Below are 141,946 nucleotides of genomic sequence, written 5' to 3'. Positions count from 1 at the left end.
ATCCAAATCTAGGTAATGACAAAGCTCTGTTATGTGTTAGCTCCTTTCCACATTCAGATGAAGACACTGTGTAAAGAGCTGTGTAAGGAGTTAATGTGATTCCAGTCTAAACGTTTCCTTCCTAAGGCAGGGATTCAAACAGCTTCTAGGTGCAGAGAACATCTGTAAAAGCTAAATGAGCTAGGATAAAAGAAATTTTATACTTCATCTTCAAATACAACCATCTGACCAAGCAAAACTAGAAAGCTGTTTGAGAACGTGAGGTCTCTCCACTCAGATAATCCTCAGGCCTCCAGGAGGGGAGGAAGTGAGACTGTTAGGGTGGGCCATCATCCACTGTGACTGATGTTCCTACAAAAAGAGGAAATTCAGACACCAAAGAGACACTGGGGAAGGTAGGGGGAACAACTCCCCCCGTGATCCAGCTGCTATGATGTTGTGCCCCCAGTGCAGGGGACCTGGGTTCAATCCCACTGAGGCCTGTTGCAGCCATATAAATAAACAGTAAATATTTTTTAAAGAGATCCATCAGGGATGTATATGCACAGAGGAAAGACAATGTGAGGACACAGAGAAGGTGGCCACCTGTGAGCCAAGGAGAGAGGCTCAGAAGGAAGTCACCCTGCCCACACCCTGATCTTGGACGTTCTAGCCTCCAGAACACCGAGGAAGTAAATCTTTGTCATTTAAGCCCCTCAGGTCCATGCTATTTTGCTAGCACAGACTTTTGACTAACACAGCTTGGGAAATCCTTCAATTAGTTGTACTTTGTAATGTAACCTATTAACAGGGAAGAACAAAATCTGATTCCACCATTTCTCTTAAAGTCTGCTCTCCATTGCTTTTGTTACTATAATCACTAAAAAGATACTATCTATAACTGTGAGCATACATAATGGCTTGCCTTGGGGAACCTGCCCCTCTGCCTGCATGTTAAACTAAAGAGCCTTTGCTCAGCTCACAGGATGACATTCTGACCCAGTCCACCTGGGAATGGCTGCAGGAAAGAAGAAATTAACACATCCCTTTCCCGAAACTGGCTAAGTCAGGAGATATTTTGCAAGATTTTCAGCCTAATTTTTACTTTACTTCCTCATCTCCTTCCCCTTCTGTTCTATCAAAGAAACTGCCCTCCAGACCCTGATAACACGGTGCTCTACAGTCCTAGCCCGCTCGGATGCCTGGCTCTCTGAATGAAGTTGCTATTCCGTGCTTCACCGTCTCATCTCCCAATTACTGGACTGTTATGCAGTGAGCAGATTGAGCTTGGATTTGATAACAACCCAGTCAGTGCCTTTCAAACTTTTTGACCCCAGTCCACCGTCAGACAGAAGTTTTGCGATGCTGCCCTGCACCTGCCCATCCACACCTGCACCTACATGACAGTTTGGGGAAACCACACCATCCCCTCCTAAGACCTATTATGTGCTATTTCTTGTTCTCATCTATCCTGTTTCCTTCTGTCTAAAATGTGGCAAGACCCATCCCCTGGGCTCACGATCCCCTCAGGGATCACTGTGTGCAGAGGGACCAGGGTGGTGCTGCAGAACCCCTGACCCCGCGGTGATGGGGTCACAGCAGCAAGGCCAGCATGCCTCCCTCGTCTTGCTTGACGATGGATCTCCGTGTGGCATCCCACCAGGAAAGCGGGGATGGGGTGCCACCTTCACCAGCAGGGAGTCCCCGAGCAGACCTACCCCGGCAGAGTGCACCATGCACTTGGGTGCTCCCGTTGTGCCCGACGAAAACATGATGAAGAGCGGGTGGCTGAAGGGCAGCTGCTCGAACTCCAGCTGCGGGGCTTGGTCGCCTTGCCCGGTGGCCAGGAAATCCTCCAGGAACACACTGTGGGCAGAAAGGCACAGGAGAACAACAGTGAAGGTTCTAGAACATTGCGGGGTAGGGGGCAATCTGCTGAGTCCTCCCATTCGTTCCCCTCCATGTCTACCTGGGTGACAGCCTGGACTCTGGGACCCACCTGTCTGAAAGCTTTTGTGAGGGAAGGGAGAGTCAGGGCTCACGGACTACGCTAACTGAAGGAAAATGGAGTGAAATTTTTGCTTTACTGGTGCCACTGACAGGGACCAAGGGCTTTTCTCCCGAGAGTCTAAGTGCTTTAATATTAAACACAGCGGAGGGGGACCGCTTGCAATTAACACGCCGGCTGTTTATGTGCAAATTCTGCAGAGGGGGGGCTCTGAACTGATGCTGGAGTCCTCAGAACTCAGGCGCCTCCCATTCGCTACTCACCATCTGATTAGCAAATGCCTTGTTCCCCAGGTCCCCCAAGGGGAAGTGAGAGCCAAGTGGGCCTGAATCCTTCCTCCCCCCCCACCCCCATCTCCCCAGCCCCTAGGAGAAGGGAGGGGAGGAGGTGACAGGTTTAGAGATCTCTTCTGACTTGTAAAGGTCACAGCAAGAATGTGGGATCAAGGTCCCACACGAGAGTTTCTATGACAGGAATCCTGCCAGACAGTGATCCTATTCTCACTGACCCCCTATATCCTGAGGTTTACAATGGCCAGATGCAAACATCTGTCCAGGAACAAGTAACATTCAGCCCAGCTGTCGGCTCTGGCCTAAACAGCCTGCCCTCAACTGTGCCCCCAAAGCTGACGCAAAGCCTCACTGCGTGTGATCAAGGGCCACTGCAGGGGCTGTTTTCTGAGCTTCTGCTCAGGACAGAGGAAGCCACAAAGCCACGCTGGGAGACAGGTGATTTCTCTCTTTTGAGATCAGCAGGAAAAATCAATCCCTGAACCCCAGCCCTGTTACTCCACTGGTGTAGAAGGGAGAGAGGGGAGAGAGAAGAAAACAAACAAAGCTACCGTTTTGACAAATGGAACTTGCTTTCAAGGAAAGGGGAGAACTCAGTTCAACTTGGCTGGCAACAAACTGCCAACGATGATTACTCTGAAATATTTTCAAACGCATGCACACTCGAGTGAAGAACTGTGCTGGCTCGCATGGGAAAGCACCATTAAAGATGAGCCTGCCTCCTGGGGGAGGCGCAGCCATTTGAAAAGGGGACCCCAAATAATTCAATTCTGAGCAGTAAATAAGCAGAGTCCTCTCCATAGTGTCAGGAAAATTATTCACTGTGGAACCCTCCAGCCAATGAAAGGCCCCACCTCCCATCCGAATCCCATTTATATAAAGGGCCCGATCTAATCAGATGCTTCACACAGAGAAAAACCTCTTCTTTCCACTAGTCTATAAATCACAGTAAATAGTGATGACTTTTGTTGTTTCTTCTAAAAATGAAAAGCCAAAAGGGCAGTCCCGTTACAGGTCTCTGCACACAGGCACAGACATGCTTTCAGTTTATCTATGGCACCCAGCAATTGAAAGCTGGAAAGCAACGGGGCCTGATTTCCAGGGTGGACCGGTGGGGAGGGAGGGCTCTCCGCATTGTCTGGAGCTAAATGAAGTGGTGGATGTTAATTCTCCTGGATGCTCTCATTTTACACCAATCACCGATAAACACATACAGAAAAATGAAAGCCGGGCCGTTGTAGGGCCAGCAAACCATCATGTGTTCCTCCTGGCCTCTGGGCATTACGACTCCATCAATAAAACCAAGGAGGGGGAGGGAGGTGGGAGGGAGGTTTAAGAAGGAGGGGACATATCTATGGCTGATTCATATTGATATATAACAGAAACCAACACAATATTGTAAAGCAATTATCCTTCAGTTAAAAATAAATAAATTTTTTAAAAGGGAACTAAGGTTGGGTGTAATTTATCAAGGTCGGCTGGGTTCCCACAGTCTCGGGGACAAGCCCACGCCACCGACTGGCCTGTTAGGGACCTACACGTCCTGACCCGGGTGCTCCAGAGGACACAGCTCACTCCAGCCTGGGCTGCCACCTGCTCATAATGACAGACAACATTACTGACAGCTAACTTCGTGCACACTGCTAAGCCTGAGAGGAAAGTTCTATTATCCCTACTTTACAGATGGGGGAACCCAGACACAGCAAGGTTGATCACTGGTCCAGGGCCGCACAGCTGACATATGACCCAGAGCCGTCTGGCTGGAGGCCACAGCCTTCAGGGAGACTTTGCTGCAGCTCCTTTTAGCCTCTGGAATCCTGGTACCTGCAGCTGCCCCCCGATCTGCGCCACCTCTCAAGGCCACTTCAGGTGTCGCCTCCCCCAGGTCTCACAAAGAAGCAACTGTGCTCATGTCTCACTCCCTGGGCACTGCCTGTCCCCTGACTCAGCAAGCATGGCTGTGTCTACTGGGATCAGTGGTCACAGCTCAGCCTTCCTGCAGATAGGCCTTACCCCCGAGCTTGACTGTAAACTTGGGGAAAGCACACGAGCTTTATCCTGCTCATGCCCCAGGAGGTGCCTGGATAGACCCGCTCAGCCATGTCCACCTAAGAGCAAGGCCTCCACACCCCCTCACTCACTGCACACAGCACACACAGGAACCCCACCTGTGGCTCTGATGCTGCTCAGAGACTCTTGCCCACAGCCCAGACACAAGGCTAAACGGATAGGTTTATCTGCGCAGGTAAACACGTCTGATCTCAGAAGTCTCTCCTTGGGACTTTCCTGGCAGTCCAGAGGTTAAGACTCTGCACTTTTACTGCAGGGGGCACAGGTTAGATCCCTGACCCGGCACTAAGATCCCACAAGCCAAGAAGCGTGTCCCAAAAAAACCTACCTCTCTTCAGTGATCTCTTTAAGAGAGATGAAAGGTGGACAATAAGACTTTCAGGAAGAACCTCTACTTGGAGCAAATCATAATCCATTTTATTGATGCCTATTCAGAATTAAGGTGCTCACCATTCTATTCAGTGCTCAAGGCCTGAAGTCTCTTAGCTTATGAATGTCAGAAGAGGAAAGGAAGATGCCGTTAACAAGGGGGACAAAAAACAGGTTCTAAAATGAAAAAATATGTATTAAGCATGTGAATGGCAACCCATTCCAGTATTCTTGCCTGAGAATCCCATGCACAGAGGAGCCTGGCGGGGTCCATGGGGTTCCAAAGAGTCAGACACAACTGAGTGACTAACACCAACACCAGCTTTCCTTTGTACATATGCATATATATATACACACACACGCATACACATATACATGCATAGACACCATGTACATACACACAAAAGTGCACACGTGTGTGTAAACACATACACACATCCACACACATATGCACGTGAGGATACACTTTAGACACTATTCAGAACTGCTGTGGCCAAATGGCCTGGACCCATCCAAGCCCACCACCACTTCCGAGGGACAAGAGACAGGAAAAGTGAGGATGTCTGGGACAGACTCAGTTCTGCCACTACGTCACCATGTGGCCCCGAGGGACTCCCTCTGGCCCCCGGTGCCCATCTACAGAATGATGATTTTTTTTTGGCTGCACCAGGTCGCAGTTGCAGCACTAGGGATCTTTCCTTGTGGTGCACGGACTCTCTAGTTCTGGCTCGCGGGCTTAGTTGCTTTGCAGCATATGGGGTCTTAGTTCCCAGATCAGGGCTTGAACCCGAGTCCCCAGCACTGCGGGGTGGATTCTTAACCCCACCAGAGAAGTCCCTATGGAATGACAATTTTTAACAAAGATACCCTGCATCTCCAAGATGCTCCCCCTCCAACTGGAAAGAGTCACAGAACCTGCTGCCCGGTGGGGCCGTGACTGTTCCATGTGGAATTAGTGATCAGCGTGTGGCTGGCTCACCTATTTGGAATCTTGGAGATGTCTATCTTCTCTCTGGAGGAGATGTAAGGAATCAGTACCACTTTTTTCAGGTCTGGTAGTCCTAAAAGCAGGGGGAGAAGAACACACAAGCTTATAGACCCCGACAAACTTAGTCGCTGATCTTTCTCTTTTTTGATGAAATGTAAACAACCTAGGGCTGGGACTGCTCCATTTTTGTAGCTCACAGCTCCCAGGGACTCTTGGGAGCCCTGGGGTAGGACTCTTGCCCCTGCACCCCGCCCCCCACACCAGCCCACGCACCCTTAACGACCCGCTGCAACTTGTCCATGTGGTTGTGCTCTTTGCCATTGTACACTACGGCCTCCACGGAGAAGATGAGCTTCGGCTGGATCTGAGAAAACCGGTCCAGAACACCCTGGGGTGGAAGGAGAGAGCCATTGTTGCACAACTTCCCTGGAGGTCCCAGGGTTAAGAATCCGCCCTCTGATGCAGGAGACACGAATATGATCCCTTGTTATGAGAAGGGGATGACAGAGGATGAGGTGGTTGGATGGCAACACCGACTCAATGGACATGAGCTTGAATATACTCCAGGAGTTGGTGAAGGACATGGAGGCCTGGCGTGCTGCAGTCCATGGGGTCGCAAAGAGTCAGACATGACTCTGCGACTGAACTGAACCAAACTGATGACCTAAGATCCCACTTGCCCCGGGGCAGCTAAGACCACCCGTTGCAAACTACTGAGTCTGCAGAACATAAACCCTACCCCACCCCACCCGTGCAAAAAGAAACACCATTAATGCTCAAGGAAACATTATTGCTCATCCAAAAGGCAAAATCTCCCAGCAGCCCATGGGACCGCTGTATCTTCAGGGAAAGAAAAGGGAGCATGACCACCACGCCAGCCATATCCCTGCATTCCCATCACCTGGAGGCCAAGAAAGACAGCCAAGCAAACCAGACACGCACACGAGACAGGATCATCACTTCACAGAAAGCATTAATGCAAAGAACACCAGATGGACTCACAGACACACACTGAGTCTATCAAATGGGAAAACAACATAGTGTTTGCACCACCACAATGGTTCCCCACTTTACAGAAAGAACCTTCCAACACGGCTCCTCTGGTGTATGTAAGGGAAGGCTCACCTCCCCAAAAGGAAGCTCTGTATGCAAAGCGGTCCCACAGTTTGGTTCTCCTTTGATCTTCAATGACAGAGGTACCTGAATCCTCCAAATGACACTTTTTGCCAAGCAAATGGATAAAACCATAAACATGTACACTCATAAACCAGCCCATTTGAAAAAGCAGGCTCTCCACCCCTAGCAGTCCGCTTACACCACACACGGAATCACCATCCCCCTCAAGCACATCCTTCTCACTGAGAGAAGGCACACCTCTCATGCACACACAAAACTGACAGGTGTAGCCTCGAGACACAGCAATACAACCTGCATGCAGCCCTGAGGGTGACAGGCACAGGCTCTCACAGTCTCCCCTCCGGCTCCCCCTCCAGCCTGACAAATTCAGACTACGGCACAGCCATCTTCATCACAAAAACAGCATCTGGGAAGACATCACCGGACTCCGGACTCCTGGACCAGCACACCTGATCCCTGGCATGTAAGCCCAATGTAGCAGCTCAAGGTCAATGCCTGGGGTTACTCCAGGGATGTCAGGGATGTCAGAACCTCTGTGTGAGGATCTGATGGATAGGGTCTCCACCCTGGCTGCAGGATACAGGCCACCTGTGGCAGGACGACTAATTAAACTCACCGGGTAACTAATTAACTGGCCTGGAGTGGCCCAGGCGCTGCTTTTCAGAGTTCCCCAGGAGTCAGCAAAGCACGTGCGTAAGATAAGGGGAAGCCAGAGCCCCTAGGAATGGTCTTGGTGACAACAGTGTTGAGGTGGCCTGGCAATCTGGGCTTTCACAAGCCCCTCAGGTGATTCTAATGCATGATAAAATTTGTGACTCTCTGGGCTAAAGAGTGAAGAACTGAGATTCTACTTTCAATGTCATCCATTTTCAAGACACAGTGCCACGCAATCAGAGTTCCTTGTCCTTGGAACATACAGTCTATCTGGGGGAAAAGTAGCAAAGCAATTAAATGTTGCTGTTTCTAATTTCCAATTGGTTTCAGTGAACTACACTCATGGTTTAGGTAGCCAGGAAAACAAAAAGATAGAAGAATGGAAGGAATAAAGTCATAAGGAAAAGTTAGTGATGGATTTGATCAATAAAACCAAAATCTTTTTTCCAAGAAGATCAATAAAATAAGCCTCTTGACAAATGTAATCGAGAAGACAGATAATATTTCTAGCTAACACACAGTACTTATTACATATCAGACACTGTTCTGGGCACCTCATTAATATTCACTCACTCAGTGCTCTGACACAGCATTATTATCCCCATACTACAGATGGATAGACCGAGGTATATCATCATCCAAAGTCAGAAATCACACTTTTCTACAGAAAGATTAATCAATGACCAAGCACTATGTTCAGTGTTGTTAACAAATTGCCAAAAGCCAGATGAAGAGGATGATTCCCCAAGAAGACATAAATTTATCAAAAATGATCTAAGAAGCAGTAGAACACCTAGAGAAAAAGCAGTCACAGGTCTACCTCTTAACACAGACCCCAGGGAAGGACAGAACTGCACGCAAGTGTCACCACATCCTCCAGCACTAGAACATTCCTTTCATATAAACCATTTCAGAAGACAGAAAATGACAGAGAACAAGCAAACAGAAAAAGAGACTGCCAACCAATGTAATTTACCACACTAACAGATTAAAGGGGGGGAAAGCTTATGATTATCTTAAAAGCTTTTGCTTTCCTCACACAAAGCTTTACTAAGCTGGATACTTCCTCACTGATAAACAGTGTCTCACAGAAGTCTATGGCAAATACGTCACTCCTGATGGAAGAGAGTCCTGGTGGGACATCATCCCAGGCAGTCCAGTGGTTAGGACTCCGTACTTCCACTGCAGGGGGCCCAGGGTCGATCCCTGGTTGGGAACTAAGATTTAGAATGCCACAGCATGGCTAAAAAAAAAAAACATCCTGGCAAAAAGCAGAAACCAGCTTCCGTGCCCAGACTGCCACGGTGTCCTGGAGTTTCAGCCAAGCCAGGAGCCGGGAGCTGGTAGAAAGGAGCCACGCAGCAGACAATAGAAATGGCTATGTTGAAAAAGCCCTTGAGAACCACCAGGAGAACCAAGAGAACTGGGTTAGGCAAGGTGGCCACGTACAAACTCCACAGAGCGGCACTTCCCTGGTGGTCCAGTGGTTAAGACCCTGCACTTCTACTGCCGGGGATTCAATCCCTGGTCGGGAAGTAAGATCCCACATGCCAAGCAGGGCGTGGAAAAAAAGAAAAAGAGGGAGAGAGACAGAAAACAATAGCAAGCTCCACACAGCAAAATAAACAGTATTCCTGGACCCCAGGGTTTTAAGACGGGAGGACAGTCCTCACTTAGGCTGGGAAGAAAATTTTTGCCTATGAAAACATCTACATGTACTGAGCGTTCAACATCCACCTTTCCAGCTGGTGGCAGGCACTCACGCATCTGACTTCATGTCCCCAGCAGCGGGCTGGGGCTGTGATCAGCTCCACATTCTTGCTGAGGCAGGAACAGCATCATTTGCCCAAAGCTTCACAACCTACCAGCGGCAGAGCTGGGGTTGCAGGCTGCTCCATCTGCCACAGGGGCTGGTGCTCTTAACCACGTCACTGCCTCTACTAAGGAAAGACTGACCCTCAGGACAGGAAAGCGACCGGGCAGCAGAAAAGAGCCAGGGCTGGGGTCCCCACAGACTGAATCAGGAGGAGGAAGCAAGAACCATGGCCAGAGCATCCCAGGAAGCCTCCAGAGAGCACCTCCGCTCAGGGGCATCAGGCGAGCAGGCTTCACAGTCAGGTGGAAGCGGAGCGGCAGTTCTGAGCCGAGGGTGCCACGAGAAGAGCCCAGGGAAGGGGGAGCCAGCCCAGGGAAGGGAAAGAACTTCCAGAAAGTCTGGGGCCAGGGAGGAGCAGGATGGGGTCAGACAGGAGCCCTGGAAGGCGGCAGAAATTTCTACATGACACCTAGCATGCTTCTGGTGGACTAGCCCACACAGGCAGAAGGACCAGAGAGCAGTGACTTGGGGCTCAGACATCACGGAAGTGACCCTTGGTCACAGGGAGAAAGAGCAGACAGCAAAGACAACAAGTGTTTCAGAACCAGAGGTCAGAACTGGGCACCGTGGAAAGACTCAGAGACCCCACGACATGGTGGTGGGGTTCCTGGTGGGTCGAGCTGGGATCTCTGAGCATCAGAAACCAGCTGTTGGTCCATTCCGATCCAGGAGAGGGCTGCTCATTCCTGACTGCTCTCATGTTACAATGAAACGAACACACCTGTGATCATGCAGCTGACCCAATACGGTGCTTAGCAACCAACCCAGCGCTGTAACCAACAGCCAGGCCAGTGCTGGATCACATGACAGCCACCCAGAGTGGGAACAGCTCTATTGATGTTCACGTACGTACATGTGTGCACAGGTACACACACACACACACATGCAGCAACCTGAAAGCATTCTGTAAGAGGGAGCGCTGCAAGCTACTGGCCTGGCTCTCGGATGTGTGGATATCAAAGGTTGAGCTACCCCAGCATCTCTGAAAAAGCCACCCATTCAAAGGTAAACAGTGACACAAAGGAAAAACCAAATGTCAACACACACAGGACCTGGAGGTCTTGGTGAGGCTGGAAGATTGGGGACCTGAAGAACAAGCACCCCACCCACCTGGAGATGTCCCTGAGTCCACTGCAGTGGGGGGGCGGGGGGAGGGGCGGTTATCCAAGCAAAGAGGGTGGGAGAAGTGGAAGGGATGGGAGGAAGGGTGAGGTGACGGGCAGGGGTAGGGCAGACCAGACCCAAGGGGTGTCAAGGGAAGTGAGAGATGGCCCCCAGCATCCTCGAGCAAACACTGAATCCCCACCCTGCCCCAGAACAGCCCATGCAGACAGGCACATGGTCTGGCAACAGAGGGGGTCCTGTCATCACCAGCCTGGCTAGGCGAGGAGGATTCATCCGTGGGCAGGTGAGTCCACATGTATGGAGACCCTGCCCCCATACCTGTAAACTGCCCAATAACTATCCCCCACGCGTGTGCCACAGGATTAGAACCTACTTCATAGTCACTAACGATGTAACCCCGTCACAAAAAAAAAGTTAAAATAAGGAATTGCAAGAGAATGGCAATTTTCCCTTTATTATAGGGATTTTCAGTGATCTGCAACAGAAAATGAGTCAAAGTAGGAAAAACATTTGTACTTCACTGCAAATTTCAGAAACGGACCCTTTACTGAAACTGGAGGACCATCTAAAAATGGTGATGCCAGAAATTGAGAACAGTAGCCTCTTTTTTGTTTATTTATTTGGCTGCACCGGGTCTTAGTTAAGGCATGCAGGCTCTTTAGTTGCAGCACGTGGGGTCTAGTTCCCTGCCCAGAGATCAAACCCGGGCCCTCTGCACTAGGAGCACAGTCTTAGCCACTGGACCACCAGGGAAGTCCCCAGGAGCCTCTTTTTTAAGTAGATTTGCACACCACTGAAGAGGACCGTCGCAGGCCCACAGGACTCCCCTCTCCCACCCCAGGCCCCATCTCATCATTAACTCGCAGTGCTTTCCTGCAGGTTTTAGCTACTGGAAGAAAACAGAGAAGATACCTGAGGCCCTGGGGTCCTGCTTTCTACCAGGTCCTTGCTGTGTTTAGTTGCTCAGTCATGTCTGACTCTTTGCAACCCCATGGACTGTAGCCCACCAGGATCCTCTGTCCATGGGGATTCTCCAGGCAAGAATACTGGAGTGGGTCTCCACACCCTCCTCCAGGGGATCGTCCCAACCCAGCCAGGGATCGAACCCAGGTCTCCCACATTACAGGCGGATTCTTTACCGTCTGAGCCACCAGGGGAAGCCTACGGGTATCGATGCCCACATGAGCAAGTGCTGTGGCCCAGGTTACTTGGACCAGGGCTTCCCGGACACAGGGCTCACCCTTGGGAGCTGACAGGCAGTACCAGCAGCCGGGGGGCCCTGAGGTCACCAAGCTGATACATGAACTGTCAGCTGCTCAACACTCACTCCCGAAGACTGTGCGCATGACTGTCTGCCTCTGGCTCTACACCAGGGGCTCAGCAAAATGAGGACCACCTCCCAGAACTCAGGGCAAAGTGAAGCATCTTAGTAGAAAGATGTCTGGCCCTATCATTTTCTAATGGAACGGAGGGCTCTCCCCAGACTCAGGCTGTCGCGTGGCAAAGATTTCCCTGAATCAAATGTGCTGAAGGTCAAGGTCAGAGCAGAGCCACGCTGCCATCTAGTGCGCACGCACTTCCGACAACAGCCGCCACATCAGAAAACCCAAACCAGCCTCAACCCAGGGAAGAAATGCCTGGGACGCCCTCCAGCGGTACCCACGGGCTGCGTCCTCTACACTACAGGACCTCAGACCAGAGTCGGCCGCAGTGGCCTGTGGTGGTGACATTCCGCACAGGACAGGCTCGTGAGAACAGGCACAGGGTCAGGGCCAGCTGCTGATGCTACAAGCAAGTGGGAGGTGCCCTGTCCCCTAATGCCGCCCCGCCCTGCACCTGGCAGCTCAGACCTGCCACCAGAGGCCAACTCAGGACCTCTACTCTCTGAAGCTTGTGACGCCCTCAGGCACAAGCGTCAATCAGGCTCTAGAAGGTCACAGCCACATCCTCCTGCCACAGAGAGCTCTGCCAACATCTTTACAACTGCTTAGAAGTTCCAATTCACTCAGAAACACCCACCCCTCCGGACTTCCCTGAAGGTCCAGTGCCTAGGACCCTGCGCTCACAATGCAGGGGGCCTGGGTTCAATCCCTGGTCCAGGAACCAGACCCCACATCAGGAACATCTGACATTTACTAAGCTTGGGGATGGGTCAAGCGCTGTCCCAATCCTAGATGGGCGTCACTGCTGCTGTCCTCACAAGCCCCCTGCAGTGTGTCCCCAGGAATGGGAGCCTGGAAGCAGCAGAGCCCGATTCAAACCCAGGCAGGAGCCTGCCTGCTGGTAATCTCCATGCCACATGCCTTCTCCAACCCTGAGGCACCTTCACCACTTCCGGACAACACAGCTCGAGGGCTGCTAAAGGATTCAAGGACAAGAGTGCCTAGGGACTGGCTCCCACAAGGATGGCCCGGTCCCAAGCTCACATGGCCCCACAGAGGGCCTTGGGGATCGAGAAGTCACCCCGGAGCTTTAATCTCAAGTCGGTCCTTGAGGAAGGCGATCTGGCAGAGGCCCAGCAAAGCCCCAGGAGGCACAATCACGGCCACCAGTGATGAGGGCCAGGATGACCACCCTCTCCTTGAACTCAGCAGGGCTCGGTCCTCACCCCATGGGGCAAGGACTGGCCTCGGCCAATCACTTCACTGCTCCAGGCCTCCATATTACAGAGGCATATCTGTCCCTCCTCTGCGTGGTGCAGGGGAAAATAAGAAATACCGTGAAATCTTTTCCAGAAGAGCAAGCCTCAGGACAGACATTGGTGTCAAGCTCACACCCAAAATGCCTGGCCCATGGACCAGGCACATGGGTCACAGAGCAAGGCTGGAAAAGTGCCATCACTGCATCTATCGTCCAAGTGTATCAACCCTCCCACACCAGTCATGGGCCCACACGGTCTACACTTGTTTCATGAGACTCTCTCTTTCCACTGCCCCTGCCTCACACATGAGGATAAACAACTCGCCTAGGGATGTACAGCCCGCAAAGCCAGGCCAGCCCTTAGCCCCTGGGCGGCTCTGACAGATGCTCAGAGCTGGGGCCACGCCCAGGGCAAAAGAAGAACAGTCTGGGAAGATGCCCACCATGTCCCCTAACAGGGGACTGTCCTCGTGGCTCTGCAACCAGGAGAGGTCCCTGATCGGGAAGTGGAGAGTCCCAGGAAGTCCTGCTCGACTGTTCCTTCCTTCCCCGTGTGGGGCTCAGCTTCCTGCCCCTGCCTGGGTCACTCTACAGCTGGTGCCCACCTTGGTCCCGGGTACCCTCCAGGTTTAAGGGAATAAAAATGCTCAACCCGCTCCCACATAGGGTGCAAAGCTCAGGCCCAAAGTAAGAGATGAGGGCTTCTCTGGTGGTCCAGTGGTTAAGAATCCACCTTGTAATGCGGGGGACACCGATTTGCTCCCTGGTCTGTGAAAATCCCCCACCCCACAGACCAACAAAGCCCGTGCGCCGCAACTATTGCGCCTGCGCACCTACAGCCCATGCTCCACAAGAGGAGCCACCGAAATGAGAAGCCTGCTCACAGCAACCAAGAGTAGCCCCCACTCACTGCAACTAGAGAAAGCCCGCACGTGGCAACGAAGACCCGGCGCAGTCAAACACAAATAAATAATTTTAAAAATACTTTTTAAAAAGTAAGAGATCAGAAATGGCAATGTTGGAGGCCTTGGAGGAACTTCTGTGAGCAAATCTGGAAAACAGTCTGCAGAGGATAAATATCCTGCAGAGGATAAACTTCATGTGGGCATGAAGTCACCAGAGCAGCGGTCGGGCACTTCTTACTGGATGCTCAGAACACTGCCCATCACATGTAACACACACTAATGTAGCCAATACACATGGCTGGACGTGAGGAATAGTAAAGAAAGGAAGGAAGAATCATTTGCTTGTAGACTTAAGAGAAGATCTGGCTCTGGACTCTACCGATGGAACAGTGGTTAAGACTCCATCTGCTAACGCAGGGGTCACAGGTTCGATCCCTGGTCCAGGAACACCCCTCATGCTGCGGAGCAACTTAGCTCATGCACCTCAACTATTGAGCCCACACAGCCTAGAGCCCCTACTCTGCAGCAAAAGAAGCTATTGCAATAAGAAACCTGTGCACTGCCAACAGAGTAGTAGCCCCTGCTCGCAACAACTAGAGAAAGCGCAAGAGCAGCAATGAAGACCCAGCGCGGCCAAAAGTAAGTTAATTAATTAATTAAAAAAAATATTCAGCTCCTTCTCTCCCATGGATCACATGTCACTGGCTGGGGAGACGTGAGGTCACAGTGAAGCCGTTTTCCTCCCCATCTTGCTGGTCCCACCCTGCAGCTGCCCACATCCTGACCCAAGACATCAGGCAGAAATCACAGGGAATGATCCCCTGCAGGGGCAGCACACCCAGGGCACTTGAGGGGACCCCGACTCACATTCACGCCAAAGTCTGGGGACGTGGAACTCCAGATGGCCCCAATGCTCGCAGCCGCCAGCATGGCCTCTACGGCGTGCGCACTGTTGGGCAAGTAGCCTGTGGAGAGGACACAGGGAGGACGTTTGGTCAGGGTGTGAGGATGCAGAAGACTTCCAAAAGCACCTCCTAGAGCCAGGGTAGGAGTGGAGAGAGGGGCTGGCTGTGAACAGCTCACAGAGTAGGGCCAGGCCCACTCCACCCACCTGGACAGCTCCTGCTCAGATGCCGCAATCACCTGCTGCCAGCCTGACCGCTTCCTGTCATCACCCCACCAACCCACTCCAATCAGTGACCCCCACAAGATACAGTCTGGCCTCTTCTCCCTCCACTCTAGCACCCACTCTGGACTCAGTCACAATAGCCTGCCTTCAGTTCTTCAGTTGTTTGAAGCTCCTGCTGCCTCAGGGCCTTTGCACAGGCTGCATGAGCTGTCAAGACACTCCCACCCACACCAGCCTTCCCTACTGGGCTCACACTCATCCTTCAGCACTGAATGCAAATGAAACTCCCGCAGGGAAGCCTTCTCTAAGGGCACTCCATGAACTCAGGTGCCCTGACTAGTCACTCGCAAAGCATGCCATGTTTCTCCCTCACCAGATTTACCATAATAATCACCTAAGGAAAATCATAACTGGCAACTTATAACTGGTTCTCTTGTGAGGGCTGGGACTTTGACTGTCTTGCTCTGCTTTACCAAATGCCGTCTGTCACACCCTGCAGATCAAAGCCCTCTGGTAGGCCAGTGGGTGGATGTTTGGATGGAGGGAGGGGAGGAGAGGCTGTAGGGGAATGAAGACAGAGCAGAGACGTATACAAGCCTGAAAGGGGCTCAGGCCCATCTTCAAGCAGGAGGCTGGGCTTCTACAGTAATAGAGGCAGAGAACCTTTATTGCCAAAGAGACTATGACTGATTAAACAGATTGCCTTAAATGCTTGAGGAAAGGGTCTGTGCATGAGGCACCCAGGGGCAGAAGGGCCAGAGCCTCCCCCAAGCACTGCTCCCTGGTTACACAAAAACCCTTTCTGCTTCAGCACCCCAGGTGCCCTGGACAGCTCTCCTCCTGCTTCTCCTCCTGCAGCTCTGAACTGCCTATTTGACAACAGTGGTGGGTACTTCGTTTCTATGGGTTCACCGCAAGCCCCAGGCTGGGTGTCCCAGGGACACAGGTCCTACATCACTCACTCAGCAGCCAGGCTCCACCCAGCCCTGGCACATGGCAGGCCCGTTGACAGACATCTGCTGCTGAGGAAAGAGTTGGCTATGAATGCAACTGAAGTGTCTCCACCATGCCATTGCCTGAGGCAGGGCGAGACTCACCACTCAGGGAGGCTGTGTGACCCTGCTGGCTTTGACACACGGCCAGGAGATGCCCAATTCCCAGATGAGGAAGAGTCGTGAGCAGCTCTAACTACATCCTCAAAGCTCTCCAAGCATCTCTCCATTCAAGCCCCTCTGCACTGGGTTCCTCACACTTGCTTCTGGGAAGCACAGTCCTCAGTCCTAGTAACTGTCATCAGGTCAAATCAGTGCTCGAGCTGTGACACTAAGAAGCGGGGGTCGGTCACCCAGCACCAGCGTGATGCTGAGGAGCTAAGAGCACGGGAGCAGGCGTCCCCCAAAAAAGCATGGCCAAGAGGTGCCCCCGTATACCCTGTTTTCTGTTTCTCCTTCTCAGAAGTATTTGCTTCAAACGGAAATTTTTTAAAATAAAAATTGGAGGGGAGAAGAATTACTGGAGGGTAGAAGAACCTCTTGAGTTCCTTTTCTAGGCAGATTAAATTGGACCACAGAAAACCCAAGATATTGTGGTTTCAACCACAAAAATGCCTGCTCTGACCCAGTACTCTCACACGGCCATCACTCAATAAATATTCGTTCTACACCTACTGTGTGCCAGGCCCCCCACGGACTGAGGTGGGGCATGAACAGAAGACAAAGCCTCGTCCTCTAGTCCTGGAGGACAGACAGACAGACACATGCACACACACACACACACACACACACAAGTAATCCTGTGACTTCAGGGAGCCAGTAAGGCAACAAATGTAAATAAAGTGAGGTGAAGAGAGAGTGGCAATGGATTTCTGCACAGGACGGCAGGGCCGGCCCCTGAGCAGAGACCTCAGTGAACCAGGGCGAATCCTTGGATCTACACGGAAACATTCCAGCCAGGGCTGAGACAGGCAGCAACGTGGGAGTCATGGCCCTTCCTATAGATTCCTTTCCAGTCAGCTAACACTTAGTGAGCACTCGCTCCACGCCCGGCTCCATCATCCAAGAAGGAGTCTCAGGGTCCAGCCCTTTCACATGGCTTACCCCAGGGTAAGGCCACTCTCTCCGCAAACACACACCTGAGCGCCAACTTTCAGTGAGGCCCCGGGAGAGGGGGGATGGGTAACGGTTATACCAACATGCCCGGCAGCTTCTCCTGCTGATGCCCTGGCCTGTGGTCCTGGTCCCACGACCCCTGGGGGCGGGGAGGGCAGCCTCACAGCTGGACCCCCAGGCCTCGTGGACTTTAGAGCCAGAGGAGACCAGTGATCAAATAATCACAAAAACCAAACAGAAAATTACTTGGGTTGGCTAAAAAGTTCACTTGGGTTTTTCTGCAAGCTGTTTGGCCAATCAAATACCAATGACACATTCTCTGAAGACAGAGGATGAGATGCCGACAGAGGGTCCAATGGGGGCAACCCAGGAAGTTCCCTGAGTGACTCTGGAGGGTCCAACGGGGGCAACCAGGGGGCTTCCCTGAGAGACACTGTTTGCGGGTAGAGTTACAGGCCAGTGGGAGGAGGCTGGCTCCCCACAAAGGATCTGCTGGACACTTAGGAGGACGGCAGTCAGGGAGGGACTGAGGAAAGACGAGGGTGTGAGGACGCAGGGAAGGAAGCAAGAATGCAAGGCCTGTGAAGACCTGCCCCTCCGGGGCAGCAGGAGCTAGTCAGCTTCTGAGCAGGGGACCGACACCCTCGGTGCCACGGGGGTTGGTACCTTGAGCAAAGCCGTGTGGCCAGAGGACAGAGAAGCTCTCTCTTTTGGTTGAAGAATGAGATCTGATGTCTGATCCTGGAAGGAACAACTTAAACGATGACCCCCAGCATCACAGCAAAAAGCACACAGAGCCCCAGCTGGCTGTGGACCAGAAATTGTCCCTGGACACCTCCTCATTACTGGCCCCACCCGGGATGCTGGAGGATGGGCAGGACTGAGAAGGCACACCTGACTTCTCCACCCACGAGACAATCTGTACAACCAGTCAGGTCAGCCTCTCTGCTGCCCTGTTTAAAGATGAAGAAACTCGAGGTCCCAGGGAGGAGGAATTTCTCGTTCAAACCCACAGGCCCAAAGGCAGCTCCAAATACAGAAAGCAAGCCACCTGACTCCAGGGAGACTGGTACCCTCGAAGCTGCTAAACAAATTCTCACCAGGAAGGACTACGTGGGAGAAGCCATGCTGAGTGAGGAAACCCTGGTGGGGATCCCCAGGGACAGGGTGGCCACCAGCCTGGCATGGGGAAGCTGGGGCCCAGGGGCCCTGCTCCTATGCTGTAGCGCCAGTTACAGTCAATTGTTTAACAGAGCTGTGATGAGGTGTCCTGGCCATGAAATTTCATGCCTCAGTATTAAGTAACTCGGGGAATTCCATGGCAGTCTAGTGGTTAGGACTCTGCTCTTTCGCTGCTGAGGGTCCAAGTTCAAGACCTGGTCAGGGATCTAAGAACCCACAAGCAGCATGGCCCAAAAAAATAAATAAATGAAAGTAACTCCTTGTTTAAAATAATCTCCAGAGGCCAAGTATTTTCACGTACTTTATGTTAACAACCTTGTGAACTGAAGCTGTCTGCATGCTAAGTCGCTTCAGTTGTGTCTGACTCTTTGCAACCCTAATGGACTATAGCCCTCCAGGCCCCTCTGTACATGGGATTCTCTGGGCAAGAATACTGGAGTGGGTTGCTGTTTCCTCCTCCCAGGGATTAAGCCCAACTCTCTTGCATCTCCTACAATGGTAGACAAGTTCTTTACTGCTAGCATCACCTGGGAAGCCCTCTCATTTAAATCAACACCCAGTTTTTGATAATGACATTCCTTCCACATTTAAAAAAAATGAATTAGTGAATTTTCTCCCCTGGACCTTGGTTTTTCATCTGGGAAACGAGCAGGTTGGCGGCACCATCCCTGACATCTACGTGGTGGAGGACTGAATCAGGTGAGTCTCCACTGATAAAACTCCCTCTGCTGGGTTTTCGGGATCAGTCTACAGTCATGTCAACACAAGCAGCGGAAATCACAGCATGGAAAATACCCTCCGAAATTCCTCCATAAAGCATCACATTGGAGGTGGGCAGACCCAGAAAATGTAGCAGCCAGCTTTTTCCGGCCTTGGAAGAGTCAGTGGTAAAGAACCCAACTGCCAATGCAGGAGACACAGGAGACTCAGGTTCGATCCCTGAGTCAGGAAGATCCCCTAGAGAAGGAAATGGCAACCCACTCCAATATTTTTGCCTGGAAAATCCCATGGACAGAGGAGCCTGGTGGGCTATAGCTCATGGGGTTGCAGAGAGTCAGACATGACTGAGCATGCATGCAACCGATGAACTCTCTGGCTTGTGTTTCGTTTAAGGACTACGTTTTGGAACCTCCCTGGCAGTCCAGTGGCTAAGACTCAGTGCTCCCAAAGCAGGGGGCCCAGGTTCAATCCCTGGTTAGGGAACTAGATTCCATGTGCCACAACTAAGAGTTTATATGCCACAATTAAAGAGCCTGTGCGTCGCAACTAAGAGTGGGCACAGTCACATAAATAAATTAAAAAAAATTTTTTTTTAAAGGACCATGTTTCATTAAAAAAAAATACACAGCTGTGAACACTAGCTCCCACTCAGCATGAAGACACACTCACGCTAGGGCTGGGAGCCGAGGACCCTCACAGCCCAGCTCATTCCCGCCAGGCCATACTTTCAATGATGGTCCTTCCTGGTCTAGTTTGTGCAGCACACGTATATATAAGGCCATGAACAACCTGACCCAACTCCACTGCATTTCTTCCCAGCTACTCCCCTGTTCCCATGGTGACAGGAGCCAGAAATACCCACCAACGACCCGGTCTCCTCTTCTCACACCCATCTTCCTCATCGCTGCTGCAAACAAAGCAACCTGTTGCCGCAACTCTTCAAAAGTCACCTTCACGATCTCCTCCTTGCCTTCTCCTGGGAAGAGGAAAGGGACAGGTCATCCATGGACTGTCCTAAAAAGAGAGCTCTGATCTTCGAAAAAGACACATGTACCCCAATGTGCATAGCAGCTCCGTTTACAATAGCCAGGACATGGAGGCAAACTAGATGTCCATCGACTCATGAACGTATAAAGAAGATGTGGTACATATACACAATGAAATAGTACTCTGCCATAAAAAAGAACAAATTTGAGTCAGTTCCAGTGAGGTGGATGAACCTAAAGCCTGTTATACATTGTGAAATAAGTCAGAAAAACAAATATGCTATATTAATATATATATATGGAATCTAGAAAAATGATACTGATGAACCTACTGGCAGGGAAGGAAAGCAGATGCAGATGTAGAGAATGGACTTGTGGACACAGTGGGGAAGCGAGAGAGTGAGGCGAGTGGAGAAGGTAGCATCAACATACATACACTGTCAGGTGTGAGATGGACAGCTGGTGAGAAGTCTGCTGTGTGGCACAGGGAGGCCAGTCCGGCACTGTGATCACCTGGAGGGATGGGCTGGGGCGAGGGGAGGGAGGCGGGGAAGGAAGGGGATGTATGTAGAATCACGGCTGATTCGTGTTGTCGTATTGCAGAAACCAACACGACATGTTAAAAAAAAAAAAATTTAATTTAAAAAAACAAAAAAAGGTTCTAGGGAATTCCCTGGTGGTCCAGTGGTTAGGGCTCCATGATTCCACTGCAGGGGGCTTGGGTCTGATCCCTGGTTAGGGAACTAAGGTCCCACACTCCACACAACCAAAAAACAAAATAAATTTTTCAAAAAAGAGAGATTCTGAGTCACAGACATGGATGAAACTCACACCTATACAAATACAGGTTAGAAAACATGCCTGGGAGACGTTACACAGATGCAGAGAATGCAAACAAGATACAGATTTACCAAAAGTTACAGAAAAGAAAGGCTGTGGCAAAGGGCACCTCTGAGACACACACTCAGAATCTGCCATTAAAAAATTTATTTTTTCACTATTAGCAATGCTTTTATAAAGTGAAGAATTCTTTGATTTGGTTGTGATTTTTTTAATATATATAAATTTCCAAGGGCTAGGGGAGGAAAAGGGGAAATCAATGTTTAGTGGGTACAGAGTCTCAGTGAAAAAGTTCCAGAGATCTACTGCACGGCAGTGTGAATATAGTTAACACCACTGAATTGGACACTCAAAAAATGGTTAAGATGGTAAAGTTACTATTTTGTGTTCTCATCACACACGTGTACACACACACACACACACAAAATCCAAAGGTGCCAAAATACTGTTTGGAAATAAGATATCAGATTTCGAATGCTTCAGAACCGGGACTTCCCTGGCGGCCCAATGGTTAGAACTCCATGCTTCCAGTGCAGAGGGCCAGGGTTCGATCCCTGGTCCAGGAACTAAGATCTCTAGGGCCAGCTGGTGTAGCTAAAAAATTAAAACAAAACAAAAAATACACAATAAGAGAGGAAAACCAAGCAGCTGCTGGGACTCACGTGCGACGTAAAGGGCCACTCTGTCGTTCTCTTTGTGTTGCAGGAGGTTTTCTGCATAGTTGAGGCGACTGCCTTTGAACCACTCAGGCACGTCGGCAATCCCTTTGGATGTGTCCACAACCTACAGGGACAACAGCAAACCAAGACACACATGCACGAGAGGGTAACACCAAGGATGCGTACAAGTGACTCTGCGTCCCAGGAAGCCAGCTAACCAACTGGCCCAAAGCGACGCTAGATCGTTTTACAAACTGAACGCTGACCTGGCCTGAGGGCTGGAAACTGAAAACAGAAATGAATGCAGTACTGTGTACCTAACAGTTGCTGAGAGATCTTCAGCATTCTCACCAGGAAAAAAAAAGTAACTGCGAGGCGATGGCTGTGTCAATTATCTTGGAAATCATTCCACAAGGCGCGTGTGTATGTATGTATGTGTGTGTGTGTGTGTATACATATATATATATATATATATATATATATATATATATATATATATATATATATAAAGTCATCACATGTACACTTGAAATACATAATTATATATAGCAATTATTCCTCACTAACGTTAAAAAAAATTAATCCAAGGGAAAACACCATCCCCACTAAATTACTCTGTCAACAATTATTAAGCCCCTACTTTATGAGAGATGTTGATGAGAGAAAGTAAACAAGACAGATAGAGCAGCTGCCCAGTGTTCCAGGTATAACCAGGAGCATAGAAACCAGGGGGGTCAAAGTGCAGGGCCTACCTGACCCTCCCACCACAGTTTTCAGAAAGCAGGATCCCTGCCTCCATCCTCAGGGGCTGGAACCTTGGTTTTCTTCCCCAAGTGCCTACAGATGAACCTTTCAGAATGGCTCACCTCACAATCAAACAACACAACAAGTGAAACTTTGAATAACAGAATTCCTAGTCCCTCGATATTTATTGAGGATAAAGATCTGGGAAAAAGAAACCTTTAAAATCCAGGTTAGGGACTTCCCTGGTGGTGCAGTGGTTAAGACCCTGAGCTTCCTCTGCATGAGGCACAGGTTCGATCCCTGGTCAGGGAACTAAGATGCCACATGCTGCACCGCCAAAAATAAAATAAAATCCAGTTTGACAACAAAACTGATAGTTTAAAAAACAATTATGTGAATGCGTGTAGCATCACTGAATGTATACTTTTAAATGGATAAAATGGTAAATTTTGTGTTATGTGTATTTTACCACAACTCTAACAATTTTTAATAAAATAAAAACAAAGCAATGCCCTACTCTTAGGATCACTCAGAGTGCCAAGACAGGGCCTGGGATCCATGCTCACTGGGGGGGGCTCCAAGTCCACAGAGCACCCATGAGGTCCTCAACCCCAAAACAATCCCCCAACAATCCTCTGAAGCAAGGACTTTTTCCCACTGTTGTGAGGATTTAAAACAAGGCAGGATTTAGTCTTCCCCCAGATTAACACTTCATTTTGAATCATAACCACAAGCCCCCCAAATTAATGATTTTGCAACATAACCACAAAAAGAATGAGTAAGCGAAATCTCTACTTACCTCATCATACATGCGTGAGAAGACAATTCCACTGAATTTCCAGAATTCTGCCCAGAAGTCTGAATACGACTCAACTGACCAATGATACAGGTCATCATAATTTTCTGGAAAATAAAGACATACAGCTCAGATAAATCCTGGGAGGAAACTTAGTTCAATGATAAGATGGAGTTAATGTGTCTGAAGGCTTCAAAGGCATCTGATGAGAAAGGATCTTGGGAGAGCAGGGGACCTTAGTCTTTGTTGAAGCAAACCCACCAAGGCTAGTCCCCAAAAGGAACCAAAGCAATGAGGCAGCTGAGTTTTTATCTTAGCCAGCATGCCTGAGACCATGGACTCTGGACCCAGAAGGCCTGGGTTCAAATCCCAACTTGGCCATTTGTTAGCTGTGAGGCTTCAGGCAAGCTCTGTAAGTGCTATGTCTCTGTTTCCCCATCTGTAAAATGGAAATGATTAATAATAACCTGCTTCACAGGGCAAATATGATGATTTCAATGAGCCCATGTATAAAATGCTTAGGGGCTTCCCACATAGTGCTAGTGGTAAAGAATCCACCTGCCAATGCTGGAGATGCACATTCGGTCCCTGGGTCAGGAAGATTCCCTGGAGGAGGGCATGGCAACTCACTCCAGTACTCCTGCCTGGAGAATCCCATGGACAGAGGAAGCTGGCAACCTACAGTCCATAGAGTCATAAAGAATCAGACACGACTAAAGTGACTTAGCACATTATTATACCATACAAACTCAGAAAACCTATGTTCAATAGATTTGAAAATTCAGTCCAAAACTGGAAGCTTGCCAATGACTCTTTACACCAAGACAACGTAATGGGGATTTTTTGTATTATTTACTTATTTTGATTTCTAAGTAAGCGCTACATTCACAGGATTCAAAATTACAAATTAAATAAAAGATTACATGGTTAAAAAATAAAAAGCCTCCCTCTCTCTAACCCCCAAAACCCTCTAACTTTTCTGGTCCAGAGGTAACCAGTGAAAGAGATTTTTTTTGGTGTGACTTTGCAGATTTTATGTGTCAGCAAATACATCCCTCTGCCTCCCACTTTTACACAAATGGAGGCACGTTCTTCTCAGCAGGTTCTAATCCTGGGACCACAGGAAAGTCCTATCCCCTCATTGGGCCTTTTTAATCTCAGTATGTTTTCAACAGGACTTAAAATTCATCCACTGGTGCCCCCAGGGATGGTAACAGTTCAGCAGGAAGCTGACCAATAGGTCAAGTTCTCTCATTCCATCACTCAACTACAGATTTCATCATCCTCACTGGGGGTTCATCCAGAGGATGAGACATAGTGATCCCTGCCCTTAGCACTGTCCCTCCTCCATGTGGCATCCAGTAATTTTCTTTTTAAGAGTTTTTTTTTTTTTTCGCTGCACCGGATCTTAGTTATGGTATGTGGGATCTAGTACCCTGACCAGGGATCGAACCTGAGCCCCCTGCATTGGAAGCTCAGTCCTAGCCACTGGACCACCAGGGAAGTCCCAGCATCCAGTATTTGTTCTCAGTCATGCTGGACATGGGAGCCAGAGGAAGAGAGCAATCGCTGAGAGCCAGGGCGGCAGGGGCTGGGGGCTAGGACCAGGGAGGAAGCCAAGAGCCCAAGCCATGGGGCATCTCTGGCAGCAGAGATTGGGACAAAGTGGGAAGAGTCAGCACAGCCGTGATGAGGGGAGAGGGGGATCTTAGAGTTCTGAGTTCAAGAAAGAGAAGCTGGTTTCCCAACAATGATGCCTGCCCCTCTTCCAAACCCTACAAGAGAACCTCCCCCAAGCCCTGCCCTATATCTACTCAAGCCAGGAGCCACAGGCCAGGTCGACCACGCTCACAGGGAAAGACACCAGGGATGGTGCATCTGAAAGCTGGGAGCCAGCCCTGACTCTCAACATGGTGCTTGGGGAGCTCAGGCGGCCCACGCTGTCTCTCTGGGACTGTTTCTCTCGAGTGTCATCTGGAAACTGGCTGGAGATGACCCCGGGTCCTCCCATGACAGCGCAGGGTTAACCTGCCCCCCAGGGCCAGGCTGGATGACTGGCTTCGAACCCCAGCTCTTGTCACTTACTAGATAGCGACCTTGGGCTGGCTGCTTTACCTCTCTGAGCCTCAGCATCCTCACCTGTGACACGGGGACAACGGCAGAGAGCACGCTGCTCAGACACTGGCTTCAGGGCCGACCATCCAGGTGCAAGTCCTGCCACTTATCTTCCTTAAGATACTGGTACTTATCATGGGGTCACTGCAAGGACCGCGTGAGTCAAAGCAGAGAATGCACTAACAACAGTGCTTGTCAGAAAGGAGGGCCCAAACATGTGACCCTGAGCATCACTCGTGACACATGACGGGCCTCCTGACCGCACCTCGTGGGCTCAGACAAGGAGACAGGGGTGAGCAAGCACGTGTTCGCAGGAGTCTGCTGCCATGGTCTCCGCCAAGGGAGGCAGTGCCAGGCCCAGGGCGCTTCTCTGGCAGCAGAGCCTCTGGAAGGCCTGGAGGAAACTGCACTAGACAAACAGGACCTGCAGGTCCTCTGTGTCCCAGGCTTTTTTTTTTTTAATCACCTTGGTCCTCACAAATTGCAAAGAGCTCTGGCACCAAAACCTCCCCAGGCTGACACAAGAGATGGAGCAGGAGCTTGAAACACAAGCCTCCCCTGAAGACCTTGAGAGCCCATAACAAACTGCATTCTCAACAGTATCTAGCAGGGTGGAGGAATGTAACCAGCCTGCCAACCCAGGAGCTAGAAGTCACAACGGCATCTCAACTTCACGAGGACCCATGGAGAAGTAGGTGGAGTGTGTGCCCAAATTCTCCCACTGCCCACAACTCTCCAGCAAAGCAGGGACTCTGGGGTTTCTGTTCACACACATACACCCCAACCTGGGCTCAGAGGCTGCAATCCAGACACCTGGGTGACCAACCACGGGCACATCTCATTCAGTCTGCACAATGCTCAGAAAGAAACAGAACCAGCTGATACTAAATTTGGGTTTCTGAATGAAATTCAGAATTTCTGACTTCTCCCGAGAAGAGAGGGCATCTTGATTGTGGGAGCCGGCCAACAGGTGTCCCCTCCCTGCCCCCGGCTGAGCTGGGCTGATCTGAAGAACCAACCAGCTGTTACAGAAATGACCGAGTGCCTTGTGAGGCTGGGTCAGAAAATCATAGCACACTGCAGTTCTTGCTGTCATGATCACCTGCTCTGCAAGAAGCCAGTGGCCACGTTGGCAGGACACTCAAGCAGTGCTAGGTGGCAAGTAGCGGAGGCCCCCTGCCCACAACAAGCAATGACTCACTGCCACGCGAGCCAGCCCCTGAATAGTATGGCTGCCAGTCTCGGTCCAGCCTTCAGATGAGAACAGATAGATGCAGCCTCGGGAGACCCAGAGCTAGAACTGTCCAGCTAAGCCCCTCCTAGAAGCCTGGCCCATGGAAACTGAGAGATACTAAATAACTACTGTCATTTTACATCACTAAGTCCTGGGGTGATTCGCAAAGAAGCAACAGGTAGCAGTCACACAACATGGTGACAAACAGCTAAAGCAGGTAACAACTTGGCCACTCGGCCCTTCACACACTTTCGAGAAGCAACCTGATACTGCAGTTCAGGGCACTGACTCCAGCCCTACTGCTCACAGCTGTGAGACCTCAGCCAAGACTCTGAGCCTCCAGTTTCTCAGCTGGGAAACTTGATGAAAGCCCCATCGATCTGGCCAGGTTACTGAGGATTAAGTTAGTTAATCCATGTAAAGTTCCCAAATGAGGCCTGGCATGTAGGAAGGGCTCCCTAAACATTCACTGTTACTAATATCTCATCACCTGCCTGGTCCCTGCAGGCATCTGAGTTTGTAAGCCCCGCCTGCAGCTTCACCTCCCCACCTGTGAGAATTCTGACCCGCCTTCACCTTTCACATCTCAGCTCAAGGTCCTGTCAGCCCCCTTTAGCAGCATCCTAACAGCCCCAGAGCTCAGAAGGTGGGCAGCACACGCCCTACACCCGCCGCTCAGCACTGCTACCTTTGTGAGAGCCTTCTCCCCACAAGGACACTTGAGCTGTTTGAGAATGGAGACCAAGCCTTCTTTGTGTTGGCCAGTTTTCCCCCAGACGCTGGCCTGCAGAGACGAGCTGCAGTTTGTGATGCAAAGGCGCTTGGCCCAGTCCTCCAGAACAGAACTTTCCTGGTGGTCCAGTGGCTAAGGCTCCAGGCTCCCAATGCAAGGGGCAGAGTTTGACCACTGGTCAAGGAACTAGATCCCACCTGCTGCAACACAGATCAAAGACCCCATGCGCTGCAGCTTAAAGACCTAGCACAGTCAAATAAACATATATATATTTTTAATGGCTGTGTATAAGAAGCAAAAAGTAATGTGTGCCATAAAGCTGGTGGCACTCCCCTAATGACTGAGAACTGGTACATGTAGTATGCCCCCTGGGGCCTTGCAAACAAGGCCAAGTGTCATACGCTCGGCTGGGGCTGCAGGCCGCCCCCAAGGTCTAGGTGGGCATGCTGTGGATTCCCAGACGAACTCTGCTGGAAGCCATGACAAGAGCCAACCAACCTACGGTTCTGGTCCTGGAAGAGACTGCATAGTTCCAGGGAGGCCCTGCCCCTCCAAAACACAAGGATAGAATCCTCCCACTGACAGTAGTCTGGGGGGAGCTGGGGAATGCCCCCCCATTCATCCCATCTCAGGGCTGCAGTAGGGCTGAGCCAGCCTGTGAGGACGCATACCTTGCTCTCTCCCTGCATCCAGACAAGAGCATTGCTCAGTGCTGCCTACCAGCCACACACCAGCCACTGCTGATGGCACAGACAACACAAGTTCAAGGGTGCTGTCTTTAAGCAAATAAAAAGGCTCACAAACAGGGGATTCCCTGGTGGTCCAGTGGGTAGGACTCCATACCCCCACTGCAGGGGGCACAGGTTCAATCCCTGGTCAGGGAACGAAGATCCCGCATGCCTCACAGACCAAAAAAAAAAAAAACATGCTCACAAGTAAACGAAAAAGCAAGACAGGTTAAAAGTCCAAATTATATGCAATTGGAGAGAGAGGAAAAGAAAGTGGTCAAAGAGAATAATCAGAGAAGACAGCATTTGAGTTGGCTCCTAAAGCAAAGCCCAAAATGTCCAGGGCCAGGCCTGTGGAAAGGAGAGAAGGCAGGGTGGGTTAACTATCAGGAGTAAAAGAGGAGGAAGAGAAAAAAAAACCAAAGTCTAAAGCACTCCCAGACCAAGAGAGGAGCCCCACTCAGCTCAGCTGATGCCACCTGTGGGGACACGAACCCATCATCATGGGCTGGTGAGTTTGCCAAAGAAGCTGGAACTCTTGCTTTTCCTATGCAGTCTCTCAAGGAGACTGCAAGTCAGTGTGAGAAGCCCAAACTAAGTCTGCAGGTTCACCCTCGCCAGCAGGCCACCAGTCCCAGCCTTGAAGGGCAGACAGGGGTTGGGCAGGCAGTCTGGGGGCAACTGGTGCCTGCCAGTGTCTGCTCAGCCACCCCCACTGGCCAGGTGTGGCAGAGCGCTCAGCCTGATCGCCCTCACACCCACCCAATGATGTTGGTCCTCTCATTACGCCCATTTTACAGATGAGGAAACCAAGGCTCAGGAGATCCGGTGACTTCCCCCTGACCACACAACCAGTAAGTGGCAGAGCCAGTTCAGAATCCCGACAGTCGGATGACAGCTCAGCCTCACACGTCTCACAAGACTGCCCTTCTGTGAAATCATTTTGTAAAGTGTCAGGGAGAACAGCTGGCAGAAGAAAAAGAGACATGGAATCAAGGCAAGGAAACACAAAAGGAGGATGTGGTTCCACTCCTGGCTCTTGGCGGGAATCAGGTCTGTGCCCCAGTGAGTTTCTTGGCGGTCCAGTAGTTGGGACTCTGTGCTCTCACTGCCGAGGGCCCAGGTTCAACCCGCGGTGGGGGAACTAAGATTCCAGAAGCTGTGCGGTGTAACCAAAAAGAAACAACTCTGTCCCCCAGTCCAACACACATTAACTTACCAACTATTACCTGGAAAGAAGGCCTGGAGAGTAATAAGCCACACCTGTCTCTAGGGAGCAGGCAGCCGGGAGAGGGAGGGAGCTGGGTGAGCAAGGGAAGGGGCTACCTGTGGACGCTCTGAAGCCCACCGTGCTGTGGACACGGAAGCTGCCAGGTGGCAGGATGTGCAAATCCACGGTCAACAAGGAGCCATTGTGAGCCTCAGAGCCCAGGTGTGACCAACCAGACCTTTGCGTCAAGGCTGCTCAGGCAAAGCCCGCAGGCAGCAGGTACGGAAGAGAAGAGAAGCAGGAAGGAGGAAAACCAGCCACTGTTCACGGAAGAGGAAACCAGGGCCCCCAGGGAGATGGGGGCACTGGGGTGGGAAGGGGACCAGGCTGGAAGGCAGACAACCCAAGTCTCCATTCCTGCGGGAGCTCCCTGAGGACAGTGATGCCACCAACAGAAACACAGGAGTCCCTGTAGCCGGCAGAGGGGCGAGACGAGGGGGAAAGGGTCACAATGAGATGAAAATCGCTGAAGGGAGGATGCAGGAAGTAGGTGGACAGCCAGTAGAGAGCTAAGGAGAAGCTTCTCATTCAGAAAAGGGCCATCTCACCCAAGTGGCTCCTGAGGACAGGGCGGGAGCTGGAAAGGGGGTCCTGGGCTAGGTTCTGTTTGGGGCTGGGAATGTAAACACGTAAGGGGAAGGAATTCCACCCCAATCCCAGAGACAGCCTCCTGCCTGAGCATCATCCATCTCCTCGATGCCCAGAATCCAGGCTGGCCTCTAGCAGTGTCAGCCTGGAGGGCTGGGGGCCGGGGGCACCGTGATGGGTCAGCACCAGGTAATGTGGCTGGCAAGTGACCCACCCTTCAACAGAAGGGAAGAGCTAAGGGTCAAAGAAGACCTGGGTCAGAGAGACAGAAGCCCTGGGGATGGGAGGGTAAGACTCCAGGGAGCACTCCTCACAGGTAGGAATGCCTAACAAGGGATCACTCAGTCCACTGGGGTTCCAAGACCAGAGGGGCTACCCTACCAGGGAGATGGATACTGCAGAGAAGAAGAGACTGGCCCCCTGAAAAGAGAGGAAGTGACACCCCGCACAGACACGCGGGCAAAACCCCACAGTCAGAAGATGTCCCACCCCCTAGGGAGGGGGCCCCCCTGTCCAGTGGCTCCTCCAACCCCCCAGAAGCGGGAAGATGAAAATCAGGAGACCATTCTAACAACTAAGAGGGGCCCTGACCCCAACGTCCAGGAAAAAGGGGCTCCCGGGACTCCAGGAGGAGTGTCTCTCTGCCAAGTGGTCCCTCGGACGGCCAAGGGAGGAGCCCGATTTCTGAAAGCCCCTGGTCCAGCCAAGAGGTGGCCGGGGAGCTCCCCGGGACGCGCGCCCCGCACTCACCCAGTGCCAGGCCGCAGGCGGCGCCCACGGCCGCCCGGAAGCGGTCCATTTGCGTGTTCTTCTTGCTGTCAGGCTCCCACATCACCTGGCACTCCAGGATCTCCTCCTGCCCGGCCCGCGGTTCCTTGGACATGGCTGCGGCTGGGAAGGCCGGCGGGAAGGCCGGGGCTGCGCGGGGGATCGGGACTGGGCCGGGGACCGAGCTGGCGGCGGCGGCAGAGGCCGGGGAGCGAGACCCCAGGCGAGCGGCGAGGCAGACGTGGAGCAACTGCACGCGGAGCAGCCGCCCCGCCCGGACTCCCAGCGAGCCCCGCCCCCAAAGCCCCCGCCCTTCGAAGGCACCGCCTCTCCCGAATGTAACCCTCCGCGGGCGCCGCGCCTCGAAAAGGAGTGCTGCCGCCTCTCCGGGACTACAACCTGCGCGCGCCCACCCGGTGGTGCTGCGCAGGCGCGTTGGGCTGGGCTCCCCAGCCTCACCTGGAGCGCGAAGGGGTTAAACCGGGGCCCGAAGTCGAGGTAGAGCCCGCAGGCTCGTTCATGTGTTCTTTTGTTCACGATTGATTTTTTTTTTTTTTTTTTGGGTCCTACCCGTATTTACCGAGCGCCTGCCGGGTACCGGGCACTGTGCAGGCTTTGCAGATACATCACCGAGCGAAGCGTAATTCCTGCCCTCAGTCAACAAGAGATAAGGGGGTGGGGGACAGGTGTGGGGAGGAGCGGGGTCAGTCAACAAATACATTATATAAATGTCATATATAGTATAATACGTACAATAAAAAACAGTATACCAATGAGTATCATACATTAAAAAGTAATATAATATTATTCACATAATAAAAGATAATAAGTGCTATGAAAAATCAGGGAAGGGTAGAAAACATGGGAGGAGTGTTTCTATTTGAAAAAGGTTGTCAGGGAAGGTCCCATTAAGAAGGTTATTATAGCAATAACTTGAGGTAGGAGTGAGCTACTTAGTAACCTGGAGGAAAGTTTCCAGGCTGAGGGAACAGCAGGTGCTACGGTCCTGAGGCAGGAGAGTGTTGGATGTGGTTAGTGAACTAGCTGAGAGGCCAGTGTCTTTTCACTTGAGACCTAGAGTAGAAGACAAGGTCAATGAAGGAAGAGACAGAAGCTCAGGTGGGTTCCTGGAGACCAATGAAGATTTTGGCTTTTACCTTGGGTGACACGAGACCATTGAGGGGTTGTGAGCAGAAGGACATACTCTGACTGTCATAGGAGTCTGGCTGCAGCATTGAGAAGAGTCTTCAGGAAGCATGGGTATAAGCAGGAGGACTGATTAAGGTGATGTTTCAAGAGATGATGTTTGCTATGGAGATGGAGAGGAAACTGCCACAGGATCTCTTTTTTTTTTTTTTTTTACTGCGCTGGGCCTTCGTTGCTGCCCGTGGGCTCTCTCTAGCATGTAATCTTTTCATTTCAGTGGTTTCTCTTGTGGAGCAGAGGCCCCAGGCTGTGTGGGCTTCAGTAGTTGTGGTGCACCGGCCTCGTTGCCCAGCAGTGGGATCCTGCCCTCCCACCACCACCTGCTTTGGAACTCATGTCCCCTGAATTGCAAGGCAGGCCCTCAACCACTGGACTACCAGGGAAACCTGTGATGGGAGTTATTTTGAAGTTTCATTTGCTGTACTCTTATTGCACCTTGGCACTGTTCTGGGGACCTTCCCATATCCCTCATTATTTATTCTGACAGCAACCCAGTCAGCTTCTCCCAAGTAACAGTTTTTTGCAGTGCTGGCATTTTAGGAAGCAACCCCCTCCCTCCACCGCTTAATCTTAAATAGCTCCCATCTCCCAGTCACGACATAAACATAGGTGCTAGCTTAGAACAGAGTATTTACTATGTTAACACAACTTCCAGAATTTCCCCTTCCCCTGACCTCCAAGTTCTGAGGCCAGTTCTAGCTCTGTCTGCAAGTCACCTCCTTTGTGAAGGCGGCTGCATCTGTGCTAAGTCACTTGAGTCATGTCCAACTTTTTATGACCGTACAGACTGTAGCCCACCAGGCTCTGCTGTCTGTAGGATTTCCCAGGCTAGAATACTGGAGTGCGTTGCCGTTCCCTTTTCCAGGGGATCTTCCCAACCCAGGGATCGAACCCAGGTTTCCCATATTGCAGGTGGATTCTTTACCATCTGAGCCACCAGGGAAGCCCAGAGAAGGGTGGGAGTCCATCTCAACTCAGAAAGCTCATCTTGGAGGGACTCTTGTTTATATGTTCACCCCTTTAACGCTGGACTGCAGATCCCACGGGAGCAAACTCCTGTCTAACTGGTCTCCATAGGGTCCCCAGAGTCTGATCCATAATAGGAGCTTAAGAAATGTTCATTCATTCATTCAGAAATGTCCAGCGAGTAACTGGTGTTGGCTAGCAAGGGCAGGGGTTGGGGGTCACTGTGTAAAGCATAGACCTAGCCCTTATGGGCAGAGAAGGCAATGGCAACCCACTCCAGTATTCTTGCCTGGAGAATCCCAGGGGTGGAGGAGCCTGGTGGGCTGCCGTCTCTGGGGTCGCACAAAGTCGGACATGACTGATGCGACTTAGCAGCAGCAGCAGCAGCCCTTATGGGGGGTTCCCAGATGGCACTAGTGGTAAAGAACCTGCCTGCCAATGAAGGAGACATAAAAGATGCAGGTTCAATCCCTGGGTTGGGAAGATTCCCTAGAGTAGGAGATGGCTACCCACTCCAGTATTCTTGCTGGAGAATCCCATGGACAGAGGAGCCTTGTGGGCTACAGTCCATAGGATCACAATGAGTCGGACAACACTGAAGCCATCTAGAATGCACACAGCCCTCCTGGGGAGTGGAATTCCAGAGCTTTACATGTAGGCTGACCATTTGTCATGAAGCCAGAGGGGGCTTTGATATACCTGACAGCTACTTGATTCATTCTTACTTCTTTCAGCTCAGAGGCACCCCCCCAACCCCACAGAGGCACAGGACCTGTAGGGGAAGCCAAGGGAGAAGTAAACTACAGTCAAAATAACTGGCTATTTGTCCTCACCCCTTGACTGTCTCCCAGACACACCTTGGTTGTGCCTTTTCAGGCCCCTCCCTGCTGCCTCATACTCTTCTTTTCTGAATTTTTAAAATTTATTTATTTATTTTTATTTTTTGGCCACACTGTGTGGTATGTGGGATTAGTTCACCTACCAGGGATCAACCCTGTTCCCCCTACATTGGAAGCACAGGGTCTTAACCACTGAACCACCAGGGAAGCTTCTTAACAAGCTTAGAAGGGAGTGGGGGAAATGAAGAGATTCAAGAAAGTTCTTCCCATCTAAAATGGGAACAGAGAGGAAAGGGATAAATTAGGCATTTGGGATTACTGTATACACACTACTATATAGAAAATAGAAAATCAACAAGGACCTACTGTAGAGCCCAGGGAACTCTGCTCAATATTTGGTAACAACCTATATGGGAAAAGAATCTGAAAAAGAAGGAATATATGTATATGTATAACTGAACCACTAGCTGAAATATAACATCGTAAATCAACTATACGTCAATGTAAAATAAAAATTAAGTTAAAAAATAAATAAAATGGGAACAGAGCTGGAAGGGCTTTCCTTTACCAAGAATCTTAAACTATCTGTGGGTAACCCCTCTTGGGTCTCTGAAATTCCCATCTTCCCCATCTTACCACTTGCTTTCTTTATTCTTTTTTGGCTGCACTGGCTCATAGTTGCTATGTGCGGACTTTCTCTAGTTCGGGTGAGCAGGGCCTACTCTCTAGTTGTGGTGCGAGGACTTCTCATTGTGATGGCTTCTCTTGTTGCAGAACACAGACTCTAGGTCTCAGGCTCAGTAGTTGTGGCACATGGGTTTAGTTGCCCAGTGGCATGTAGAATCTTAGTTCCCTGGGCCAGGAATCCAACCCATGTCCTCTGCATTGGCAGGTGGGTTCTTAACCACTGGACCACCAGGGAAGTCCCATCAGTTGCTTATGTTTGATTTAAGGATTCAGATGGATACTATTTATACACCACACTCCTGACCTGTGCTTCTCCAGGCTATTCTAGCTGCTTCCAAAAAAAAAAAAAAGAATATAGACATTTGCCAGACAAAATGCACTTATCTTATTCTCAGAGGGCTGACCTTCCAGTCACTGCTTTGGAATTTCCCCTGTTTCCCCTTAAGTTCACCTGTGTTCATTTTTATTTTTCCCACTGTGGAATGTGTTCAAGTAGATTTTCCATGTTTCAAAGTTCTCACTATTATACACTTGACCTTTAACCGATAGAATAAGTTATGTGACAATATTGAGTCCTCTGGAATATGTTGAAAGCAGTTTCATGTGAAAGGCATGAGTATTTGCAAAAAAACTCCGATAATCTGGAAGAGAAGTGGCATCCAACTTGACATAAGAGCCAAGATTATCAGAGGAAAGCGCATATGTTTCTGAAATATGAATTTCATGTTTTCTTATCACTTTCACTTTTCACTCTGAGAGGTTTCTGTTCATTTTAGTACTTCCATCACCCATGTGTGATAGTCTAGACCAGGGGACCCCAACCTTTTTGGCACCAGGGACTGGTTTCATGGAAGACCATTTTTCCATGGATGGTGAAGTGTCGGGGGAGTAGCTACAGGATGATTCAAGCGCATTGCATTTATTATGTACTTTATTTCTATTATTGCATCAGTTCTACCTCAGATCACCAGAAGGTGGGGACCCCCTAGTCTAGACCATATGAAGCCATCAGTAATAACTAAGGAAAGTCAGATCCCCAAGTCAGGACCCCTTCTGTCAGAGCTCCTGTGTCTCAGGATTCCACAAGGACAAAGAGGACAAGAACTGAAGATTCTTCACCTGCCGATCTTCGGGAAGAACCTCCCAGACAGAGGGCATAACAAGTGCAAAGGCCCTGAGGCATGCTTGGCACAGTCAAAAGGTAGTGACCGTATAGGGCCTTGGGAGGCTCTAGGGTAAGGACTTCAGATTTTATTCAAAGTGCAATCAGAAGCCACTTGGAAAGTGCTGAGTAGGAGAGGGATCTACATTTCCAAAGGATTTTTCTGTCTGTTCTGTGGTCACAGAGTGAATAGGGTTGGGTTTGGGGGGCAGGATGGAGTGCAAGCAGAGAGACCTGTTAGGCAGATATTGGTGGAAACGTGGAGCTGCTGAAAAAAGAGGAGACTGTATATACATATCATGGATAGGAACACAGAAGACAAGATTACAGCATCTTTTGACATCTCCTCCATGGATTCCACTGGATGACTATCTCATCATTTACTTATCTCTATTCATATATATATGTGTGTGTGCTGCGTGCCTGATAACTCACTTCAGTCGTGTCCAACTCTGTGTTACCCCATGGACTGTAGCCTACCAGGTTCCTCTGTCCATGGGATTCTCCAGGCAAGAATACTGGAGGGGGTTGCCATGCCCTCCTCCAGGGGATTTTCCTGACCCAGGGATTGAACGCGCAACCTGGATCTCTTATGCATTCTACATTGGCAGATGGGTTCTTTACTGCTAGTACCACTTGGGAAGCCCATCTGTGTGTGTGTGTGTGTGTGTGTGTGTGTGTGTGTCTGTGTGTCTGTGTGTGTCTGTGTGTATGGAGTGGGATGCCTTTCCCTTCTCCAGGGAATCTTCCCAACCCAGGAATTAAACCCAAGTCTGCTGCATTGCAGGCAGATTCTTTACCATCTGAGCCACCAGGGAAGTCCCGTAGGTCTATATACTTCTGTATAAATATAGGTATCTGTAGATATACATCTCTAAATGTCTATATTCTTAAAGAGATGGGAATACCAGACCACCTGACCTGCTCTTGAGAAATCTGTATGCTGGTCAGGAAGCAACAGTTAGAACTGGACAAGGAACAACAGACTGGTTCCAAATAGGGAAAGGAGTATTGTCACCCTACTTATTTAACTTCTATGCAAAGTACATCATGAGAAACACTGGGTTGGAGGAAGCACAAGCTGCAATCAAGATGGCCAGGAGAAATATCAATAACCTCAGGTATGCAGATGACACCAACTTTATGGCAGAAAATGAAGAAGTAAAGAGCCTCTTGATGAAAGTGAAAGAAAGTGAAAAAGTTGGCTTAAAACTCAGCAGTCAGAACACTAAGATCATGGCATCCAGTCCCATCACTTCATGGCAAATAAATGGGGAAACAGTGGAAACAGTGACAGACTTTATTTTGGGGGGCTCCAAAATCACTGCAGATGGTGACTGCAGGCATGAAATTAAAAGATGCTTGCTCCTTGGAAGAAAAGTTATGACTAACCTAGACAGCATATTAAAAAGCAGAGACATTACTTTGCCAACAAAGGTCCGACTAGTCAAATCTATGGTTTTTCCAGCAGTCATGTATGGATGTGATAGTTGGACTATAAAGGAAGCTGAGCACCAAGGAATTGATGCTTTTGAACTGTGGTGTTGAAGAAGACTCTTGAGAGTCCCTTGGACAGCAAGGAGATCAAACCAGTCCATCCTAAAGAAAATCAGTCCTGAATATTCATTGGAAAGACTGATGCTGAAGCTGAAACTCCAATACTTTGGCCACCTGATGCAAAGAACTGACTCGTTTAAAAAGACCCTGATGCTGGGAAAGATTGAAGGCAGGAGGAGAAGGGGACGACAGAGGATGAGATGGTTGGATGGCATCACCAACTCAGAGGACATGAGTTTGAGTAAACTCTGGGAGTTGATGATGTACAGGGAGGCCTGGCATGCTGCAGTCCATGGGGTCGCAAAGAGTCGGACACAACTGTGACTGAACTGGGCTGAAATGTCTATATATGCGTAGAGATGTTTTGGAAGAACCAAGGGGATGTGTTGCTGCATTAGAAAAGCAGTCCTTGGGAACCTCCCTGAAGGTCCAGTGGTTAAGAGTCTGTACTTCCAATGCAAGGGGGTGCACATTCAATCCCTGGCTGGGGAACTAAGATCCCACATGCTGTGTGGAGTAGCCATGAATAAATAAAAGAAGATGGCCCATACATCTCATTAAGAGCTTTAATTCCGATTTAAAAAAAAAAATTAAGGCAGTCCTTGGAGCCCAGAGAAGATGAAAACAAGCTGTAACAGGAAACTGATTTTCCCCATATCCTAACCAAAGGAGTCATAAAGTAAGACTCAAAGAAGAAGAAAGAAGACCTGGCCTGAGAAGCTGGCATATTTCCATTTCCAGCAGCTAATGCAAAGCAGGTCCTTCCAGGCTGGTCCAGCAAAGAGGTGAAAGTGTGATTCCAAGTGGGGACTCAGCCAAGTTTGCTGAGTTTACCAGGCCAAGGGAGTTCTTGTTCAGGCCTCCATGGTGTGATTGCCTCAACCGTCCACGCCCACCCATGTGACTGTGGAAATCAGGTGAATGGTACCCAGATGTGCCTTAAGTGGTCGCCCAAAGTTCAACCTCTCCACCTCCTCTCCAGCACCCAGGGGAAGGAGAGAAGAAGGTGTGGCCACAGTCCAAGGTCCTCACCAGGAAAAGGAGTAAGTAAATGGTGAAAAAGTCATCTGATGGGATCCACAGAAGAGATGTTGAAAGACGCTGTAATCTTGTCTGCTGTGTTCATCTTTTTTATAGGGAGAATGTATTCAGTTATTGCTTGCAGTGTTAAAATGTATCATCTTTGGAAATTCCCTAGCAGTCCAGTGATTGAGACTCCACACTTCCAGTGCAGGAGGCATGGCTTTGATCCCTGGTCAAGGAACCAGGATTCCACATGCTGCGTGGTGTGGCAAAAAAAAAAAAAAAGCCTTACATCTTTGTTTACCCGTCCATGATCTGGCTCCCCTTAAGAATCTTCACTCCACAAGGTCAGGGTCTTTGTCAGATTTGTTCAGTGTCATAACCTGGCACCCTGAGGATGCTCCATAAAGATACACAGAATAAATATATGAGGGATCATAGTGTATGTAAATGTCCATCCATGTGCAGAACCCTCCACTTCAAGCCTTCTCTTTCCTGCAGTCTGGAAAGGAAGATTTCCACCGGCATAATTTGAACATGGAATTCAGTCTTCCACAAACTGGTTTTGACCCACACAAAAGCCTAGGAGCTGGATGGGCCAGGAGCTAAGAGACAGAACAGGGCAGTCACAGCATACCCCTGCCCCCACACACAAGAGTCAGGGGCTAGAATGAGATGAGGGACCTCAAGGCTAACACTTGAGGTTCTCTGGCTGGATGTTCCTCAATAGACTGAATGAGAATCTGTTCATGAAGCATATTTTCTATATTCAAGGAAAAATCAGAAGACTATATTCTTACTCACTGAAGCTAATTCAAGAAGATGAAGACTGGGACTTCCCTGGTGGTCCAGTGGCTAAGACTCCTCACTCCCAGTGCTGGGGGCCCAGGTTCGATCCCTGCTCAGGGAACTAGATCCCACATGCCACAACTAAAGATCCTGCATGCTGCAACTAGGGCCCAGTGCAGCCAAATAAATAAGTATTTTTTAGGAAAGGAAGATAAAACCATAAAATCTGTTTGATTTTTTTTTAAGGATCTTGATTACTTTTTATTAGTTACAAGTTTTCATGACAATTTTCCATCCCCAGAAAATTAAGTCTGCATGCAAAGAATGATTATTTGCTATGATTACTGATTTTAAAAATAATACATTGCTATTTATTAGGAACTTCCATTAACTATTCCTAAATTTTTTTTTTTAATTTCTTTTTCCAAAAAAAAAAAATAAAATAAAATTTCTTTTTCCTAAATATTTTTATTAAACTGCATTGTAGTTGGATTAGATCACTATTCTGAAAGTGACCACAGAAACTGTGACTAATATCAGATGAAGGACACATTTTTAAGAAATTGATAATATTATTTCACAGTATTTTCCTCATATAAAAATGCCAGATAAACACTTTTTTCATAATTTCCTTCAGAACTGAAAGCTTTCATGGAGATGTTGAATTTGACATACATTTTGAAGAAGAAATAGAAGAAAACAATAGAATGGGAAAGACTAGAGATCTCTTCAAGAACATTCAAGATAATAAAAGAACATTTCATGCAAAGATGGGCTTGATAAAGGACAGAAATGGAATGGACCTAACAGAAGCAGAAGATATTAAGAAGGGATGGCAAGAATACACAGAAAAACTTATACAAAAAAAGATCTTCATGACCCAGATAACCATGATGGTGTGATCACCCATCTAGAGCTAGACGTCCTGGAATGCAAAGTCAAGTGGGCCTTAGAAAGCATCACTATGAGCAATGCTATTGGAGGTGATGGAATTCCAGTTGAGCTATTTCAAATCCTAAAAGATGACACTATGAAAGTGCTGCACTCAATATGCCAGCAAATCTGGAAAACTCAGCAGTGGCCACAGGTGTGACCTCGTGGAGCTGACATTCTCAAGGGGAGCCAGATCATGGATGGGTAAACAAAGATGATAAAGAAAAGATCAGTTTTCATTCCAATCCCAAAGAAAAGCAATGCCAAAGAATGCTGAAACTACTGCACAATTGCATTCATCTCACACACTAGCAAAGTAATGCCCCAAATTCTCCAAGCCAGGCTTCAACAGTACGTGAAACATGAACTTTCAGATGTTCAAGCTGGATTTATAAAAAGCAGAGGAACCAGAGATCAAATTGCCAACATCTGTTGGATCATTAAGAAAGAAAGAGAGTTCCAGAAAAACATCTACTTCTGCTTTGACTATGCCAAAACCTTTACTGTGTGGATCACAACAAACTGTGGAAAATTCTGAAAGAGATGGAAATACCAGACCACCTTGCCTGCCTCCTGAGAAATCTGTATGCAGTTCAAGAAGCAACAGTGAGAACTGGACAAGGAACAACAGAGTGGTTCAAAATCAGGAAAGGAGTATGTCAAGGCTGTATATTGTCTCCCTACTTATTTAACTTACATGTAGAGTACATCATGTGAAATGCCAGGCTGGATGAAGCACAAGCTGGAAACAAGATTGCCAGGAGAAATATCAATAACCTCATATACGCAGATGACTCCAACCTTATAGCAGAAAATGAAGAAGTAAAGAGCCTCTTGATGAAAGTGAAAGAGAAGAGTGAAAAAGTTGACTTAAAACTCAACATTCAGAAAACTAAGATCATGGCATCCAGTCCCATCACTTCATGGCAAATAAATGGGGAAACAGTGGAAACAGTGACAGACTTTATTTTGGGGGGCTCCAAAATCACTGCAGATGGTGACTCTAGCCATGAAATAAAAAGACGCTTGCTCCTTGGAAGAAAAGTTATGACCAACCTAGACAGCATGTTAAAAAGCAGAGACATTACTTTGCCAACAAAGGTCCGTCTAGTTAAGGCTATGGTTTTTCCAGTAGTCATGTTTGGATGTGAGAGTTGGACTATAAAGAAAGCTGAGAGCCGAAGAATTGATGCTTTTGAACTGTGGTGTTGGTGAAGACTCTTGAGAGTCCCTTGGACTGCAAGGAGATCCAACCAGTCCATCTTAAAGGAAATCAGTCCTGAATATTCATTGGAAGGACTGATGATAAAGCTGAAGCTCCAATACATTGGCCACCTTATGCAAAGAACTGACTCGTTTAAAAAGACCCTGATGCTGGGAAAGATTGAAGGCAGGAGAAGAAGTGGACAACAGAGGATGAGATGGTTGGATGGCATCACCGACTTGATGGACATAAATTTGAGCAAGCTCCAGGAGCTGGTGAAGGACAGGGAGGCCTGGCATGCTGCAGTCCATGGTGTCGCAAAGAGTCGGACACGACTGAGCGACTGAACTGAGCTGACTCGAAGAAGGGCAAATACATATAAAAGAAATGAAGGGTGGGTGGATATTTGTTGTGGTGTGACCTCGTGGAGCTGACATTCTCAAGGGGAACCAGATCATGGATGGGTAAACAAAGATGATAAGTTTTTATTTTTTTGCCATACCATGCCATGCAGCATGTGGGATCCTAGTTTCCCTGACGAGGGATCAAACCCATGCCCTCTGCACTGGAAGCATGGAGTCTCAATCACTGGACCACCGGGGAATTTCCAAGAGGCATGCATTGAAGCCTAGGAAGATGCAAGGCTTATTTGGTTAGAAAAAGTGTGAATAGGAGAATGGGATGAAATTTTATCAGTGACTTTTTTCATAAAGTCTGTTTTCTCATAAATTGGTACATCTAGCCATTTCTGCAAATCCAGTAAACTTGCTTATTTGGCACACTGGTTTTTGGCAAATTGGTTTTGGATGATTCGGACCACTTCTGGGATCACTTGACATAGACATTTGTTATTAGTTCACATGTCATTCCCTGCAAAAGGCCTTCCCCAGGCAGCCAACAATTCAATAAACCTTCCTCCCACTTTTCGCCCAGCTACAGATTATTTTATTCTGCTTCCTTCATAGTCTAAGACGAAACCATTCTGATTTTTTTTTTAAAGTATTTATTTATTTGGCTGTGTTGGGTCTCAGTTGTGGCACATGGGGTCTTCGTTGCATCACAAGGGATCTTTTGTTGCAGACACATGGACTCTCTAGTTGTGGCCCAGGGGCTTGGTTGATCTGAGGCCTGTGGGATCTTAGTTCCCTGATCAGGAATAAAACTGCGTCCCTTGCATGGCAAGGTGGATTCTTAACCACTGGACCACTAGGGAAGTTCCTTATTCTGATTATTAATTGTTTTACTTTTTTATCTTCTGTCTTCCCCCACTGCCACGAGGTTCCTTGAAAGCAGGGAACTTTCTCCTTGTGTTGGCACATGGCAGGCACGCAGGAAATGTGACACATGAACACAAATGCCCCTTACAGCTCATTGATCTCTACCACTGTAGGCTCACGGCAAACAGAGGACACAGGGCACTTTCTTGTGCTTTCTGTACAACATTGAGTCACTCAACACCATCCACAACCGGGAGATTCACTGTCTACAGGGTTTTAAGACAGTCTTAATCCTTGTTAGCTGAGTGCTTCTGGTGAAAGAGGTATTCTGACAAGAAGCCTCATTTAACCCGAGGTTAACCAGCCCTACAAGTCATCCAAGACTTCCTATGATTTCCTCTCTAGACTGTTTTTAACAGGGCAAGAAATGGTGACCAGACGAGGTGACTTTCCACCCTCTGGCTTGATTTGGCTCCTTATGTATTTGCAAAGTTCATTCTTCAGAAACCAGGCTTCCAAGGAAAAAGACCAAATTTCATGAAAAACAGTCTCTAGTGTATTCAACAACGCAAATGTTGAAGGAGGGTGCTAGATGGTGTGAAAGATGGAGAGAAATCTTCTAAAATTTATTTTTATATTAAAAAAATTTTTATTTTTGCAGAGCAATCTTATTTTCACACACACAGATTTCCCTTCCCTTTTTTATACAGTCTCCTGTGAGCACAGTAAAAGGCCTCCAGGAGGCTACCCTTTGCTGGGAAACCTTCCCCCATCACGTTACCCCATTTCCTTGTTGGTGGTTACAATTCAAAATACTGCCCAGATTCTCCACCCCATGGCCTTTTTTTTTTTTTCCCCACCCACAGCGCTAATCACATTGTGAAAGGAAGTCCTTGGTGTGCCTTCAGCAAGCTCCAGAGCAGCACTTGGTTCTTGCCCATCAGTTCTGGGAAGAAGCAGCTCAATAAACACTTACGGAGAGATTCAGAATTGAGGGTTCAGAATTTGTCTGTTTATACTATGTCTTTATTGGGCATTTCTTTTGGCAATATCGGACAACTTAAATCTTTCACTTATTTTTATTAGCGTTCTTTTACTTATGTAGTCAAGATTCTTTTGGTGATTTAAAAATTTTTAGGATGCCAGGAAAGAGTTTGATGGAGGGGGTCCTTAGAAGGAGGGAAAGGACACTCTGGATAAAGCTGTCCGGCTCTGCTCTTTTTTTTCCGTTTGGCACGACTGCGTTCGTGTAGGTTTCTTCCAGGACAACCTCACCAGACCCTCCTCCACGCCCCGTGACCCTCCACTAAGCCTGGGCCAGCAGGACCCGCCCTTCCAGGAGCCCGCGCCCAGCGGCGGCGGCGGCGGAAGGATCCAGGCTGCAAGCACGAACCACACTTAGCTCCCACACTGATTGGCTGTTTGGGAGCTGGCCTCACATCAGCTCAGGCCGTTTCACTGAGAAAGGCGGGCCTTGAGCTCCAACCAATCGCAAGGCGTTCCGTTGCATCGAAGCCACGCCTTCCAGCCAATCGTAAAGGAGATTCAGAAAAAGGCGTGCCCAATTGGCGCTGGGCACGGGGGGCGGGGTCATCCTTGACCGCTAAGGCGGAGTGCTGTCACCTTGACAACCTGTCTCAGGCTGGTCACCCTGCACCAACTGTTTGTCTCCCCCAGTCCCGAAATATTCACCGTTGACCTCACTGAGTCACAGCCTCGAGCTCGACACCTGTGGGGCTAAAGGAAGGGTTTGCTTCTGAACTGTCTGGGACACGCTTTTTCTTTCACGTAGACGTGCAGATGCTTATAGAGGGCTCCTAATGTTTACGAGACTCAATGCACTTGGGGAATCAGAGGGAACCCGACCAAGTTCCGTGGGAAGAAAGTGAACAAATTCATCAGATAACTCAAGTTAGTGAGAAATGTCCAAATAGAATAAAGTCACAGAACAGAGAGTGGCTGAGAGCAGAGGTGAGGAGGGGGCTACTTTTGATGTGGACATGGCCTGAGTTAACATATGGATTCTTTAGAATCACAGTTGTGACCCTTGTTGTTCAATTGCTCAGTCGTGTCCGACTCTGCGACCCCATGGACTGTGGATAGCCAGGCTTCCTTGTCCTTCGCTATCTCCCGGAGCTCGCTTAAATTCATGTCCGTTGAGTCAGTGATGCCATCCAACCATCTCATCCTCTGTCGTCTCCTCCTCCTGCCATCAATCTTTCCCAGTATCAGGGTTTTTTCCAGAGTCGGTTCTTTGCATCAGGTGGCCAAAGTATTGGAGCTTTGTGATCTTTACCAGGAGGCACCTTTTCAACCATCCCCTCTACTTGGCTATGGGGCAAGTACAGGCGTGGGACCTGAAGGCTGGATTCCACAAACACAAGTGCCTACAAGGAGATTTCACGTTCTCCTTGCCTCAGCTTATTAAAAAGCAGAGACATTACTTTGCCAACAAAGGTCCGTCTAGTCAAGGCTATGGTTTTTCCAACAGTCATGTATGGATGTGAGAGTTGGACCATAAAGAAGGCTGAGTGCCAAAGAATTGACCCTTTTGTACTATGGTGTTGAAGAAGACTCTTGAGAGTTCCTTGGACTGCAAGGAGATCAAACCAGTCAATCCTAAAGGAAATCAATCCTGCATATTCATTGGGAGGACTGATACTGAAGTTCAAGCTCAAGCTTCAATATTCTGGCCACCTGATGTGAAGAGCTGACTCATTAGAAAAGATTCTGATGCTGGGAAAGATTGAGGGCAGAAGGAGAAGGGGACGACAGTGGATGAGATGGTTGGATGGCATTGCCGACTCAGTGGACTTGAGTTTGAGCAAGCTCTGGGAGATGGTGAAGGACAGGGAAGCCTGGCATGCTGCAGTCCATGGGTCACAAAGAGTCGGACACAGTTGAGCGACTGAACAACAACTGCCTCAGTTGGTCCCACCAGACTCATTACCCCTCCTGAAGACTTGGTTGTGAGAAGCTAAGAGAGGAGAGAATCCATTGTCATAATGCAGGCAAATTGTAGACACTCAATATTTATTTATTCACAGATGCATTTTTACCCAGAAATCTTATTGAACACAAAATAGAGTTGGGGACAGTCTTTTTCTAACTGACTGGGTCCTTTCTGAAGATTCAGGCCAGTCTTCTAAAGGACTGGGGCCTTATCTAGGCCTGAACAAATTTGATCATTTCATCCTTTCTTTAGATTCCTTTTCTTACTCCAATTGGTTGACATAAATGCCGATTTCATACTCTCTTATGAGATAGCTTCTTGCAGGAGTTTCTTTTGCTAATTCTGTTTATTTTTTATTCCATGGTCTATGATTTACATTTTCCCAATGCTGATGTTTTATGATTTAATCAACATCCAGTTCAAACACTCAACCAGAGACAGGACATGGGCATGCATACCTTTGCCACAGAACAAATAATATCCCACTCCACCTACACCACTGAAGAGTAACCTGGGCCCCAGATGAACTTGGCCCACCTTAGGGAGCCCTGGGATTAAACACTACTGCTCTTATTTCACTCTAGCTAATAATGCTATCCTCATTGCATTACAATGGGCATAGGTGGGACAAATAAAGTGTGGGGGGAGGGGGGGGGGAACGGGAAGCAAGTTTATCCATTAGACTAATGATGTAAATGCACCTTTTCATTCAATCTCCATAGATTGGTTTCAAATTTCCTGCAGCAAGGGAAAGATGGGTAAAATGAAATTAACAGCCTTGTTCCTAGAAGACTATAGGCAAAACTAAATACTTAATGATGTTCTATTCTATTCTATTATATAATAATATTATGTTGTGTTATATATTAATGTTACAAAGTGGTATAGTTGCACTAAGTGCAACCACTTGCATAAAAGTCATAGAAACACAGTGGGGACTTTTTAAAAATATTTATTTATTCAGCTGCATCAAGTCAGTTGCAGCATGCATGATCTTTTAGATATAGCATGTGGGATCTAGTTCCCTGATCAGGGATTGAACCCAAGGCCCCTGCACTGGGATCTTGGAGTCTTAGCCACTGGACCACCAGGGACGTCCCTAGTATGGGGACTTAAGTTCAATTAAAAAAATTGAATAAGTGCAGCTTCTGTTGATCAGAACAAATTTACCGACATTCTTCATGTCCATCAATAAAGGAATAGTTAAATACACTGTGGTATATCCATAAAAATGGGATACCATATGCCAAAGAATGGTACAGAACTCTGAGATATATGTACAAAAAAACAAAACAAGGTTCAGAAAGTATATAATATGCTATTATTAGTTAGATAATGGTACATACATACATGCTCCTGTAGTCCTTGGCTATCCCTTGCATGAGTCACAAGAAACTGATGAAGGGGTTTGCCTTGGGGAGGAGAATGTGATGGTCATGGGAGCAAGACCACTAGATATTGTTCACCCAACCTCCTTTTGTTCCTCTGAACTGTGTACTATGTGATTACTTATCTTTCAAAAATTTTTTATTATTATTATTTTAAATTTTTATTTATTTATTTGGGCACACCAGGTCTTAGTTTCAGCATTTGGGATCTTCAGTTGTAGCACGTGGGATCTAGTTCCCCAACCAGAGATGGAACCCAGGCCCCCTGCTTTGGGAGCAAGAAGAGTTAGCCACTGCATCACCAGGGAAGTCCCTGATTACTTACCTTTGCCAGCAGGTCTCAAACTTTTTGGTTTCAGGACTGCTAAAAATGGAATGTCTGTGGTCCTCCAAATTCATATATTGAAACCCAACTCCCAATGTGATGGGCTTTGGGAGGTGAGTAGGTCATGTGGGTGGAGCCCTCATGAATGGGATTAGTGCCTTTATAAGAAGAGCTAGCTCGTTTTTTTTCTACCATGTGAGGACACAGAGAGAAGACAGCCTTCTCTGAACCAGGAAGCAGGTCCTCACCAGACACCACATCTGTGGGTGCCTTTATCTCAGACCTCTCAGTTTCCAGACTGTGAGAAACAAATGTTCAAACCACCCAGTTGATGGTATTTTTGTTATAGAAGCCCAAACAGACTAAGGCGAGGAGCTTTATACATATGTGTGTGTGTGTGTGTGTGTGTGTATAAAGTTTGACTTACTGAAGACCCTGAAAGCTTTTGTTTTTGTGGTTTATTAATTAGAATTAGAATCTATCAGAATTGACAATCAAATTAGAAATAGTTACCAATTAGAATAAAAACTGAGAACCTACACACACACACACACACACACACACACACACACAGCATTGACCAAATTTCTTTTCGGTTTTTCTGTGTAGAAAATCATATAGAAAAACCTGAACAAACTTTATGGCTAATCCAATATATTTATTTAAATATAATAGGAACTTCCCTGGCAGTTCAGTGGTTAAGACTTCACCTTTCAGTGCAGGGCGTGCAGTTCAATACCAGGTCAGGGAATTAAGATCCCACAAGTTTCCCAGCCAAAGGAAAAAAAGAAAAAAAATCAAAACATAAAACAGAAGCAACTGTAACAAATTCAATAAAAATTTTGAAAATGGTCCACATTAAAAAAAAAACTTTAAAATGATAAGTTCATTACATAGTACTGTAAACAATGTATTTTTGGAAAAATAATTACACTTTGCTAAACAAAAAAAAATTAGAAGAGTGGCATTGTTTTCCATTCTTGTAAATCTCTAATGTTTCACTTTGCCTTCAATGTTTCCCAGCTACAGGGTCTTTTCCTATGAGTCAGCTATTTGTGTCAGGTGCCCAAAGTATTGGAGTTTCAGCTTCAGCATCAGTCCTTCCAATGAATATTCAGTGCTAATTTCCTTTAGGATTGACTGACAGAGGATGAGATGGCTGGAGTAACAGGCAAATTTGGCCTTGGAGTACAGAATGAAGCAGGGCAAAGGCTAATAGAGTTTTGCCAAGAGAATGCACTGGTCATAGAAAACACTCTCTTCCAACAACACAAGAGAAGACTCTACACATGGACATCACCAGATGGTCAACACCAAAATCAGATTGATTATATTCTTTGCAGCCAAAGATGGAGAAGCTCTATACAGTCAGCAAAAACAAGACTGGGAGCTGACTGTGGCTCAGATCATGAACTCCTTATTGTCAAATTCAGACTTAAATTGAAGAAAGTAGGGAAAACCACTAGATCATTCAGGTATGACCTAAATCAAATCCCTTATGATTGTACAGTGGAAGTGAGAAATAGATTTAAGGGACTAGATATGATAGAGTACGTGATGAACTATGGACGGAGGTTTGTGACACTGTACAGGAGACAAGGATTAAGACCATCCCCATGGAAAAGAAATGCAAAAAAGCAGAATGGCTATCTGAGGAGGCCTTACAAATAGCTGTGAAAGGAAGAGAAGTGAAAAGCAAAGGAGAAAAGGAAAGATATTCTCATCTGAATGCAGAGTTCCAAATAGCAAGGAGAGATTAAAAAAGCCTTCCTCAACAATCAATGCAAAGAAATAGAGGGAAACAACAGAATGGGAAAGACTAGAGATCTCTTCAAGAAAATTAGAGATACCAAGGAAACATTTCATGCAAAGATGGGCTTGATAAAGGACAGAAATGCTATGGACCTAACAGAAGCAGAAGATATTAAGAAGGGGTGGCAAGAATACACAGAAGAACTGTATAAAAAAGATCTTCACAACCCAGATAATCACGATGGTGTGATCACTCACCTAGAGCCAGACATCCTGGAATGTGAAGTCAAGTGGGCCTTAGGAAGCATCACTATGAACAAAGCTAGTGGAGGTGATGGAATTCCAGTTGAGCTATTTCAGATCCTGAAAGATGATGCTGTGAAGGTGCTGCACTCAATATGCCAGCAATTGGAAAACTCAGCAGTGGCCACAGGACTGGAAAAGGTCAGTTTTCATTCCAATCCCAAAGAAAGGCAATGCCAAAGAACGCTCAAACTACTGTACAATTGCACTCATCTCACATGCTAGTAAAGTAATGCTCAAAATTCTCCAAGCCAGGCTTCAACAATACGTGAACCATGAACTTCCAGATGTTCAAGCTGGTTTTAGAAAAGGCAGAGGAACCAGAGATCAAATTGCCAACATCCACTGGATCATCGAAAAACCAAGTTCCAGAAAAACATCTATTTCTGCTTTATTGACTATGCCAAAGCCTTTGACTGTGTGGATCACAATAAACTGTAAAATTCTTAAAGAGACGGAAATACCAGGCCATCTGACCTGTCTCTTGAGAAACCTGTATGCAGGTCAGGAAGCAACAGTTAGAACTGGACATGGACCAACAGACTGGTTCCAAATAGGAAAAGGAGTACGTCAAGGCTGTATATTGTCACCCTGCTTATTTAACTTATAGGCAGAGCACATCATGAGAAATGCTGGGCTGGATGAAGCATAAGCTGGAATCACGATTGCCAGGAGAAATATCAATAACCTCAGATATGCAGATGATACCACCCTTATGGCAGAAAGTGAAGAACTAAAGAGCCTCGATGAAAGTGAAAGAGGAGAGTGAAAAAGTTGGCTTAAAACTCAACATTCAGAAAACTAAGATCTGGTCACATCACTTCATGGCAAATAGATGGAGAAACAGTGGAAACAGTGGCAGACTTTATTTTCTTGGGCTCCAAAATCACTGCAGATGGTGACTGCAGCTGTGAAATAAAAAGACGCTTGCTCCTTGGAAGAAAAGTTATGACCAACCTAGACAGCATGTTAAAAAGCAGAGACATTACTTTGCCAACAAAGGTCCGTCTAGTCAAGGCTATGGTTTTTCCAATAGTCATGTATGGATGTGAGAGTTGGACTATTAAGAAAGCTGAGCGGCAAAGAATTGATGCTTTTGAACTGTGGTGTTGAAGAAGACTCTTGAGAGTCCCTTGGACTGCAAGGAGATCCAACCAGTCCATCCTAAAGGAGATCAGTCCTGAATGTTCATTGGAAGGACTTATGCTGAAGCCGAAGCTCCAATATTTTGGCCACCTGATGCTAAGAACTGACTCACTAGAAAAGACCCTGATGCTAGGAGAGATAGAAAGCAGGAGGAGAAGGGGACGACAGAGGATGAGATGGTTGGATGGCATCACCAACTCAATGGACATGAGTTTCAGTAAACTCTGGGAGTTGGTGATGGACAGGGAGGCCTGGCGTGCTGCAGTCCATGGGGTCGCAAAGAATTGGACACGACTAAGTGACTGAACCGAACTGATCTGAAGGGAAAACTACTTCTTGACTCACAACCTTCTGACCTCCAAATGGGTGGAGTTTCACCTCAACATTAGGTATTTGCAACAGTGCCTACTTGAGGTTGGTGCAGACCACATAGTTTCCAGGCTCAATCCACTAGACTGTCCCCAACCCCCACTTCAGATGCCAATCGAAAGTAGTGGGTCCCCAATAATAGTAAAGCAATCAACGAGGTGATATGTTAAGATCTTATCATTAAAAAATAGTTGTGAGGTGAAAGTGAAAGTGTTTGTCACTTAGTCTGTCCGATTCTCTGTGACCCCATGGACTGTAGCCCGCCAGGTTCCTCTGTCCGAAAAGAGTGGATATATGTGTATGTATTACTGACTCACTTTGTTGTACACCTGAAACAAACACAACATTTTAAATCAACTATATTCCCATAAAACTTTTTTTTAAAAGTTGTGAGGTGGGAAGTGGGACAGTTTAGGAGATTGTGATTAACTTATACACTGAGAAGTAAAAGTGAAAGTGTCAGTCGCTCAGTCTTGTTCAGCTTTGCAACCCCATGGACTGTAGTCTGCCAGATTCCTCTGGCTATAGAATTCTCCAGGCAAGAATACTGGAGTGGGGAGCCATTCCCTTCTCTAGGGAATCTTCCTGACCCAGGGATCAAACCTGGGTCTCCTACATTGCAGGCAGATTCTTTACTGTCTGAGCCACCAAGGAAGCCCTAAATATACGCTACTATATATGAAATAGCTAATAAGGACCTACTACTGTATAGCATAAAGAACTCTGCTCAATACTCTGTAAAGACCTATATGGGAAAAGAATCCAGAAAAGAGTGGATATATGTGTATGTATTACTGACTCATTTGAAACTAACACAACATTGTAAATCAACTATACTCCCATAAATTTTTTTTTAAAATAATACTTGAAAAAAAAAATTAAACTAAAGCAATGGGTCCCCCAGGTTACCCACACTTCTGTCCAACCTGGCTACAGATCAGTTTCCATGTTCCCCTCCTCAGGTTCAATAATTCACTAGTTTGGCCCATAGTACTCAGGGAAACACTTTTATTTACTATTACTAGTTTATTATGGAGGATGTGATAAAGGATATAGATGAACAGCCAGTGATAGCAGTACCTAGAGTAGGGTGGGGTCTGCAAGGGTCCTAAATACAGGAGGCTCTGTCCCTGCAGAGATGGACAACATTCTCCTGGTACAAGGACGCCTCCCCCAACTTGGGCGTTGCCGTTGTTGTTCAGTCGCTCAGTCGTGTCCTACTCTTTGTGACTCCATGAACTGTAGCACGCCAGGCATCCTGTTGTTCACCATCCCCCGGAGCTTGCTCAAACTCATGTCCATTGAGTTGGTGATGCCATCCAACCATCTCACCCTCTGTCATGCCCTTCTCCTACCTTCAATCTTTCCCAGCATCGGGGTCATTTCTAACGAGTCAGCTCTTCGCATCAGGTGGCCAAAGTATTGGAACTTGATCTTGAGCTTCAGCATCAGTCCTTCCAATGAATATTCAGGACTGATTTCCTTTAGGATTGACTGGCTTGATCTCCTTGCAGTCCAAGGGACTCTCAAGAGTCTTCTTCAACACCACAGTTCAAAAGGATCAATTCTTTGGGGCTCAGCCTTCTTTATGGTCCAACTCTCACATCCATACATGACTACTGGAAAAGCCATAGCTTTGACTCTACGAACCTTTGTTGGCAAAGTAATGTCTCTGTTTTGTAATATGCTGTCTAGGTTGGTCACAGTTTTTCTTCCAAGGAGCAAGCATCTTTTAATTTCATGGCTGCAATCACCATCTGCAGTGATTTTGGAGCCCAAGAAAACACACCTGGTTGATGCAGTGGAAATTCCAAGCCTCTAATGACACCATTGTTTCCTTTGAAGGATGGGCGCTTTATTAGCATAAACCTCTGGGTTGGGAAGATCCCCTGGAGAAGGGAAAGGCTACACACTCCAATATTCTGGCCTAGAGAATTCCATGGACTATACAGTCCATGGGGTCGCAAAGAGTCAGACAGGACAGAACTATTTTCACTTTCACTTTCTTTTCCTGTAAGGGTGAAAGGGGCTTGATATGAATAACAAGAGACACTGCCTTCACCATTATCACTAAAGAAATTTCAAAGATTTTAGGAACTCTGTGACAGGCATGAAGACCAAATACATATTTATTGTACTATCACACCAGGCTTCCCTGGTGGCTCAGACGGTAAGGAACCCACCTGCAATTCGGGAAACCTGGGTTCAGTCCTTGGGTTGGGAATATACCCTGGAGAAGGGAATGGCAACCCACTCCAGTATCTTGCCTGGAGAATCCCTCGGACAGAGGAGCCTGGCAGGCTGCATACAGTTCTGCAGATGGTGACTGCAGCCATGAAATTAAAAGACACTTGCTCCTTGGAAGAAAAGCTATGACAAATCTAGGCAGCATATTAAAAAACAGAGATATTACTTTGCCAATAAAGGTCCATCTAGTCAAAGCTATGGTTTTTCCAGTAGTCATGTATGGATGTGAGAGTTGGATCATAAATTCTCCAAACAGGGCTTCAACGGTACATGAACTGAGAACTTCCAGATGTTCAAGCTGGATTTAGAAAAGGCAGAGGAACCAGAGATCAAATTACCAACATTTGTTGGATCATAGAAAAAGCAAGAGAGTTCCAGAAAAACATCTACTTCTGCTTTATTGACTACATCAAAGCCTTTGACTGTGTGGATTACACCAAACTGTGGAAAATTCTTAGAGATGTGAATACCAGACCACCTTATCTGCTTCCTGAGAAATCTGCATGCAGGTCAAGGAGCAACAGTTAGAACCGGATATGGAACAATGGACTGGTTCCAAATTGTGAAAGGAGTATGTCAAGGCCGTATATTTTCACCCTGTTTATTTAACTTATATGCAGAGTACATCATGCAAAATGCCAGGCTGAATGAAGCACAAGCTGGAATCAAGATTGCCGGGAGAAATATCAATAACCTCATATACACAGATGACACCATCCTTATGGCAGAAAGTGAAGAGGAACTAAAGAGCCTCGTGATGAAACTGAAAGAGGAGAGTGAAAATGTTGGCTTAAAACTCAACATTCAGAAAATGAAAATCATGGCATACGGTCCCATCACGTCAAGGCAAATAGATGGGGAAACAGTGGAAACAGTCAGAGACTTTATTTTCTTGGGCTCCAAAATCACTGCAGATGGTGACTGCAGCCATGAAATAAAAAGACACTTGCTCCTTGGAAGAAAAGTTATGACCAACCTAGACAGCATATTAAAAAGCAGAGACATTACTGTGCCGACAAAGGTCCATACAGTCAAAGCAATGGTTTTTCCAGTAGTCATGTATGGATATGAGAGTTGGAATATAAAGAAAGCTGAGCGGCGAAGAATTGATGCTTTTGAACTGTGGTGTTGGAGAAGACTCTTGAGAGTCCCTTGGACTGCAAGAAGTTCAAACTAGCCAATTCTAAGGGAAGTCAGTCCTAAATATTCATTAGAAAGACTGATGTTGAAGCTGAAGCTCCAATACTTTGGCCACCTGATGCGAAGTACTAACTCACTGGAAAAAAGCCCTGATGCTGGCAAGATTGAAGGCAGGAGAAGGGGTTGACAGAGGATAAGATGGTTGGATGGCATCACAGACTCGATGGACAGGAGAGTTTGAGCAGGCTCCGGGAGTTGGTGATGAACAGGGAAGCCTGGCGTGCTGCCATTCATGGGCTCACACATGGTCGGACAAAACTGAGTGACTCAACTGATCTATCACATCATCACTGCCTACAGCCACCCTCCCCCGCCATGCACACCTGCTTTTGTCTAATTCTAGCTCTATAATTGGAAATCCTCTAGCCTCATCTTTATCTGATCCTCTGGTCATTTGACAGTGGTTTGCAGAACAGAGGACTGCTATCAAGCTGGGATTGACTAACCTGATGGTGTGTTTAACTGTCTTGTTATCAGGGTAGATTATCCCACAATGAGACCATTTCTAGACACAGACTCAAGTACAGTTTGTATTGTGCAGATGAAACACTGTCCTGAATTAGGAGATTCATGTTTTCCAACAAATATGCTTTGAGACTCTGTGTCTGGCATTGAACCTGTTTTAACTTGCTAAGTAGTGTCCAATTCTTTGTGACCCTATGGACTGTAGCTTACCAGGCTCCTCTGTCCATGGAATTCCCCAGGCAAGAATACTGGAGTGAGTTGTCATTTCCTTCTCCAGGGAATCTTCCTGACCCAGGGATCAAACTCAGGTCTCCTGCATTGTAGGCAGATTCTTCAGGGTCTGAGCCACCAGAGAAGCCCATGTTTTGCATAAAGGTCCCTAAGTTCACACTTCTTCCCTCCCTGGGGACCACATAAGCTCACAGAGCCAGGCATTACTACCAAGATGCTTCAATGTCATGAGCACAAGAACCTGAGTGATTCATGCTGGCCATGTTCTAGCACTATTTATATTAATATAATTCAATATAATGAAAGCCACAAATGCAAGCCACATGTGCAATTTAAAATTTCCAGGTAGGGACTTCCCTGGTGGTGCAGTGGTTAAGACTCTACACACTCCCACTGCAGGCTTCTGCAGGCTTCCTGGTCAGGGGACCTAAGATTCGACATGCCATGCGGCCTATATAAATAAAATATTTTAGTAGCTACATTTTAAAAATTTTATTATTTAAAAAATTTTTATTGGAATATAGTTGCTTCACAATGTCATGTTAGTTTCAGGGGCACAGCAAAGTGAATCAGCGGTACAAATACTCACATACATCCTTTTTCAGATTCTTTTCCCATATAGGTTATTACAGAATATTGAGTAGGGTTCCCTGTGCCATACAGTAGGTCCTTACTAGTTATCTATTTTATTTTTTGCTGCACCTCACAGCTTGTGGGAGCTCAGTTCCCTAACCAGGGGTTGAACGTTGGCCACAGCAGTGAAAACACTGAACACTAACCACTAGACCACCAGAGAACTAACTCCCTATCTATTTTATATATAGTAGTGAGTATATGTTAGTCTCAATCTTCTGATATATCACTCCCCCCCATACTTCCCCTTTGGTACCGATAAATTTGATTTTGAAATCTGTGAGTCTGTTTCTATTTTGTAAATAACTTCATTTATGTAATTTTTATTATTAGACTCCACATATATGTGATACCATATATTTGTCTTCCTCTTACTTCAATAAGTGTGATAATCTCTAGTTCTATCTGTGTTGCTACAATTGGCATGCTTTCGCTCTTTTTATGGCTGAGTAACATTCCATTGTATATACGTACCATATCTTCTCTATCCACTCATCTGTCGATGGACACTCAGGTTGCTTCCATGTCCTGGCTATTGTGACCAGTGTTACTATGAATATCGGGGTGCACGGATCTTTTTTTAAAAAAGATGTGTGCTCTTGCAAAATGATCAACCACACATATTAACTCACTCAAATGAATGATATTATCATTTCTCCTTCTGGTCCCTACTTTCTCACCCAGCACTGATGCTGTGGCTCATTGCTACATTGTCTTTCACGATGTGGAGTCCCAGCTTTTGACTTGTTCAGCTAGGCCAGCCAGCGGGCCTCCAGATAACGTCACAATGACTAGCCTCAAATTGTCTTCTGGAGACCACTGTGAGATTTTCTTTGCAATATAAATATTCCCAGGAGCAATACTCTCCAATCATAAGTGTATTTAATGTCACCTGTGGTCTCGCGTGGCATGGTATGCCTGTCACCTCTGGGGAATTGCGGGTCCTAACTGTGGGAACATTTGTTCCTGAATGTTGGCTAATGCTAAAGAAATAATTTTTAGCACCCATGAAAGCATCTCAGTTCAGGGTGGCGTGGAGAGGCGTACATCAGTTGCTATACCCTGCTAGGATTGCCTAAATTAGCAAATAAAAATAAAGGACACCCTATTGAATTTGAATTTCAGATAAGCAACAAGTCTTTTTTTTCCCCTTTGTTGTAAGTGTGTCCTAAATATTGCAGGGCACACACATACTAAAAAACATATTTGTTGTCTATCTGACAAATAGACAGGTATCTTGTATTTTATTTGGCAACCCTATCTCCAGTTAAACAATTAAACTCAACATGGTATGCCCACTCTTCAGACTGGGGAACAGGATCATGGAATCAGCATGACATGTCAGTATTGGGAAAACTGCACACAGGCTTGGCTGGAAGTAATGAAATATATTTAAGAAGTCTGTACACCAAAATTACAATAAACATTTATTAAGGTGTAATTTTCACAATATTTTCATTCTGTTCTGAAATTGGTCTACAAATATCTCTATGTAACACCAAAGCCAGTGATTCAATAAATAAGAGAAATGTACGGATTGCTTTGCCAAAAAAATAAGCCTTATACATTTATGCCTATTTATGATATTTGTAGAATCAGTTTCCCAAGGCTCATGAAACTAAAGTGAGCACACGCCACATAGGCACACACACACACACCACTATATTAAAATCAAATGGATTCATAGTATCAAATTAAATGCCATGTAAAATTTATAACCAGATACACAAAATGTGAAGTTGACTCATGAATACACTGTGGATCATGGGTACCATACCTCACAAATATGATTTCCAGTTGAGAAGAGGGAAGTAAGTGCTAGGCTGGATTTTAAGTGAGCGCTAATCACCACCATCATCACAAAGAAATCAATTTAATTACAGTATTCAAAGAGTTAACACACATGCAGATATTAAATTGACACTACAATAAAATCTTTAAATCTGCAAAAAGACATTAGAACATATGGTTGATAACACCACTAGCTGCCACAGATTTTCAGTAGATGGTGCAAAGGGCAATCAGGTTTTTAAATCACCACCAGGGAAACACTGGTCCTGGTGTATCTCCTACAAATCAAGGAATCAGTGAAGAGCAGAGTGCAGATTTCAGTAGGCTGGACAAGCTTTGTTTATTCCAGATCCTATTTATCACACTGATGGTTGTCCAAGTCTTAATTTGAAGGCTACTGTATTAGATCCTGCAAAAGTATATGCTTCTATTATTCACAATAAGGAGCAAAGGTTGAAGTACTCAAATGGCCATAAACAAAACTTTTGCAGAATGGTGATGTATTATCCAAAAAAAGTTGGGGGAGGTGGGTGACACCTTTAGGTCTTGGAAATTCCTTCTATTTTTTTGGCCATGCTATTTCCCCCATCAGGGATTAAACCTAGGTCCCCTGCACTGGAAGCATGGAGTCTCAACCACTGGACTGCCAGGGAAGTCCCCAGAAATTTCTGTTAAAGTGAGCTAGAGGGATGGCTGTGTGTGTGCTCAGTTGCATCCCCTTTGTTACCCCATGCCTACCAGGCTTCTCTGTCCACAGGATTTTCCAGGCAAGAATACTGGAGTGGGTTGCATTTTCTACTCCAGGGGACCTTGCTGAACCAGGGATCGAAACTGCAACTCTTGCATCTCCTGCACTGGCAAGAGGATTCTTTACCACTAAACCACTTGGGAAGCCCCCATACTACACTTGATCTTAGCCAAAAGGCCAAGAGGTGATGGCAAGAGCTGGCTTTTTGGTTCAGTCAGTCAATTCAAAACCCATCAGAAGTGATCGGGTATCAACCTATAAGGCCAATATCCTTCCTCAAAAGCATCTTAAGAAGTAGCAGAGGGAATTCTTTGGCAGTCCAGTGGTTAGGATGCCTCGCTTTCACTGCAGAGGACCCAAGTTCCATCCCTGGTTGGGAAACTAAGGTCCCATGAGCTATGCAGTGCAGCCAGAAAAAAAAAAGAAAAAGGAAAAACAAAAGGTAGCAGGAAGCAAGGGGATGAAGTAAAGCAGGATTCCCGATAGTGAGAAGGTGTCTTAGCCATGTTTTAGATTCTGCACTGGACATCTGACGTGTTATTCCTAACCTCTCTAGGTTACTGAAATGCCACCAAAGTGGTTTACACCTTCCCCACAAGCCAGCCCCAGGGGGTGGGTGTACAAAATTCCTTTTACAACCCTCCCAAGTACGGACCCCATCCTGCATGTTCACCCTTAGTGCCAACAGGAAATGTCTCCAACTAGCTACTCCCCGCCACAGTCAGCGGGGCATAGATCCTGCTCTCCTGTCTGCTTCTTAGTCCACGTGGGACAGGCTTCCTGGGGTCGTGAGAGGCATGGTATGCCTGTCGTCTCCGGGCAACTATAGGTATTTAAAATCTCCTTCAAAGGCAGTAACCTCTCTCCATGATGTCACTCGGTCCCCTTCATAAATTAAAGACCCTGGCACAATTCACAAGACCAGCTTTCAGGAAATTCTGTCGTTGCATTTTGCTACAAGAAATGATATGGGGTTTAAAAAAAAGGCGAACAAACCCAAAAAAACCCCAGAAGGCAAGTAATGCTGATTGGTATTGGAAAATACAAAAATGGAAAATATGAAAGGCTGACATGCCACAAAAGCATCTTTGCCAGGATGTCAAGGAAGAGATTGGTCCAAACATTGATCCCCAAACATCCACAGAAATCCAGCAAGTTGGAGATAACAAATCCTTTTTCTTTTCTGGGCTCTTTTCTGCTCTTGGTATTTACTGCGATATTGAAGCATTGGGAAATTAACACTGATGAACTTGAAGATATCTAAAAAACTGAGTTTTAACTATAAGAGATTCACAGTAGCTTTCGTCAGGATATTTTCATATCACACTGAATGATATGTTACACTAATATATTCTACAGCCCTGAAGATATAAAAAAACTTCTCTTCAAGGTATGAGATATGATACAAAAATACATTTCTCATGTACAAAAGAGAGAAAAAAGGAGATGAGGGGTACTGGAAGAGGTCAATTATCCTACAAGCTTCCGTGGAAAAAAGAAAAAAAAAAAAATCCCAACTATTTGAGGATAAGAGGACGCCCAAGCAAAAGTCAAATTTACGTATTAAAAAGGAAGAGTTACGCATATTGAACCTCTGTGACTTCCATCAGAATTTCAAGGACTATTCCACCCTGAAGTGATACTCTTAAGGAACTAATTAACTTTGGTTAAAAATAAAGACATCTTTCATTTGGCTGTATCAGATTGTTCAACTGGCTTCATAGCCTACACTTAGCCAATCCAGAAAACAAGGTGCATGTTTTTTTAAATATTTATTTATTCACATATTTGGTTGCATTGGGTCTTAGTTGCGGCACATGAGCTTAGTTGCCTCACGGCATGTGGAATCTTCCTGCACCAGGGATTGAACCCATGTCCTTGCATTGCCAAGCAGATTCTTAACCCCTGGGCCACAGGGAAATCCCGAGGTGTATATATTCTTAACAATAACTTCCAGTTGATGATGAGGCCTCAGTCCACCAGCACCCAGATATGTGAGCCTTCCTCGATTTACTAGAAGTTAAAATGATTTTTCTGCTAGGGTCTCAAGACATCACAGTTCCAAAAGGTTTCCAGGTGTGAGGGTGGGCGAGAGAAGGGTGCATGTTGTACCCAGAAGATAATTTAAAACTTAAAATCTTTGTGCAGAGAATGTCAATTACCCCCCCGCCTAAGATGAGCAAAGCAAACACCCAAATGTGCTAGAGACATAGAAGCCAAATGCACAAGGGGAAAGAAGGCAAACATGACCTCCCTGGAGTTCTCTATACCCTGTGTGAAAACAGATTTGTCTCTAAGTATCTAAATGACAAAACGGGAACGGCTTCAGTGCGGAAACCAAGGGGTTTCCAATGCCCATGGATAAAGATTTGCCCAAGCAAATTCTAGAGGACATGTATATAATTTCAAGAAGTGAGCTGCAAATGCAAGACAGTTTGGGCCCTGTTAATGTGCACCTTAAAAATAGAAGTTTCATGAACACTCTTGAAAAACATCTGCTCCTCCTCCCCAGGTACTTGCAACCTCAAATAAAGCATACAGAAACACAGCACAGAGGAGCTGGCAGGCAGCTGAGTTTTCTCTGAAAGGATTCCTGGACCAGAAAGTCTTGGCTCTACCTGATCTGGCAGGGGTCTCTGCAAACCTGTGTACAGGGGTCTGTGATGCGGCTGCCAGGACACGCAGGTGGGCAAGGAAGGCCAATGGAGACAGCCACGAAGCCTAGTAGCAAAACCTGGGGCTTCATTTCCTTGATTTCCTGTGCTTGTTTGGTACCCAGAAAGGGGCGTCTCCACTAGCCCCTGATCCAAGCCTTGCAAAGCCCCCTTTGTTCAGGACTCCCACAGCTGTCTGTCCCGCATGTACCTCTCTTCACCCCTAGAGACCACTGAAAATGAAGCCACCACAGATTCCAAACCAAAAGCACCTAACACATATATTGTAAAAATTTCAGATAAAATAAATCAGATCTTTTCCAAGTCTGGCGGGTGTCTGCTTATTGTTCCTGAGAATGCTTTATAAGCAGCAACAGACTTGAAAGGTTATTAGCTGCTATGGTTGGTTTTCCTTTCCTTTAGTCCTGAGTCAACCAAAAACCAAAATGAAATAAGTATACGAAACACCCTGGAGAGTGTAGCTTTCCTATATCCCCCTAGCTGGCCAATGGTAAAATTAGGACTCAAATTAGATACCTGATGAGCTTCAGTGCTTGCTCAGGCAGTTCTTGGTATCAAACTCCAACGATATTCCTTTGCCTGGTTCTTGAATTTTCCTTTAGAAAATGTGGAGGTTAAAATACATCAAAGTACAGAAGGGGGAGAGAATCTTAGGTTTTCTACAAATAATGATTTCTTCATTTAGAAATCTGATTGATGGGGGCTTGGTTGGATCATCTAGGATCTCAAAGACATTGAGTTTCAACCTTGAAACCCAACAGTCCACATTCAGAAGCAACACAATTCATCAAATCAACATCAACCAAAAACAACATGAAATGAAGGTCACAGCTTTGGAACATGAAAAGAACGCACACAGACCTCAACCACCAATCCCCGTGCTGCAAAAGCAAACACTTGCCTTGAAACTTTTCCAAAAGGTCGAATTAGCAATTTCTTCCCCTCTGTGTAAAGTTTTAATAAGCTCAACTCGATCTGCCTTTATTAAAAAACCTTACAAAAGATGTATTTAAATGCTTGAAAAAATTAACTTTATGCTCTATGCACAGATAAACTTCTCTTACTGTACAGCTAATATGGTTATATCCTTTGTTTAAAAAATATTTTTTTCCACTAATGACACTTGGTGGGTAGTCCTATATCAATGATCTTGTCAATTCCTCCCGGAAGATGTCCTAAGAGTTGACACGTGGCCGGAAACACCCTCACAAAGCGCCCCTCTCTTGCTCAGGCATGTTTATTAAGATTGTTTGGGGTTTGGCGTTCTTTTTTTTCTTCTTCTTTTTTGTTTCCGGAGAGAGGGCGCTGGTGGGGGGGGAGCCGGCCGGCTGGCTGGTTGTCACTTGCTGTTGGGGCGGTCAAGACTCTCCAGCACACGGGTGAGGCGGATGTTGAGCAGTCTGACCTGGTTCTCCAGTTGTTCCAGCTTCTCCTCCACGCTGGGGCCACTGGGGCTGCCTCGCCAGTAGAAGCCCATGGGCCCGGTCATGAAGTAGATGGCCACCACGAAACACAAGGGCAGCACGGCATTCTCAGGCTCGCCCTCGTATTTGTGAAGGATGTACACGCAGGACATGGAGAACAGAATGACTCGCACCACCCAGAAGAAGCGGCCGAACACCAGGTGCAGGGCACTGAAGGTGAAGCCCAGGGTCAGAGACAGGAACCAGTAGGCCAGGAGGACGACGCCTACCAGCAGGAGGGCTCGGGCAGGGCTGTTGGCCACCGAGCTGGGGTTGAAGTACTGGGACAGGTTCGAGACTGCAGGACAGAACAGAGGGACAGCGGCCGGTTACAGGGAGTCACGGGGGTTCTCTGCGAGCTGGGGTGGGTGGCTCAGCTCACTGGCTGGGCCTCTTCCACACCCTGAGAAACTAAAACTGGCTGCCTGGGTATAGAACCCTGGGAGAAGACAGGGCAACACTGCTCTATCATGGGTTTAAAACACCTTTCAGGTAGGGCAGAGCCTGTACACTGGCCTTCAGCTGCCCTCCTTCCTGTCTTCCATACCCAGCATTAGGCTGCCTAGAAGGGTGTTTCCCAGCCTCCCTTGAAGCTAGCTACATAACTAAGTTGTGGTCAAGGAGAGGTGGGCAGAAATGTTTGGGGATGGCTTCCTAAAAGTAGTGGGAATAGGCCCTTTACCTCGTCGTCTTCTGCCTGCTGGAATGTGGATGCGATGGCTGGTATAGGAGCAGCTGTCTTGGGTCATAAGGGAAGGGAAGTCACCTATTGGGGAGCAATAAGATGGAAGGGGCCTCGGACCTGAGAATGTGCTGCAAAGCCACCTACCTGCCTAGCCACCTACCTGTGAACTTTTCACATAAGAGAAATATAAGCTTCCATCTTGTATAAGCTGCTGTAATTTGGGGTCTCTGTTACTCACAGCCAAACCTAATCGTAACTGGTACCCACACATGAAGTTCCATCTTAAGAATGGAGTGAAATGGAGGACGTGCATCTTCTGTGTGCCCGACTTAAGAAAATTTCCAAACAGAAAAGTTAAAAGGATGGTAATATAAATACTCCTATCAAAATCATCTAGGTTTAACAATGGTTAACATTTTACTCCATCTCTAGTCACATATCCCTCCCTTTTTTTTAACCAAACCATTCGAAAGAGGCACACATCATACTGCAGCATGCAACTTTCTCTCCCACGTTTATTGAGACATAACTGACATATAGCACTATTTAAGTTCACGGTATACAGAATGACTTGACTTATATTGTGAGATGATCATAGTAAGTTTTGTTAATATCCATCATCTCCACAATAGTGTAAAGCAAATGTATTGCAATTAAAAATACATAAGCAAAACGAAAAATGTCCATCATCTCATAGATAGAAAAAAAAAGTTTTCCTTTTCCCGAGAACTTTGAGGATCTCCTAACTCTAATAACTTTCAACTATACTGCACAGCAGGGCTAAACCCAGTCACCATGTTGCACACTACACTCCCAGGATTCATTTATCCTGTAACTGAGGTTTGTACCTCTTAACCATCTTCCTCCAATTCCCCTACTTTCCATTCACTGTCTCTGGCAACCACAAATCTGACCTCTCAATTTATGAGTTCATTTTTTTTTTTTTAAAGATTCTATATATAAGTGAGATTATACAGTATCTGCTTTTCTCTGACTTATTTCACTTAGCTTAATGCCCTCAAGGTCCTTCTATGTGGTTGCAAATGGTAGGATTTCCTGTTTCATGGCTGAAGAATATTCCATCATATATAGACACGCCAACATTTCTTTATCCATTTACCTGTCTGTGAACACTTAGGTTGACTCCATGTCTTAGCTATTCTCAGTAACGCTGCAACGTACATGGCTGGGGACAGGACGGGGGTGGGGGTTGGCAGTGATGGTGTAGTTATTTCTTTGACGTAGTGTTTTTGTTTCCTTCAGATATACTCCCAGAAGTAGAACTGCTGAATTGTATGGTTAAAATGAAATTTTTTTTTTAAACTTTACTGATTTATTTTTGGCTGTGCTGGATCTTGGAAGCTGCATGCAGGCTTTCTTTAGTTGTGGCGAGTGGGGACTCCTCTTGGGTTGCAGCGTGTGGGCTTTTCATTGTGGGGCCTTCTCTTGTTGCACAGCACAGGCTACAGTGCATGTGGGCTTTAGCAGCTGTGGCCCACTGGCTTAGTTGCTCCAAGGCACGTGGAATCTTTTCGGACCAGGGATGGAACCTGTGTCCCTTGCACTGGCAGGCAGATTCTTATCCACTGCACCACCAGGGAAGTTCTCTACTGTAAAGAGGAACTCCACACTGTTTTCCATAGTGGTGGACTAATTTACATTCCCACCAACAGTGCCCAAGTTCTCCACATCATCAGCAACATTTGTTCTCTCTTATCTTTTTGGTAACAGTCATTCTAATAACCAAATTAATATTGCATTGTGGTTTTGATATGCATTTCCCTAATGACTAGCATGCTGAATTACTGGTAATACAGTACCTTTTCATGTACCTGTTGACCATTCATATAGAAGGAATATGTTTCTTTTCATAAATATGAAAACATTCATATTCATGTTTCCTTTTTTTTGGAAACAATGTTTATCCAGGTCCTTTGTCATCCCCCCCGCCCTTTTTTTTTTCCTGGCTGCACCATCAAGCACGTGAGATCTCAGTCCCCTGATCAAGGATTGAACCCGCACCCTCCACAGTGAAAGCTCAGAGTCCTAACCACTAGACCGTCTAGGAATTCCCTTTTGTCCATGTCTTAATTTTTTTTTTTCCTTCTATTGAGTTGTATGAATTCTTTATCTATTTTGGATATAAACTCCTTAACAGATACGTTTGCAAATATTTTTTCATTCTGTAAGTTCATTTTGTTGATCGTTTCTTTGGTTGTGCAGAAACTCTCTAGCTTGATGCAGCCTCGCTTGTTTATTTTTGCTTTTGGTGTCAAATCCAGGAAGTCACTGCCAAGGACAAGGTCAAAGAGCTGACTGCCTGTTTTCTCCCAGGAATTTTATGGTTTCTGGTCTCACATTTAAGTCTTTAATCCGTTTCGAGTTAATTTTTGTGAGTGGTGTGAAATAGAGATCTGATTCCATTCTCTTACATGTGAATGTTTTCCCAGCACCACTTACTGAAGAGATTGTCTTTCCTCCATTAAGCATGCTTGGCTTTCTTGTCAAATACTAGCTAACCATACGTGCATGACTTTATTTCTCGGCCCTATTGGTCCATGTGTCTGTTTTTATGCCAATACTATTGTGTCTTGTTTTAAAGCTCCATGTTTTCTTAAAAAACATTTTTATTTACTTATTTGGTTGTACCAGGTCTTAGCTGTGGCACAGGGAATTGCCGATCTTCGTTGAGGCATGCAAAATCTTTAGTTGTGGCAGGCAAACTCTTAGTTGCAGCATGTGGGATCTAGTTCCCTGACCAGGGATCAAACCCTTGCCCCCTGCAGAGAAAGTGCAGACTTTTAGCCACTGGACCGCCAAGGAAGTCCCTGCTCTAGTAAATTAACTGAGCAGAAGGAGTTCATGGGAACTTCTAGTTTGCAGCCAGTTGCTCAGAAGCACAGGTGATGACCTGGACTCATGATCGGCATCCAAAGTGGAGGGTGGTCTTGTGGGACTGAACCCTTTGCCTGTGGGGTCTGATTCTGCCTCTAGGTAGATAGTGTCAGAACTGAGTTGAATTCTCTGTCACCCCATGGTATGTGCACATTGCTAGCTGGTGGGGGGAAGCCTACACACACACACACTTTGGAATTGGGTCCAGGAACCTTTTTCAGTCACACACCTAGGGCAGAGTGGAGCTGGTATTTCAAGGCAGAGTCTGGTTGACAGAGCCACCCAGTCCCTGCCCTGTCCTCAGGCAGCCTCCAGGAGGAATCCCTACTTCCCCCGTTTTGTCACAAGTGTCACAAGGCTTCCAAGGCTTCAGAGAAAGTCAACAATTTGAAGATAGGAGACTGAAATCCTTCCTTCTGACTCTGGATGCTATTTCCCAGAAAAGTGTCTTCAGCCAGGAGATCAAGGGTGGAGCTAACTGTGCTGTCATTTATAGTGGGCACCAAGCCCAGGAAACATGGCAAGTGTGAGTTGAGATGTGCTGGGCCAAATACAGGCTAGATTTCCAAGACATTAGTATGCCCCAAGATGTAAGACACCTCGTTAATAATTTTCTATTGATTCCAAGATGAGATGACATTTTTTTTTTCTTGTGGCTGTGCTGGCGGCTTGTATCAAACCCACACCCCCTCCAGTGGAAGCATGGAGGTTCAAGGGAAGTACCAAGATGGCAATATTTTTAATATATTGGATTAACTAAAACACGTTATTCATTTCACTGGTTTCTTTTTACCTTTTTAACATGGCAATTAGAACATTTAACGTCACATATGTGGCTGGCATTCTATTTCTATGGAACCACTCCAGGCTAAGGACTCTCCATTTTAACCAGTACCTTGAAACATTCTGAAGCAGGCCATTAAAGCATTGTGCTCACAGATGCATTCTGTACCAGAATACCCAACTCCGGAGTCCAGTTTCCTGCAAAACCTTTTGCACCTTCAAACGTCTCAGTGTAAGACACACACTCTAGAGGTTTTCAGATGATTTGAAACTTAATGCATCAAGGGGAAAAAAACCACAACACAGAAGTGAGTTCTTTCACCTCTGAATGTGCCAGCCACCCTTCTCATGAACATGAGTATTCGGGCCTCTTGGCTGTAGAAGAACTCTTTGATCTTTGATCTTCACTGCGGCATGCGGGATCTTTAGTTTCTGCACGTGGGATCTAGCTCCCCAACCAGGAGGCTGACTTGACTCCAGTCTTTCATTTCAAGCCGAGTGCAATTTCTTGCAGTCAGGTTTGTTTGTCCAGGGCTATTTGGTCAGGGATGGAAATACCGAGAGTTTAATGATCTGGGAAGGTGGTGGAAATGGATTCCAAGCAGGATTGCACTCAATTGCGGGAGCCAGGTTCCGTGTTGACTCAGCCGGAGTCCCAGGAGGGGCCCTCCACAGCCCCAGGGGGCTTGGAGCTGCACGGCAGCCTCTCAAACGGCGATGCTGCTGCCTCCAATTCTCTGCCTAAGGCCTCTCGGAGACTGAATTCAGTGGTTCAAAGCCGGAGGGTGGGTTCCCAGGGATGGAGGGGATGACAGCGGGTGCGAACCAGCGTATGGGTTTGGGCCAGCAGCCAGCTCAGCTCCAAGGCCTCAGTCTCTATCTGTAAAGTGGGAGTGTCAGGACCGATGGAAAGGGTCGGGGGTGGTGGGTGGATTCAAAGAGATGGAGTGTGGAACTCAGAGAGTGTACTGGTCTCCTCAGGCTTCTGTAACAAACGACCAGACGTGGTGGCTTCAAGCAACAGGACTGGAGCCTCAGTGTTCTGGGGGCCAGAATTCTGAAGTCAAGGTGTGGGCAGGGCTGCGCGCCAGGTAAAGCTCCAGGGGAGGCTCTCTCCCGGCCCCTTCCGGTCCCTGGCTCGTTGACCGCACCCGTCCTTCTCCATCTCCGTTTTCACATTCACATGGCCATCGTCTCCGTGTGTCTGTGCCTCCGTCCAAATTTCCCTCTTTTTAAAAAATATTTATTTTTATTTATTATTTGGCTGTGTCGGGTCTCAGTTGCAGCATGCAGGATCTTCGATCTTCATTGGGGCATGCGTGACCTTTAGATTCGGCATGTGGGATCCAGTTCCTTGACCAGGGATCAAACCAGGGCCCCCTGCATTGGGAGCTCGGAGTCTCATCCATTGGACCACCAAGGAAGTCCCTTCGTCTTCTTGTAAGGACACCAGATGTTGGATTGAAGACCCACACTAACCTAGGATGACCTCATCTCAGCTTGATTACATCTGCAGAGACTTCATTCCCCAATAAGGTCACATTCACAGGTGTGGGGGTTTTGAGGGGGCACTTTTGGAGAGGGACACCTCAATTCGCCAAAGCAGTGAAGCAGTGGGGCTGACAGGTCTCCAACTCTTACTGACATTGGGCCTTTTTGTACCAGGGGCAGAGCCGGGGACGAGGTTGCAGCCTGGAGAAGGCTTGCAAGACCTTGCTCACGGATCTCAGAGGGGAAATGATAACAAATACACACACGTGGGAGGAGGGCAGGAGGTGGGAGAATGCGAGTGTGAGAACTCAGCATGAGGGGTCCTCACACAAGGTGGTCAGGAGGGGCTTCTTGGAGGAGGTGTCATTTACCAGAGACCCGAGCATGGGAAAGACAGGAGCAGGCAAAGGGTTGGGAAGATCGTCCCCAGCAGGGAGCACATAGAGCAACAGGAAGGCGTCAAGGACTCAGGTATGTCCAAGGGCCAGGCAGTGTCCTTGGTGTGAACTTTGTCAATTGAAAGTGCATCAGGAAATCACTGGGCAGTTTTAACAAGAGTGACTTAATCTGACTTTTATGTTTTGTTTTTTTTAAAATCACTAACCAAAAAAGTAGCAATTAAAAAAAATAAAATCACTCTAGGTATTTGTTGAGAAGAGACCCTGGTTAGGAGATAAGCAGGAAAGCGCTCACCCAGAAGGCCTAAGGCCACTTTCCAGAAAGGTTTGCAAGTTGGGCCCTTGGCCAGCATCTGGGAACGTGGATTTCTGGATTGTAAGATTGGGATGCATAAGAAATAAGTGGCCTCCATCCCCATTTCTGGCAAAGGCTCCTAAAAGCCTTGTAATTTCCTAAGTGATAAGAGCAATAAAGGTGTCTTGATAATTCACAGCCCCTTTCACACACACCTGTGTTTGTTAATCAGGTGATTCTGAAAAGCCTCTAAAGATGTAGGCTGGTTGCCAAGGGAACCAACATGGTTTTTAGAGGGTTGAGCCTTTCGATTGACCCTCTTGACCTCTTGGGAGGAGGTGAAGGTTGAATCCATCACCAGTGGCCAATGAGTCAATAGAACTCGGAACGTAAAAGCTCCGAGTCCTGCCCAAAAACCCTGCCCCATGCACCTCCTTCACCTGGCTCCTATCACCTTTCATAAAAAAACAACTATCTATGAGTAAACAGGTTTCATGAGTTCCACAAGCAGCTTTAGGAAGTTACTTGAACCCAAGGAGGGGACAGGTCATTGGTACCCTTGATCTATACCAGCCAGTCAGAGGCACTGGAGACAACCTGGCCGAGTGTCTGAAGTGGGGGCAATTGTGGGACTAAGCCTCTGACCTGTAGGATCAGATGCTACCTCCAGGGAGGCAGGGTCAGAACTGAGTTCAATCTGGGCCTGGAGGTTCTGCACAAACAATGTGGTTCATGCTGATACCTGCTTTCATTCCAGGAGTCTGGAATTTAGAAGGTGCAAGGCAGAGGGTGCCTACATGACCAGCCCCTCAATAAACACCCTGGGTGCTGAGTCTCGACTGGATGTCCCTGGTTGAGGACACTTCACATGGGGAACAAAGCGTGTCCTGTGTGACAACCCCACCCCCATCCTGGAGAGGGCTCTGGGAGCCTGTGCCTGGTTCCCCAGACTTCACCCCATGTGTCTTTCCCTTTGCTGACTGTGCTCTGTCCTTCCCTGTAACACATCACAGCTGAGCGTACCAACAAACGCTGGGTCCTGGGAGTCCTTCTAGAGATGCACAGGACCTGGGGGCGGGGGTGGTCTTGGTGATCCTGACACAGGCGGCTGCAGGCTTCCTGGAGAGAGGCAGCAGCCTGAACTCAAAGGCTTCCAGCAGCTGCCTCCTGATTCCTGGACCAGCACACTGACTTCCTGGGGATCACACACTGCTCCTTCCGATGATTCTGTGAGCACCTCATTCTCTGTATTAAATCACTTCCTGTCTGAGTAACTGGAGTAGTTTGTTATGGACCCCGACCACCCAGAGACTCCACCTCCAGTCTCTGAGGTTTGCCTGAGTGACAGTCGTGTCTGACTCTTGGAGACCCCATGGACTGTAGCCCATCAGGTTCCTCAGTCCATCAGTCCATGGGATTCTCCAGGCAAGATTACTGGAGTGGGTTATCATCCCTTTCTCCAGGGGATCTTCCTGACCCAGGGATTGAAGCCAGGTCTCCTACATTGCAGGCGGATTCTTTACCATCTGACTTAACAGGGAAGCCTAGGGACAGACAAGTTGGCACTACCCACCTACACCTTCTAAGTAGCATCTGGGAATCTCAGTTACTTACAAACACAACTATGATAATAAAATAGGTTCTCTTGTATCCCCTCCACCCCTGTCTTCTCCTGCACCATCTGCCCTGGATACCACTCCCATAATTTGAGAAGCACCAGAATGAAACACAGCCTTCAAATGAATGCCCAACACCTACCGTCGAGTCCAAGAACTTCCAAGAGCTCTGCCCAAACTTTCCACACGGTTTCCACAAACATGTCCACTCCCAGCACGAACCTCTCAGTCAGCCTTGTCAGGAACTGCAGAAATGAGAAAAGTCATTACCGACTCGGTCACAGCTTCTTCCTAGCCCAGCCAAGTTTACACTTGAACGAGAAAACACAGCCAGCCGATGACAAAGGCCACCCCAGGGCTTGGCCAAATCGCCCAGGGAATTGATGGAACTTGGGACTAGCTCAGGGCGCCAAGAACCGAGAGAATATGGTCAAATCTCCCTCCTGGACTTCCCTGGTGGTCCAGTGGTTGAGAACCCACCTGCCAATGCAGGGGACATGGGTTCGATCCCTGGTCTGAGAAGACCCCACATGCCGTGGGGCAACAAAGCGGGTGTGCCACAACTACTGAAGCCTGTGAGCCCTAGAGCCCGTACTCAGCAAAAAGAGAAGCCACGGCAATGAGAAGCCTGCACACTGCAACTAGAGAGTAGCCCCAGCTCTCTGCAACTAGAGAAAAGCTGCCTGCAGCAACAAAGGCCCAGCATAGCCAAAAATAATAAATAAGTAAGAAAAATATATTTTAAAAAAAGTCTCCTTTCTACAGGTGGAGGGGTCCATCGGAGAAGCCAGGAGCCCTCCGCAAAGCTGCTCACTTCACTTTGATTACTCCCAGAGCCCTCTGCTGACTCTTGTCAAAGTCCCTGCCTGAATTCTCATTTCTAAATGGTGGGAGGTGTTGCAACCAACCTATTTCACCTGGAGGCTGGGCGCTGCTGCACGGGAGCAACTCTAAGGGGCGAGAATGGGGGTTTTCACAGTTGAGTCCCACCATCACCTCTCGGGCTCGTGCAAACGATGGAGACACACCTCCATCCCAGTTTTAAGGACCTTGGAGGGCTGCAGTAGCTCTCCCAATGTGAACACAAAGTGCAGCTTCATTTCACTTTATTTTTTAAAAATAAGTGATATGCCATACACATGGTACACATGGTATAGTCTCACTTCCTACAACCTGAATCCCCTTCCAGAGACAACACTGTTACCACTCGCTTGTAGATCTTCCCTTTTTTGCCCAGGTGAAGAATGGCACAGACAGGGGCTTCCCTGGTGGTCCAGCAGATAAGATGACTCTGAGCTGCCAATGCAGGGGGCCTGGGGTTTGATTCCTGGTTAGGCCCACATGCCCTGCAGTGTGACCAAAAGATAAAAAGGAAATGACCCCACCCCCCACACCTACTAAATTATACACTTTAAATGGAGACTGTATAGTATTAATATATGAATTATTCCTCAATAAGTTGCTATTTGAAAACCGGAAGGATACTAGCATAACACTGCAAATCAACTGTACTTCATTTATCTATTGGCTGCATTGTATCTTTGTTGTAGCACTCAAGCTTAGTCGCCCTGTGGCATGTGGAATCTTGTTGGACCAGGGGTGGAACCCACGTTCTCTGCATTGGCAGGTGGATTCTTAACCATTGGAGCACCAGGGAAGTCCTCAACTATACTTCTGTTTTTCAAAAAAATGCTTTTCAAACTGAAAGAGTAAGAAATAATAATGGAACAGTTGACATTAAGAAAAAAATAATGTAGGAATGACAGAAGGAAGTATCTATGTCAGGGAAAAGAGAGTCCCTGGACCTCTCTTGGATAGGGGTAGGTGGGTGGGGGCATTTTGGAGAATGTACCATCCCCTGGAGAGAAGACACACTGGTGTCCGTTTAGTTATAATTCTTTTCTTGTTAAAGAGTTTCACTGACATATCATTTACATACCATAAAGTTCTCGGCTTTAAAACGCACGATTCAATGTTGTTGTTGTTGTTTTTAAATCCCCCATAATTGAATTTTAGAACATCTTCATCACCCCAAAAGGAGTCTTGTCCCCACCTGCAGTCGCTCCTCATTCCCTCCTCCCCTCAGCCTAGGCAACCACTGATCTTCCCGTCTACACAGTTGTGCCTTTCCTGGACTTTCTGTACACACAGAGTCAGGCAATCCGTGCCCTTTTGTGCCTGGCTCCTTGCACTCAAAATAATAATATCAGGCTTCACCCATGTGGCACCCATGTGAATCGGTACTTAATTCCTCTTTCTTGCCAAAGAGCATTCCCTTTGGGGTTCTCCACGCTTTGTTCCTCCTCTCGTTATTCTTTAAAAGCATCACAATTTGTGCCCATTTGTCCATAGGCAGCAATTTCTATATTTTGTTCAAGTGGAGGAAAAGGGAAAGGACTCCCTGGGGCACCTGGGGAAAAGATCAGCAGGCCTTTCAAGGGTACCAGCTCCCCTGGAAAGGGTGTGGGAAAGTAGCTATTTGGGGAGGAAGAGACATTACAGCTTCTGCTGCCTCTGACCCTCTCTGTGCCTCAGTTTTCTCAGCTGTAAAATGGGACTAGGGAAGAATGGACATTAGGGAACTTCCCTGGTGGTCCACCAGTGGGTAAGAGTCCGTGCTCCCAAACCAAGGTGGCGCGAGTTCATTCCCTGGTCAGGGAACTAGATCCCAGATGCTGTAACTAAGAGTTCCAATGCTGCATCTAAAGATCCCACGTGCTGCAACTAAGACCCAGTGCAGCCAAGTAAATAAATATTAAATTAAAAAAAAAAAAGATGTGGGGACTGCTTAGGTTGCCTGTGTCAGATCGGAGGATGACTGGGCAGCAACCCAGCATGCCCAGCAAGGTTGGAGGTCCAGTCCTCTCTCCAAACGGAGTCATCTCCTTCCCACCGAACAACTGTCTTTGGGCAGGCGTTGGGAAACCCACAGGCCCAGACAGGACCTGGCTGTGCTCAGAGGAAAGTTCAGGCCGATCTTGGGGACCAGCCGGGGCAGGACAGGGTGATACATGGAAAGGCTCACGTGGGCCTTTTGGACTGGGTGGGTGGGAACACTCTGCCCCCTGGGGCTGGCACCGCTCACTTCAAGTTAGTGGCCTCTGCTTCAACAAGTTAGTACTTGGCTCCCTGTCTGTGTGAAGACACAGGAGCCCTGAAGGGGTTCTGTGGGCAGCATTGTGTTCCTCCAAATCTCAGTAAAGATGAAATGAGGTCAATGTGGAGAACCTGGATCCAACAGGACTGGGGCCCTTCTTGTAAGAAGAGATGGGGGGCCTCCCCACAGGTCCTCCAGTGGTGAGGACTCTGTGTGGTCAATGCTACAGGCGCGGGTTCCGTCCCTGGTCAGGGAACTAAGATCTCACATGCTGTGCGGCATGGCAAAAAAAAAAGTTAACACTGCATTTGATGGGGGGGGGGGGAATAAAAAAAAAAAAAAAAGAAAGAAAATGAACCCACTCCAGTATTCTTGCCTGGGAAATCCCATGGACTGGTGGGCTACAGTCCAAGGGGTTGCAAAGAGTCAGGCATCACCATGCCCATGTTTAACTGAATCTCTGCTATACATTTGAAACTAACCCAACATTGTAAATCAACCATACTCCAATAAAAAAATTTTTGAAAGGAAAAAGAGAAAAAGAAAATGGGGACACAGACATGCACAGAGAAAAGACCACTTGAGGACACACGGAGAAGACAGCCATCCGTGAGCCATGCAGAGAGAGGCCTCAGAAAGAAGCAGCCTGGTATACACCTTGATCTCAGGTTTCCAGCTTCCAAAACTTCCAGATGATATTTCTGGGTGAGTCAGCCAGACTGTGGCCCTTCCTCACGGCAGCCCTGCAGACTAAGGTAGGGTTCAGTGAAGCCCAGAGCCTGAAGCAGTTCACAGAAATAGGTGAAAAGCCAAACCAACGGCGCAGGTTGTATGTTTTTTCTACAACTTATAAAATATAGCCAATATTTTATAATAACTATAAATGAAGTATAACCTGTAAAAAGTGTGAATGTTGTACACCAGGAACTCAAGACTGTACATTGTACAATCATATACTGCTGCTGCTGCTGCTAAGTCACTTCAGTCGTGTTCGACTCTGTGCGACCCCATAGACGGCAGCCCACCAGGCTCCTCCGTCCCTGGGATTCTCCAGGCAAGAACACTGGAGTGGGTTGCCATTTCCTTTTCCAATGCATGAAAGTGAAAAGTGAAAGGGAAATTGCTCAGTCATGTCTGACTCCTATTGACCCCATGGACTGCAGCCCACCAGGCTCCTCCAGCCATGGGATTTTCCAGGCAAGAGCCCTGGAGCGGGTTGCCATTGCCTTCTCCGAATCATATACTACTGTACATCAACTATACCTCAATTCAAAAATTTAATAATAGAATTAAACAAAACAAATCAAACCAAACAAAACTTGGGCATTCCCTGGTGGTCTAGTGGTTAGGATTTGGACTTTCACCGCAGTGGCCCAGGTTTAATCCCTGGTCAGGAAACTGGATCCCAATTCAAATGAAGCATTTTTGCAGAAAGATGTTTTGAGTTGGTCAGGGAAATAGAAAAATGGACTTGGGATGGTTATTAAAAAATTGTCAGGAGCTGTGATGATGGTATTGTGCAAAACATTTTTGCAAAATGTTTATCTGTTAAAGACAGAGACTGAAATATTCAAAAGTGAACCAATATGTCTTGGATTAGTTTTAAAATACTATGCCAGGCTTCAAACATTTTTTTGATGGGGGAAGAGATACAACAAGAATGTCAAAACTGGGTGAAGGGTATAGGGGTTCATCATACAATTCTTTCTCCCTTTGTGTCTCTTGGGCAATATTCAGGATGAAAAGTTAAAATTAAAAAGATTCAAGTGAGCCAACTCAGGAGGCCCATGGCTGCAGCCAGTCCAAGGCAGAAGACATAATTACTCCAGCTCAGCGTTTCATCGCCCCGTCCTAAATCTGGAGGATGTCCTAAACTCTCCTCACCCCCATTACCCCCAAGCACATTTAAACTGGCCCAAGCAACTGTCTCCATAAGAAAAGCAGCAAAGGAGCAGTTTAGAGGTTGCCTAAGGATCTGAGGAATAGGAAGTAAGACAAAGTTAATGGGAACTGAAGTGCTGGAACACACATGAGGATCAGGAATGAGTTACAAAGGGGAAAAGCCACCTCTGGGAGGGTGGGTCAAAGCCATGGGACAAGATGACACCAAGTGTCCTGACATGCTGCCCTCTTAAAGACACAAGGCCCTCAGGTAGAATTCTTACTGGAATGGTAGGTCCTCAATGTAACCCTGAGGAAACAGATTAGATGCATCCTGGGACAACTGAAAAACCAACTGGGTGTCAAAACCACAGGGAGAGGGACTTTTCTGGTGGTCCAGTGGTTAAGACTCCATGCTTCCAATGCAGGGGGCAAGGGTTCGATCCCTGGCTGGGTAACTAAGGTACCATGTGATATGTGGTGAGGCCAAAAAGTAAGATAAACCACAGGGAGAAACCATGTCAGTCCCACTAGAACAGTTACACTCAAAAAGACAGACAACCATCAACAGATGAATGGAGAAAGATGTGACCTATATAAACACACACACACAAACCAGAATACTAATCAGTCATAAAAAAGAATGAAATTTTGCCATTTGCAACAACTTGGATGGACCTGGAGGGTACTCTGCTTAGTGAAATGAGTCAGACGGAGAAAGACAAATAATGAGACATCCCTGGTGGTTCAGTGGTTACAACTCTGTGCTTCCACTGCACGGGGTGCAGGTTCTGGTTGGGGAACTAGGATCCGATGTGCTGTGAGGCAACGACAAAAAGAAAGACAAATACTGTATGATAGCACTTCAGGGGGAATCTAAAAAATATAACAAAGTAATGAATATAACAAAAATGAGGCAGATTCACAGATACAGAGAACAAACTAGCGGTTACCAGCAGAGAAAGGGAAGAAGGGGGATGGACAAGATAGGGGTAGAGGTCTAAGAGATACAACTACTATGTGTAAAATAAGTCACAAGGATATATTGCATAGCACATGGCTGATATCCTATTATAATAGCTATACATGGGATATAGTCCAAAGATATGGACTCATTGGGTTGTACACCTGAATCTAGTATAATATTGTAAATCAACTATACTTCAATTAAAAATAAGTTGAATTAAATATATCCGAGGGGTGGTGGGGAAGACAAGAACGTATGTTGGCGAGGATGGGGAGAAACTGGCATCCTTATATACTGCTGATGGGAACGTCAAATGGTACCGCTGCACAGAAACTCCTTGACGTGTCAGAGCTGCCATGTGCCATGCTGTGTGCTTAGTCACTCAGTTGTCCAACTCTTTGTGATCCCATGGATTGTCCAAGGGATTCTCCAGGCAAGAATGTTTGAGTGGGTTGCCCCCTTCTCCAGGGGATCTTCCCAACCCAGGGATGGAACCCAGGTCTCCCGCATCGCAGGCAGATTCTTTACCGTCTGAGCCACCAGAGAAGCCCAGAAATTCCATGCCTAGGTACATACTCCAAAATATATAGTCATGGAAAAACTTGCACATGAATGTTCAGAGCAGCACTGTTCATAGTAGCCAAAAAGTGGAAACAACCCAAATGACCATTAACTGATAAATGGATCAAAGGAAAACCCTAAGAAGGAATGAAATACTGACAAAAGCTTCAAAATGGATGAACCTTGAAAACATGATGCTGGGTGAAAGAAGCAAGATGCAAAAGACCACCTACTGTCTGACTCCATTTATAGGAAATGTCCAGAATACATACGCAAATTCATAAGAACAAAGAAGATTATGGGCTGCCAGGGGTTGGGGGAGATGGGGTGACCGCTAAGAGATTTAGGGTTTAAGGCGGGGAGGAGTGATGAAAATGTTTGAAACTGATTGTGGTGATGTACAGAAATGTGGTAAAATGTACAAAATGTGATGATGTACAACCCCACTGAGTATAATAAAAGCCACTGAACTTTAAGTGAATGAATTGTATAGTATCTGAATTACAGCTGAAATAACGCTGTTAAGAAAAAGAAGACATGAACATCAAGGTCATAAAAGCACCCCCTACTCCCATTCCCAAAAGGGTAAAAGGGACTTTGACAGATTAAAAGGAACTAAAGAGGCATTAAAACCAAATGCAATGAGCTGTTGCTTGGGTGCTGTATTTTTTTTTTAAGTTATAAAGGAAATGTGAATATGGGCTATATATTACAAAATGTTATTGAACTAAATTTAAGTTTTGGGGCAAAGGGTATTATGGTTCTGTAGGAGAAAATATCATGTCCACAATTTACTTTAAAAAAAAAAGGTGTATGTGTGTGTGTTTGTAGAGAAAAAGAAACAGTCTGGGGAGAATATGGTGATCCTAGGGGGAGTGTCTCACTGTTAACTTATTCAATTCTTCCAGCTTTTCAAAGAAAAAGTCAGACAACATTATTTTGATGATGGTGATGTTTTCAGGGGTGTATCCATATGTCAAAATTTACCAACGCGTACACTTTTGTCCCACTTTAAATGTGTGCAGTCTATGTCGATGACACCTCAATAAAGCTGTTAAAATGTTGGTGGGGGAAAAAAAAAGACTGGAAAGTGTCAAAGTTATTCTGCTCAAAATATTTTCTTACAAAGCAAAAAAAAAATGCCAGCCTCTTAAAAAGAAAAAGACTAACAGTTTCAGTAATGGCAAAGGAAAACAAAAATCAGTTCCCAGTAAAGATGCCACTGGATTCCGAAAAAAGATCGCCTATCTCACAATAAAATAATAAAACCAAATAGCTTACTGACACCTCTTTGGAGAGGTATTGGAAAGCAGCCCTCACATGTATGACAGGAATGGAAACTGGTATAACTGGGGAACACTTCAGTAATGTCTCTCAGTACTCAAAATGCATATGAACTAGAACTGTGTATAAAGGACACGACAGACAAAGCTAGTTTATGTTGTCAGAGTTAGGAGAGAGGTTATCTTGGGGCTAGGGGATTGGACCCCTATATTTCCAGTGCCACATGTGGGTCACATGGGCATGTTTGGTATACGACAATTCATTTCACTGTATACTTAACACAGAAAAGTGCACTAATAATATTTCAATTAAAAATTTTAAAATGCACAGACCCTTTGGCTCAGCAATTGAATTTCTAACAACTTACAGATGAACTTGTATATGCACACTCCAAAAAATTTAGATAGAAAAACCTTTACTGCAGCCAGGATTGGAGTGGCCAATCCAGTCCAGTCAGAAACTAACAAAACATGGACCATCAGGAGGAGTTGGTTAAAGGAGGGTACATCTTTATACTAAACACACCAGATGAATCCTTCTTATATCTTCTATCATTTTACTAAACATTTATTCAGTGCCTGGTATTGTACACCATGACTAGTCACATTCAACCTGCCAATTATCTCCTTTGTACAAAGGAAACACACAGAGGTCAAGCAACCGGCCCAAGGTCACAGAGCTAGTAAGAAGCAGAGCTGGGATTCGAACCCAAGTCTGTGGGAGAGCAAGGCCTAGGTTCTGAACCAGAAGGGCTGGGGTTAATTTTAGACAATTCCTAGATAGAACATAGAGTGTTTCATTAAATACCCTCAAACTTTAAAACCCACTAAGAAGGTCTGGCTTGTTGAAAACTATAGTTGCTAGTAGATTGTTTTCCCTTAATTATAATTAACAGAGCAATTTCCCCAAGTCTCGCTGGTCTAGGCTATACTCCACAGGAAATGTCAGGGAGCCTCATTTTGGATGCTCCACTGATGGAGGGGCACAGGGAGGGTCGTACACCAAAAGACCAGTGAAGGTACCAGCGTGGACTCCAGACCCACTGTGTACATGTGTGTGCATACTCCATCGTGTCTGACTCTTTGGAGCCTTCCAGGTTCCTCTTTCCATGGGATTTTCCAGGCAAGAATACTGGAGTGGGCTGTCATTTCCTACTCCAGGGGATCCTCCTGACCCAGGGATCGAACCTGCATCTCCTCCATTGACAAGTGGATTCTTTACCACTGCACCACCTGGGAAGCCCCACTGTGCCTGGGTTCAAATCCTGGCTCTGCCACCCAGGCTGACCTGAAGCCAATCACTTTACCATTCTGTGCCTCAGATTCCCTGTCTGTAAAATGGAAATATTAACAGTACCAACCTTATAGGCCTGTTCTAAGGATGAAGTGAGTTATTCTATTTATAAAAGGACTCAGAACAGGGAGCATTTATTTGCTAGAAGGGATGTCGCCCAATTCACAAATTGCTGATTAAAGCCAATTAGATAAAAAATAATAATAATAAAGCCAATTAGATCTTAAAAAAAAAAAAAAGGCATGGATTTCCCCGGTGGTTTGGTGGTTAAAACTCTGCACTTCCACTGCAGGGGGCATGGCTTTGATCTCTGGTTGGAGAACTAAGATTCCCTCATGCTGCTTGGCCAGAAAAAAGGAGGTGTATTTTAAACAAACATGCGTGCTAGGTTGCATCAGTCGTCTCTGACTCTATGCCACCCCATGGACTGTAGCCCACCAGGCTCCTCTGTCCACGGAATTCTCCAGGCAAGAATACTAGAGTGGGTTGCCATTCCCTTCTCCAGGAGATCATCCTGACCCAGGAATCGAACCCACGTCTCTCACGGCAGGAGGTTCTTTACCACTAGTGCTATCTAAGAGCCCTTCAAATATCTGTCTAAATTATTAACAAATACTAGTTAGTATTACGGTCATCTCTATTGAAAGCACAAACCTTGGTTTACTTCAAAAGGAATTCTGATTTCAAGATTCTCAGATACTTTGCCAGAACACAGCTGTATTATTGATACCAACCCACATCTGAACCCCTAAATATCTACTTTGTATTTGTTTGTGAATCTCAGATTCCTAGATAGAATGATCAGCCTAGACATGGTGGCTTGTGCTAAACCCTCCCCAAAAAGGGCCAGACTTCTTTTTGCTGTGAGTGAGACAAAGTAGCTCAGCCGTGTCTGACTCTTTGTGACCCCATGGACTTTACAGGCCATGGGATCTCCAGGCCAGAATATTTGAATAGGGATTGAACCCAGGTCTCCCGTATTGCAGGTGGATTCTTGACCAGCTGAGCTACAAGGGAAGGTCTTTTTGCTGTAAAACAAATGATTTCTGCCTTCAAATGGCTAAGGCACACAGTAGGAGAGAGGTGCAGATTCACCCTGCATACTCAGGCAGTCTGAATGGCCACTTCTCTGCACTCAGGTGTTCTTGTGCTCTCCTTCTGTAGCCAGCTACAAAGAGATATTCCCCCCACCACCCCCGCCCCATTACCCACAACCTTTACAGCTTCTCAGAACACTCATAGGAGAGGACGGTCAGAAGTTAACAGCTTTCCTAACAAATTAACCTATATTTCATCTCATCTGATTAGAATATTCAGCCAGTCTGATTTGAGATTTAATGTTTTCTTTCCCCTTCATCTCAAGCAGCAGAAAACATTTTTTTAAAACCTGAAAGCGCTGCCAGCAGAGCTAAGCAACCGAGATTTGAGCCTTGGCCAGGATATAACTAACAACAGTATCTGATACTGATTCAGCCATGACTCTGGGCCAAGAAGGGACCAACGATTCATAATTACAAGAGGAGATGATTACTATCCCCATTGAAGGAATAAAGAGACCGAGCCTCAAAAAAGTGAAGCCAGTTGCCTGAAGCCATCCAGTCAGAACTGGAACTTTTCTCCACTCCAAAAGCCCAGGGCTGGTGCAGAGCAAAGAGCTTAAGAGAAGGAACACTATGGGCTGTACTCCAGGAACTGCCTGACCACATGCAACCGTCCCCCTAGTTCACTTCCCCTTGCTCGGTGGACTTCTGCCCCCAGTGGTTCACCCAGCTGCCGAGGGCAGAGGGGGGAGAGAAAGGGCTTCTCCGGAGCGCTCAACACCATCCCCAGGTGCCAGGGGCTCCTCAACAGCTCCAAAGTAAATAAAACGCTTCAAGTGAGAGGCCCGGCACACAGTAGGTGCTTAAACGGGTTACTGTGCCAGGTTGCCAAAGCAACGGAGCAGATTGCATTACTCTCATTCTTAAAAAAAAATAACAGTAAAATAATAAAAAGCCTAAGTATCTTCAAAGCAGAAGGAGGAGGGCCTAAGGTGCTCAGGGGAATCGGGTCGGCGGTAAGGCTACAGGAAATTCGGGGTTGCTGGGGAGAGCGCAGCAGCGTGGGGAGAGGGTGCCGGCGAGCAGGGCGCCCCCTGGGTAGCCGCCACGGTGCCTGGCTCACAGTAGGCGCTCATTCAAACGTGTTGAATGAATGAATGAGAGGCGCGGCGGCGTCAGAGCTGCCGAGGAGAGGCCCGGACCGAGTGCCCCCGGGAGCAAGGTTCAAGGAGAAGTACCGCATGGAACACAGGGCGCGCCGAGGCCCTGCGCACTAGACCTGCGCCGGAACTCGCCCCCAGACACGACGCTGGCCCGGGTCGGCTCGGGCCACAGGCGGCAGGCCCGGAACCCCCGCCCCAGACCCGGGCCTCCCTCTTTCTGAGCCCCGGCCGGCCTGCAGCCCCAGAGGCCGCGCACGGCCCAGGAGGGCCCTGGGCGCCAGGTGCGCGGCGGCCGAGGCAAGGTGACCGCGGGCGCGGGCCCAGCGCCCACCTTCTGAGCGGCGCGCACGTTGTCCTCGCCGAACAGGCTGCTGACGCTCTGCGAGAAGGTGTTGACCGTGCGGCGGTAGCTGTTCTTTTCGGTGCCGCCGCGGCTCCGCGCCCCCTGCGCGCCCGGGGCCACCAGCCCGAGCAGCAGCAGCAGCAGCAGGAATCCAGTCCGGGCCCGGGGTCCTCCCGAAGCGCGCGCGCCCATCCTGGAGCCGGCGGGATGTCGGGTCAAGAGGAAGGATGAGGGCCGCACGGTGGGACGCAGCGGCTCCGGCGGGGACCGCGTTGGCGCGCTAGGGGGCCGCGCGCCGCACCTCTGCCCGCTCGCCGCCGCCGCCGCCGCCGTGCCAGCTGCCCCGCCCCGCGCGCAAAGGCGCGACGGCCCTGCCCACGCCTTGCCCCGCCCCCGGATGCGGGACCTGCCGAAGACCTGGCGGGAGCGCGAGGCAGCTTGAGGTTACCGATCTCCCCGCCCCCGTCCCCTGCCCAAGCCCTCTGTGACCTGGTGGGGCTTTAAATCTTTCCTTTAAAAAAAAAAACCGAAACTTTATCTTAAACTTTTCTATAAAAAGCAACCCAAGATTGTAAAGGTGAAGAGGCGCCAACAGGAACAATGACTACCATTGATCGGGAAATATGAATTATATATATTTTGCATATCGTTGAATTTATAACACCCAATAATTGGCCACCTTTGCCGGTGGCAGGGGCACCAGCTTACTCATTCATTCTGAAATGTTTAAAAGAAAAGCATTAAGCACTCCCTCCTGCCCTTCTTGAATGAACTCTATTTCAGAGTCAGCAAATAGTTGAGAACGCGAAGTTCTTTTTAGGAAATCCAGGTAGTAAATGAAAAGGGAGTGAGAGAGATTAGAAAATAAGTTTGCACCCCTTAATGAAATGATGGATCCAGGCCATGATCATCAACAGACTGAAACCAAAAGGTGACATGTTGGTGGAGAACTTGAAAATGGAGGGGCCTGGACCCACCAATCTTGGTGGTAGAAGTACCAAAGCCACCTGTGTGATGGATTCTTCCCAAAACACTTTGGACCCTAACTTGATATGACCTCCACATCTAACTCATGGTTTACAGGAAACATAGGGAATGGAAGCAAAAAAAAATTAGCAACAGCAGAAGTTAAAGTCAGAATGTGGAACACTGAACAGCATAAATGACCTTAGTTTCTTCAATAAGTAAATGATATAAAAATAAAACCATTTTTGTCAACTCAGAGTGAAAAGTTATCTTTTAAAATATTTACTTTATTCATTTACTTGGCTGCATCAGGTCTTCATTGTGGCAAGCAGTAGCTTTCAATTGCAGCACGTAAGATCTAGTTCTCTGACCAGGAATCAAACCCAGGTCCCTTTGCACTGGAAGTATGAAGTCTTCGCCACTGGACCAGCAGGGAAGTCCCTGAATCTTGTTTTGAACTTACATATTTCTAGATTTCTGGTGAGGTTCTCATATATTCACTGGCATATATTTCATCATCATCTTTTAAAAAAATATTTAAAGTAAACTTTTAAGAAGTACAGTATACAAGACACCCTAGTGTTTCAGGTGGTAAAGAATCTGCCCACAATTCAGAACTAGGGTTCGATCCCTGGGTTGGGAAGATCCCCTGGAGAAAGGAATGGCTACCCACTCCAGCACTCTTGCTTGGAGAATCCCATGGACAGAGGAGCCCAGTGGGCTATAGTCCATGGGGTCGCGAAGAGTCAGACACAACTAAGTGGCATACAAGCAGAAAAATATTCAGTCAAAAGTGCTTTTCTATAAATTTAAACGACATACAAGGTGACCAGCACCCAGGTCAAAAAAAGGAACATTATCAGTTTTGCCAAAAGGCTTCCTTTGCCCTCCTGTTCACTATGCCCCCTCCAAAATTTAGGGGATTCATTTTGCCTGTTTTTGAACTTATGTGAATTGGATCATAAAATATGATCTTTTGTGGCTGGCTTCTTTTGTTCATTATATTTATGAGATCCACACTGTTGTGTATTTTCCTTTCTCCTTTTACTTTATAGAATGTTCTTTATATCTTCTGGAGGTAATCCTTTGGTATATAATATTTTAGAAGAAAATAGAATGTACTATTACCAACCTAATAATAACTTTTTATTTACTTAAATAAGCATATTTAAAGAACTATAGACTGCTATTATCCTAAACAATAAAACCCATGAAAACACAAGTGTGATTTGCTCATTATAACTTTTCCCCCAAATCCTTTTTTTAATTAATTAAAAGAATGTTCATATGTATGCTATCAAAATCCTCTCGTGCTCCACCTGTGTGTTTGTGGGGATTTGTTTTTGCTTTTCTGAAGAAGAGGGGAGCTTGTCCAGATTAATCACAGTTATCATTCATTCTCACGTTCGACAACTGTTACTTACCTACTTGGCAGCCAGCTCTTGTTCTGGGTTATTCAAATGCTTTTCCTGCAGCGATGACTTTAACTCTGAAATATAACTTTATCCTCTCTAAAATTCTAAAATAACTTCTAGCGCCTTCACTTTTTTTGATGATACAATTTACTTACCCTTAACCATTTATGCTTTTAATAGAAAAAAATGGAGACACAGTCAATTCAGTTCACTCAGTCATGTCCAACTCTTCACGACCCCATGGACTGCACCACGCCAGGCCTCTCTGTCCATCACCAACTCTCGAAGCTTCCTCAAACTCATGTCCATTGAGTCAGTGATTCCATCCAACCATCTCATCCTCTGGTGTCCGCTTCTCCTCCTGTCTTCAATCTTTCCCAGCATCAGGGTCTTTTTCAATGAGTCAGTTCTTCGGATCAGGTGGTCAAAGCATTGGAGCTTGAGCTTCAGCATCAGTCCTTCCAATGAATATTCAGGACTGATTTCCTTAAGAATTGACTGATTTGATCTCCTTGCAGTCCAAGGGACTCTCAAGAGTCTTCTCCTTCCGGCACTCTGCTTTCCTTATGGTCGAACTCTCACATCCATACATGACTATTGGAAAAACCATAGCTTTGACTATATGGACTTCTGTCAGCAAAGTAATGTCTCTGCTTTTTAATATGCTGCCTAGACTGGTCATCGCTTTTCTTCCAAGAAGCAAGCATCTTTTAATTTCATGACTGCAGTCATCATCTGCAGTGATTTTGAAGCCCAAGAAAATAAAGTCTGTCACTGTTTCCATTGTTTCCCCATCTATTTGCCATGAAGTGATGGGATTGGATGCCACGATCTTAGTTTTTTGAATATTGAGTTAGTGAAGACACAATATAGCTGTTCTATTCACAAAATAATTACAGAATTCAGAAAATACAATATTTCCGAGTGCAATGCAAAAAATGTGATGTGGTCATGAAAATGCAAAGTTGTCTAATCGATGCCTTCTTTTACTCTTTCTGTCTTTGTAATGAAAATATTTAATGCCTTTTTTACTACACAAATAATGTTGCTTGTAAGAATATCAGAAAGTACAGATAAGCCAAAAAAAGAGGGAAGAAGACTGTGTTAGGAGTAGATTATATTTTTAAAGCCGACAAAACACTCTCATTCCCAAATTAATATTAGTAGATAATTCAGATTTAGAGGCTCAGACCATATTCCTGCGAACAGCCCTGGGCTTAAACAGAAGACTCTATGGCACCTCAGGCCCCGCCCCTCCCTAACTTGGCCCCGCCTCGCTCCGCCCCCACAGGTCTTGATTTTTAAGGTGACCCCGCCTCTAGCCCCGCCCCCAAGAGGTCTGTTAGTACCAGCTCTCGCGATAGCGTAGCCCGGAAGTTTTCCGTCCTGAACCTTGGTGGGGGCCCACGTGGGTTGGGCTTAGAAGTGCGCGGGTCTTGCTATCCTAACTGCAGGAGCCAGGAGTTCGGGCGCCATGGGGAAGCTGCGCCGGAGGTACAACATCAAGGGGCGCCAGCAGGCGGTCCCCAGCACCTCGAAAGGCCCTCCCGAGCCGCCCCCCGTGCGGCTGGAACTGGAGGGTAAGAAGGCCCTGGATAGGGGCTGGGTTTCGGGTGAGAGACCAACCAGGGCCTTGGGGCCAGGGCTGGCCAGTGGGGCTGAAGGACGCCGGGACTATGTCCTGCTTCTGCGACTCCGGAAGGCTCCCGGAGAGAGGCCACCCACCTCAGATGATCCAAAGAAACGGGGAATAGTGACAGTTTTCGTTTTAACTGAGTTTGGAACAATACCTGGAGTTTCTTTCCAGTGTGGTCGTAGTATAGCAACGTGGGGAATTTGGACAAGAAAATAAGATAATTACATTCATTTTGATGGCATCAATTATAACCTCCCTACCAGCGACCTTTAAGTTTGTATTTTTCAGCCCAGGTCTGTCTGTCTAGCTCCAGGCTGCTTGACATTTGCTAAGACTCCTCTGTTTTGTTAGGGAAGACTATGATGTGCCAGGCACTATTCTAGGAGAGTAACAGAAGATGAGATTAAGGCGGGAGAAAAATCCCTTCCGTGCAGTTTATATGCTTTTGGGAAGAGACAAGTAAAGAAAAACACAGAATATATAGAATATTTTGCATACATTCATACTAAACAGATAAAGTACAAGAGGTGTTTGGTGGGTTGCAGAGTTTCGTAAGGTAGACGGGGAAGGCCCCATTGAGAAAGCATTGAATCCTTAAGACCTGAGGGCCATCAGAATGGCTGAGTGGAGATGAAATATTAAGTGGGGGCAGGATGGGTAGGACCTGGTGGGTCATGGTGAGAACAGTGGACCTGCAGGGTTTAGAGCAGAGGAGGAACAAGGCATGGGCTTAGGTTTTAACAGCATCGCTCTGGTGCTGTGTTGAGGAAAAGCAGTAGAGGGCAAAGAATCAGGGTGATTGGAAAGGAGGCTGCTGAGTACAGTCAGTAGGGCAGGAGTTGATGCTTGGTCTGGGGAGGCAGCAGCCGAGGATGTGTGAGGTAGTTGAATTCAAGATATATTTGGAAGACGGAGCTAATAGGATTTGCTGGCTGACTGTGCACAAGAACAAAGGAGATGTCAAGAATGAATCCCAGGTGTGGGGTCCAGTGGCTGGAAGCTGGAGAAGGCAGGGAGGGGCCAGCTTGGGAAGAGGCCAAGAGCTTGGATTTGGATATGAGTGTTTTGGGGGCCCTGTTAGATATCCAAGTAGAGGGATAGTCAGGCAGCTGTTGACTCAGATGCTTAGAAGAGGCAAGTCCAGGGGAGATAGCAGTTTGGAGTCATCACTGTGTATAGATGGTATTTATTTAAGTCTGAAGACTGGACCACCTCTCATTGAGCAGTGAGTTTAGCCCAGTGAGGTGAGGGGAGACCCTTGGGAGTGTGGTTGTCCAGGGACCATGAAGAAGACCCACCCAACATTTGTGTCATGTTGCTGTGGGGTCAGGGAGGGAGAGAAGGACCCCTGGATGTAACACCGGGGAGCCCATCAGTGACCTTGATGCGTCCAGTTTCACAGGAGAGTTGAGGATGAAGTTATTGAATGAGTTCAGTTGTCTTGCTGGCTCTTGAAACTGAACACACTCCAAAGTTAAACTCATCCAGCTGCTTGTATAGGATCCCTGAAGCTCAGTCTGATTCAGGCATTAGGGAAGAGTGGGCCTAGATTCTGGAGGTGGAGGGAGGGAGAACCGGGCCCAATGGGGAAGCCTACTTCTCTTCACCCACTAACCAGCCTCCTCTTCCACACTCTCCTCTTGGACCCTGAAGGCAGTGAAGTTATGGGAAAGATTGTCAAGGTGGGAATCTGGAGTCTGAATTCCCTCCTCAGAAGTTGCAGGGATTGGCTGGGAATTGAAGTAACTCACCTGACATCTCTGTGCCTCAGTTTTCTTAGCTGTCACATGGGTCCAGCAGTTACATACCTGTTCATAGGGGTGGTATTTTGGGAGAATATATTTGTAACTGAGAATGCTTTGAAAAGTAAAGACAGGCTGTGTCTTTACTGACCTGACCTGTGATGGGCATCGTTCATTGTAGCAGCAGTAACAGCTCAGGAAGTGAGATAGACTGACAGTGAAGTGAGCGCAGAGGAGCCCGAGGTCTTTTAGACCCAAAGATTTGGGAAAAGTTTCTCACCCTCGAATAAGACATCTCCATGTATCCTTGAGACTTTTAGGGGCCAGAGGGACCTTATAAGATTATAAAGCAGCTTGCCTTCTGCAAAGAGCCTTCTCTGATCACTGATCCAAAAGTTACCCTCTTTATTATTTTTAGCATATCCCCCTCCCCTTTTTTCTTCCTATGGCATATTGGTTCCCAAATTTTTTCCTCTAAGGACATTTTTAACGTTCTTAAACATTGAAGACTCCAAAGTGCTTTTGTTAGTGTGAGTTCTGTCTATGGAAATTTATCATATTAGAAATTAAAACAGGGATTTGGGGGCTTGGGGTTTCTTTTTTGTTTTTGATTGACTTTTGGCTTCTGTGGATCTTTACTGTAGCGCACGGGCTTCTCTTGTTGTGGCACGTGGACTCAGCAGCTGCAGCACACGAGCTTAGTTGTGACGTAGGATTTTAGTTCCTCAACCAGGAATGGATTTGCACCGCTTGCAGTGAAAACATGGTGTCTTAACCACTGGGACCACCAGGGAATTCCCAAAAATGCCGACATTTAAAAATAGATATAACACAAGCTCAGAACTTAGTCCACTGTACACCCGGAAGAGAGTATCTTTTAGAGTTATTGTAAAAGTGGTTTTGACCTCACAGACTCTATGAAAGCAGGACCCTACTGGGAGGAAGACACTGGTGTAGTTTATTCCCTCCTTGCTGTACCTCCTTCTGTCTCCTCAAAACACAAGTATGGAGGTACCCCGACTCATGGCTGAGGCTGACCTGTGGCAAGTACTGGATGGAGAGTGTAGTAAAGGGGCGGCGGGCCTACATCCCCATTCCTGTGCAGGTGCTTGGATGGCTTGCACAGAGGGCAGGAGGGCCACCCCAGAGGAAAACAGCATTAAGATAGCATCTTGAGACCCTAGGCATCCTCGCTGTCCAGCCTCCAGGGCTGTGGGTCAGGCGAGTGTATCTTTTCAGATAAGGAGACGTTGAAAGGAGTCGATGCAAGCAATGCTCTTGTCCTTCCCGGGAAGAAGAAGAAAAAGACCAAAGCCCCTCCCCTGTCCAAGAAGGAGAAGAAGCCTCTGACCAAGAAAGAACGGAAGATGCTGCAGAGAATCTTAGACCAGAAGGAGAAGAAGAGCCAGGTATGCATGCTCTGTCTGCACTCAGCCCTCCAGACTGGCGAGGGATGGGGACAGAAGGGGTCTGTGTCCCCTGACATGATCTCTGCAATAGGACCGTCAGATGGAACTTTCTGAAATGAAGGACAAATTCTTTGTCTGCAGCATATAGTACACTGGTCACCAGCCATGTGTCACTGTTGAGCACATGAGATGTGGCCAGTCAGATTGAGAAATTGATTTTTTTTTTAATATATTTATTTGACTGTACCTGGTCTTAGTTGCAGAATGCGTGATCTTTAGTTGCAGCATGTGGGATCTAGTTCCCTGACCAGGGATCAAACCCAGGCCCCCTGCATTGGGAGCATGTCCAACCACTGGACCACCAGGGAAGTCCCAGAGGAATTGAATTTTTAATGTGATTTGGTTTTAATTAATTTAAATGCAAATAGCCACATATAACTAGTGCCCCATGTGGGACATGCAAAATCAGAACCTTCCAGCCCTTGAAGGAGGACATGCTTCTGGTGTGTCTGTCAGTCTGGAATCGGTTCAGGTTTATAGAGACCAGGTTTGTTGAACTAAGAGTCAAGTCGATCAACGTGCTCACTCTTTATTCTCCACCCCACATTCATTTTGTTTATTTTTTAAACTTTATCCTAGAGAGTTTTGGCCTTTTTTGCTTAATGTTTTCTTAAGGAGAAAATTTTGTATTGAGAAATTCTAACATAAATAAAAGTAGAGACATTAGTGTTGCAAGGTCCCGTGTACCTGTCATCAGCTCCAACAGTTGTCAGGCTCTTTGTCAACCTCGATCATCTCCACAGCTGGCCACTTTCCTTCCCTGTAGATCAGAGCCCAGGCAGCCTCAATCTGTACTGCTTCTGTGTCTGTCGTGACAAATGACCACCAACTGGGTGTCTTAAACTGTGGAAATGTGTTCTCTTGATGATCTGGAAGCCAGAAGTCTGAAATCAAAGGGTGGGCAGGGCTGCGCTCCTTCCGAAGGTTCCAGGGGAGGGCAGTGCCTGGCCTCTTCCAAATCCTGGTGGCTCCAGGTTTCCTTGGCTTGTGGCCACATCACTCCATTCTCTGCCCACATCTTCACATGGGCTGCTTCCCTGTGTCTCTCCTCTGTGTATCTCTGATAAGGACACTTGTCTTTGAATTTAGGACTCACCTGGTTAATCCAGTATCTCATCTTGAGATCCTTAATTACCCTTAACTTGAATAAGATCCTGCCCCGGGACATAGGCTTCCCAGGTGGCGCTAGTGGTAAAGAACCCGCCTGCCAAGTGCAGGAAACTTAAGAGACTTGGGTGTGATCTCGGAGTCCAGAAGATCCCCTGGAGCAGGGCATGGCAACCCACTCCAGTATTCTTGCCTGGAGAATCTCCATGGACAGAAGAGCCTAGCAGACTTCAGTCCATAGGATCGCAAAGGGTAGGACACAAATGAAGCAACTTAGCATGCACTGGGACATGGATGTATCTTTTTGGAGGGCCACCATTCAACCCATTATGTAGCATTGTATCCGTGAATATTTCAGTTTGCATCTCTAAAATAAAGACCATTTCCAATAACTGCAGTGCCTTTAGCACATCCAGATTTTTTTCAAAATACCATCAAATATCCAGTAAATAGTCAAACCTTGCACCATTTCATTGCTGCTCCCCACCCCATCTTTTGTCTTTCCCCCTTATCATTTGTTGCAGAGTTTGGTTTGTTTGCCTCAAAGACTTTCCAATGGTCTGGATTAAATTTTTTTTATCTCTGTCATTTAAAAAGTGTTCTTCCACTGTCCAGTTTCCTATAAATTGGTAGTTGGATCTGGGGCAGTGGCTCAACAGAGACAGTTTTGCCTCCACTGAGACCATTTGGCCAAGTCTGGAGACTTTTGGGGTTGTGACGATTTGGAGGATGCTACTAGCATTTTGCAGGGTAGAGGCCTGGGATGCTTTTAAATAGCCTGCAGCGCCCAGAACATCAAAAAATTACCTGACTCTAAATGCTAGTAGTGTGGAGACTGAGAAACGTGACCTAAAGGCTTCAGGACACTACCTCCTAATAGTCTTTTTAAATTGGAGTATAATTGCTTTACAATGCCATGTTAGTTTCTGCTGTATAACAACATGAATCAGCTATAAGTCTACATATATCCCCTCCCTCTTGAACCTCTCTCCCATCCCTCTTTAGTCATTTTGACAGGGTGACCACACAGGGTGCTGTGACCACCAGGGGACACACACAGGCCTGCCATTAGCAGCTCTGACATCAGTCCCTGGAGCTCTTCATCCAGGGGAGGACTCACTGTCCTGTGAGTGTGTACTGTTTTTTAATCCTACGAGCATCTTTGCTTGCTATTTTGTACATTGTTTTTTCTTTTCTCGATTATGAAATTTGTGCACGCACATATACATGTGTGTGTACATATATATACATATATGAGCACATATAAAGTATCTGTATAATTTCAAGAATAGTGAAACAAACACTCGTGACTTGCTCACCCAGAGGAAGGGAACCAACTGGGCCCCCCCCCCCCCCCCCCCCCCACTGCTTTATTCCAAATAGCGTGGGGACTACTTCCCATCACACAAAGAACTGTTCCTCCCTTGTACTAACTGCCGGGGAGTCTTGCATTATACAGATGGGCCCTACTTTATTTATTCCATCTCCCTTTGATGGGCATCTGGCTAGTCGATAATCTCTTACGACACACCATGGGGCAAAGAGAACCTTGTTTATCCAACCACAGAGTCTGTAAGGGGACGAGAAGCCACCCCAAGCTCACATGTCTGTCAACATTAAGAATACTGTGAAACCAGGCAATTGAAGTTGAGCCTTTGGTTTAAAAAAGGCTGTGGGTGTTAGGGATGCTGTAAATTTATTTAGAGTCTCAACTTCCCTTCTAAAGAGAGGCTTATGATGCCAAATGCATAACACACTCATGTCCTTCCCCCAGCGAGCTGAGATGCTACAGAAATTGAGTGAAGTCCAGGTTTCAGAAGCTGAAATGAGACTCTTCTACACCACGTCCAAGCTGGGCACCGGGGAACGCATGTACCACACCAAAGAGTAAGTCACCAGGTTCCTCTCTGAAGCCCGTTCCTCCCGCCAGGATTCCCAGGGCAGGGAAATGTCTTGGAAGTTATGGGGTCTTCTGGGGTTATGAGAAAATACATTTGCAATGACCCATGTGCTACAATACGTCCAATGGGTAGAGACCTCACGTGCTGCTGAATATCTTACACTGCGTAAGACAGCAGAGTTCCTTACTCCAGGGATGCTGGTGTTTCCCTGAAGCACCGAGTCTTTCATTTCGGGTCCCTCCAGCTGGTGCAGGGACGAGTAGGTTAGAAATTGCCATCAGGTGGTCAAGAATTCGATTTAGCCCATTAGCAGGTTTTGTCTGGTTCATGTAGCATCAATAGGCATTTGGATCTTTTGTCCATGTGTGAGTCTTCTAGAATTTCGGTAACAAGGCGCCACAAACTAGGCACCTTAACACAAGAGGATTTTATTCTCGTGGCTCTGATGGCCGGAAGTCCAAAGTAAAGGTGTCAGTGGGTTGGTTCCTGCCAGAGACAGGAGAACCTGTTCCATTCTGTTCTCTAGCTTCTGGTGGTGCCAGCAATCCTGGGTGCTCTGCAGCCCACGTCACCCCAGTCTCTGTGTCATTGTAGTGTCCTCCATGTGTCTCTCTGAGTCTTCCATGCCCTTCTCCTGTCTGGGTCTGGGCTTCTGTTTTCTTAGGACACCAGGCACGGGATTTAGGGCCCACCACAATCCAGTTTGACGTCATCTTAATGATGTCTACAAAAACCCTGTTTCCATATAAGATCATATTTTGATATCTGGGTGGCTGTGAATTTGGGGAAGACAGACACTTCCACAATCAATATTTAAGAATTAGGAGATTTCATATGAAAATCCCAGGTTCCCCCTCATGCCCCAGTATTGACCTGTTGGATGAAGTGGCCACACCAGCTGGCATTCCCGCAGGGCAGCTAGCCTGAGGTGGGGCCCATGTATTCCCTCAGCTCAGGCCCCTGCTCGCTGCTGTCTCACACTTGGCCTGTGTTCATTTCCAGTACTGTCCCATAAGACTTGGGGCACATTTAACGACTGCTTATTGAATGCAAAGTGCATCTCAGGCTCTCCTTTGGGCCCTAGGAATAGAGCAGTGCACAAAAATAAAGTTTCTTCCCATAAGGAGCTTACGTCCTGGTGATGGGGAGATGGGCAGTAGTTAGACAAATACATACACATCTAGTGCTGTAATTGCTCAGTAGAAAAGAGCAGGGTGACGAGGATGGAGAGGGTGGGAGAGGTGATGAAGGCTGCAGAGTCAGGGGAAGTCTTCCTGAGAGGCGACCTTTGAGTCAAGTGAGGGAGAAGTTACCTGCAGGGACCATGGACAGCAGGTGCAAAGGCCCTGAAGCAGGAAGGGGTGTGGCCTCTGAGTCCTGCCTCTGATGAGCCTTCAGCAACCCAGAGCTGCCTCAGGTCAGCTGGCCCACCCTAGAGTCTAATTTCTGGCCTTCTTGGCAGGAAACCAGATGATATGGCAGCCCAGGGTCCGGAGAAGATCAGCAGCCTCAGTGGGGCCCACCGGAAGCGCCGCCGCCAGGAGGCAGAAGAAGAGTCTGAATCCTCAGTGGACTCTGAACCCGAGGAGGCCCCAACGGACAATCGATCAGAGGCCAGTGCAGGGTCGGCCCCAGCGCACCTGCCACCAGCTCCATCTGGGGCCACGGGCCAGAGCCCAGTGCCCAGCGGCCCAGCCAAGACTCCTTCCCCTCCGGCAGCTACTCCCACAGCAATCTCTGCTCTGGCCAGGCCCGCATCGAAGCCTGCCGTCTTCATCCCTGTGAACCGCTCCCCTGAAATGCAGGTTGGTCGCTCCGGTGTTTGATGGAGCGCTTAGGGGATCAGGTCAGTACGGTGAGGGGCTGAGGGTGCAGCAAGAGGGCATCCCAGGATGTGAGCAGGTTGCGTCTCCTTCTGTGTCTAGGTTTCAACATCTGGGAAAGGGGGATAGCTGTACCCGCCTTGTCAGGCTGATGAATGAGTACCTGGCACGTGGTGGGGCTCTTGAGATGGGTGTCAGCTGCCTTTCTCATCTTCTGGTCACTGTCACCTGCAGCCTCTGACCATGGGTCCTGGCCCGTGTCCACTCCTCGGGACAAGAGCTTAGGCTATGGAGTCAGTTGACCTGCAACGGAGTGCTGGTCCCTCCACCTCCCAGCTCATTCCTGGGCCCCACTTTCTTGATCTGTGGAATGGGGGTAACTGTCTACTCACAGGGGTTCCACTTCTCTGCACTTGGTTTCTTTGTCTGGTAAAGTGAGTGTCTTACTGGGTTGTCACGACAACAAGATTAAGGGACATGAAGCTCGAGGCCCATGGAAATATAGAATAGAAAATATTAGTGCATTGTTCCAATTAAGAATAAGTCGTTTAATGAGACTGCTTTGAGGTTGGTGATGCCTCAGGGTTTGACCCGTTGTAGATGGTGGTTACTCCATCTACCTGCCAGCCCAGGAAGTAGAGCAGTCTGCAGCCTCTGGAGCTTTCAGTCCAGCGGACAAGACCAAGATGGACAACACAGTGTCACACAAGGGGAGGGACAAGAGCCACGGAAGGGAAGATCGGGTACCATGAGGGGCAGCGCGGGAGTACATAGGCTCATCAGGGAAAGTGTCTTCTGGGCTAAGAGCTCAGTGACCAGCTGAGAACAGGGGGGCCATCCCATACTGAGAACTGCGTGAGCAAAGCCCCTGAGGCAGAGGGCTCATGGGTCTCAGAGCAGCAATTTCAAACCACAGATTGGATTGTGGAAACATGTGGGATGCCACCAGCTTTTTTTTTTTTTTAATGGAATAGAATAGAAAGTATTAGTCACTGTTCCTCATGAAAAGTAGTAGTTTACTGAGAGGGCTTCCCAGGTAGTGCTAGTGGTAAAGAACCCACCTGCCAATGCAGGAGACGTAAAAGACGCAGGTTCGATCCCTGGATCGGAGAGATCCCCTGGAGGAGGGCACAGCAACCCACTCCAGTACTCTTGCCTGGAGAATCCCTGGACAGAGGAGCCTGGTGGGCTACAGTCCACAGGGTCGCAAAGAGTCAGACACAACTGAAGCGACTTAACATACACGTTTAATGAGATTGCAATTCTGGTCACAGGTACATTTGTGTGCTTATATATGTTAGGTAGTTAGAATAGGAGAAAGGAGTCCAGAATGGCGGTGGCAAAAAGACAAGGAAGGGGAAAGCCCATGAAAATAGAACAAAGGAAGGTTCGAGAACCGGAGTGAAGACCTCAGGTGAAACAAACAGCACTCATGGCTAGCCCAGTTTACATAGGGCAGACCCAGGGGGAGGAGAAAAAACATATAAAAAGAAGAGCCAAAATTGGGCCAGGGACCTCTCTTTTCTCATCTTTTAGGTCGGCCTGCCCTCACGCCGCGAGGATGTATTTTTCTTTACTTTCTGAATAAAACTGAGCTATAACACTGGTCCGTTCAAGGGCTTCAAATTTTTGTTGTGATGAGACAGAACAGGGAAATTACAAATTTCTTCGACAAATATAAAGAATTAGGGTGAGCTCACTGCTCTAACAGACCTTGAAGTGCCACTAGCTTCATGCCACAAAGGTTTCCTTGTAGGTGATGTCAGAGCCTGATGCTATCCACTGGCAAGTGAGGGGTGTGGGATTCTGCTCCACACACTGATTCAGCGACGCAGGCTCACCACCATCCAGCATCCCTGGTGTCCCCCAGGTTCCTCCCTTGGCCTTTCTCTGTGGTTTTTCCATAAGCATATTCCTGAGCCTAGGTTTGTCTGTTTTTATAAGTGGCCTTGTGTCACATATGTTTTCCTGCACTTTGCTTTTTTGTTAATCAGCGTTATGTTCCTTGGATTTACTTATCTGTGAAGATGTATGTCACTGAGGTCCATTTGGTTTGGTTTTGGTTTTGAAACTGCCGTAGAGTATTCCTCTGCTTGAATAGAGCATGGTTTAAGTAGTCATCTCTGGCTGGACATTTGAGATGTTCTAGCTTTTTGCTCCCATCTTCTCTGCTGATGGGACATTTTCTTGTCCTTTTCTTGTCATCACAGGTGCAAAACTTTGGGGGACAGGGTTTGCAAACTGGAGGTCACAGCCGTCATGGGGTCATGAGATAGCCAACGCTTCTTTCTTTAACCAATAGACTATAAGTAGAGAATAGAATTTTTAAAATTAGACATGCTTCACACATAATCAGAGCAAGCAGGGGTTCACAAAACTCCTCCCTCACTATGTAATACTTGTGTGTGCATGTATGTGTGTGTGCATGTACATACACTCATGTGAGTACCTAGCAGGATCACACCTAGGATGTGATGCTGTGTCTCACATCCTGAACTTTGGTAAAATGAGCACCTGGTTGTTTGCTTAATTGACTCTTCCATAAGTGTGAACTCCCCCCAGCAGCAGCGGAGGATTCTTGTGCCGCCCAGGGGCTTCTCTGCACCAAGCTGACCCTTTGGATGCTGGATGTGACATTCCAAAGGACCCAACCCATGTCTCTGGCCCCCTCCCCAGCCGTCAAGGCTTCCATCCTCCAGGGGGGCCCACCTGTTCCCCCTTGACTGGGTGCCAGCCGCTGCCTTTGTAGGAACCACATCACCTGTATAGTCTTGCTTTGAGCAAAGACCCCTCATCCCGTCTGTCCTTCTGCAGCGGCTGCAACCCCCCTCTACCCCCCATCCCCGGAGTTCTGACTTCCTCTTTCTCACCAGGAAGAGCGGCTGAAGCTCCCGATTCTCTCTGAAGAACAAGTGATCATGGAGGCAGTGGCTGAGCACCCTGTCGTCATCGTATGTGGTGAGACCGGCAGCGGGAAGACCACCCAGGTGCCGCAGTTTCTCTACGAAGCAGGCTACAGCAGGTGGGGGCTGGCCACAGGGTCCGCCGCAGGTCTCTCAGGTGACAGTGAGACGTGGTTCCCCGAAGTTGTTAGGAGCACGGGCTCCTGGAGATCTAATTCCAGTTCTGTGGTTGACATGGTGTGTGACTTGGGGCAATTTCCTTAACCTCTCTGGTCCTCAGCTGTGAGATGGGGGCTCAGCATTGCCACCTACTTCACAGGGTTGTTATGTAGATGAAATGACTGGGTTTGTGTAAAACACTTAGGTCAGTTCCTAGTGGGAGCAGCGGTGTGTCATCTCCTGTTAGCCCTTTTGACCCGTGTATGTCGAGGTCCCCAAGACTGCCCCCAAGTTCAGCCGTTTTCTTGGAAGACCCCCAGGTCCTACAGTGAAAGACCCAAAGTTCCTATCAGCAAAGGGGGAAGGCACATGGGGTGAAGTCTGGGGGAACCAGGCGCAGGCTTCCAGAGCCCTCTCCTGGGGGATCACACAGGACATGCTTCATTCCTCCAGTGATGACTTGTGACAACACGTATGAGTGTCCTCTACCAGGATGCCCGTAGAGACTCGGTGCCCAGGGTTCTTCGTTGGGGGTTGGTCACTCTCTGCCTGGTACCTGCCAAATTCTAGACTCCCTGAAGGAAAGCAGTTGTCAGCATGAATCATGTAGTTTATACAGATAGTCCAGGCCCAGGGAGCCCCTCTTGTCCATCAGGGAGAGGTGGGAGCCCCCCTGAAACCCAGGGTCCCAGACACCAGCCAGGGGCATTTGTAGGGACAGCAGCCTCAGGCCTGCTGGGTCAGCTCCTTCCTGCCTGAAAGTCAGCCCTGTGTTCTCCCTCTCACAGCGACAACAGCATCATTGGCGTCACGGAGCCCCGCCGAGTGGCCGCTGTGGCCATGTCCCAGCGAGTAGCCAAGGAGATGAATCTGTCGCCACGGTGAGTGCTCTGCTTCATGGGGCAGGGTTGGGGGTGGCCGTCTGGACCCACCGAGCTGAGCCGTGACACACGCCCTCGTTCACCCTGGAGGCTGTTCACAGATTGCCGTATCTTTCCTATGCCATTTCATTGCATATCTTGAAATTTATAGTATACACAAAGCTGCCCCCACTTTCTTTCATCCTCTCTATTTAACTTGTTAGTGTTAAATTTCCAACCACATGCAAAAGTGGAAAGACCAGTATAATGAGCCCCCACGTACCCGAGACCCGGTTTCAGGAATTGTCACCTCATGACCAGTTCTGTTTCATATGCCCCATGCTCTCCCTCAATTCTTGGGGAGCAAGTTTCAGATGTCTCATCATCTCAGCCTCAATATTTCATCGTGTAGGTCTGAAAGATTAAGACTCTGTTTTGGGGATTTTTGTTTGTTTTTGGCTGCCCCTCGTAGCTTGGGGATCTTAGTTTCCCAGCTGAGGACTGAACCTGGGCCCCTGCAGTGGAAACTAGGAGTCCTAAACACTGGACCACCAGGGTACCTAGTTGCTCAGTCGTGTCTGACTTTTTGCAACCCCATAGACTGTAGCCCTCCAGTCTCCTCTGTCTATGGGGATTCTCCAGGCAAGAATACTGGAGTGGGTTGCCATGCACTCCTCCAGGGGATCTTCCCATCCCAGGGACTGAACCCGGGTCTCCTGCACTGCAGGTGGACTCTTTACCATCTGAGCCACACAGGGAAGCCCTAGGACCACCAGGGAATTCCCTGTAACTTTTTTTTTTTACATACAACTATAAACATAATTGCAGTACCGTCACCATCACTAAAAAGTGTGTCCTAACTCCTGAGTGTGTTCCTTCCATGTTCCCATTTCCTGGATTGCCTCCTAAGAAGTTTTTAGAGTTGATTGTTTACACTGGACTCCAGCCAAGGTCTGTGTGCATGTTTGATTAACATGCCCTGCACTTGTCTGTGAGCTCCCCTCCCCTCACCCTGGAGGCCAGGGTTCTAGAGAGGGAGGCAGAGTTGTCCAGTGTCTGGGCCTTGGTAGGGGAGCTAGTGGGCCCTGCATGTAGCCGCCTGCCTAGCGGGACCAGGCCTGCTCTGCTGGTCTCTTTGGAGTGGCTACAACCCCAAGCAGCCGCAGCTCTAGGGGACTGATCCGTAGCTTGTGCCTGCAGGGTAGTCTCCTACCAGATCCGATATGAAGGAAACGTGACCGAAGAGACCAGAATCAAGTTCATGACTGATGGTGTCTTGCTCAAGGAAATCCAGAAGGTTGGTTGCTTTTCTCATGTCACAGAGCAAGGCTGGTGAGCGTAAGGGTGAGAAGCTAGGATGTTACCCAGGGTGTGAGCAACCAGTGTGGCAAATTTTGGCAAAGCACTGCATTTACCGTCGTGTTGCTGTGTGACCTTGAATAAGTTGCTTAACCTCACTGGGCCTTGGTTTCTTGATCTGCAAGCTGATACCTTCCTCCTAATTGCTTTAAATCATATGAAGCATGAAAGCACTTTAGCAGAACACCTAATTGGTGTTCATTACATGTGAGCTTGTATGTTTTTTGCAGTTTGGTTCACAGACTTTATGCATTAGCCAAAAGCACACTGCTATCCACCGGCTGTATGATGTCCCCCTGGGCAGGGGTCTCTGGGGAGGGCAGAAGTGACTTCCTGCCTCTGCCTCGAGGCCAGCCAAGATCACTGTGAAGGCGGCTGTGTGGTTTGGGGTCTGATGGCCCCTGTCTGTATGGCCCATGCTGCCCTGTTTCCCCTGGTCCCCACCCAACGTCCCCTGGTCTCTGTTTTCCTGCCTGCTTCCCCACCATCCGCATTGGTATCTCAGCTCTAATAGATCACAGCTGCCTTTTCTCTAGCAGTTTCTCTGCCAGGCCCCAGGCTCTGTGCTGTCTGCTTTACAAACAGTAATTGTCATTGAAACTTCTCCATGACCTCTTGAGATGGGTCCTCTTGTCCCATTTTACAGATGAAGAAGTAGGCCTGGGGTCGTAGGCCACGACTCCCTGCAGGCCAAGTGCTCTTGGATCCGTGCCAGCTACCCAAGGGGTTCATTGAATAGGTGCTTTGGGGTGCACACTCGTCCTGGGGTGCTCCGGCCCAGGTGGCCATCCTCATCCCTGGACCTCCTCCCTAGGACTTCCTGCTGCTGAAGTACAAGGTGGTGATCATCGATGAGGCCCACGAGAGGAGCGTGTACACGGACATCCTCATCGGCCTCCTGTCCCGCATCGTGTGTCTACGAGAGAAGGTAGGCAGGAGGTGCCAGGGAACCCCGAGGCCCACTCAGCCCACGCCCATCCACACCCGGACTGCTGCTGTGAGAGGGTCTCCTAGAACAGCATCCTCCAGGCCAGGAGCCAGGGCTTTGGGTCTTGGTGTAAACAGATTCCAATCCTAGGTTCAGCCTCCTCATCATCTGTTACCTTTCCCTCTGTCAGAGCAAGAGGCTTAAGCAAGGAGTTCATGGTGGGCCAGGCTGCACTGTGGGCTTCCCAGGTGGCTGAGTGGTAAAGAATCCACTTGCCAATGCAGGAGATTCAGGTTTGATCCCTGGGTTGGGACGATCCTTTAGAGAAGGAAATGGCAACCCACTCCAGTATTCAATGGGCAGAGGAGCCTGGCGGGCTATAGTCTGTGGGGCTACAAAGAGCTGGACATGATTGAGCATGCATGCACTTAGCCAGACCCCACTGCATCTGGCTTTAAGACACCAGCCAAGTCTTTGAAATCCACAGAACTGGTGGGGCCGCCCACCAAGCCTTTATGCTCCATGTCCTGTGAGACACCCTGTGCCCGGCGTGGGGTCAACATTTTCCTCCATCCCCCCCCTCGCTCGATCGGGCAGGGATGGTCGTCAAAGGGATGCTGTGCTAGGATGGGGTGCTGTGGAACAGTTCCTGCCAGTCCCGCTGAGAGGTTGATGCTTCACCACACCCAGTTCTTAGAAGTGCAGAATCTTTGTCATCAGACATCAGTTCTGTGTGGGCTGTGTGCCAGGCATCGATCAGATCTCAGTGAGCAAGACAGAGGTTCCTGCCCTCATGGGGTTTCCATTTCAGTGAACTGGCAGTAAGCAACTCAGAAGCCTGTGAATTCCCGGTGGACAAAACCAGAAAGAGGGAGCAAAATCAGGCAGAAGGTAGAGGGTTGGTAGTATGATGAGACTCAGAGAGGGTGGCCTTTGAGTTGGGGGTTGGAGGAAGGGAAGGAGTGAGAAGCAGCTGCTAAGAGGAGGAGATTCTGAATGTCAAGAAAAGCAGGTGCAAAGGCCCTGGGGCAGGTGTCAGGTTTTATTTTGGGGTTTTTTTGTTAACTTTATGTAGTTGGTGCATTTAAAGTGTGCAATTCAGTGGGTTTTAGCATATTCAGAGTTACATGCCATCACTACAGTCAACTTTTAAAATATTTTCATCACCCTGAAAAAAAACCTTTTAGCTATTTCCATAGTCCTCCCCCACTCTCCCATCTCAAGGTATCCAGTCTATTTCCTGTCTCTATGGATTTATCTATTCCATATGTTTCACATAAATGAAATCACACAATATGTTTTTTTGTTGTTTTTATTTATTTATTTATTTGGATGCACCAGGTCATAGTTGTGGCATGCAAGATCTTTGATCTTTGTTGCAGCATGCAGTATCCAGTTCCTTGACCAGGGGCCAAACCCAGACCCCCTGCATTGGGAGCACAGAGTCTTGGCCACTGGACCACCAGGGAGGTCCCAGCATGTGGCCTTTTGTGATTGGTTTCTTTCACTTAGCACATTTTCAGAGTTCATCCCCATTGTCACGTGTGTCAGTGCTTCATTCCTTTTTATGGCCGAATCATCATCCATTGTGTGGCTGAACCACATTTCATATACCCATTCATCTACCGTTGGAGACTTGGGCTCCTCCCACTTTCCATCTCTCGTGAATGTCCATGTCCAGGTGGCTGTGCTTCCTTTCTTTTGGGCCTGTGCCAGGCACAGGGTTGCAGGGTCCCACAGGGGCTCCTCATGTTATCATCTGAGCCGCTCTAGACTGGCTTCCGCAGTGGTCATGCCTCCCATGTTTCCACCCACAGTATACAGGCTGCCTTCCACATCCTCACCCACACTTGACATTTTCCATGTTTTTAGTCCTCAACCATTCTAGCAGCATCTCACTGTCGTCTTGATTTGTGTGTTGAGATGGTCAGGGCGCTGAGGGTGGCGGAGCAGAGCGAGTGAGGTGGGAAAAACGGGAGATGCATGGGGTCATGGAGGTGCACGGGGTGGGGCCAGACAGGGGAGGTTGTGTTGGGGAGGAGGCGGAACCTTTGGTCTGCACTGTGCCTCTCACCGTGGCTTTTGTTCTCCAAAGACACTGAACTTCTGGGGTTTGCAGTTTACAAGCTTCAGAAGACAGCTTCCACGGGCTCGAGAGCAGAGCCCACCACGGGGGGCATAGCAGGTGCTGCTGAGGAGACTGAAAACCAGGCACACCCACTGCACCCATCCCTGAGTCAGGCTGCACCTCCTTGTCCATTCTGGGGACAGACAGTCATGATGTCGGGTGGGGGCTGACAGCAGCCATACCCACTGTTCCCGTGTGTGGGGTGGACCCCGGGCTCAGCCCTCCTGTCTCGCCTAGCGTCATCAGAGCTTGACTCAGGAGTCTTTTTTTTTTAAGCCTTGTTTGTTTTTTGCCATGACACACTGCTTGCAGGATCTTAGTTCCCCGACCAGGGATTGAACCCTGGTCCCCAGCAGTAGAAGTGCTGAGTCCTAACCACTGGACCGCCAGGGAAGTCCCTCAGGGGGATCTTAAGGGCTCCTTTAACAGGCCACTACCATCCACTTCTACTTTTTCTTGGATCTTTGGCACCCAGAAGAGGGGCTGAGGAGCAGGTTGTGGGGCTGGAGATGAGACCAGGAGGGCAGAAGTCTGCCCCAACCCTGCCATCAGTGTTCCCGGCCCTGGGTGGCCGTGGGTCCCCGGGTCTCTCGTTCCCCAGAGGCACCTGCCGCTGAAGCTGCTCATCATGTCGGCCACACTGCGAGTGGAGGACTTCACCCAGAACCAGCGGCTCTTCACCCAGCCACCCCCGGTCATTAAGGTACCATCCAGGACGGGGTCTCAGGGCTGCCGGGGGGAGGAGGGCCCCTCTGTCAGCCACAGCAGAGCTTGGAGTTGCCTGAGGGTTGGGGTGGTAGCAACCAGAGACCTTTATGATCAGAGTTCAGAGAAGGGGGAGGGCTCAGGCCTGGCTCAGGTGGCTCCCCCACCCCCGACTCCATGCCTCCCGGTAGGTCGAGTCCCGGCAGTTCCCGGTGACAGTACACTTCAACAAGCGGACGCCACTGGAAGACTACAGCGGGGAGTGCTTCCGGAAGGTCTGCAAGATCCATCGCATGCTGCCTGCAGGTGAGACCCTGGCCGGGTGGGCCGGGGGGTCCTCCCCTTCCAGACCCGGGGGTGCAGGCAGCGGTGGCTCAGGGTAGCACTTGGCCTCTCTGTGTCTCAGTGTCTGCAGTGGTCCTGGGGTGCTCACCGCACCTGCCCTGCCCCGTTCTGCCCCAAGGATTGCGAGGCTTCAGGGGCTAACCAGACAGTGGGGCTGTGGGTGCCTTTTGTCCCCACAGACACAGAGCAAGTGGACAGGGGTGTTTCACTTGAGTGTCCCTCCTGACCACCCCCCCACAGTTCTCCCCATGTCCCCATGGCACATGCTCTGGTAGTTCCATTTATCCATTTACCAGGTGATGGACACTTGGGTTGCTCCCACTTCCTGGGAGTAGACCTGCTTTGCCAGTGCTCATGTCCAGGGATTCAATGCCTGTTTCCATGGTAACGGTTTAGCGCCTAGTCCCAGCTTATCCCATTGCTCACCTGGGCCTCTGCAGCCTTGATTTGACCGGTGCTTCCTCGCACCCCAACTCTCAGATCGGGGCCTGGCATACAGTCATGGCCAAGGCCGCATCTGCCACGTGAACGAGCGGGTCACAGTGGGTCTGGTTCTCCCTACAGGCGGCATCCTGGTGTTCCTCACGGGGCAGGCAGAGGTGCACGCACTATGCCGCAGGCTGAGAAGAGCTTTCCCCCTCACCAGACACAGGCCCCAAGGTAACTCTAAGCGGAAGCCCATCATCCAAGAGGCTGGGGGCGGGCGGCCTGGCCTTCGGAGCCTCCCTAAAGGAGCTGATCCCTTGCTTGCCCTCCCTTCCCCTTGAATGGTGATCAATGACCCTGGACAGTGAATGACAGATCCTGCTGACCTGGCATGAGCCCGGAGATGTCTTTCTTCCTAATTGGTTCATCTTTTCCCAGAAAAGGACGATCAGAAAGATTCAGTAGAAGAAACGAGGAGGTTTAAGAAGTCACGGGCGCGGGCGAGGAAGGCCCAGGCCGTGGTACGTAGAGACCAGAAAAGGCAGCCCAGGCTCTGAAGCGGCCTTGTCCGCGTGGTGGGCACCAGCCCTGTGCACCCGCACAGATGTAAAGTTAATTAGAACCACATAAGGGAGTTCCCTGGCGATTCAGTGGTTAGGACTCAGTATTTTAACTACTGAGAGTCTGGGTTCAATCCCTGGTCAGGAAGCTAAGATCCTGCAACCCGCACAGCATGGCCAGAAAAAAACCCAAATAAATTTAAGATTCAATTCCTTGGTCATTTTAGATACTTTTTCGGGTGCCCAGTGAGCCCCAGGGACTGCTGGTGACCTTGTTGGGCAGCAGGGATCTAGAACCTTCCTGCTGAGAAGGGAGTGGTTGGCTGGTGCTGCTTCAGGGGCTGGAGGGTGGGCTGGGATTTCAGACATTCCAGGCTCCCTGTGCTGGGGGCTGGGAGGAAGCTTCTGGAAGGCCCAACCCTGAGGCCTTGAGCAGGGCCTGCAGACATGCCCAGGTGGGATGGGACAGAGAAAGCAGCCCTTGGGGTTTGCTGGAGAGCTGGGGGTGGGCAGGCCTGTCGTTGGGGGCTTTCACCCCAGGACATTTGCACGACTTCACTATTGTTTCTACACCATGCTAGGCAGCGATCTCAGGGCTTCACATTGTGTTAGTTCTGCATCCTCAGGGCAGCCCTATGAGCGGTCCTGTGACCATCTCCGACTCCCAGATGAGAACACTGAGGCAGGGGTATCATGTGACCGGCCAGGGGTCATGTGGCCTCGGACTCTGTTCGCAACACCAATCTCCACATAGGGCCATCTGCAGCCCTCCATGCTGACGTCTTGTTTACCATAGACGCTGCCCCAGATCAGCTTGGACAATTACTCGGTGCTGCCAGCGGGCGAAGGCGATGAGGACAGGGAGGCAGAAATGGACGACGAGGAGGAGGAGGCCCTGGGCTCTGACCTGGATCTGGACTTAGGGGACGACGGGGCAGACGGAGGTGGGACCTGGCAGGGACTCATCTCACCTGCCTGTTGAGCCCCAGGCCGCTGGTTCCTGCTGCATGGGCTAGAGTCGAGCAAGGAATCCTCCCTGGGGATGACCCCCAGGGGAGCTGGGGTTTCTGCCTGCTCCACCCTTTGCTGTCTCCTGAGCTCCTGCAACCACCAAGCACAGAGGAGGCCTTCAAATATCTCTTGTGCTGGTTGTCATGGGGTGACGCTCCCAGACTCGGCTTTGCAGGCAGTGGGGGGATTAGAGGAGCTGAGATCAAGCCCTTGGGGGTCCCTATGCAGGGCTGGGGGCTCTCCCGAGGAGAGACTGCAGTGTGCCCACCCTCTCTGCTGGTGCCCGGGCTTGAGCCCTGGCTGTGGAGCTGCAGGGGAGCCTCTCTGGCAGAGCAGGCAGGGGCGCAGGACACAGCCGACCTCTGCCGCCCCTACAGGTGAGCAGCCCGATGCCTCGCTCCCCCTCCACGTGCTCCCTCTGTACTCACTGCTGGCCCCGGAGAAGCAGGCGCAGGTAACCGTGTGGGGCCTGGGATGGAGGCCCAGCAGGGGTTCCTAGGATGTTGAGATGGGGGTGGGTCAGGCCCTGGGTCACCTCCCCATCAGCTATTAGATCAGCACTCCAGGCTTTTGAGAAGGTCTTGGGATCTCCTGCTTGGAGAGCATTCCCACGTTCAGTTTGGGAGCAATGGCCAGAGGCAAGGAGAGAACCCGCTGACCTGGTCACCTCCAGGCCCTGCCCTACCTGCTGACTCCCTCTGACCTCAGCTCCGTGATTTCTTCCCTGACTGGCGAGACGGTGGTCAATTTTCTTGCTGCCATCCCCCCCCCCCCGTCCTAGGTCTTCCAACCTCCCCCAGAGGGGACACGGCTCTGTGTCGTGGCCACCAACGTGGCCGAGACATCACTGACCATCCCGGGCATCAAGTACGTGGTGGACTGTGGGAAGGTCAAGAAGAGGCACTACGACCGTGTCACTGGCGTGTCCTCCTTCCGCGTCACCTGGGTCTCCCAGGCCTCAGCCGATCAGCGGGCGGGCCGCGCAGGCCGGACGGAACCCGGCCACTGCTACAGGTGGGGCTCCCTGGGGTCCCCCCAGTGTCCTCAGGGCTACTGTGCAGTGGTCACCCACCCTCGTCCGGGGAAAGGGGGTCCCATGTCCCACTGGAGACTGTGTCCTTGGGGTCCACACACCCTTGCCTGTTGGCTTTCAGGCACTTGCATTATTCATTATTCTGCTACTGATATCAGGCCCTGTGTTTAGCTTTATTGACATGAGATTCCCATAGCATAAAGCTCACCATTTTGAAATGTGCAATTCTGTGGATTTTAATATATTCAGAGTTGTACAACCATCACCACTATTAATTTTCTTTTTAAAAAAAAATCTATTTTTATTTATTTTGCTGTTCCGGGTCTTAGTTGTGGCATGTGGGATCTAGTTCCCTGACCAGGGAATGAACCTGGGCCCCCTGCATTGGGAGTGTAGAATCTTAGGCCCTGGCCCACTACTGTTCATTTTCAAATATTCTCATCACTGCAAAAGAAACCCAATACCCAGTAATCAGTTTCTCCCCACACCTCCCTACCATCCCCACCCCCCAGGATCTGGCAACCACTATCTACTTCCTGTCTGTATGGATCTGATCATTCTGGACATTTTCTATAAAGGAAATCAGATGGTATGTCACCTTTTGTATGTGACTTCTTTCACCCCACATCATGTTTTCAGGGTTCATCCACATGATAGCCGGTCAGTGCTTCGTTACTTTTAATGGCAGAACCACATTCTGTTGCACGTTGGATGGACCACATTTCCCATGCCTGTTCATCAGCTGATAGACACTTGGATTGCATCCACATTTTGGCCCTTGTGACTAGTGCTGCTGTGAACACTCATGTACAAGTATTTGAATGTCTGTTTCCATGTCTCTTGGGTAAATACCTAGGGAGTAGAATCTCACAGTTATGTGGTGATTCTGACATTTTGAGGAACATGCCAGACTGTTTCCACAGCAGGCACCCCATTTTATATTCCCACCAGCAGTGTGTGAAGGTTCTAATTTCTCCACGTCTCACCAACGCTTGGTATTTTCCACTTCATGAAAATGAAAGTACAAGGTGGTATCTCACAGTGGTCTTGGTTTGCATTTCTCTAATGACATTGAGCATCTTTTCACATGCTTATAGGTCATTTGTACATGTCTTCTTGAGGGATATCTGTTCAGATTTGTCGTTTATTTTTCAGTCATGTCTGTCTTTTGATTGGTGAGTTGTAAGTATTCCCTGATGATCCTGATGTTAGATCCTTGTCACAGGTATCATTGGCATTCTCCAGAGGTATTCTCACAGTTCATGTGCTGGTTTTTTTTTTTCCTCCTTCAGTAACTAACTTTACGCCATTCTTCTCAACTTTGCTTTAAATTACCAAAAAAAAGAAAATTGAGAAACTATGCAAAGAAAAGTAGTAAGAAATAAAGTAGTTGAGTGCCATGTGCCAAGCACAGTTCTAAGCACTCTGTGTGTGACACCTAAAGTATCTTCACCAGGGACTTCCCTGGTGTTCAGTGGTGAGACACCACACTCCCAGTGCAGGGGTCCCAGGTTCAATCCCTAGTCAGGGAACTACGATCCCACATGTTGCATGCCTCAGCCAAATAAATAAATAATATTTTAAATAAATAAATAAAGTATCTTTCCCAGTCTTGACGGGGTAGCTGCTGTGTTAGCGCATCTCACAGGTAAGGAAAGTGAGGCAGGAAGTGGGTAAATACCTTGCCTAGTAAGGTGGTGGAGTCAAGATTCAATCCCAGATAGTTTGGCTGAGTCTCTTTTCTTACTTCCTTTTTTTTTTTTAAATCTCCGGTGCTTCCCTCTGCTCAGACTCTACTCATCTGCAGTTTTCGGTGACTTTGAGAAGTACCCGCCTCCTGAAATCACCCGGAGGCCGGTGGAGGATTTGATCCTTCAGATGAAAGCTCTCAACATCGAAAAGGTCAGTTGTAGCCACAGCCCTGCCCTCACTCCACTGACTTGCCAGTGTCCCTGAGTTCAGTCTGGTGATCTTGGGCAGCCTGAGCCCCCTCATGGGTTATTCCCCTTTCTTGGGCTGTTCCCGATTCCCTGTGGCCCTAGGAGCTGAGCCACGTGGTGCTCACCCAGCCCCCTGGTGGTCTCTTATGAGACCCCCACCTTCCCAGTACTGTACCTTCTGAGGAGAGGGTGGTCAGTGACTTTGGGGCTCAAGGGATATTCTGCCCACTTGGTCCTCTAGGGGAAGGGTCACTCGCCTCTCCCCTGCTCCCAGTGGGGTGGTGTAGGCAGAGAAACCCTCTCCCTATCAGCTGTCACTCCCAAGCCTTCCTCTCTCGAGCCACTGGCAACCATGAGTCTACTTTTTAATCTCTGTGGAATTTATATTTTGGACTTTTCATAAAAATAGAATCCTTTGATACTTACTCTTTCTTATCTGACTTCTTTCAGTCAGCATTGTGGATTTTTGTTTGTTTGTTTTAGCCAATTTAAAATTCATTTATCAATCAATTCAGTTCACAGTAAGATAACCTCATAAAAGAGAGGATCAGGCTTTTCATTACATTAGTATGTTTGGTATTTTTTTTCACTGTCAAAGACCCTAGCTGACAGTTTGAATCAGTTTATTTCGGAAAATATTGTAAATTGACAGCTGTTTTAGATTTCTGTTGCTTTGATAATCCACGGCTGAACTTATCAGTGGTTGTGTTTTAAAGGTTCATCCACACTGTGACACACGTCAGAGTTTCCTTCCTTTTTATGGCCGAATCGTACTCCATTGTATGGATGCATAGACCATAGTTTGTCCATCTGTTGATGGACATTTTGGGTTGTTCCCATCTTTTGGCTGCTACAACTAATGCTGCCATGGACATTTGTGTACAGCTATTTATTTGAACACTGGTTTTGAGTTGGTCGCTCTTTCTAAGCAACCCTCAGGCGATCCCTGAGCCTGGTCACTCTCTGATCTCTGATTATCTCATTGCCTGGGCACATTTTCTCCCGTGAGACTGTTTATTCACGTGTATACTCACTGGTCATCTGCAATGAAAGGTCAGTGGGGCCAGAGCCCTTGTCTTGTTTTTATTGTTTTTTTCATTTTGTTTTTATTGGCGTATAGTTGCTTTCCAGTGCTGTGTTTATTTTTGCTGTACGGCAAAGTGAATCAGCTATGTGTATATGTTTACCCCTCTTGCTTGGATTTCCTCCCCATTTAGGTCACACAGGGCACTGAGTAGTTCCCTCTGCTACACAGTAGGTTTTTTTTTTTTTTTTTCACGCATCCAACCTACACAGTAGGTTTTTGTTAATTATCTGTTTTATGCATAATATCAGTAGTGTTTACATGTCAATCCCGATATCCCAGTTCAGCCCTTGTCTTGTTTTTATCAACCTCTGTCACCAGGAACAGCCCCTAGTGCACACGAAGTGCTTAGTACATGCTCTTGAGTAAGAGATGATGTGAATGAATGAACAAAGAGGGCCTTCGGGGTTCCCCTGGCACATGGACTTTGAGTGTGCCCAGGCCCCTGTGTCCCATGTTCTGAGCGTGAGTGGTGCTTGGAGGGTAGGCAGTGGGAGCCCCATCCCCTTGCCAGACCTGCCCTCGCCCCCTCCTCCAGCCCTCCTCTGCACTCACGTGTCTCCTGCCATGGCTCCCTGTGTCCTAGGTCATCAACTTCCCCTTTCCGACACCCCCCTCCGTGGAGGCCCTCATCGCTGCTGAGGAGCTGCTGATTGCACTGGGTGCCCTGCAGGCTCCCCCAAAAACAGAGAGGTAGGGGAGGGACTTGAGGGAAGCAGAGAGCCCAGCTCCCGCCCCGTTCTAGGCTCTGACCCCGCTCCGAGCTGACCCTCCATCCTCCAGGGTGAAGCAGCTACAGAGGTCCCGGCTGAGCTGCCCCATCACCGAGCTGGGCAGGACCATGGCCACGTTCCCCGTGGCGCCACGCTATGCTAAGATGCTGGCGCTGAGCCAGCAACACGGCTGCCTGCCCTACGCCATCACCATCGTGGCTGCCATGACTGTCCGGGAGCTATTCGAGGAGCTGGACAGGTGGGGGGCTGTGGGATGGACATTCAGGGATTGGGGTGGGTGGGTGGGGGGAGACCACCCTGGGCTGAGCAATGCTGTGAAACCCAGCCTCCTAGGGCATAACTGACTCAGTGAGTGGTCTTGTATGAAATCTATATCCTCCCTGCGCCCTGCCAGTGTTCCAATCTCTGCAGATCTCGGAGGGGTTGGGGGGGTGGCTGGGGGAGGTGGTTTGTTTTTGAATTTTGCCTTGCCACAAGGCTTGTAGGATCTTAGTTGCCTGACCAGGGACCAGACAAACCCATGCCCCCTGCAGTGGAAGCCCCGAGTCATAACCACTTGTCCTCCAGGGAATTCCCAAGACCATGATCACAGTGATCAGTAACCCCACCAGGCATTTTCTGGGCCCGCTCTGAGAAACTGGCAGGTGCCCTGCCCCTGTGGCCACAAGCATCAGGGCAAAAAGCCCAAGTGGTGTGTGTTCGTAGGCCAGCCGCCAGTGACGAGGAGCTCGCCAGACTGAAGGGCAAGCGGGCCCGCGTGGCCCAGATGAAGAGGATCTGGGCAGGGCAAGGAGCTTCTCTGAAGCTCGGAGACCTCATGGTGCTCCTGGGTGAGTGCCCAGCATGGGCATGGCCTGTGGGTGGTGGGGAGAGCGGGAGGGCAGGATGGGGCAGCGGGAGGGCAGGATGGGGCAGCAAGCGAGTGCTCCCCTCCTCTTTGCACAGGTGCCGTGGGAGCCTGCGAGTATGCAGGCTGCTCACCCCAGTTCTGCGAGGCCAACGGACTGCGGTACAAGGCCATGTTGGAGATCCGGCGACTGCGGGGCCAGCTGACCACTGCAGGTACGTACGGCCCCCCCCCCAACCCTCCGGCCTTCTCCTATCCTTGGGCAACACCCAGCAGAGAACTTGACCCTGTTGACATTCTGAACAATGTCATCTACATATAGTCATTTCTCGTGCACAGATTCCGTATTTGCAAATTCACACATTCAGTAAAATTTACTGTAGTGTGTGGCACTTCTGTGGTCCTTTGAGGACACACACGTGATCAGGGCAGTGACACATGGATGCTCTCTCATCAGGTTGTCTGTCTGTCTCATCTTTTCCTTGGTGACATCCCTATCATTGCCCTCTGTCCCAGGTCTAGCGTGGACCAGCTGCTGGCTGCACCTCCGGCCCAGCGGCCACATCCAGGGGTCTCTACTCTCAAGTAGGGTCCAAACCTGGTTTGTTTCTCCAGCAGTGGAGAGGACCTCTCTTGTTGAAGTTGGGGAGCAGGTAGCGGTTCAGCCCCCCACTTTCCACTCCCGTTTAGTCTGAGCAGTGAGGACCAGACCTGTTTGAAGCCACATCAGGGCCTGGCGTGGGTGGCAGATCTTTGTCTAGCCCAGGGATCTGCTTCCTTCCCGTTTTTTTCCTTCTTTCACTTTTAAACAACATGGGTTTCACTAAAGGTTTTGTAGAGAAGACAGATTTACATTGCAAATCTCATAACAGAAAGCGCTGGAATTCCCTGGTAGTCCAGCAGTTAGGACTTGGGGCTTCCGCTGCAAGGGGCGCAGGTTTCATCCCTGGTCAGGGAACTAAGATCCACAAGCCCACTTCCCCTCCTGCCTTCCCGGTCCTTCTTATTTTCACTCTTCTGCTCCCTCCCACTCAAACAGCAAGGCCCAAAGCCCCATCTCCTTTCTCCCTGCTGCACAGTGAGCTTCAGATCCTTCTTGAGTGGAAGGAGGAGGCCTCGCCCTGGGTCTCACGCCAGGGCTCCGCAGCACAGGGCTCTCGGGAGAGATGGTCTGTCTCCACGCTCTCCTGCTCAGAGAGCATGGCCCATGCACTGGGTCTCCTGGGTGGGCATGCTCCCTGCCCCAAGGCTGACAGGGAGTCAGGTGTGGGCTGTCTCAGCATAGTCTGCTGCCCACAAGGAACCTGGGGTTTTGTCCCAAGGAAGGGGCAGACATGGGTGTGGGTGGGCAGCTGTTTCTGCCGCACTGGGGGCTTTGTCTCCCGGCAGCCTCTGTGCACAGGGGCCTAGATATACAAGTGGCTGAGGCCAGGCAGAGCCAGCCCCGGGCCTGGCCGTCCTGACACCTGGCTCCTCTCTCAGTCAACACCATGTGCCCTGAGGCTGGGCTCTTCGTGGACCCTAAGATGCAGCCACCTAACGAGAACCAGGTGACCTACCTGCGGCAGATTGTGACAGCCGGCCTGGGTGACCATCTGGCCCGCAAAGTCCAGAGCGAGGACCTGGTGGATGACAAGTGGAAGAACGCCTACAAGGTTTGCCGCTGGCTTGGGGTTGGCCAGCGGGGCAGTCATGCCCAGGGCCCCTGCCCTCCCCATCCTCCCATCTGTCTTGTGTTCTAGCAGCCTGAGCGCTTAAGACACCTGGCTCTGGACAGTGTCAGGATGTCTGTGGGCGGCAACTGGAGGGACCCTTGGCTCTGGGTGGGCCAGTCGTCCTCGGTCATGGGTCCCCCTTCCCCTGGGAAAGTTCCCACCCAGGACCAAGGTGAAATGACAATGCAGCTGTTTCTCACTTTGAGCGTGAGCTTCCCCCCAACTTCACTGAACAGAGACAGAAAGCACATCCCATACTCGCCACTGTAAAATGTACAATTCAGAGGTTTCTGGTCTATTCACAGAGTTGTGTAACCATTACCATATTAATTTCAAAACATTTTTATCACCCCAAAAAAGCCACCCTATACCCATTAATCACTCCACATTTTCTCTGAATCTCCATACCCCTTGAGTCTGCTTTCTGTCTACATGGATTTGCTGTTCTAACGCATTTCCCGTGAATGGGATCCTGCACTGTGTGGCCTTTATGCTGGCTTTTTTAGCTCAGTGTCCCATTTTGGGCGGGTCATAACTGTAGCCTGTGTCTGTACCTCTCCCAGCAGGCTACCCGCTCCATCGGTGGACACACCCTGCTGGTGTAGCCATTTGTCGTTTGATGGATACTGTCCTGCTTTTCTGGCCAAGGGTGTAACTGAATTCACAGGGGTCAGCCTCATGTGCAGCTCATGTATCTCCCAGACTCATGCCTACCTACTATCTCTCTTGCAGACGCCCCTCCTCGACGACCCTGTCTTCATCCACCCCAGTTCTGTGCTCTTCAAGGAGCTCCCTGACTTTGTGGTCTACCAGGAGATTGTGGAGACCACCAAGATGTACATGAAAGGTAGTGCAGCTGGCTGGACCCCCACCTGACCCCCTTGCTCTGGTGAGCTGTGTCGCCAGACCTGTGTGAGGAGAGCCCACGAGCCCCTCACTGAGACCCCATTCCCTCTCTCCTGGGCCCCCAGGCGTCTCGACCGTGGACATGCAGTGGATTCCGGTCCTGCTGCCTTCTTACTGCCAGTTTGACAAGCCCCTGGAGGAGCCGCCCCCTGCCTACTGCCCCGAGAAGGGGCGGATTCTGTGTCACCGGGCCAGCGTGTTCTGTGAGTCAGGGTGACTTCCCAGTGGCCTTGGGCTCCAGTGGACACATGGTTCCCCATCCTGTGTGCCCTGGGAAGTGTCTGCGTCCTGGGCAGTGTCATCCCAGGCTGCAGGACCCTGCAGGTGGGAAGGGATGGGACTGCGCGGGGAGCCGTGGGGATCCATCACGGCCCCTCGCTCACCAGCTCCTGTGCTCCAGATCGCGTTGGCTGGCCGCTCCCGGCCGTCGAGGTGGATTTCCCAGAAGGCCTTGACTGCTACAAACACTTTGCCCGGGTTCTGCTAGAGGGGCAGGTAGGCAGCCCGGCAGCTCCCTCGGCCCCTTCCTTGGCACCACGGGCGGGACGTGAGCCCCGGATTCCCCACCATCCTGTGATCTCTCCCCAGGTCTTCCCCAAGCTGGCCTCATACAAGGGCTGTTTGCTGTCCAGCCCCAGCACGATGCTGAAGACATGGGCCAGGTATGGGCTTCCTTGGGAGCATCAGAGCAGGCAGGTGGTGGTGGAGGAGCTGTGTCTTGGGGCTGCTGTAACAGATCCCTACCCACCGAGGGGCAGACATGTATTTTCTCGTAGTTCTGGAGGTTAGAAGTTCAAAGTCGGGGTGTCAGCAGGGCTGCGCTCCCTCTGAAGGCTCGGGGGGGATCCTCCTGGCCTCTTCCCACCCCTCGTGGTTCCAGGCACTCCTTGGCCACCACATCCCTCTAGTCTCTCCCTCTCTTTTCCCATGGCTTCCCCTCGTCTCTATGTTTCTCAGGTTATCAGATCCAGGGTCCACTCTCTCCCATTTGACCTTGTCTTAATTACATCTGCAAAGACCTTCTTTCCAAATAAGGTTACATCCTGAGGTTCTAGGCAGACATGGACTTTTGGGGAGATACTAGCCAACCTATTGGCTTCCCAGATGGCTCAGTGGTAAAGAATCCGCCCGCAATGCGGGAGATGTGAGTTCAATCCCTGGGTCGGGAAGATCTCCTGGAGAGGGAAATGGCAGCCCTCTTCAGTATTCTTGCCTGGAGAACCCCATGGGTAGAGGAACCCAGTGGGCTATAGTTCATGGGGTTGCAGAGAGTCAGACACGACTTAGTGACTAAACAACAAGTCAGCCTATTGTAAAGCTGCCAGGTGCGAGCCCGAGGCACCCTGTACACCTGTGCCCCTGGGGGCTTCTGCCCACTGAGCATGAAGCCACCCCGATCCCACCTATCATCTTCCTCCTCCTGCCCTTCCTCCTGGTCTCTGCTTATCCCCGCTCCTCTCTTTAGGCTTCCCTGGTGGCTCAGATGATAAAGAATCCGCCTGCAAAGCGGGAAACCTGGGTTCGATCCCTAGGTTGGGAAGATCCCTTGGAGAAGGGAATGGCAACCCACTCCAGCATTCTTGCCTGGAGAATCCCCATGGACAGAGGAGTCTGGCCGGCTGCAGTCCATGGGGTCGCAGTCAGACATGACTGAGTGGCTAAGCACACACACTCCTGTCTTTTTCTTCTTTCTGCCCATGGACCAGTCCCAAGAACCTTCCTCCCTCTTCCGGGGCTGGCACCCCAGACCAGGCAAGGGGCTTGAGGCACCAGAAGCAGGCAGACAGGTGTGCGCACACCCCTGCATCCCCCGGGGACTCAGGATGGGGCTGTGCTTCCAGGAGCCCCTGCCTACCAGGTCATTCACCCAGCACTTGGTTATGAGCCTCCACTCTGTGCCAGCGGTGTTTTCGTGCTGGATCGAGCCACGACCATGTTCTGTGCGATGTTCCAGTGCAGGGAGGTTGAACAACTAGTACAAAGGGAAGGTGGTGGCCCAACCACAAAGGGACAGAGCAGGACGTGGGAATGAGGCGTCGGGCAGGGAAAGAAAAGGAAAGCCTGACTGAGCAGGTTCAGGGGAGGCAGGGCTGTGAGGCAGGCAGAGGTCTGGAGGAAGGTTCTAAATGGGACAAGCAGCAACTACAGAAGCAGTCTGGGTGGGTGGATCAGAGGCAAGTGGTAGGAGGTGATGGAGTCAAGATCCTTTCATCCATCCGGCACCCCCAGCATGATGGACAGAAGGAGACCTCCTGGGCAGGGCTGGCCTGGCAGTGGACTTCAAGATGCCCCATGTCCTGCATCCCACCCACAGGCTGCAGCCCAGGACAGAGAGCCTCCTGAGAACCCTTGTTGCCAAGAAAGCCAGCTGCCGAGATGCCTTGCTGGTGGCTTGGAGCAAAAACCCCAAATGTGAGCCTGACCAGGGCAGGTGCCCCACAGTAAGGGGGTTGGGGGGAAGATGGTATGGTGCCACCCAGGGGACCTGGGGCTGGTGGGAGGGTCTTCCCTGCAGCTGGCGGGCGGGCACAGAGCTACTCTGACCGCCCTCCCTCCCTTCTCTGCAGACCTGCTGGCCGAGTACCTTGAGTGGCTCCCACAGGCCGTGCACGCTGATGTTGAGAAAGCCTGGCCGCCCACCCCTAACCACTGACGCGGCGCCTGCCTGCAGGCCGAGGGGGCCTGGCAGCAATCAGGGTCCGCTGTGGCCACCCTGACTCCAGACTGCACTCAGGAGCTGGGTGGAGCCCCGGGACACCCTCTTGGCTCAATCCTGGACACAACTTGCTGCCATTCTGGGCAGTCCAACCCAGGGTGACTTTTTAAACTATTTATTACATAATGGATAATGGTTTTATCTCTCATGCTGGTCCTGTTTTAAACATGCTCTGTGGACTACATTAGTCCCTTGTAGAGAAGCAGGGCCAAGGGTGAAGGCAGCCATGGACCCTTCCTCTGCTCTTCGTTCCCTGCCGGTATGGTGCAAGCCCCTCCCCTGCCCCAGCCAGGGAGGGCCCCCAGGGCTCCAGCCGGCTCCTGTGGAGCAGGCAGGGTCAGCTGCCCGCCGGCTACATTGCTGTGTAATAAATCATAACTGACAACAGCTGTATACTGAGTCTAGTGAGTTCTTTTGGTGAATCTCCAAATTGGGGTGGAGGGGTGGCAGGTCTGGGAACATCCTGCCTGTGCGTGCTTGCACACTCAACACACGCACACACGCATGTGGAAACTAGTCTGGGTAGATGCTCACAAATGTGTTAGTGGTGATACAGGGCACAGTGAGCCTATAGGAGTTGATCATTTTTCTTTTACTTAGGTTTTTGCCCTGAATCAACTTTCGCTAATAGAAACACAAATTCGGGAATTTCCTGGTGGTTCAGTGGTTAGCACTCTGCACTTTCACTGCTGGGCCCCAGGTTTGATGACTAGTCAGGGAACTAAGATCCTGCAAGACTTGCAGAGCAGCCAAAAAAATAAACACATACATTCCATAATATACATACATAAGACAAAACAACAAAGATACGTGGGGGTTAATGTTTCCAAAACTATTCACTTTCTCCACAGCGTTGCCCTAGTGTTCCCCAACTAGGAGGTCTCCCCTACTCCTTCTCCGCCCACATCTAAGCCATCTGCCAGGTCTATTAGTTCGCTTCCAGGATCTGCCCTTTGTGCTCCCCACTTCCATTACTGGGCCACCCCCACCTCCACTGCCAGGATGCCACCACCGGCTCCCGCTTGGGCCGTGGCAGTGGCTTCCTGGCTGGTCTCAGGTCCCTTCTGCCCAACTATGATGAATTTTCCACATGGCAGCCAGAGGGAGCCATTTAAAACATATTACATCCTTCCCCTGCAACAGGTCTTCCAGTGTCTTGGAAGAGTCAACCCTCTCCTGTTGTTTAGTCCCTCAGTTGTATCCAACTCTCTGTGACCCCATGGACTGTAGCATGCCAGACTTCCCTGTCCTTCACCATCTCCTGAATCTTGTCCATTGAGTAGGTGGATGCGACAGAGGACAAGACGGCCATCCAACCGTCTCGTCCTCTGTGGTCCCCTTCTCCTGCCCTCAATCTTTCCCAGCATCAGGGTCTTTTCCAATGAGTCAGTTCTTCACATCAGGTGGCCAAAATATTGGAGTTTCAGATTCAGCATCAGTCCTTCCAAAGAATACTCAGGACTGATTTCCTTTAAGATCGACTGGTTTGATCTTGTAGTCCAAGGGACTCTCGAGAGTCTTCTCCAACACCACAGTTTGAAAACATCAATTCTTTGGTGCTCAGCCTTCTTTAGGGTCCAGCTTTCACATTCATACATGACTACTGGAAAAACTAGCTTTGACTATATGGATGTCTCTGCTTTTTAATATACTGTCTAGATTTGTCATAGCTTTCCTTCGGAGAAATGTGTCTTCATTTCATGACTACTGTCACCGTTCACAGTGATTTTGGATCCTAAGAAAATAAAGTCTGTCACTGTTTCCATTGTTTCCACATCTATTTGCCATGAAGTGATGGAACCAGATGCCATGATCTTTGTTTTTTTGAATGTTGAGTTTTAGGCCAGCTTTTCCACTCTCCTCTTTCACCTTCATCATGAGGCTCTTTAGTTCCTCTTTGCTTTCTGTCATAAGGGTGGTGTCATCTACATATTAGGTTATTGATCACTGTCCTGGCAATCTTGATTCCAGCATATGCTTTATCCAGCCCAGCATTTCTCATGATGAGCTCTGCATATAAGTTAAATAAGCAGGGTGACAATATGCAGCCTTGATGTACTCCTTTCCCAATTTGGAACCAGTCTGTTTTTTCATGTCCAGTTCTAATTGTTGCTTCCTGACCTGCATACAGATTTCTCAAGAGGCAGGTAAAGTGGTCTGGTATTCCCATCTCTTGAAGAATTTTCCGCAGTTCGTTGTGATCCACACAGTCAAAGGCTTTAACATAGTCAATGAAGCAGAAGTAGATGTTTTTCTGGAGTTCTCTTGCTTTTTCTATGATTCAACAGATGTTGGCAGTTTGATCTCTGGTTCCTCTGCCTTTTCAAGTTCTCTGTTCAATATACTGTTGAAGCCTAGCTTGGAGGGTTTTGAACATGATCTTGCTAGCGTGTGAAATGAGTGCAATTATGCAGTAGTTTGAACATTCTTTGGCACTGCCTTTCTTTGGGATTGAAATGGAAAATGACCTTTTCCAGTCCTGTGGCCACTGCTGAGTTTTCCAAATTTGTTGGCATATTGAGTGCAGCATTTTAACAGCATCATCTTTTAGGATTTGAAATAGCTCAGCTGGAATTCCATCACCTCCACTAGCTTTGTTCGTAGTGATGCTTCCTAAGGCCCACTTGACTTATCACTCCAGGATGTCTGACTCTAAGTGAATGATCATACCATCATGGTGATCTGGGTCATTAAGATCTTTTTTGTTTAGTTCTTCTGTGTATTCTTGCCACCTCTTCTTAATCTCTTCTGTTTCTGTTAGGTCCATACCATTTCTGTCCTTTATTGTGCCTATCTTTGCATGAAATATTCCCTTGGTATCTCTAATTTTCTTGTCCTTGGAGAAGGAAATGGCAACCCATTCCAGTATTCTCGTCTTTTCCATAATACTGTTTCCCTCTATTTCTTTGCATTGTTCACTTAGGAAGGCTTTCTTATCTCTCCTTGCTATTCTTTGGAACTCTGCATTCAGATGGTTATATCTTTTCTTTTCTCCTTTGCCTTTCACTTCTCTTTTCTCAGCGATTTGTCAGGCCTCCTCAGACAGTCAATTTGCCTTTTTGCATTTCTTTTTCTTAGGGATTGTTTTGATCACTACCTCCTGTGCAATGTTATGAACCTCTGTCTATGGTTCTTCAGTCACTCTATCAGATCTAATCCCTTGAATCTATTTGTCAATTTCACTGTGACAAATAGTTGATGATTATTATATCTATTACTATGGGCAAGGATCCCTTAGAAGAAATGGAGTAGGCCTCATAGTCAACAAAAGAGTTCGAAATGCAGTTTTTGGGTGCAGTCTCAAAAACAACAGAATGATCTCGGTTTCTTTTCTTTTCTTTTTTTTTGGTTTATTTTCAAAGCAAACCATTTAATATCACAGTAATCCAAGTCTATGCCCCAACTATTAAGGCTGAAGAAGCTGCAGTTGAATGGTTCTATGAGGACCTACAAGATCTTCTAGAAAAGTGAAGTCGCTCAGTCGTGTCCGACTCTTTGGGGTCCCATGGACTGCAGCCTCCCAGGCTCTTCTGTCCATGGGATTTTCCAGGCAAGAGTACTGGAGTGGGTTGCCATTTCCTTCTCCAGGGGAATCTTCCTGACTGCAGGGACTGAACCTGGGTCTCCTGCACTGCAGGCAGACGCTTTACCCTCTAAGCCACCAGGGAAGCTAACGCCAAAAAAAGATCCTCTTTTCATCATAGGGGAATGGAATGCAAAAGTAGAAAGTCAAGAGAAACCTGGAGTAACCAACAAGTTTGGCCTTGGAATACAAAATGAAGCAAGGCCAAGGCTAGCATAATTTTGCCAAGAGAATACACTGGTCAAGAAGAATACCTTCTTCCAACAACACAAGAGATGACTCTACACATGGACATCACCAGATGGTCAATACTGAAATCAGATTGACTATATTCTTTGCAGCCAAAGATAGAGAAGTTCTATGCTTACTCACTCACTTCAGTCGTGTCTGACTCTTTGCAACCCTATGAATTGTAGCCCACCAGGCTCCTCTGTCCATGGGACTCTCCAGGCAAGAATACAGGAGTGGGTTGCCATGCCCTCCTCCAGGGGATTCATCTCGTGTCTGTCTGCTTCTCCTGCATTGCACACAGATGGATTCTTTACCCACAGGGGCCACCTGGGAAGCCAGGAGAAGCTCTACAAAGTCAGGAAAAACAAGACCAGGATTTGACTGTGGCTCAGATCATGAACTCCTTATTGCAAAATTCAGACTTAAATTGAAGAAAGTAGGGAAGACCGCTAGGCCACTCAGATATGACCTAAATCAAATCCCTTACAATTATACAGTGGAAGTGAACTCTCTCCTACTCTTATTCATTGAAGGCAAATTCCAGCCCCCACTGCTCTCAGCCTCAGGGCCTTTGCATCTGCTATATCCTCTGTTTCTGCAGACAGTGTCTGGTCACACACACACTTTATCTATGGCAGCTCCCACATCCTCCTCCTTTAGTCTCCATGTCATCACTATTACTGTCTTCATAAGATTCACTACTCCTTGCTTATTGCTAGCTTTCTAAACTGGAATACCAAGTCTGGGAGGGGCGTAAAATCTTGTATGCCATATCTGGGGCTACAAGGGTAATAATTGACACTACCGGAACACACAGTAGGGGCTCAATGTGTCCACTTTTCTTTGCACTAGGTGCTTAGGAGTCCTTGAATGAATGAATGTCCAGTTGCAAAACCCTGCTTAGAAAGTTAGTGCTTTCTAACCGCTTGATGACCCGAATCACTAGGAATGTTAAACACCGCAGGCTCCATGCCGACCTTTGAAAGGGAATCTTCAGGGGCGGGGACAGGGACGTCTGATTGAGACCAGGGGCATTTGACTAGCACTACATGAAAGGAGGAGCCTAATAGGCTACAGTCCATGGGGTCGCAGAGTCGGACACGAGTGAGCGACTTCACACTTCACTTCACCCTCTCCAATGAAGCCCACTTCTTAAGTCAGATGATACGGAGAATTTAGGTCCCCTTTCCTGATTTGCTGTGTGACTAATCCAGAGGAGGTGGTTTTAAAAAAAAAAAAAAACGTGGAGATGCCGGGGATTGAACCCGGGGCCTCATACATGCAAAGCATGCGCTCTACCACTGAGCTACATCCCCTCTCCCGAGAGCCAATATTCTTGGAATGAGGATATAGGAAATCGCATTTTTCTCCTCTTTTCCAAACGTTGCGTTCGTTCTGGACACTCAGAATTCAGTCCGTGAGCGCCTTTACCAATTCAAAATAGGTCCACATCCCGGGGAGCCCGCTAGCCTGGGACGCCCAGCACTGAGCCGGTGGAGATGGTGGTGCGGAGTAGACGTGGCAGCAGAAGAATGGTATTTCTTTATGAGTCCGGCTGGAGAGAACTGGTTAAGCTGCATCCTCGTTAGTATAGTGGTGAGTATCCCCGCCTGTCACGCGGGAGACCGGGGTTCGATTCCCCGACGGGGAGACTGTCAAGATGTTTTAATTCACTACAGACTCCAAAAGGTCTCCCTTAACAGCGTATGATGTACAGATAATGAAATGAAAGCATTCTATAATCCCATTTGTAACCAGTACGGGTAATCGTGACCCCGAGAACATAGTGAAAAGGACTTGGTACTCAACCAAGGAGAGTAGAAGTTTTCTTTTATTGTAAGAATAAATATGCAGTGAGTGTATCCATACTTGTATGTTTAAGAAAATTTAACACATCATTATGACTATAGTTTAAAATGAAAATTGCTCAGAGAACAGATTTCACATGCTATCATGTTAAAAAAAGAAATGGTTATTGTGTCAGATAATGAAGAACTGTACTGTGGTTAATTTCAGACTATATAAATGTTTCTAATCACATTGTACACCACAAACTTACACAATGTTAAATAATTATATCTTAATAAATCTGGATAAAATTTTAACAAAATCTTATATTGAAGTATAGTTGGTTAGCAATGTCGTCTTAGTCAGTTACATTTCTGATCACAATTAATGACAACTAGAGCACGCATTATATAGCTCCTGTCATATACAGGGTAGTATGCAGAAGCGCTTAGCAGGTGTGCACTCATCTAGTCCTCACAGCAAGTCTGGTGGGGGTCAGTTTAAGATATTAAACAGATGAAATGCAGGCACAGAGAAAGGGTCCAATAACTTGTCTAAGGTCACATAAATCACAATCTGGTCTAGACACTGGTTACTTCTGGGAAAAACTGGGATAGGGTGGGAGTGACTCTGCCTTTCCAAAATTCTGTACTTCCGTGGACTGTGAATTTTTTCACTCTCCTTCCCTTCCTTCCTTCTTTCCTTTCTTCTGTACTCGATTTTTATCAAATTGATACACTACTGTGCTTTCGTGAAAAGCAGCAGTAGGGGTCTCCGGCCATATCCCCTCTCTCCTGAAGGAATTCTGGAGATGCTGCTTTGGTGTATTGTTTATTTTGAGCTGTCAGCATCTCACTGGTCTCCTTGCTGCCACTTGAGTCCCTCCTGTCCATTCTCCACAAGGAAGCCAGGGGAGACTTTAAGATGTAAATAATATCACTCTCACCCCAGAGGCTTACCCACACGGAAGAAAGTACAAACCCTTTACCAAGACCTTCAAGGCGGGCAAGACCTGGCCTCTGTTCACCTTTTTCTTCTTGCCTCCTACCTTCTGCCCCCTCACCCTTTTTGCCTCTTCCATACTAGCTTCCTTTCCATTTCTACAAATAGCCCGACTCTTTCAGCCCCAGGGCCTTTGCATCCGCTGTAGCCTCTACCCCAGAGGCTCTTCCTCAGCGGGCTCTTCATTCCCCAAGTCTTCCCGGCATTCCCTTCCTCTTACTGCCCCCATAACCAGGTATTCCACCCCCTCACAACCATTTATTTTGCTTCTTAGCATTCCTATCACAAGGAACTATTTTGTTACCGTATTTGTGACTGGATCACATAGACATTAAGTGCTTCTCACACACTTATTAAATGACTTCGCATCATGAAGGACCTCCCCACTTGCTCAACCTCTCCCAAACAGTACTCCCCACCCACCCACCTCCCAAAGGGCAGGGAAGCAGAGAGAGCCGAACCTGGATGCCGACCTGTTGATTTCTTGGTGCATTGAAGCTGAGCAGGTGTCACGGGTGAGGTGGCTATGCTTGGAGTCTGGATTTGAGTCACTTAGTGCCACGAGGAAGCCACAATCTGGCCCATAGGGCCTCCCACACGCCTTGGGTGGTCAGCCATGGGCTGCTTGCCATGCCTTGGGCTGCCCCGGGAGCTGCACCCAAGGGGCCACCTTGCTCTTTTGCTCACAGAAGAGATCCTGAGAAAGAGGAACTCTGAGCAAGGTAAGATTCAACTAATATTTTTAAGGACCTATTAAGTGCCAGGCACTGTTGTCGGCCTTAAACGATACAGCAGTAACCGAGGCTGATGACTTCTCTGCCCGTCGTGGATCTGTCATTCTAGCTGGGGAAGGGAGGCAACAGATGATGGACAAGGAAAACAGTACCTAGGCTAAAAGTAAACAATACAGGGCTGGGGTAGTGGTGGAAGGCGTGATCAGGGAAAGCTTCTCGGAGGCGACCACCATGAAGGACGAGAAGGGGCAGGTGCGGGGCAATCCTGGAAGGCGTGCATTCCAGCTGATTCAGGTCCCCCAGCAAGGAATCCTCTGGTCTATGACGCGGGTCCCTTAGATCACGAGGGGGAAAGAAATGCAACCCAGCGCCAACAGTAGCCGAAATAGCTCAGTTGGGAGAGCGTTAGACTGAAGATCTAAAGGTCCCTGGTTCGATCCCGGGTTTCGGCAGTAGCGTTTTCTCCTTTTCTCCCCCCTTTTCCACTTGTGTCGGAGGAAAACAAGACGATTCTTTCGAATGATTAAAGGTATTTCATTTTCTTCGTTTAAACCAACTTCGAGTAGTATCAGAGGGAAGCCAGACGGTGTGGGAACTTCCTCGCACTTCCCCGACTGGAAAAATCCGACAAGTCGAAGAATTACTTGACTCCATTTCTTTCATTTCATAAACTACCTCTGTTAGACGTTTGTTGACGTCTGTTGGTTACTTTTTGCTGGTTATTTTTTGCTGCTTATTAATTTCTGTTCTCAGAACCATCGCGACTAAATCATGGGCCGAGGAGGAAGCGGATTCTTTAAGACGGAATTAAATGAAGTGGAACTTTTCCTTTTTGTATTTTGTAAGAAAAGATGAGATATTTAACCTTTTAGGACACGTCACTGGTTGAGGAACGCTGAGGAACACTGAGTATACCTTTAAGAGCTGAACTGGAAAGTCCCTCATAGGGCTAGTCCTCGTTAGTATAGTGGTGAGTATCCCCGCCTGTCACGCGGGAGACCGGGGTTCGATTCCCCGACGGGGAGGCGACTTGTTTTCTATCGCTTACATTTTTTTTTTCCTTTCTTTTTTTGTTCTATATTTTATTTTCATTTCTCTTTCAAGCCAGTTCTTCAACTTTCATAAAAATTCCTTATTCTTCTCTAAAAAACTAAATCTGGCAAGCAAGCGAGAGTTGGTCTGGCGATTGTCTTATTAACTGCTTGTTCACAGTCACCCACGAGCGCCTTCACTTCTTCCCTTGGTTACAAGAAAGAAAAAGTTCTCACATTGAAGTGGAATTTTCCATTTCCAGCATGCCACAACGCCGCTGTCAAGTGCTTGGTTTATATAATGGTTTCCCAAAATAAAACTGTTTTCCTCTAAACCGAGAAGATGCTCACTCTGCTGCAAATATTTCATCTTCTTAGGTCTTGCGCCGGCCCAGAGGTTGGCCTTCAGAAAATGTTCATGGATTTGAAACAGAGTGACTCTAAACCGAACTGTTTTCTCGTCTTTATTCACTTGCAGACTGAACTTTTTGAATATAGCTATCATTCTCCCCAGGCTCCTAGTCTTCATTCATTTGCCTGTTCATTTATTATTTTTTTCCACACTAATTCTATGAATATTTACTGAGTAGTTGTCTGCCAGGCACTGTTCATGGCACAGAAGATAGAGCAGAAAGCAAGACAGAGGAGGCTCTGCTCTCACGAACCTACCAAGTCAGGGGCACACAATAAACAGTGTAAAAACAGGTTCTGAAACCGATATATGCTATGAAGAAAAACAAAACAAATCAAAGTGAATGCAAAGGATTCATGGGTGCCTCTATTTTTTTATTAAAAACCTAAAAAAAAATTTTTTTTGGCCACAAGCACATCAAGTGGCATCTTATTCCTCGACCAGGGATCAAACCAGCCCCCCTGAAGTAGGAGGGTAAAGTCTTAAGGACTGGACCGCCAGGGATCCTTTCAGAGAGTTAGTCAGGAAGGCCTTTCTGAGGACCCTGACAGTGAGAGAAAGATGATCATGAGTATATCTGCTTTCCATGCAGAGAGAATGGCAAGCACAAAGGCCCTGAGGTGCAGGGAGTCTGATCTGCCTGAGGAACAGCAAAGACAGGTGTGTGGCTAGAGTTCTCCTAGAGAGGAGGACGGGAGTAAGCGAGGGACACTGGCGGGGCAGGGGTCCTGGACACCAGTTCATTTGGACTTTACTGTGAAGAGTTTCAGGTATCCACAGACTGGAAGAGAAATGATCAGTTGAGGATTGAGGTAGCAGGGTATTTTCAGGTGCGTTCTGCACATCATAGTAAGTGACTCTATTTCCTGCCAGGAAATCTCAAGTGCTGGTGGGAAAAGGTGAAGCCTAAGTTTTCTGTATTCTCCTTGTCTCTCACCCAACCGGTGAGTGGCAACTTGTTGACTTGAAGGACACTCCATTTTCATCGAAGTACAGTTAATTTACAGTGAGTGCTGTGTTAGTTTCAAGTGTATAGCAAAGTGATTCGGTCACACATATATATATTCTTTTTCTGTTATACATAGATATACATATATTATATACATACATATATATATTATTTTCCAGATTCTTTTCCATTGTAGGTTCATTTTTATAATGGTCTGCAAATCTCAAAGTCACCGAAAGTTGGAATGATTGTAAAGAACAAGAAACCAGAGATTTCTGGGTGGGGGTGCAGTGGGGGCAAGTCCTTATTCATTGGAAAGAAACTCTTTATTTTCCTTTCCTTCTTTTCTGATTGTGAGGCGCAACATTTATGAATAGGTCTGTCTCCCTTTGTTCCTTGGTTCCGGTATCAGAATTTCGGCTGCGGAGCTATGAACCACAGGCCTAGTTCTGAAAGATAAAAGTCAAGTCCGGATTTATTTTGGTTGGTTTTTGCTAAACAAATATACATTTAAACCATTTAATATACAAAATTTTATTTGAAAAAAAAAACTGAAAAATAGACTATAGCAGAGAATTTCAGAATTCATATTGAAGAGGGAGGGGGATGTAGCTCAGTGGTAGAGCGCATGCTTTGCATGTATGAGGCCCCGGGTTCGATCCCCGGCATCTCCACTATGGTCTCTATTATTTTTTTTCGTGATTTCATTTTACTTCAATTTCTGCAGGTGTTCACCATACAAACACCTCAGACGTGATTATAACAGGAGGTATTACAGTCAATCCTAAAAGAAATCAGCCCTGAATATTCATTGGAAGGACTGATGCTGAAGCTGAAGCTCCAATACTTTGGCCACTTGATGTGAAAAACTGACTCATTAGAAAAGACCCTGATGCTGGGAAAGACTGAAGGCAGGAGGAGAAGGGGACGACAGAGGATGAGATGGTTGGATGGCATTACTGACTCAATGGACATGAGTTTGAGCAATCTCTGGGAGATGGTGAAGGACAGGGAAGCCTGGTGTTCTGCAGTCCATGGGGTCACAAAGAGTTGGACACGAGTGAGAGATTGAACTGATTACTCCTCCAGTCACTATGTGAAAATGAGATTTTCACAATAGAGGTGACCACCCCTTGCTTAACACTCTCAAAGTAATTTTGTTAGAAGAGGCAGAAGGAAACAGTTACAAGAAACATGTCAAGGCAAAACCTAATGTGATGACTGAAACCACGGCAAAAGTGAGAATAATCATTTAGGGAGTTTACCCCCTGCTTCCTGGCATTTGACTGCAGTTAGAGGCCTGGAGGCCTGGTGACTCATTCCAGGCCCTGAGACGGCAAGCTTGGTAGTCATTCAAAGGTCTGAGCGGCTGTGCTGGCCTGTGCCCTTTTTTCTGCTCTCAGTAACGACCATTTTTCAAAGGCAGCCACCCAAAAGGAAACCAGCAGTTTGAGGAGGCAGCATTTTGCTTCCTGCTTCCTCCCCAGCGGGCCACAAATGAATGCATGAATGGCTGTGGCACACATACCTTTTCAACCTGTATTTGTACACTGTATTTTATCCTTAAAAATAAGAGCTATTAAAAAAAAAAAAAATAAGAGCTATTTTATTAAAAGAAGGGATCCTGTTGCATTCTGTAGGGTTGGCAGTTCTTTGTCTGCAGTAATAATGAATTTGTCAGCCATCAAATCCTTTCTCTCATTTGATCTGACCTCATATTTTAAATCATAAGAACAGCTCAGCTTAGAGCTGGAGGGATCTGACTCTGCACAGCCCTCATGTTTTGAGATGAAACTGAAATTCATGAAATGACTCACCAGTTGGGGAGTGAAATACCGGTGACAGCTTCTCTTTGTAAGGAAATTCCATGAAGGTTATTTCTCCCTAAATGTCAACAAGGTTTTAAAAGAAAAAAAAAGTTGAGATTATTTTTAAAGTTATCAGACCTCACATGAAATGAATCATATGCTTCTGTTTTACTGTGTATCTTATGATTAAATAGTTCTAACGGCACAATGATAAAGAAAAAAACACCATAAGGAAGAAAGAACAAGGCTTGCACTGGGAAATGGAGCTTTCTAGAAAAGATGTCTTGAATCTTTGGGGAAAAAAAATGTTTTCCAATCATTAGATCTGGTTTCACAATTAAAAAAAAAATCAAAGCCCTTTGTATGAGGTACCAAAAGTAGTCACATTCATGGGACTGCCCTTACGGTCTTCTGGGTAAGACTCCATCCTTCCACTGCAGGGGGCAGGGGTTTCATATCTGGTCAGGGAACTAACATCCCTGCATACAGCACTGCCAGGAGTAAAAAACAAACAAAAAATTAGCCAAATTCATAGAGACAGAAGGAATGATGGTGGCCAAGGATTGGGCGTGAAGGATTAGGGTGAGTGTTTAATGAGTACAGAGTTTCAGTCTTGCAAGATGAAGAGTGGTGACAGATGGTGGTGATGGTTGCACATGAACTGAAAATTGAAGGGTAGCAGAATATACCACCCGAAAATATGTTCCTTTGATATTATTTTGAGCTATTGGCACTTGAAAAACAGCAAAGTGAGGTTTTCACTGAACTCCACTTATTTGCCCAAACACAGATCCTTCAAAAGGAACTCAGTGGTCCTAGATCCTCTTCCCAAGAGTTTAACTAACCAGAGAAGATTGGCTTTTGACATAGGAGAGACTAAAATGACACTGAACTTTGTCACAAACTATCATATCTCTATTCTTCTGTTCTCCCAGTAAAAATCATTTACTCTCCCTTAAGAGACCTTTCTATATTAAGATGATGTGTGTGTTAGTTGCTTTGGGACCCCATGGACTGTAGCCTGTCAGGCTCCTCTTGCATGGAATTCTCCAGGCAAGGATACTGAAATGGGTTGTCATTGCCTTCTCCAGGTGATCCTCCTGACCCAGCGATCAAACTCCGGTCTCCAGCACTGCTGGCAGATTCTTTACCATCTGAGACACCTGGGAAGCCTGTTAAAATGGTATGTAAGCCTAAATTCTGAAGTCTCCTCTCTGAGTGACACATTTTCCCTCTGGAGTATGTCCCTAACATACACGAAGTGTGCTTGTTAATAAACTATTGTTTTTTGTCTTTAATATCTCTTACTAATCTTTCATTAACAGGTGTTTGGGCTAAGAACTCAGAAGGGTAAAAGGAAAATAATTTTTCCTTCCCTATAATATACTTAACACTACTGACTTGTACACTTAAAAGTGGTTAAGAGAAAAAAAAAAGTGGTTAAGAGGATATATCTTGTGTGTATTTTGCCACAATCTAAAAACAATAAATTAAAACACAAAACAAAGCAAAGACCCAATAAGTTAACTGCTTAACATTCCTATACTAGGCAAAATTGGGGACTAGAACTTCAATATGATTTTCTCACTGGTAGATTATGAAATGGGTTGTTTTGAAGCTGGACAAATTTGTGTTCTGCCACACAATGCAAATACACACATGTACGCAGTGAAAGGAACAGAGTCTCTAGGGCCTCTTCTTTTTTTTTTTCCCCAAGCAGTAGGTTTCCTTGACTTCCTTTTATGGTTATATAACTGATGACACTGCAAGGCAAAACTTTCCCATCCAGCTCTCCGATTTCACCCTCTCTTGGGAGGAAAATGTTTGTTGGTCATTTTGTGGACATTCTCATGATGTTAAGCTCCATACAATGTTGTGACCTTCAAGGGGAACTGAATCTGTTGGGGGAAGGAGGAAAGGCAGGCGGACAAACAGGCACCAGTCCAATCTCCTGCAGCCCAACACCCGGGCCCTTTGTGAGCTCAGCTCATCACATGCTCATGCCTGCCTGCCAATTCTGCCTTGTTGCTGGGCCTCTGTCACTCTTCCATTGGTGCCAGCTCTGAGGCAATCTTTTCTGGGGTGCCTGCAAAGGACGGATAAGTGGGTGGAAGAAACTGAAAATGGATCCAATGACTCATCCTGCTTCTGGCATGTTCTAGCACATTGCATTCTAGGTCAGGGGATTTTAGGAGTGTGACTTGGATTACTGAATCCAAGTGGGACATTTAGATTTTGGGAGCCCTTTTCAGCAAATAGAAAAGCAGTTGTAACAACAACAACAATAATCCTCTGTAGAGCAAGGTTTGTCAACACAGTGGATTACTGACATTGGGGGCCAGGTTAATTCTGTATTGTGGGGGAATGTTCATTGCAGATTGTTTAGCAGCATCCCTGGCCTTCCTCACTAGATACTAGTGGCACCCCTCAACCCCAATACCATAGTGTGACCACCAAAAATGGCTCCTGGGAATTCCCTGGAAGTCCAGTGGTTAGAACTTGTGCTTTCACTGCTGTGGCCTGGTTTCAATCCCTGGTTGGGGAACTGAGATGCTACAAGCCTAGTGCTGAGCCAAAAAAAAAAAAGAAAAGTCTATAGACATTGTCAAATGACCACCCAGGGGCCAAATCTCTCGTGACTGAAAACTACCGCTCTGGAGAAACATCAGCCACCTGTCTTTGGAGAGGTCATTTTTCTCTCCCTTCCCTCTCACCTCAGGGCTAGACCTTGGGCAAATTTTTATTTCTATTTGCTTCAACCAAACCCACAATTAGACTTAAATTAGAGAGGGCAAGCGTATTGCAGAGAACTCTTCTGATAGAGATAACATCAGTGTTTTCAGTTCCTAAGAATATAGTTTTCTCTTTGGAGATAACCCCTGGCCCATTCCTCCCTCCCCTCTCCCTCCTTTGAGCCTCTGTTCTCCCTCCTCTTTATCTTTCTTTCCTCCCATGTCTCTGAAATCAGGCTTGTTTTTCTCTGTACCTTTTGGATTCTGAAAAAAAACTATCTCACAAAGCTTGTGACTCAGGCTTTAAACAGCATGAATCACAAGGCTTGCAGCAAGCGAACAGCCAAAAGCAAACAGGGTGTGGTTTGAAGCCAGGCCTGGTCATCTGAGAAAGAACCTCACCTTTTTGTTCGTCTGTAAATCTCTTTCTGAAATTTAGGGAGCAGGGGGAAACCAAAAACTTAGAGCCTCAATGTTCTGTCCCTTTAAATCTCCTTTCCAAAAATTTAGAAATAACTTGCACAGAAATCTGTATTAGAAGTCACTGTGAAACCACAGAAATGTGGTTTGCAGGGAGAAGGGGCTCCAAAGAGCTCCAGTTCGCTAAGTTTCAGTACAGAAAAAATTTGGTGAGAGGCAAAGTGATAAATAAAAAGTGATTTATTAGACTAAGATGATTGTAAGGTTTACAAGCGGGAGGGTGAGAGGGTGCTGCTCACCAAGTACTTAGTGGGCTACAGCTTATAATCAAAAGAAAATTGGGGGGTGGGAGAAGACCACCTTCTTCATTCTCAAGTAGACATCAAGCTTCCATCATCAGTTCCTCCTCCATATTGGGCAGGGTAGTTTTCTTATCCCTGCCTGGCCGAGTCAGGATGGTCATGGCATGATAGAGATGAGCAAAACGGTGGTAACATATACTAAAAATGGTAAATCAAGTCAGGTTTCAGTATAATGTCACCCTTTCTTTTTATTTTTTAGTGTGCCCAGAGGAGCATGTCCTAGGAATCAATAAGTTATTGAGCTCAGTGGGCAGGATGTGGGTCTCATTCTACCATTGTTTCATTGGTTTGGGGGCCTGCCTGATGCTTCTGTTGCATGGTTTTATTGCTGAGCAAGCCTGCTTGCTTTTGTGGTTAATTAAAGCTGCTTTCTTGAGTGAAAGACCCCTTAATTTATAAGGATCTCCCTTACTCTTTTCCCTATGTGATTAGTCCCAATCACATAGGGTCTACTAACGTGAAAAGTGACATTTTATTTTTATTATTAATTTTAACTTCCCAGTAATAAACTCATTCTGAAAAATGTTAAAAATTGACAGAGGTTAAAGGCTGTTTAGAAAACTGCTTGGATCTTTTTCATAACTACATATATATACACGGGTTACCAAAGAAAATATATACCAGTTTTGTTTTTATTCACATTTTATGTATAATCTTTAAATTATGTAATGTTCATAAGCTCAAGCAGGAATGTAGTCTTTTCCTAACGGCAGAATATTTCTTAGTTGGTTGCCTCTTTTTCTATATACATATATTTTTGAAGGCTTTACCAGTAAAAACTTAAAAACACCCTCCTCTCATTTATAGAGATAGGAAATAGTCTAGAAGAGTCCAGAAAGAACAGTAGCTGGGGAATTGCAGACATGAGGGATTTTTCACTGTAAATGTCATGTCAACCTGTTAAAATATTTTAAGGTTTCATCGTATTCATATGGTTTAAATACTTTAAAAAATCTGCTGGAGAAGTGACATAGAGATCAATCACAAAATACATTGTCATAAAAAATAAGAAAGATCTAACTGGTAATCTTTCTTCTTTTACCCAAATGAAATTTGCCTATAGAAGTTTTATGTTTGGGATATTTCACCCCCAGGAATAAACAGAACTTAGATTCAATTAGTATCTTTTTAAAATCTTGGGCTTAAACAGGTTTGATTTATGATTTTTGAGCTCAGGTAAATATCAACAGAATTAAAATCCTGATGCCTCCCGGATTACAAATCAAGCACAAACCAGGAAGCCTAAAGAGCAATCTGGAAAGTTCTATCAGCTTCCAGGTCCAGCTCAAAGAGTTTTACACGGCTGTGTGGAATTTCTGCTTTTCTTTTCAAAATTGAATGTACACCTGCTATAGGGATTTCTCCCTTGGAAACTTATTTTTCATTCCTTTTCGGAGGAATTCCTGAGGGTTCTGACGACCTGTCTGAGGCGGGCTTTAGACCGTAGCCCTGATATTTGCCGAGTCATTCACCTTGTCCCGGTGCCCGCCCGGTGGGGGACGGGCTCGGCCGCCACAGGTTGGGGGCTGGACCCCCGGGGAGGCCTTCCGACGGGCTGAAGATAAAGTGGTTAGGGAAATATTGTCGTTATCTAAAGTAGACCCAGAATAAAGACCCCTCTTTATTCGCGAGGTGGGGGGAGGGGCAGGGAGGCGTGCGCGCCTGGGGACCCGGACTCTGGCTCGGCGTGAGGCGCTAGACCGGAGCACTGTCCGCCTAGGGCGGGTCTCGCGAACAGCGGGGCCCGTCCGGGCTGAGGGGAGCGGGCAACGGGGTCGGTTGGCTGGACAGCCGGTTCCGGACGCCCAGACAAATCCGTGCCATGTTTTCGCACCTGCCGCTCCCCCGCTCCTTCCGGGCAAGTCGAGCGCTGGCTGCTTCCGCTGTCTACCGTTCAACGAAAGCACTGATCCCTCCGCTCGGCCGCTCAGGACGGCCGCCCGCTCCCCAGCAGAATCGGCCCCAAAGCCCCAGTATTCATGAGAGAGCACCTTAAGTGGAGAATGAGTCGATTCTGGGGGACTGCTTTTCTCTTTAGAGGGTGGGAGGCCTGCGAAAAGTAGTCCCTTCCCGGCTTTTTGCGGAAGAATCCACCGGGGCGGGGCTACCCATGAATATATAAGGAAGCCCCGGGTGTGGCGCAGGCAGTTCCGTCCGGACTGGGAGTTCAGATTTCGTTCTTCTGTGTTCGGTGCTGTCACCACCACCAATTGGTGAGGAGGGATCCCGGGGGTGTTGCGGCCGTGCAACTGCTGGGGGCGCGGGTGGTTCGCCGGCCCACCGCGGGCCGAGGGGCATCCGGGGCCTAAAATTCCCCCGGGCGCGCGAGCAGCAGGGTGGCCCTGAGGGGTAGGAACGCGGCAAAATGGCGGCCGTTCCCGATCCCTCAGTGGGAGAAGGCAGGCTCTGAGGCAGGTTCTGAGGTGGGACGCGAGGATGGGGAGTAGGGAGGGGACTGTGAGTGTAAAGTGAACGCGAGAGGCCCGTGAGGTTTCCGTGGCGGCAGGGTCCAGCTTTCTATGGGACGAGGGTTGGGTAGCGTGTGAGGGAGTCGAATATTAGGTCACGGTTTGACAGGTGCGACTACTCGATTTCCCGTCGCAGTGGTGGTGGTGTTTAGTCGCTTAGTCGTGTCCGACTCTTTCCAACCCTGTGGGCTGCAGCAATACAGGTTTTCTTGTTTTTCGGGGGCTAATAACTGCAGACGCTACTGAGCCGTCCTACGCCGGCGATGGGGGAGGGGACGCGCTGGCCACCGCAGTTAGGAGACGTCAACCCTTCTGTGGGCTCATAATCTAGGGTGGGGCCATCTCCCGGCAGGTATGTGGGGAGGTGTTTACTCCTTTTGGGACACAGGGTTTGGGCCTGGGGTGGACGCTGCAGTGTTGACAAAGGACAGACATCCAGTGAGGGGGGAGGATAAGTGAGGCCCATGAATTGATTTGGGTCAGGCTTCCCTGCTTTTCACTCTTAAGTACCTGAAACTGTGTTTTTGAGCTTGTCAAGCTTGTGAGTTGTTGGGCAAGTTAGTTGTTTGGCTAGTACGTAGTGAAGTTTTTAACATTAAGCGTTGGTTGAGCCGTGAATTAACTGTTAAATGCTGGGGCTCTTTTTTGTGTTATTTTTTTGTTCCAACAGACAATGCAGATCTTTGTAAAGACCCTCACTGGTAAAACCATCACTCTGGAGGTGGAGCCCAGTGACACCATCGAGAATGTCAAGGGGAAGATACAAGAAAAAGAAGGCATTCCTCCAGACCAGCAGAGGTTGATCTTTGCCGGGAAACAGCTGGAAGATGGGCGCACCCTGTCTGACTACAACATCCAGAAAGAGTCCACTCTGCACCTGGTCCTCCGCCTCAGAGGTGGGATGCAGATCTTCGTGAAGACCCTGACCGGTAAGACCATCACCCTGGAGGTGGAGCCCAGTGACACCATCGAGAATGTCAAGGCCAAGATCCAAGACAAAGAGGGCATCCCCCCAGACCAGCAGAGGTTGATCTTTGCGGGGAAACAGCTGGAAGATGGGCGCACCCTGTCTGACTACAACATCCAGAAAGAGTCCACTCTGCACCTGGTCCTCCGCCTCAGAGGTGGGATGCAGATCTTCGTGAAGACCCTGACCGGTAAGACCATCACCCTGGAGGTGGAGCCCAGTGACACCATCGAGAATGTCAAGGCCAAGATCCAAGACAAAGAGGGCATCCCCCCGGACCAGCAGAGGTTGATCTTTGCGGGGAAACAGCTGGAAGATGGGCGCACCCTGTCTGACTACAACATCCAGAAAGAGTCCACTCTGCACCTGGTCCTCCGCCTCAGAGGTGGGATGCAGATCTTCGTGAAGACCCTGACCGGTAAGACCATCACCCTGGAGGTGGAGCCCAGTGACACCATCGAGAATGTCAAGGCCAAGATCCAAGACAAAGAGGGCATCCCCCCGGACCAGCAGAGGTTGATCTTTGCGGGGAAACAGCTGGAAGATGGGCGCACCCTGTCTGACTACAACATCCAGAAAGAGTCCACTCTGCACCTGGTCCTCCGCCTCAGAGGTGGGATGCAGATCTTCGTGAAGACCCTGACCGGTAAGACCATCACCCTGGAGGTGGAGCCCAGTGACACCATCGAGAATGTCAAGGCCAAGATCCAAGACAAAGAGGGCATCCCCCCAGACCAGCAGAGGTTGATCTTTGCGGGGAAACAGCTGGAAGATGGGCGCACCCTGTCTGACTACAACATCCAGAAAGAGTCCACTCTGCACCTGGTCCTCCGCCTCAGAGGTGGGATGCAGATCTTCGTGAAGACCCTGACCGGTAAGACCATCACCCTGGAGGTGGAGCCCAGTGACACCATCGAGAATGTCAAGGCCAAGATCCAAGACAAAGAGGGCATCCCCCCGGACCAGCAGAGGTTGATCTTTGCGGGGAAACAGCTGGAAGATGGGCGCACCCTGTCTGACTACAACATCCAGAAAGAGTCCACTCTGCACCTGGTCCTCCGCCTCAGAGGTGGGATGCAGATCTTCGTGAAGACCCTGACCGGTAAGACCATCACCCTGGAGGTGGAGCCCAGTGACACCATCGAGAATGTCAAGGCCAAGATCCAAGACAAAGAGGGCATCCCCCCAGACCAGCAGAGGTTGATCTTTGCGGGGAAACAGCTGGAAGATGGGCGCACCCTGTCTGACTACAACATCCAGAAAGAGTCCACTCTGCACCTGGTCCTCCGCCTCAGAGGTGGGATGCAGATCTTCGTGAAGACCCTGACCGGTAAGACCATCACCCTGGAGGTGGAGCCCAGTGACACCATCGAGAATGTCAAGGCCAAGATCCAAGACAAAGAGGGCATCCCCCCGGACCAGCAGAGGTTGATCTTTGCGGGGAAACAGCTGGAAGATGGGCGCACCCTGTCTGACTACAACATCCAGAAAGAGTCCACTCTGCACTTGGTCCTGCGCTTGAGGGGAGGTGTTTTAAATTCTCCCTTTTAAGCTTTCAATAAATTACATTGCACTTTTCTTTCAATAAAGTTGTTGCATTCCCAAATAGTGTAATTTATTTATTTAGGGGTGGGTGAGAGTTCCAAGGGTTTTGTTCTACCAGATATTTTAGTAGTAACCTGAAGGTAAGAAATGTCAAGAAAAGATGGCCTTAATTAGAACTGTAGTGGGTGAGTATAAATGAAAACAAAATTTGGAGGCTGTGGTTAGAATTCTCCATATGTATACTCATATGTAGATTTACTTATAAACTACTGATTTTAAAAGCACTGAGTTTGGGAGTTGTGCTTAAGAGTGGGAAAGTTTCCGAAACACCAGCAGGGAGGTGATATTAAAAAGGGTGGGAATGGTGGAAGAGAGCCTGCAGAAAAATCACCTTTAGTACATAGTTGCGAGTTCACATTGAGGTGCACAGAAAATGGTTTTACCAGAATTTTGAGAAAGATGTGGCATAGTCTCATTAGATTTCATACTAGAAAGTTTGGGATTTAGTAATTAAAGCTACTGTCATTTTTGTTGTAAAGTTGTCAAGATTCTTTAATTTTATATGACTATATGAAGAATTTATATACAGCTTAATTGTGGGTGAAGCAGTGGGCTCTTGGTGTTTTATGGTAGTGACATTTACCAAGGCAGGTGCTATTGGTATGCTTTTTAAGTCATAATGAGAGCCAAAGGTTTTTGAAAGTAGGAAGGAGCTGGTGGTAGGCACTGCTGAAATCTGACACATTGAAGGAGTTTAAATAAGAGGTGGTTTCCTCCAAACAACTAATTGACTCCAATTTCTCCCTTCCACTCTCCCATATTTAGGGTATCCACATGTAGTATCTGTGCAGAGAAAAATTTGTGTTACTGAAATAGGTAAGTAAGGCCTAGGTGTAAGGGGACAAGAAATGCAGTTTGGTAAATTTGTAAATCTTAGGCAAATTCATTACTTGTGGTTTTTCACTTCATTTTTACGAATGCCTGTATATTTCATTGGATTTTCATGATTCACTCATACAAGTGAATATATAGGTCAAGAAGCAACATTACAAGAATATGTGGTACTTCACACATCTAGTCACAATGTGAATCTGGTCAATATGTGAACAGACCTGTAACCACATCTAATAACTATGTGAATAGTTTTTGTATAAGTAATTGTGTTGCTCATAGAAAATGAGTGGTCATAAATAGGGGAAAAACTTCAATAGCATCTTGAAAATGGCCATTCTGTGGGACAGGTTTCACATGATTCCTCCATCAGTGTTATCAAATGATGAGTTCTTTGTCTTCAAGTATGAGTGTGTCAAAGTCTAGTTAGCACTCAAGAAGGTGGGGCTGGGTCATTTCAGCGGGACACGTGTGCACTGCAGTTGGAAGGGTCTTGGCTCTGGAGCAATAAAGTGTAAGTCTAATATAGCTATGTGGGTATTGCAGGGTGGGGATGCTTACTGGAGAAGTCATGGAAGAACACGTGGCTCCTTCCTGTCAAGTTTAATGAAGGAAATTGCTAATCACAAATGTAAATACTTGAAAAGTTTTGAAAAACAAGTACAGTTTAACAAGTACTTATTAAAATTGATGTAGAAATTGAAAGTTCCGTATAAGCTTATTCGGGGGGGGGTGGGGGGGCGGTGGAATTAGTATATTTTGCCTCACTGTTTATAGTTAAAATGTTAACACACATTGTGTTTACAAAGTCAGAGGTAGCCCTCGTAAGTCCCTAAGTGTGTGTGTGCTCAGTTGCTCAGTCGTGTCAGACTCTGCAACCCCATGGACTGAAGCCTGCCAGTCCCTTATGCAACTTTCCAGGCAAGAACACTGGTGTGGGTTGTTTCCTACTCCAGGGCATCAGTGTCTCCTGTGTTGGCAGTTGAATTCTTGACTAGTTAACTACAACTTACCAGTTATGACATTTTTTTTTCGGCCACTCTGGCATGTGGGAATCTTAGTTTCTCAACTAGGGTTTGAACCTGTGCCCCCTGCAGTGGAAGCCCAGAATCTTAACCACTGGACTGTCAGGGAAGTCTGCTAGGGGTAACTAAAATTAGTTTGGTGGTATTTTGGACTCCTGTGTAGTAAGTACATATATGCATATACATACATACAAATACAAGTAGGACCATTCACAGTGTTTCTCAGCTTTTTTTTTTTTTTTTTTTGACTAGGCAATTGATGTCTTTGTGACAGCATGTCAAGATTGCTGTCATTCTATTTAATATTCTAGCATTCAATTGTATAGATGCCCTATGCTTTACTTAACCTGTCCACCAACATTTGTTTGTAGGTTTTTGCTGTTAAGATGCTGGTGAAGTACATCCTTATACATGTATTTTTCATATAGTAATACTTGGATGGTATAAAAACAAGATTTCTATTTAATGAAGTTCTTGGTGATAATTTAAAAATCAGTCAAAACAGTTTTATAAATACTATTGTCATGATGTTTTCCTACTTTTTTGAGTAATACTTGAATGTGTTTTAGATATATAAACAGTATATAGTGAAATATATTCCATTTTTTTTCTCCCAGTTCTCCACCTGCCCTAGTATATATATACTTTCAGAGTTTCCCCATGCATGTACAAGCAACTACTACTTTACACAAAAGGTATAAACTAGTTATACTGGTTTGCAGTCTCTTGCACCATGCTTTTTAACTTTATATTTTTTATAGTTTGATAGAGCTTTTATATCCTTTCATTCTGTATAAAGGAAAAAGACACTTTACATGTCATTTTCTCAAAGACCACGAGAGCAACACAATCCCTAGTGAATATTGACAGGACCCTCCAACAAATATAAGCTTGTCGGGAACAATAATGATATGGTGATGAATGAGAAGCATTTCTAATGTCAGGGGATCTAGTCTCTAGTTAAAGAACAGAAATGTTAGACTTCTTCAGTTTCTGAAAGTTGAATGATCGCTAAATCTGAAAGTACCCCAATGTTTGGTTTCACGCAAGTTAATACTATGTAAGGATTCGGTTACATAGATGGGATCATGTGAATGTTGAATAAACCAGAAGAAAAATGTATGGCTCATATTTTTTAGTATTCCTTTTTTGTCTGAAAGCACAGCAAAATCCTTTTCGCATTATTACAAATATGGTTCTCACAGAGGTATGTTTAGAGATTGGCAAGTGCTTTTTAATTCAGTGATATCAGCCTTAGTGTGTAGTGCTTATCTGCCAGAAGAGGGAGCTACGGGGACAGATTTTTGGTTTAGTCATGCAGCTTGCAACGCCCTCAAGCGGTTGTGGTTGGCCAGGCAATTTGTGCTTTTAATACTTTGCTGTTTCTCAGAAGGTTGCTTTCTCATCAGTAAAACTTGCAGTTTCCCCAATTCCTTTTACCTTATCCTTTTTCTGCCAGTCCTGAAGCCATCTCTTTTTATTTCAGCTGGAATGACTCCACAGCATCTAATGTAGCAATTATTTAACGTAGACTCCGTTTCTTACAGCATCTCATCAGGTCTAACCCCTTAAAATGCTCTTCTGCCTGCTTCTCTTAACTGCTGGTCACTTTCTTTTTTTCCATATGCTCTCTGACATTTTCCACTTTGTTTCATTCCACATGTTCCCTTTTCCTAATATACCACCACTACCCTATATCTGACTTAAAATGTTTATCCTTGGCTGCGGTGAGGAAAGAGCTGGGTTCCTGGGACAGCTCAGAGGTTAAGTAGCTTTTCAGAGAAGCCACATACAGGATGGCAAGAGGTCATTGGCAGAATTTCCTGGGGCAGGAGGCCGGCTGAGAAGTGACTATCAGCACAGATTTGTGGAAAGTATATGTATTCCTCAGAAACCCCCAAAGATACAGGAAAGGGGAACTGGTAAGTGGGCTTCCTAGAGGGTCATATACAATGCAGAACAGACTTGTCATACAGGCTTTAAAGGAAATGCTGATCCCTCCACACTGCTTTACACACTCCCTGCTCCCTCCTCCTCATTGGGAGGGATTGGGTGGATGAAGAGATTAAGGCTTTGGCTGGAACAAGAAGACATGGAAGAGATACTAGCTGAAATGAAAAGAGGTGGAGACGTGCAAATCTGAAGACAATAAATGTGTTCTATTATATATTTTTCAGAATGGTGCACATGCATGAGGAAACTGGCAAATCCAGAATGGTAGACATTTGTTAAGTCAGCTGGTCTGGTTCTTCAAAGTCTGTCCTTGAAAAAAAAAGCATAGGGTTCTTCTAGATTAAGAGAAGGAATTCCTTCTCTTAATCTAGAAGAACCCTATGTGGTCCAGCGGTTAGGAATCCACTCTCTCATTGCTAAGGCACCAGTTCAATGTCTGGTAAGATCCTCTATCTCTTAGGATATTGATAACTCAGACCTCACCATGCACTGGGCTCACGTCAATCTGAAACTTTTTTTAAAAGATTTTTATGATATGGACCATTTTTAAAGTCTATTGATTTGTTACAAGACTGCTTCTGTTTTATTTCATTTTGTTGTTTTTGGCTATGAGGTGTGAGGAATCTTAATTCCCCAACCAAGGATTGAACCTGCACCCCCTGCATTGGAAGAGGATGTCTTAACTGCTGAACCATCAAGAAAGTCCCTCAATCTGAAACTTCTTAGTGACTCTGCGACAAAGGCAAATTAGAAGACAAGAAATGTGTTCCAGATTTTATTGATGCAGAAACTGAGGCATAGGAGATAAAGGGAGGGTACCAGACAGTCTGGCTCCAGTTCCATGCTCTTTTTTTTTTTTTTAAATGTTATATATTTATATTGACTTTTTGGGCATTATTTAATGTTTATGCAATTTTTAAAGGTTATTTCCCATTTATAATTATGAAATATTGGCTATATTCTCTGTGTTACACAATACATCCTTGAGTCTGTCTTATACTCAATAGTTTGTACCTCTCACTCTTAGCATCCTTATATTCTTCCTCCCTTCCCTCCCTACTGGTAACCACTAGTTTGTTCTCTGTATCTGTGAATCTGCCTCTCTTGTTTTATTCGTTAGTTATATTTTTTTAGATCCCCCATATAAGTGATAACATTCAGTGTTTGTCTGACTTATTTCACTTAGCATAATGCCCTCCGAATTCATCCATGTAATTGCAAATGGCATTATTTCATTGTTCTTGTGGCTGAAGAGTATTCCATTGTGTATATATAGTATACCACATCTTGATCCATTCATCAGTTGATGGGCACTTAGGTTGCTTCCGTATTTTGGCCATTGTAAATAACGCTGCTATGAACACTGGGGTGTGTGTATCTTTTTTAATTAGTGTCTTTGGTTTTTTCGGATATAGACCCAGGAGTGGAATTGTCCATTCTTAACCATTATGCTCTCAGATCCCTGTGGAAGCACCATAAAGATTGAGGCTTTTTCTATTTTATTGCTCTGACCTTGGCTCTCAGTGCTAAGGGCCTAAAATGTCTGAATCAGGGTCCAGTTCCAAGAAGTAGTTTATTTCCTTGCTGGGCTGGGTGGTTGAGCCATTGCAGCAAGCCCTGGGCCTCAGGAATAGTCAGCCACGTCACGCATTTAGGAGAATGAACAGCTTCAGGGAAGTCTCAGGCATAACTCATTGGTGTGGATAAATGAAAGTCAAAGCCAAGTTGTTAGAAGTTTGTAGCTCAATTCCAAGAAGCTAACCACATGTGGCTATTTACATTTAAATTAGCTAAAATCAAATAAATGTGTTCATCCATTGCAGCAAGCCCTGGGGATTGGGATGGGGGTAATTCCCTGGTGGTCTGGTGGTTAGGATTTGACCCTTTCACTGCTGTGGCCTGGGTTCAATTCCTGGTCTGGA

General features: G+C 47.5%; 4 protein-coding genes and 6 non-coding genes across 11 annotated transcripts in view; 6 read left to right on the top strand and 4 right to left on the bottom strand.

Moving 5' to 3' along the window:
- Positions 1-30,899, bottom strand: part of AACS (acetoacetyl-CoA synthetase) — a 52,705-nt gene extending 21,806 nt beyond the window's left edge. The window contains exons 1-8 of the mRNA XM_061142112.1: positions 30,624-30,899; positions 23,209-23,312; positions 21,669-21,789; positions 20,043-20,156; positions 14,909-15,006; positions 5,978-6,092; positions 5,696-5,777; positions 1,698-1,845 (exon numbers count right to left, since the gene is read on the bottom strand). Coding sequence (XP_060998095.1) covers positions 1,698-1,845; positions 5,696-5,777; positions 5,978-6,092; positions 14,909-15,006; positions 20,043-20,156; positions 21,669-21,789; positions 23,209-23,312; positions 30,624-30,756 — 915 coding nt within the window. The 5' untranslated portion in view covers positions 30,757-30,899. The remainder of the gene's footprint in view (positions 1-1,697; positions 1,846-5,695; positions 5,778-5,977; positions 6,093-14,908; positions 15,007-20,042; positions 20,157-21,668; positions 21,790-23,208; positions 23,313-30,623) is intronic.
- Positions 30,900-56,650: 25,751 nt separating this feature from the next.
- On the bottom strand, positions 56,651-82,020 carry BRI3BP (BRI3 binding protein). The gene is made up of 3 exons (XM_061142111.1): positions 81,694-82,020; positions 70,219-70,321; positions 56,651-62,211 (listed from the first exon to the last, which is right to left on the bottom strand). The coding sequence occupies exons 1-3, from the start codon at positions 81,895-81,897 to the stop codon at positions 61,790-61,792; spliced, it is 729 nt and encodes a 242-aa protein (XP_060998094.1). The 5' UTR covers positions 81,898-82,020; the 3' UTR covers positions 56,651-61,789.
- Positions 82,021-85,468: 3,448 nt separating this feature from the next.
- DHX37 (DEAH-box helicase 37) lies at positions 85,469-116,510 on the top strand. 2 transcript variants are annotated; one of them, XM_061142110.1, is made up of 27 exons: positions 85,469-85,666; positions 88,704-88,873; positions 91,815-91,927; positions 93,404-93,746; positions 96,638-96,786; positions 97,615-97,707; positions 98,887-98,983; positions 99,860-99,973; positions 102,703-102,804; positions 102,998-103,112; positions 103,716-103,811; positions 104,016-104,098; positions 104,934-105,081; positions 105,526-105,602; positions 105,930-106,162; positions 107,972-108,083; positions 109,792-109,898; positions 109,989-110,177; positions 110,645-110,769; positions 110,885-111,001; positions 112,269-112,441; positions 113,234-113,348; positions 113,473-113,610; positions 113,808-113,902; positions 113,996-114,069; positions 115,722-115,819; positions 115,975-116,510. In XM_061142110.1, exons 1-27 carry the CDS (start codon positions 85,561-85,563, stop codon positions 116,058-116,060), a joined length of 3,468 nt encoding a protein of 1,155 aa, XP_060998093.1. In that variant the 5' UTR covers positions 85,469-85,560; the 3' UTR covers positions 116,061-116,510. The 2 variants fall into 2 exon arrangements, 1 of the variants encoding a protein (XP_060998093.1); XR_009692861.1 differs by lacking the exon at positions 115,975-116,510 and having other exon boundaries at positions 113,794-113,902; positions 115,722-115,785.
- TRNAR-UCU (transfer RNA arginine (anticodon UCU)) lies at positions 102,422-102,494 on the bottom strand. The gene has a single exon. It is a non-coding gene; the product is annotated as a tRNA-Arg (tRNA).
- Positions 116,511-121,181: 4,671 nt separating the features above from the next.
- TRNAA-UGC (transfer RNA alanine (anticodon UGC)) lies at positions 121,182-121,253 on the bottom strand. Its single transcript has one exon. It is a non-coding gene; the product is annotated as a tRNA-Ala (tRNA).
- A 263-nt stretch (positions 121,254-121,516) lies between these two features.
- TRNAD-GUC (transfer RNA aspartic acid (anticodon GUC)) lies at positions 121,517-121,588 on the top strand. Its single transcript has one exon. It is a non-coding gene; the product is annotated as a tRNA-Asp (tRNA).
- A 2,252-nt stretch (positions 121,589-123,840) lies between these two features.
- TRNAF-GAA (transfer RNA phenylalanine (anticodon GAA)) lies at positions 123,841-123,913 on the top strand. The gene has a single exon. It is a non-coding gene; the product is annotated as a tRNA-Phe (tRNA).
- A 501-nt stretch (positions 123,914-124,414) lies between these two features.
- Positions 124,415-124,486, top strand: TRNAD-GUC (transfer RNA aspartic acid (anticodon GUC)). The gene has a single exon. It is a non-coding gene; the product is annotated as a tRNA-Asp (tRNA).
- A 1,969-nt stretch (positions 124,487-126,455) lies between these two features.
- On the top strand, positions 126,456-126,527 carry TRNAA-UGC (transfer RNA alanine (anticodon UGC)). The gene has a single exon. It is a non-coding gene; the product is annotated as a tRNA-Ala (tRNA).
- Positions 126,528-133,231: 6,704 nt separating this feature from the next.
- UBC (ubiquitin C) lies at positions 133,232-136,216 on the top strand. Its single transcript, XM_061142109.1, has 2 exons — positions 133,232-133,388; positions 134,314-136,216. Exon 2 carries the CDS (start codon positions 134,317-134,319, stop codon positions 136,159-136,161), a length of 1,845 nt encoding a protein of 614 aa, XP_060998092.1. The 5' UTR covers positions 133,232-133,388; positions 134,314-134,316; the 3' UTR covers positions 136,162-136,216.
- The last annotated feature ends 5,730 nt before the right edge of the window (positions 136,217-141,946 follow it).

The sequence above is a fragment of the Dama dama genome, chromosome 5, assembly GCF_033118175.1.
Source record: "Dama dama isolate Ldn47 chromosome 5, ASM3311817v1, whole genome shotgun sequence".
Lineage (NCBI taxonomy): Eukaryota > Metazoa > Chordata > Mammalia > Artiodactyla > Cervidae > Dama > Dama dama.
The sequence above is the reverse complement of the archived record's forward strand: the minus strand, read 5'-3'. Positions and strand labels throughout refer to the sequence as shown.

Bases quoted from the DNA above. Each gene is read 5' to 3' on its own strand.
- UBC (XM_061142109.1), top strand. From the start codon at position 134,317: ATGCAGATCTTTGTAAAGACCCTCACTGGTAAAACCATCACTCTGGAG.
- DHX37 (XM_061142110.1), top strand. From the start codon at position 85,561: ATGGGGAAGCTGCGCCGGAGGTACAACATCAAGGGGCGCCAGCAGGCG. The intron at 113,349-113,472 runs GTAGTGCAGCTG...CTGGGCCCCCAG, and splicing joins CACCAAGATGTACATGAAAG to GCGTCTCGACCGTGGACATG. The intron at 115,820-115,974 runs GTGAGCCTGACC...CCTTCTCTGCAG, and splicing joins TTGGAGCAAAAACCCCAAAT to ACCTGCTGGCCGAGTACCTT.
- BRI3BP (XM_061142111.1), bottom strand. From the start codon at position 81,897: ATGGGCGCGCGCGCTTCGGGAGGACCCCGGGCCCGGACTGGATTCCTG. The intron at 70,322-81,693 runs GTGGGCGCTGGG...TCATTTCTGCAG, and splicing joins ACGTGCGCGCCGCTCAGAAG to TTCCTGACAAGGCTGACTGA. The intron at 62,212-70,218 runs GTAGGTGTTGGG...TCTGTCCTGCAG, and splicing joins GGAAGTTCTTGGACTCGACG to TCTCGAACCTGTCCCAGTAC.